The sequence below is a fragment of the Cynocephalus volans genome, chromosome 14 (genome assembly GCF_027409185.1).
Source record: "Cynocephalus volans isolate mCynVol1 chromosome 14, mCynVol1.pri, whole genome shotgun sequence".
Taxonomy (NCBI): domain Eukaryota; kingdom Metazoa; phylum Chordata; class Mammalia; order Dermoptera; family Cynocephalidae; genus Cynocephalus; species Cynocephalus volans.
In genome coordinates, this window is record NC_084473.1 from 35,808,648 (window position 1) to 35,930,285 (window position 121,638).

Sequence of the window (121,638 nt, forward strand, 5' to 3'; positions counted from 1 at the left end):
CTTTGAGGCAAAAATTCTAGAGCTCATTACTTTTAGAGCATGTGGCCAGACTAACCCACAAAAGTGTCAAATACATTCTCCACTATCAACCTTAGATGTATAATTCTTCCTAGGCACCCCTTCCTCTTAATATTGTCATCCTTTGCCTAGAGATTCACAGCTGCTAATGGTGAGCATGTGATGCTCACCAGTGAAACTTCCTGTGTATGGATTTCAAAGGTGGAAGAAAAAGCACTCTACTGTGCTCAGAAAGCAGTAAGTCCTATAGGCTGGGGAAAACACATCATTATCTGAATTTTAAGACACCGGCAGATCTGCCAAGTCCATACAGGCAATGAAGTAGGTCTGTTGACTCAACATATTAGCCTATATTAACCCAAATTTCCCCAAGATTCCTTAAATTATGAGTATAAGTAACATCACATTAACACGAGTGTTCACTTAATGTTACTTTGTCTCCAGTTGCTGTTGCAGGATCTTGATTCCCTAAAAATTAGGATGCCGCAAACATTTCTGGAAGTCCCCAGGAGGTGTCTTACATGTTTTTAGAAACATGCCACTTCTGCTTTTAGAAAACTCTCCTGCTGGGCCTCCTCAGCATGGATTGTGACCATGTCCACCGAACAATGTCTCCCAGAGGGCATGGTCTCCTCCTGGACTCTACCTTACTTTTGTCCCATACTCCATTCTCACAGAGCATCTAGGATGATCCTTTAAAAATGAAAATCAGGTCCTTGTACTGCCCTGCTCCCCACTGCACTTAGAATGAAATCCAAGCGCTTTATATGGTCTCCATCCCGTGACCCCTGACTACACCTCCTGCCGCATTCTGTACTGCTGTCCCTCTATCACGATGAAGCTAAACCAAACTTCTCATTCAGCCAGCATGCCAAGCTCATCCCCACCCCGGCACCTTTGCCCTGGGTGTTCCCTCTGTTTTTTATTGTTCGTCACCTAGATCTTCCCATGGTATTCTGAGCTCAGCTTAGACATTTCCTTTTCCATGAGATTTTCTCTGACCATCCAATCTAAACTTGTCCCTTTATCACATTCCCCTGTTTTATTAAACCATAACCCTTATCTCTGCCAGCATGCTTTAGAATCACTGGTTTCTTTAACGTTCTTTCCCCCACAGAATGTCATTGCCCTAAGAGTAGAGACCTTGTGTGTCTTGTCCACTGCAGTAGTCCCAGATCCCAGAATAATACCAGGCACATAGCAGCTGCCCAGTGGATACTTGGATAGAGCTTAGGCTAAAAACATACAGCCCCAGTTCATCAACGTGCAGCAAAATCTTTTAAGTTACATGACAATACTTTTTCCTTTTATTCATTCAAGACCCCAAAAGGCATACTATGAAATATGTTTCTATAGAATCTTCATAAAGAAATGAAGAAGGTATTTCCATGAGTTGTGTCCAGTAGTATGTGGCTCTACATATAAGGACAACCTAAGTGCCTAAATGATGTGATTTCAAGGATTATGATACCCCTCCTCTTCCTAAAATTCCCCTAGGGCACAGTTTCTCAACTTTGGCACCATAGACATTTGGGGACAGACAATTCTTTATTGGAGGGGAGGCTGTCCTGGGTATTGGGAAATGTTTGGCTGCATCCCTGACCTCTACCTACTAGATGTTGTTAGCTCCTTCACTGTTAGGATAACCAAAAATGCCTCCATAAATTGCCAGATGTCTCCTGGGAGCAAACTTGTCACTGGGTTAAGAACCACTGCCTAGGGCTTATTGTAGTTAAAAATCCATTATCAGAGACATTAAAATGCAAATTCCTCTAGAGGTGGTCTTGTTTTACTCTTACTTCATCATTCATTTATTCAGCAATTAATTATTTAGTAGATACCATTCGGGACTCAATAATAAGTGCCAAGACTACAACAGCAAAGGACACATGGTGCATGCCCTCAAGAGCTTTCCTCATAATGGGGAGCTGGAGAAACAGACAAGTGCAGAATGGAAAGCCAGAGCAGAAGGAAGTATGGGGGCAGGGGGCGGCGCAGAGGGAGACAAGAAGAACGCTAGAGAGGATTTGTCACATTTTTTCGGCAGGGTTAATTTTCAATGGGTCGAAGTACTACAGGGGGGAAAGGGATGCAGAAAAGGGAGATGACGGGGTTTTAAAGATGAACCTCACTTACTTGGAAAGTTGGAAAAAGTTTGGTGGCATTTTTATAAGGTGGATTTTTAATAGTCTTAAAATATTAAGTGTGTGAAGTCTTACTTTGGTATGTAGTGTTTGTATTTACTTAACAATCTTGCTGGAATTCAAATTTTAATGGTGTTAAAAAGAAAACCAACCATACATTTTGCGATTTCAAACCATGTATTTTGTGATTTCATTTTGTGATTTTGCCACCACCCTTAGAAGACCAAGAGGAAACCAAAATAAGGGAGTTGTTCAGTCTACCTCTCAGGCGCAAGGAGTCCACGTAGCTGACGTGGATGTAGTTGGTTCCAGCTCTTGGACAGGAGCACACATAGGTGTTGCGGGCCAGAGGCTATAAGAGTCCTGGTTGTGCTTTGCCTAGATAGTCCTGGAAACAGGATTTCCTTGGTCATCTCTGGAGGTAACAGGGAGGGAGATTGAGGATTTGGAGATAGCAACACTGACTACATTGTCACTCTAACAGTTTCAAAACGAGTTTGAACATACAACACTGATGATGGCTTAATTGCAGATCCATCTAAGGTTTTCTTCTCACTAAACATGCCATACTTTAACTTTTCCCCCTCTACAGTCCATTGGGGGGAAAAAAAAGGCATAATTAATCCTCTGACAGATACATGCCAGAACTGGATGAATCTTGAAAATATTATGCTAAGTGAAAGTAGCCAGACACAAAAAGCCACATATTGTATGATTCCATTTATATGGAGTGTCCAGAATAGTTAAATCCACAGAGTCCAAAAAAAAAAAAAAAAGATTAGTGGTTGCCTAGGGCTGGGGACGAGAGGAATGGGGGAGTGACTACTAATGAGTATTCTTTATGGGGTGACAAAAATGTTCTAAAATTAGATTGTGGTGATGGCTGCCTAACTCTGTGAATATACTAAAAACCATTGAATTTTACACTTTAAAGGGTGAATTATATAGCATGTGAACTATATCTCAATAAACATTTTTTTTAAAAAAGAATGTTTGTTGCACCATTGTTTATTACAGCAAGAAAAATTCAACAGTGGGATTGGTTAAATAAATCATGGTACAGCCATACAATCAACGAAAGACTATGTGGTCAAAAGTGGTGATATAAATCAGTGGTTCTCAAACTTTAACATACCTCAGACTCACTTGGAGTGCTTGTTAAAACTCAGGAATTTCTGATTCAGTAGGTCTGCCATGGGACCTAAGGAAGTACATTTCTTACAATCTCCCATGCTGCTGGTTTGGGGACTGTTCTTTAAGAATTGTATCTTTGTATATCTATGAAAAGAGCAAAGGTCACAGTATGCTGTTAAAGGATTAAAAAGTGGTTGATTAAATAGTATGATGGTAATAAAAATATATGCATATTTACATTATAAACATCATTCTGATGTACATTATAAATTTTATTCATATATGTGTGCACACAAAAAAATTTCCCCTAGTGTGTTTTTTAAATCTTTTTACTTTGTTTCTGTTATTTTCTGCTTTTAAATTTCTTTAATCAGTCAAATGTGTCAGCATTTTCTTTATAGCTAATGTGTTTCATGCCATTATTAGGAAGATCTTCCCTGTACCCCAATCAAAGACTTTAAGTGTTTTTTTCCTAATAGTATGATTTAATTTTTTATAGTTAAGTCTGATTCATCTGGATTTTTTTGGTGTAGTAGAGCAAGCATCTGGCTATAATTTTTCCTATAAGGCTAGTCAGTTGTACCATTGCTATTTCCTGAGTAATTCCTCTATTTCTCATTGATTGCTAATGCCATACATCTGGGCTATTATTGGGCTCTAGTCTGTGCAATTAATTACACTATCACTGCACTGGTTCTGTGCTGTTGTATCCCTTTTATATTAAATTTTAATATTGAAAGAGCTATTATTGTTCAGACTTTTCCTGGTTACTCTTATATGCTTGTTCTTCCAGTTGAACATTAAAATCATTTGTAAAGTGCCCCCAAATGGCTTGTTTTTGGTTGAAAATTTGTGGAATTACATAAGGAAACATAGCATCTTTAAAGCAGTGAATTTTTATGTCCAAGAGTACAGTATGGTTTTTCACTTATTCCAGCCTTCTTTTATGTCTCTCAATAGGCTTTAACTTTTTTTTCCTATAGATCCTGCACATTTCCTATTACTGTAATGAAGTGCCATGGTACGGTGGTTACAAGCAGGGGCTCTGAAGCTAGATTGTTCAAATCTCAGCTCAAGCACTTTCTGGCCATGTGACCTTGCAAAATTTGCATAACCTCTAATCACTTCAGTTTTCTCATCTCTGAAATGGGAATAATAGAACTTATATCAAAGGTTTGTTATGAGGATTAACAAGAGGTTGTCTATAACATGGAAATCACCTAGAAAAGTACATGGTTCATGGTAACTAATGTTATCATTATAACAAAGGAAATTTTTCATAACCGTAAGAAAAGGGTAACAACCAGTAGGAAAACTGTTGATGAGCACTTAATAATTGTACAACATTTTGAGGGCAATTAGGCAATATCTATCACAACTTTAAACATTTATGCTTTTGACCCAGGAATTCCAGTTCTAAAAATGTTATCTACATATTTAAAAGAATTTAACTGTCGATGTCCTTCTACCAAGACCACCAGAAACACACCTGTAATTGATTATGAGATGTTTCAGTAAGAGGGTATTGGAATAAATATATCATAGGATTCGGGTTTTGGTTTGACAATTTTGGGAGGAGTTCTATGTGGGCTGTCAGAAATGGAGCAATTCTGCCATTGGATATCTCAATAAATATTATCTATAGGGAGGGCAGACTAGAGCTAGAAAAAAGCTGTAACTGTAAAGAATTAGCAGTCATTCACTTAGCAAGAGGGGTGGGGGGTTGAGACTTTGTGTGGCACCATGTCCTGATCTGAATTAGACATGCTGTGAGATCTTTATGTCCAACAGGAAAACAATATGGGCCAGCTGCAAGCGTCAGATCTGTTTATGATAGCATTGAGGCTTACCATGTCAGATCTGTTCCTGGTCAATGGTGACTGCTTTTAGTGTTCTTTCTCATAACACACTTGCAATGAGTCATTGTTTTTAAAGGCAAATAATGAAAATAACCTGTTAGTTAAGAGGTTTGTTAAAAATTATGGTATATCCTCACAATAAAATACTAATTAATAGCTGTCAAAAAGAGTGAGGCAGACATAAAATGACATCTATGATATATTAAGTGAAAAAAGCTGCAGAACATTATGCAAGTTTTAAACAGTATGTATAACATGCACACATGTTTATACATTCATAGAAAATATGCAAAAATATCATACACCCAAAATCTTATCAACAGTGTTTACCTCTAGAGAGTGGAATGAAGGGGAAACAAGGCATTTAACTCTTTACTTAATATATTTCTGTACCTTTAAAATAGTAAATATTGAATTATTTTTCTAATAAGAATATTTTTTAATTGTGATGAGCCAATAAGCTGGTTTTAAATATACAATAACGCTGTTCTCCTTGATTAGAAATGCAAGCAGCCCCAGAGCTTGCCCATTAGTGCTATCACATCATAAAAATAAATTAATTTGGCCATTTCCCCAGGGACCTCTTTGATTCAGGCAACAGTTCCCGGGGAATGCCTACAGTAAAATAATCTTTCCCATATTTCCCGTGGGTGTAATATTAGCATTGGAGTTTCTGAAAATTATTAAGCTTAAGGTAATTAATTGATAGTGGATTATATTAAGTTTGGAAGAGGGCAAATCCATACCTTCTTCCTATGCAGAATCCCAATAGTCCTATGCGATGAAAGCCAAAACAACCAGATTTTAACAGGGTGCTGAGTCAAGACTAGGAAGAGTAAGTTCTTAGGGTGAACTCCAAATATCACAGAAGTAAGTTCCTCTAACGTCAACTTATCTGCTTATAAACACAGAGTTAATTTATTTCTCCAAACTGCTGTCAACGATGCTCTGTCACATTCCCTTTTTGTGCTGCATAGTGGGTTCCCTCTACCATATTGCAGCCTGACCCCATAACTCCTTATGGTAATGTAACCCAGTCAGCGTTTCAGTCCCCAGTCTGGCAGCTTTCCCCTGCCCTAGAGCAGGCTAGACACACTCTCCATTCTGGCTCTCTTCTCTTCTCCCTTTCCTGTTCCTCTGCCATCAGTGCAAGCAGGAGGGCATCAGGCTTAGTCCACCATGTGTCCACCCAGGGTGCACTGGGCACCCCTTTCTGGTTAGTTGCCATGCTTCCTTCAACCAGAACAGCTCATGAAGGAGGTGATCAGTGAAAGCGACTCAGGCCCTGTCCCCTTTCCTTAGTCGTCACAGCTGACCTAACTCCTGGAATCACTATAGCCTGGGTGTGGGCGGGTAGAGGGTACAGGTGACCCTGCTGCTGTGGACACAATCCAATCTCTTTTGTATTTGAGTGCCTCTTTTCAATCACCGCCCAGCTGAAGGCAAAATGCCACATGTTTTGGTGACGAACATGCCCTTCTCCCCTCCCTGTAACCATCCGCAGAGTGCCTGAAGCCTTCAGTTACATCTACCACCCTGGTGATTGTGGGCACTGATAGCACCTATCTTCAATATGTCTTGGGACATTACTCTCTCCCCACCTTGTCACATTATTTGCAATTCTCCCCGGGGTCTTCCCAGACTCGCTAGCACTGGGGGCAGCATAGCAAGCCCTGCAGGACCTGGAAGTACTTCTTCAAATGGTATCTGAAGGTACTTGAAAATCCACATGACCTCCCTAAGTCCTTTCTAACTCCAAGTCTGTGAATTTACGAACAATCTACAGAACCTTATAGCAAAGATGTGCACAAACTGTTTTCCAGAAAAGCACCAGACTGGAAATAACCTGAAGGTAACTTGAAATCAATGCCAGATGAAGATAATGAAAGTGCTTTATCAGTCTTCATAGTCAAAACTGTGAGGATATTTTATAAAAAACTTGGCATCCCTATAGGCAATTAGTGTTTTGCTAGTGACTTATTAATAAAGGGTAGCATTTTTATTTTTACCATTTTTTAAGTTTTCTTCTACTAGGTAAAATAAATAATGCACAAGGGGAAACTTAAAATGAACTTCTTATTTTGTACATTAAAAATTAATTAGCATTGTCTTACCTCTCTGTGCTCTCACCGGCTGAGCCTGTTTGCTATCCTGAGCTCCAGAAATGTACATTAGCAACTAGGCTTGAGCAGGAGAGACTGTAAAGAGCCCTCAGTTACAAGTAAAGAGCCCTGAGCTTCTATTTATTGTTTGAGCTGGACAGGTCACATTTAATCACTGAGACTCTCTTTCTTCATTGGCAAAATGGGAATAAAAATACATGCTCTGCCTACCTCAGAGGTTGAGCTGACAATCACACCAACACATGAAAGCACTTGAATGCTCTGAGTGGACTATGACTGCTAAGTGTTATGTCTGGCAAAGGAGGCAGAATGTATTCTCATACACATCCTGAGAATTAACTTCTGGAAGAAAAGAAATTTGCAAACACCAAGCAATTGTGGCCAAATGATTAATCTGGATGGTAACAATAAACCTGGTGGCCAAGCACTAAAGACCAGGTGTTGCTCACAGGATGGTGGCCTCATTTCAGGCCATCAAGTCTTGCTGGAACACATGGACTCTTGGAGATCCAAACACAGCTCAGAGCCAAGAGTGCACCTACTGGAAGAGGTTTGAGAAAAGCAGGGACAGTTTTCTCTCATGCTGAAATGGATCTCTTTTCTCATTGCTCTTCCTCTCTTTGGCAGGAAAATTTATAAGAACCCCTAATGAAATTCCAAAACCAGAATTTCATTTGGTTCCTTTCAACATGGTCTTTGGACCCCTTTTTGCATGAGAGACCTATAATGAATGAATGAAAAAAGAACAGATTCAACAGTGGTACCTCTAGAATGAAGCTGTCTGATCTAATTTTCACATTAGAAATTCATCAGTAGTTCATCATCTATACTGCTACATGCAATGTTTCTCAAAGTGTTGTCAATACAACATTAATTCAGAATCTTTTGAACTGAAAACTCCTAGAGCCCATCTAAGAACTAAGAATCTGCAGGTTTGGTGGTCAGAGAATCTACGATTTCAGTAAGCAATCCGGTTGGTTTATATACACATAAATACCCCTATCATTCAGTTTTCCATCTTGATTACAAACACTACCTAAAAGATTTAGTCAGTCTTGCAAAGCAGAAGTGGTGACACTAAAACATTTTAAAATATACATATTTTAGAAAGAATTCCAAACACTAGTATATTAGTCCATTTTCTGTTGTTTATCATAGAATACCTGAAATTGTGTAATTTATAAAGGAACAAAATTTATATTTTACAGTTTTGAAGGCTGGGAAGTCCACAGTCCAGGGAGTGCATCTGATGAGGGCCTTCTTCAGGGTCCTGTGGCAATGTAGGGTATTACATGGTGAGAATGTCAAGAGCTCTTTAACATGCCCACTTGCTCTCCTTATAAAGCCATGAGTGCCACTCACATGACAACCCACTAAACCATTAACTCTTTACTCCATGAATGGGTTAACCCATTCACAAGGCATAGTCATCACAATCCAATCACCTTTTAAAGACCCCACCTTTCTACACTGCCATAGTCTGATTTCCCACCCCCTTAACACAGTTACAATGGGGATCAAGCTTCAATGAGTTTGGGGAGGACATTCAATCCACAGCAATTAGATAGTAAATTCTGAAGAAAAAAATTGGTTTTATAAACAGGGCTGGCTTTAGGCAAAATTTAAGTCACTGAGGTAAAGTTAAAAGTTTCCATTTATTTTTAGAAACTTCATTTCTCCTTTTTCAGCTTCCCTAAGATTACATGTTCCATGAGATGGGTTTTTTCCCTCTGTAAGCTATTTTACCTGGTATTAGCCAATTAAAAACCATATAGCAACCAAAGAGCTGGTCACATATGTGAAACTTGCCAAAACTTCTGGTTGAAAAGCAAAGAATTCAAATACCTAGATATTTTTATTTATCCAGCTAGCTATTTATTCATTCAAGATTTATATTACTGAATGTCAAGTACTAAGAGTAGAAAAATGAATGACATGGCCCATGCTTTTAAGAAAAATTATCCAAAACTTAGAAATTAAAAACGTATAGCATATTCTTTCAATGCTGCGGCACTGCTTAACAAGCCTTCTCAAGCATTATTTAATTTTCTAGAAGGTGCCTGTGTTTGTGCTATTTACTGTTAATTAAGGGCTCAGATTCTATGACACTACATAGTAACTTATAGAATCTACCAGCAACTAGTGAGAAGAATCCAGGGATGTTGCTAAACATTCTACAATGTGGAATTCTACAAAGAATTCTCTAGTCCAAAAAGTCAATACTGCTGAGACTTAGAAACCCTGTTTCAAAAAGATCAAAAGCCACTGATTTGGAAATTAGGAGACTTTTGCCCTCCTCAATGAGAGCAGTTTTAATGGTTTTTGCAGTGGCTGACAGGAGGGTGGTAAGTTAGGGAGTAAAGGCTGTCAGAGGAAACTTTTCAAGTTTTTGATAGTGAAGGGTGCTAGATAAGTTAGTAACATGAGAGGGGAGTCAAGGTCAACGGAAGATTGTTCTGGTGAGATGATCAGTAATTTTAAGGTATTTGAATTAACTGAAATTTTCATTTTTCATTAAATGTTTGATGCCTTTGAAGCTATAACCTAAGCCACAGTAGCAATGTATTATTTTGATAAAAGATCTTTAGTTTCTACATCTCAAAAAGGGGAGAATGTAATCCTGCCTATTTATGGTCACATCTCATAATCACAAACATCCGGCAAAGGAAAATAATGAAAGTGACTTGATGTCTGAAGTTGAATTCTCACAATTAAATATTTTTGAAAATCTTTTAAGCTATTGTATTGTCACTCTGTAAAGTCTTATCACATTTCTGTATGTAAATATCCAAATTATTCAAACTAGTTCATTAATAGTCTTTTTTTTATTAAATATAGATACCCTTTGAGTTATGCTTTTTTGTATTATGAGTGACTGGCTGGACATTATGTTCAGAAGAAAGGCTCCTCTTCTGTTTGAGAAGTGGGAGCTTTCTGATACCAAGAGAGAAAGTAAATGTAAAGTCATTACTCTCAGAATTGCCTTTTTTTTTTTTTTGAAGGAATGTTGAAGGGTTGTTTTGCCTCATATGAGAAAGTCAAAGAGCACTGTGGCTCGATGGGTAGTTCTTCTCTTATTGCAAACCAAAACTGTGGCTGGTGGTAGGAAGAATTCTTTTTGCAACAGCTACTAAGTAGATGCCATAGCTGGAGGGTGAGGTTTCTCTTTTCGTTGGGCACTGGTCAGTTGTCAACTATTGCAGCTGGTAGGGACAAGTCCACTTTTCTTTTCCTTTTTTTGTAAGAGGAAGCAGCCAAAGCCACAGCAACAGATAAATGATTTCCTGACATCAGCAGGTCTGGCATTAGAATCCAGCTGAAAACTATACTTAAAAAGGATTTTCTGAGTTTATTTATGAAACTAATCACCACTTATAGCATATTTTGTGAAAAGATATGTCTCCTGTTCTAATCAAACTACAATTATTTTGGATCACTACACACACACACACACACACACACACACACACACACACACACACGAGTTGGTTACTTGCTTTATGAGACAGGCTTTCTTCTAAAATCATTAACAATGGTGGATTGCAGTTTTCATCTTTTTCTAGATTCACTTCTTTGAAAGAGAGTCCAAATATGTATCTTAATTATGATGATAGGAATGCAATTTCTATAAAACACAAAGAGTTTTAACAACGGTTGGTTAATGATTCTATCTCTATTGGAACAGAAAAGAGTGGATTCTCTCTATAGATTTGTATACCAAGAGGCTCTCTCTCTGTCTACTGAACAATTTCTTGAACAAGATCTGCTTCCAAGGGAAAATCACTTTTCCTTGTATAGTCTGAGGACAGTGGGTCTGGAAAATTGCTAACTCATTTTTTCCCAGCAGAATACTGCACAAAATTGACATACCACCAAGTCCAAAATGACATATTTTGTTCTACTTATTATATGTAATTAAAACTATCCAGTTATTTTAACTAATTTTTGCACACACATATTGTAACAACATTTTGTCTGATGAACATTCAAACTGACTTCTAATCTTCCTTGAAACATGAAACAGACCTTGGTGAAGCTGACATGTATGCTGTCAAGGATGTTCCTGAACATTTTCCCTCAAGATGAGGAAAGAATGCAGAAGGGAGGGGTAAAATTACTCTTTACTCTGAATCTGTTGACTTCCACTTTAGTGTATCCAAGGCTGTGCTTTGAACAGGCTCTTAAAAACCAGTATAAGAGGGTGACTTACAAAATCTTCTGCAATTTCTAGAGAAACTTAATTCTTATCTTGAAATGTCACAAAAGCTGCCGATAACCGTTAAGCAAGGTTAGTATCAATCAGGCAAAGTATATGCCTTTCTGAAAACGACTGTTTCTTCATTGAACAAAACCTTAATTTTTCTAACAAAACAGAAAGTTTCTAATAAAAATTCTATATCTTAATGAGGTAGTTATATTTTTAATAATTTGATTCAAGATTGAATTGCTAGTAATATTACATAATGATATTGCTAATTTTTCTTTCATATATATCTTTCTAAAACACCATTTTTGATTTGTATATATACAGGTATATCAAGCCAACCATTTTATTGTATTTAAGGGATTAATAATTTATTTTACTAATCACTTAGTCTCATAAAAATATTTAATAAATCAATCCTCATGTCTTTTTCAAAGAAGCATTTTTTCCTTGGAAGGTCCAGTTTTAGTCACTGTTATCTTTTGAGATTTTTTTTTTTTTTTTTGTAATTTTCTTGTGTTCTAGAGATCCCCTAATTTAAAAAAACAAAACAAAAAAACTCTTTACATTAAACCCAATATTATCTTTCTCTTTTCCTCAGATTCTATTCCTAGCCTAAACTAAACATGATAGACACAGTAATTTTATACCCTGTGGCTTAGAGATAGTGGTAATCCCCTGCAGAGAACCCTTCATGGGGAAAGTGTTCAGATCTGAAGATTTAGTCCTTCTTCAAACAGAAGCAGTGAAGGCTGAACCCTAAATAACCAAAGTGGGGGATAAGGACAGTACTATAAAAGAAGTGCTATGACATACTTATAAAAGGAACTGTTAAGAGTCCCTTCAAGTGTTCTGTTGGCACCAGGCTTGGCTCACAGGGAGTGATTAAGACGAAAGGCTCTCAGACAAAGCTAGATTTGATTATTGCCTCTAAAACTAACTGTGTAGCCTGGCGTAAGTTTCTTCACCTCTCGAAGACTCGATTTCTTCATTTGTAATGTTACTCACGTCACTGGATTGTTAGGAAGATGGAGTAAGATAATTCATATAACAAAATGAAGCCAGAAAACTGGGTATAAGACTCAATAAACATTTTTGCTGTGACTTTTGTTGTTGCTGCTGGTTTTCCCTCCTCCAGTTTACAGATCTGATTTGGGGAACTTGGAGCTTCAGTTACACCTGGTTGGCTTCTTCATCCACCCCTGCTCTTTACCTGTTCAACCAGCCTGTGGATTTCAAGCTCTCTCTCTTTCTCACTCTCTCTCTCTCTCTGGTTAGGGTGTTCTTAATTCAAAATAATTTCTTCACCTATTTAACAGTAAAATATTTCCTTAACCCCAGACTGGAAGTAAAGACGGCTGATTTTGCTGTTTTAAGATAAGAGTTGGGGATTACATAGCAGTGCTAATTGTATTTACAGCTCAGACCTCATTTTACAAATGAAGAAATTCAGGTTGTAAATTAGAAAACATTAGAAAACTTGAAGGGCAAAAATAAAGCATCTTTGGAATGTAAACTGTAATATCTGACCCTTACCAATCCCTGAGCTTTAAAGTAAAATCCATATCAAATATCTAACAAAAAGAAGAGTATAGTGCCTCAAGGAAATCGAACCAAAACTCTTGATTGCCTTCTCACTAAACAGTTCAATTTCCTTTAATGATCTCTTCACCGAGTAGTTTGATAGGTGATAAAAGGATTTGCAAATAATTTAATAACAAGACAAAATAGTTAACTATATAGTATGCTGGTAATTGTTACAGAGCTAAAACTAATTTTGTTATTCAATAGCTTCCCAGAGATAAAACCACTCAGATAAAACCCAAGAAATCAAACAAAACAAAAACCAAACCCTTGACACACACATTGCTATATGAAGGACTATAAGCTTTCTAATGCTTTTCCCTCAAGTGTACACATTCCTTTCAAAGAATTTTTTTTCAAACATTTATCTAATATAGAGGATGTCCACTATGCCAAGGCCTAGTATACAAAGATAAATGCTACTGTCCTTGCGTTGAATGTGTTCACAGTGTCATGGACACAACAACCACTGGCAAGCAGTAATAATGCTGTGTACATGAGAGGAGTTTTGTATTCATTTAAACTACTGATCCTCAGACAAAAGTTTTGATGGGGCATGGATGAATACTTCTTACAGGAGGGAGGAAGATGCGTAGAGTGGCTTCTTAAGGGAAGCAGATGAAAGTGGATGAATTATAGGTGGCAAACAGCTGAGCATTCCAGACACAAGGAACAGCAGGAAAAGGACACAGGTTGTGGAAAGATGATCACGTAGTTTGGCTACAGCTAAAGTATAGGATGATGCCTGGTGGAAGTGGTGGGGAAAAGATGGAAACGTAGGGGGGGACAAATTGTGATTGACCTGTATACCATTCATGCCAAATGATTGTAATACCATGCTGATTGTGATGAATCACAGCAAGCTTGAGATTTCTAGTGTTGTTTTTCCTTCAGATGTTCCTTTTAGACTGACCATTCCTATTGTGTATTTGGCGGGGAGGAGGAAGGAATTCATTTCTTTTTTTTTTACATCACCACTACAACAGTGCCTGGCAAAGAGTGTCTCTCTCTCTCTCTCTGCTATTTAGTTTTCACTTTGCCAAAATCAATAGCTGTCACTGTCTCTGAGTTTCTACCTCTGAGATAATTTTTATCAGTCAGGGAATAGAATCAAAGGTAACGAGGGCAGCAGGAGCAGGTGTTACAGAGAAAAACAGGAAGAGCCCAGCTATTTAACTCTACCTCCTGAACCTGAAGACTAAGTCAGTACCAGCCGCTGTCTTCCTCTTGGAGCAGGAAGTTGGTAAGACCTTGTTCTCAGCCCACACTTCACATCTTTATTCAAAGCCTCCTCTGTGCTGTGTGTTGGGAACGCAGCCGTGAACACATCAGTGCACTCCGGGAAAAGCTTACATTTTAAGAATTAAAAAGCTTCTTTTAAGTATTATTAAAGAGACAGTGAAGTTTCTTTTGTATCCAAATTTGCTAAAAGAGAAACCTGTATGACAGGTTTATCTTCTTTATATTCTTTGCAAACCATAACAGCAGTGAAAGTGGTTCTGTTGAATGGAATGTGTTACTAGTTGCAAATCTGAGAGGTTAAGGATTAGTCTGCTCTCTTCCAAACTATAACTTAGTCCTAATAAAATGACTGTGGCTAGGCTTACTTATTCAATGCAGCTTGCTTAAAGGTTAAAAAAAAAAATCTTAAAGATCCTATAGAATCCACGAATCTCCATCAGTAAATTGTGTACGGGTTGTAAAATAAGCCCTCTGATTCTTTACAGGGCAGCTTTTTGATCTTTAAAAAAAAATAAAATACGAGTGTACCTATTTTTAATTTCATTCGGCACATTCGGGGGGAATTTAGTAATTAAGGCTAAGTTCTATACCAGCTTAAGTTTAAAGCAGTGGTGCTCAACGTAAGGGCAGTACAGAGGTGTGTGAGCGGTTTTTGACAGTTCATTTTCATGACCCAAGCCACAGGAAGTGAAGCTGAGTAAAACCTTGAATGTGAGGCATCTGAGATATTAGTGGTTTTCATCTCAAGGTAATTCAGAATGGTGGGGAACGAAGAGGTTGGGAATCCTGTTCACTAAAAGGGAACGTGAGTTAAAGAGAAGTTAGGAAAGGGGGCCTTGGACATGATTAATAACCCGTGCAAGGCGTCTGCATTTGACTCCGTCATGCGGAGCAAGATTCAAGGTTGTGCCTAGACAGGGGCATGAAGGAAGAGTTACGCACAGGCGAGGGGGTGGGCTTGGGAGCGGGAACGGACCGAGCGAGGGTGTGGGCTTGGGGCGCGGCAGTGATGGGAGGAGGGAACGCGCTGGGGCGGACGCGGTGGCCCTGAGCCCAGGCGCGGCGGTCGGGAGGTGCTGGGGTGGCCGCGGGGGGAGGCGGCAGGCGAGCCACAGTGTCCGGTGCGGGGCAGGCGCCCGGTCGAGTGCAGCTTCCTTCTCCTGTAAAAGGTGCGCTGGGCGACCGTCCCAGGTGAGTTGAACCTCCCGCGGGAGGCGGAGGGAGCCGCGCTGCGAGCGGCCGCGGGCTCCTCCCCCGGCACCTCCACTATCTGGGTCAGGAAGCGGCGGCCGCGGCGCCGGACCTAGAGCCCGCGGGCTCCGGGGCTACTGTTCTGCCGTTGCCCGTCGCCCGCAGGTCCCGGTCGCCAGCCTACGACGCCGGAGAGGCCTGCGCGGCGAACACAGGTGCGTGTGGAAGCTGGGAGGGGGCAGCTGGGGGCCGGGCCGGAGTCGTGAGGAGGGCGCGTAGCACTTCCGGCGGCGGTGGCAGCACTTCTGGGTTTCGCATTCTCACCAGCGCTGCTGTGTACTTTCTTCCGGCTGGGAAACCGGCCGCCAGCGGCTTCCTGGGGTGCAACCCACGCTGAGCCCGTGCCTCTGAACTTCCAACCACGGAGTTGCCGGTGTTTCCGCTCCGCCCGCCTCGCGTGGGGCGCGTGGGGAGCGCGCAGTGTGTTGCCTCGGCGGCCGGTCCCTGCAGACTCCGAAGAGTTTCAGCAGAGACACTGCTGGGCTTTCACTTGCGCTCTCTGGATCTTACTTTCGGTCTCAGCAAGCCTTGTGTTTTGTTTGTTTTTTGCTCCCTGAAACTCAGATTCTGTACCAATTTTACACTAAAATAAGCCAAACATCAGGGAGCCCTGGATGAAATAAGAGTTCTAGAATTCTTTCCTAAAGTATCAGGTTTTCCCCGTCGCTGTAGGGAATCCGATCACTTATTATTCAAGGTTTCAGGGCAGTTCCGTCGGGAAACTTAAACCCCAGGCTTGTCTATAACCCATAATGGTTTTCTCCGTTTCTTGCAAAATTTTTTATACATTTCTTATACTGAAAGGACGAGTCAACACCAGTTGACGATCCACCGGAGAGAGCCCGTTTATTAGGCAGCACACACACACATATATAGGGCTTTAAGGGGAAAGCTGATTGGCTTAAAATACAATCCCTACTTAGCATACTGCATGGGGTTTGGGGGGAGCTGATTGGTGTGTAATTCGCGCCAGCGGGAAGGAGAATATGGAAGAGAAGGGCAACCAGCGCCATGATGGGGTGTGGCCGAGAAGGGCTTATGTGATGGGTGTGATCCCTTGGGGCATTTGGGTCCCTACATTCCTCCCTTTTTGCTTGTTTCAGGAAAGGGGATGTTGAAGTCATCGAGTACTTCCTGCTGAACTGGGGCGTTGTTGGGGGGGGGCAAAAGGAGGAAGGTACATAAATACCCATTATGAAACCCCAAAGGAGGGTGGAGAAACAAGTAATTTCAAAAGGGGAAAAGTCCATAAACGTTCCTTGAAGCCACAAGTCGCACATGCACTGGTTCCATTGCTCGTAGTTGGAGACTGGAGGGGGCAACCAGGCGTCAGTGATGAGGGTGTGTAGGAATGCGTTTCCTCTGTAAGGTGGTGTCTCTTCAGCATTGGCTGAGGCGCTCACAAGATGAGGCGGGGGGTTCATCGGTATCTAGGAGCTGGTAGTTTCTAAGCAAAAGCTGGTTAAAAGCCTGATTAGAAATTTTTCCCACTTGGGCTTGAAGAAGCCTAATGATACAGGGCAAGAAAAGGCAGGTTATGAGGATAATGATTAGAGGTCCCAAAATGGGCCAAATCCAAGTTAGGACAGGGCTTAAGATAAAGGAGGAAAAGGGGTTAGAACTGGATGTGGTTCGTAGGCTGGAAGCCAAGTCGGTGAGTTTGATGATGTTTGTTTCTACTAGACCAGATTCATTGATGTAATAACAGCATTCTTCCCTAAGGAAGATGCAAGTACCTCCTTTTTCTGCAGTGAGGAGGTCTAGTGCTCTGCGGTTTTGGAGGGTGACCTGAGCTAAAGAGGTGATCTGTCTCTGTAGAGAGGAAAGAGATTCGGCAGTGGAAGTCAGAGCCCCTTCAAGTTTAGCATTGATGTCTTTAACCGCCCATAAACTGTGCCCTAAGGCTCCTCCCGACAGGCCGGCTCCGACCGACCGCTGATGTTGTTAAGGAAATACCGACCATGATTGGGAGGAAGGCGGCCCTTTTTTGTCTTGAGGGTGGGTGAAGAAGATAGAACAGTTCTGAATTGGAGTACAGAATGAGTTGAGGGACAATGGTGACAAGAAGGCATGGGACAGTAAGATTAGGCAGGATGGAGGTAGAGAGGTTTCCATTGCACCAGAAGAAAGTGCCTGGTGGGGCATAGGTGTGGTTATGAATGGTTGTGTTAAGATTACAATAAGACGGGGGAGAAGTTGGGAAGGAAGAGCTTCCGATGAGACAGTGACAGGGCAACAGAGTATTGTTGTCTTTGTCGTCGGGCTCCCAGAGAGGGACGCCCGGAAGGTTAAGGTGTTCTGGTGGTGGGGAGGAGGTAGCATTGAGAGGAAGGGAAGCATTTAAGGGGACGGCCGCCAGGAGCGGTCGCATGAGAGAGGTGCAAAGAAAACAATTTTGGGGAGAGAGAGCCGGCGAGGTGTGGTTGAGAAAGATGAGTGTTTCAGAAATGATTTGTTGCCAGGTGTAAATGGGTGACCCTGGGGAACTAGCAGAAAAGGAAGAGGATTGTTCTAGGGCAGAGGAAAGTTGTTCTTCCTGATGTGAGATGTCCGTGGAGACATGAGATATTGGATTGTGGACAGGAACATATTTGCGGGAAATTTCTAGATTTCCGCATGGATGAGAGGCATAGCCGTTGCAATAGAAGAAGGCAATGATCCTGGTAGCCCATCTGGAGTCCCAGGGATCGGAAATTGTTAGGGAGTATTGCCCGCTGTTGAATGTAAACAACCGCCCTAATGAGTGGGTCATGGATCTTGCAGGACCAATACAGACAGCCTCCGTAAGTGTCCGGCCACCATTTACAGTGGGCAGCGATTTGGTCATAGAGAAAACATAGGTAGGGACGGTGGCTTATTTGATTAACTTGGACGTAGTGAGAGGTATGTTTACAGGTTGAGAGCAACCGGAGGTGGGGCAATCTGCGGTCCCAGCTAGAGAGCCGCTGATCCGGGTTTGTTTTTCAGTGTAGGTCTCAGATGCCTCAAATTTCCATATATGGGAAGAGGCCTGAAAGCTCCCCAGGTGAAGTGAAAAGAACAGGAGAAGGCCAAGGAGAAGGTTCATGTCTCTGGTATTAGGGGTAGGGCTGAGGTCTGGGATAGGCGGAGTTTGAAAGGGTCAGTAGGATGAGGGATACACTTAAAAGAATGGTGTGTTAATTTCTTCTGCAGTTTGTTACTGGAGTTCTCGGTGGCCGATGGTGGATCCTGAGTGTAAGGCTTCAGCCTAGAAATATGAATCCATGGAGTAACATGATTACCTGGCAGGGCAAGTTTAGCAGCGGTCGGAGTGCAAAGGATGACAGGACATGGGCCTTCCCACTTAGCGGTTAGGGGGGTTTTGGGTTCTGGGGAAGTGTAGAATACTAATTGGCCTGGGCTGAGTGAAAGGTTATTTTTGGAAAGTGATGGATCTGGAAGTAGCCAGTCCTGGTACTTCCATAATTCGGTGCGAAGGTGGGAGAGCAAGGGTAAGGCCATGGTGGGTGGTATGGGTCCTTCAGTTGCTGTGATCCCCGGGGGTAGGAGGGGCCTACCATACATGACTTCAAAAGGGGAAAGATTAGAGGGCCTCTTTGGGAGAGCTCTGGCCTTGAGTAGAGTGAGAGGTAGAAGACGGACCCAATCAAGGTGTAATTCCAGAGATAATTTAGTTAGTATGTCCTTTAAGGTTCTGTTGGTTCTTTCTACCTTTCCAGATGCCTGAGGTCGGTAAGGGCAATGTAGGTGCCAGGGGAGAGAGAGTGACTGGGAGAGTTTTTGTACTATCTGTGTGGTAAATTCAGTTCCATTGTCAGATTGAATGGAAGTAGGCATCCCAAATCATGGGATGATTTGGGAAAGGAGAGTTGGGGCTATGGTGGAGGCCTTTTTATTGGATGTTGGGAATGCCTCCACCCATCCTGAAAAGGTATCAACAAACACCAAGAGGTATTTGAGGTGCCGGACAGAAGGCATGTGTGTAAAATCGACTTGCCAGTCGGCTGCGGGTGTGAGACCTCTGGCCTGGTGGGAGGGGTGTGGCCCAGGTTTGAGAGGGGTGTTAGGATTGGTATGCTGGCAGATTGTGCATGAGGAGGAGATTTTTCGTAAGAGGGCTTTGTCAGATGGGGTGATTGAGAAGAAGGCCTGTAAAAACTGGGATAAAGCTTGGGGGCTAGAGTGAAACAGGTCATGGAGCAAGCGAAAGAGAGAGGACTTATCATCATTAGGTGGTTGGGGCTGAGAGGGTGTCTGTGAACCCTGGGAGCCGTAAGGAAGAATGGGAAGTTGGTTTTGTGTCTATGGGTGCCATGCCGCAATGCGTGTGGCGAGGTCAGCCTTACAATTCCCGCGAGTGATTGGGGAATCGTCCCTCTGGTGGGATCTGCAATGAATGACTCCTAATTTACAAGGTAAATGGGATGCCTCAATTAATGTGGAGATTAAAGCTGAGTTGGTGATTGTGTTACCCTTGGTGTTAAGCAGACCGCGTTCTTTCCATATGGCGGCATGAGAGAGAAGTATATGAAAGACATATTTGGAGTCAGTGTATAAGTTAAGAGATTTTCCTTCAGCTAGAACGCAGGCTTGCGTGGCGGCGATAAGTTCAGCCTGCTGGTTGGTAGTACCCTTGGGTAAAGCTTGGGCTTCTATAACCGAATCAAGGGAGACTATGGCATAACTTGCGTAATGAGTGTTTCCTTCCTTGAATGAGGATCCATCCGTGAACCATGCGAGATCAGCGTGAGACAGGGGCCCCTCAGTGATGGAAGAGCGGTAAGGTATGAAATTCTGAAGGCTTTCTACGCAGCTGTGCAAAGGTGTGTTGGGGGTAAGGTGATGTGGTGAGAGAATGGTAAGAGGTGCCCCAAATGTTAATTTGGATGCCTCCTTATGCAGCAACTGCCCCGCTGCTAGGGCTCTTAGACAGGGTGCCCAGCCTTGTACAGTGGGGTCTAACTGTTTTGATAGGTATGCTACAGGGGCAAAGGAGGGGCCATAATTCTGTCCTAGGACGCCTAGAGCTTCTCCCACATTTTCATGAACATAGAGGAAAAATGGTTTAGTTAGATCAGGGAGATGAAGTGCAGGGGCCGTTAGAAGGGCCTGCCGAAGCTTGAGAAAAGGGCACTGAGGTGAGGAGAGTAAAGGTTCTTCAGGAGGACCCTTACTCATATTATAGAGAGGTCGGGCTAGCAAAGAGAAATTGGGGATCCATGCTCTGAAATATCCGGCTAGACCCAGGAAAGATAGGATTTCTGTTTTGGTTTTGGGGATGGGCAGGTCAGTAAGAAGCTATTTCCTGTCCAGGGTGATTTCCTTCTTTCCCGGGGAGAGGAGAAAACCAAGGTAGGTTACAGACGGCAAGGAGATTTGGGCTTTGGCGGGGGACACTCGATATCCCTTACCCGCTAGGAAGTTAAGCAAATGGGCAGTGTCAGCTTGGGATTGTTCCCATGAAGGACTGCATAGAAGGAGATCGTCCACATATTGTAATAAGGTGGACTCTGGATGGTTTAAGTGAAAAGATTTGAGGTCCTGTGCTAGGGTCTGCCCGAAAATATGAGGGCTATCCCGAAATCCCTGTGGCAGGACCGTCCAAGTGAGTTGTTCGGAGTGGAGGGAATGGGGGTCAGTCCATGTAAAGGCAAAAATGTCCTGAGTGCCGGTTTCCAGGGGTATGGAAAAGAAGGCATCCTTTAAGTCCAAAACCGAGAAATGAGAAGAGGTCGCTGGGACCTTGGAAAGAAGAGTGTATGGATTTGATACAAGGGGATGAATGGGAATGACAGCGGCATTAACAAGAAGGAGATCTTGGACGAGATGAAAGGCGCCATTAGGTTTTTTTACAGCGAGTATGGGAGTATTGAAAGGGGAGCGAGTGGGATGGAGATACCCCTTTTTTAATAGGTCCTGAATGATGGGACTTAACCCAAGGAGGGCTGCTGTGGTTAATGGATACTGAGCCTGGCAAATATATTTGGAGGGGTCTTTTAGTTTTATGTGTACGGGGGAACACTGGGCCAGAGCAGGGCTGGCAGTGTCCCAAACTGTGGGGTTAACAGGGTGCATCAGGATGGGTAAGGACCTTTTTGGAGGGGTGGAATTAGTAGGATCTTGGGCTTGAACTAGCGCTAGGAGGAAGGAAACGGGGGAAGAGGAAGAGGACAGGGGCAAGGTAATGGAGACTTGAAGCCGTGATAGAATGTCCCGTCCCAACAAGGGGACGGGGCATTGTGGCATGACTAGAAAGGAATGGGAGAAAATGGATTGAGTGCAGCAGGTTAAAAGAGGGGTTTTTGGGGGAAAGATTTGTTTACCTCCTACCCCAACTATAGGAGAGCTGCTGGAGGTGGTGGGGCCTTTATATTCCCTTAAGACCAAAAAGGTGGCTCCAGTGTCCAGGAGGAAAGATATTGGGTGGCCGTCCACAACCATGGATACCCTGGGCTCCTGTTTTGTTATAGAGATGGTCGGGAAGGGCCCAAGGCTCCATCAGTCCTCCTCAGCGAAGCCCACCATAGGTGGTGTCCACGGTTCGGGGGACTGTGGGGCAGTTGGTCCCTCACCCCTTCGGGCAAGGGGGCAATCAGATCCCCAATGTCCCTTCTTTTTGCATTTTGGACAAGGAGTGGTGGGTGACCTGGGGGTAGGGAAAGCCTTTGCCCAATGCCCTTCCTTTCCACATTTAAAGCAGGCTCCAGGTGGAGGCTTAGAGGTGGAGGCTGTGGGAGGGCGCCCAGGAGGTTTGATAAGCTGGGCCAACATCTGGAAGTTGGCGTGGTCGGCCTTTTGTTTTCGACGTTCTTTTTCCTCCTCCCGATTATGAAAAACCTTGAAGGCCACTGACGGGATTTCGGTCTGAGGGGTTGCAGGACCCTGCTCTAATTTTTTAAGTTTAGTTTTAATGTCGGGGTAGGATTGGGCCAGAAAATAAGTCATAAGGACATGCCGGCCATCTTCTGAGTTGGGGTCTAAGTTAGTGTATTGTTGAAAGGCCTGAGTTAATCTATTGAGGAACTCGGAGGGAGTTTCCTCCTTTTTTTGGACAATTTCTTGAATTTTTTGGAAATTGATGACCTTGCGAGCCAATTTTTTGAGGCCAGTTATTCAGCAAGAGGCAAAACGGTCTCGAGCCTGGATTCCCCGGGCTGTGTTATAATCCCAATTAGGTTCCTGTTCTGGGACTGCTTGGGGGCCTGGCGGGTGATCCGGATTGGTACGATGGGTGTCAGTGGCATGGGTTTGGGCTGTATCCCAGACCCTGCAGCATTCCTCGGGGAGGAGGGTATTGGCTAGGAGCATGAAGATGTCATGATGTGTGAGGCTGTAGGCCTGCAGGATCCATTGGAATTCTTTAATGTAGGTGGTAGGGTCGGTAGAGAAAGAGCCTAGTCTTTTTTCTAATTTTGTAAGGTCAGCTAGGGAAAAGGGAACATGGACCCTAACTACTCCTTCAGCCCCAGCTACCTCACATAGTGGGGCGATTGTTAAAGGGGCGGGGGGAGGTCCTCGGGAACGGGTGAAAGGGGGGCTTAGTGGGTCAGGAGTAGGTGAGGGTAAAGACAGGGGAGTGGATGGCGCTGGAGGTGCAGAAGGTGACGCGTATGACGGGGGAAGAGGAGTGGACACTGGAGGCGCTGGGGAAGGAGGAGGTTGGTAGGGTGGGGGTTCATCAGCAGGGTCGAAGGTGGAAGGATCGAGGGGTGACTGTGAAGAGGGTTTACAGGCTAAAAGGACTTGAGAGGGAGCATAGGAGGAGCAGAGGGCGGGGTTCTGAGCCAAGAGGCAAAAAGCCTTGATGTAGGGGATCTCCTTCCATTTTTTTAGGCGCTGGCAGTAGTTAAAGAGGTCTCGTAGAATGTTAGGATCTAGTGTGCCCTCAGGGGGCCATGTGTTTTGATTATCTAAACGATAATAAGGCCAATCTTGTGTACAGAATTTGGTGAGGAGTTTGGGCTCAATATCCGGCCTGAGGGAAAGGTTGCTGAGGTTTTTCAGAAGGCATTGAAGTGGAGAGTCCTCTAGGGAGGAGGAGGAAGCGCCCATTCTGGTCTCTTAATGGGAATTTTAGACAGAAATCGGACAGAGATTAGTGATAAGACAGATCCTTCGGCTCGTTGGGAAAGGCGGGATCCTAGAGGGCGTCCCCAGTAGGTCACGTCAGTCCCGGCAGGTTCAGGTACGAACCAGGAGGAGAGAAGGGAGGTGTGGGTCGTCACCCAGACCTTCACTTCGCTAGGGCAAAAGCCCGGTACCTGAAGGAAACCTAGCGCTAGGAATTTCTGGTCAGGTCCCGGACCCGGGAAGTGGAGAGAAATCGGGCAGTGATTAGAAGAGAGTGGTGGATGAGAGGGTGAAAGAAGGAGAGAACAGAATGGGGCTTTTAACCTCCAAAAATGAAAGTAAAAGTTTACCAGGGCTTTGGAACCTGTTATAGTTTGGGAATTTATGGTGGTCATGAAGACCGTGGTAGGGTGGGGTATGGGCGTTAAGGGCTACCAGACGATCTAGACTCCCTGTGGTAGCCTGAAAAGGGCTGGTGCCCTTTAGAAAAGGGGGCTTACCTAATGATGAGCCAGTGGTGAGTGGAAGAAGCCAGAGCTGAAAACAATGGATGAGGGTGGACCGTCAATGGTGAGCGGTGGAAGGGAGGCCGGTCCTGGTGGGACGGAGTTCCTGAGGGGCGACTCAAGAGGTGCTGCCGCTGTGATCTGAAAAGTGTTACAGCTTGAGGGAGCCCTGAGGGGCAACTCGGAAGGTGCTGTTGCTGCGATCCGAAAAGTGTCGCTGCTCGAGAGAAACTCCGTCCCGGGTTTCGGCACCAAATGAAAGGAAGAGTCGACACCAGTTGACAATCCACCGGAGAGAGCCCGTTTATTAGGCAGCACGCACACACACATATATAGGGCTTTAAGAGGAAAGCTGATTGGCTTAAAATACAATCCCTACTTAGCATACCGCATGGGGTTTGGGGGGGAGCTGATTGGTGTGTAATTCGCGCCGGCAGGAAGGAGAATACAGAAGAGAAGGTCAACCAGTGCCATGATGGGGTGTGGCCAAGAAGAGCTTATGTGATCGGGGTGTGATCCCTTGGGGCATTTGGGTCCCTACATATACATTCGAGTTTATCAGAGTCATGCATTTTGTATTTTTTCCCCTAAGGATCTGATGATGGATTAGGTGAATATATATATCCCAGATATATGCTGAAAGCATTATTAATTCGGTAAAGCATAATTTTCATATCTAAAAATTAATTAAAACTAGAACATGAAAATATTTTCTGAAGAATAACAGAGTAAACATTTTCATGAATTATATCAGAATTTTTGATACTCATCTCTGCAAATAACCTTTGATTATGTGTGACATTAATTTTAGGTACCAATAATTTATATTAATGTCTGTCATTTTCCATTGTTACTACTGGTGCCTTACAAATTGGAACTTGTAACAGGAATGATATTTTGCATGTGATTATTAAAATATTAGAGTTCTAAAATCTGGTCAATAAAATTTTTAATTGCTTTGTTTTTATATTATCATACAAGTGTGTCTGCTAGTATGATAATTAAAAGTATAAAAGCTATTTAAATGATTTTATACCACCGTTGAAATTATTCTTCAGGCAAGCCAGTATTCTGATTTATTACTTTCGTACATCACTATTTTTAATCAGTTTCGTTTTTGAAATTATTGGCGTAGAAGCACATTTGTTTTATACTGATAGAAAATTCAAACATAGATTGAGCTATTTAGTCTCTAATTGTGGTTACTTAAGACAAATACAAGTTCTATTGATTATAGGTTTTTTTCCCAGTTAGTTTTCATAATTCTGAAATCATATTTCAGCTCTGAACGTCTCTGTTCAGTCAGCATTCTCCTTAATGTCCTGGTTGATGCTTTCTGAATCTTCCACGGGCAACAGGTGCATCCAGGACTTAGGAAGGGTGTCAAGGATGACAGTTTTCACTTCCTAATTGGATGACCTCTAGATAATGTCTTGATAGCTGTGTGTCTTGGTTTGCTTATCTGCAAAAAAATGAGGATAATTATTATTTCCACCTGCCTCAAAGAGGTAATTTGGAATTTGTGTAAGTCCTAAAGAATGGTCAAGCAAAATATGATTCTCCTACCAGTTTAAACTTGGTTTTGTCTCAGGATTAAGGTCTCCTTCCTAGGTAGATTTTCACTTGTATTTATTTACTTATTAAATGAAAAAGATTTTAAACTGGGCTATGTTTCTTAAAGTTCAAGGAAGGCCCATCAGGAATGGGCCAAAGAAAGCAATCAGAATAGGAAGATTCCTTTTAATAGACATCTAGATCAGCGTATAGATATCATTAACCTTCTTATCGGCCAAAAAACCAAGGTGATCAAGCTTGATGCATGGTTATCAGCTGTGATGTAAATTAAGTCATGGGCATGTAGTGACAAAATTTCTTATATCTATTGCTTTTTTCCAATGATCTTTCAAAATAATTTAGTTTCGTGATATAATTTTTTTTGTGGAAATAAACAACTAATAATAATTACCTACAACTTCAGAATCTGCTGCTGGCATGTCTCCTGGATGAGATGAGAGTGGGAAGATGGTTAGATTTATAGTTTCCAGTTATACTAATTAGGTAGAAATACTTTTTGCTTTAAGAAAATTAATCTCAGTCAAAATACTCTGAGGTCAGTCAGGCCAGATGTAAGTACCAAGGCTTTCTCTGGAATCCTTGGCTTAGGAGAAGGGATTCTTAAATCTCTTTATGTAATATTAACTAACACCTAAGGTAATTTCTAGATTATTTTAAAATCACTCCTTCTCATTAACACTCAGGCCTGTAATGAAGTAGGGCATCCAAACAGATTAATTCCTGTGATCCTTGCATGTAGTCTATTACAATAGGCAAGAAGCTAAAGAGAGACAATCTTTTAAGCAGGCTTCTTGGAAATAGATTCTTGCTGCTTATTCTTTCAGACCCTATTCCATAGGGCATTCTAAACATCACATTTACTTGGCCATTAAGAGTGTAAGAAACAAATAATGCTTTACTAGAGTATGTGGAATCATAGGATATAAACCATAGGAGGGCAAATTTCAGGTATACAACCTAATTCAAAATTTGCGTCTTTCCAATATTTCTGCCCCTGTTCTCATTCCCAGCTGTTTATTTTGCTTCCTATTTCGTTTAGAAAAATGAAGCATTCAAAGAGAACTTTCATAAGCTCCACCACCACTATCTACCCACCAACCTGAATCTCTGCTCGTATAATCTGTCTTCTTTCATTACTATGAATGAATGGTTTGTATTCCCATCAAAGGTCAACCCCTGTACTTGTGTACTACAGCTCATCCCCTTTGCCTTCTCAAGTTTATTGCTGTGCAAGTCTCTAATATTTCTTCAACTTCATCAGTTTCTCTTGTTAATTGGATCTTTTCTGTCGGCAAACAAAAATACTGTTATTTCTCAATCTTTTGGTACCATTTCCCCATATAGTTATGGCATTTCTCTTCTCCCTATATGTTTTCTATTTGCCCATCTGTTCTTTTTTCCCCTTTTTCCTTCCTTCTTTTGGACTGAGTATCTTTAGTACTTCATTTTTATTTCCACTATTGGCTTATTATCTACACCTTTGTGTTTTTTGTTTTTTAGTGGATACTCTAGGGTTTATAACTATGCATCTTTAACTTCATATTATAGCAGTTCATTATAATCTAAGACACTTCTAACAGTATACTTCCATTTGTCCCTTCCCATACTTTGGGCTAGTGTCCTACTTTTTACTTCTACATATGCTGTAAACCTATTTTTTTCTTGCCTGAATACTTTCTGAGGGACATCTGCTATAGTCCTATCATCTTTTTTTTTTTTTTTCTGTGCACAATGTATCTTTTTTTTTTTTTCCTGGCTGTTTTTAAGATATTCTCTTTGTCACTTGTTTTCATCTGTCTAATAATGTGTCTTGGTTTGGTTTTTTTTTTTTTATTCAGCTTGGATTATGTTGGCCATCTTTGATATGTGGGTTTACTGGTTTTGTCCAATTTGGGAATTTTTTGGTCACTTTTTTCCCCACTCTAACTTTATGTATTTTTTAGATTGCTTGATATTGCCCCATAGGCTCTGCTTGTTTTTTGTTTTGGTTTGGTTTTTCTCTCTGTGCTTTATTTGGATGATTCTATTGCTGTGACTTCAGGTTCACTGTGTTTTTGTTGTTCCACTGTGATTTTTCTGCTGTTAATCCCATTCAGTAAAAATTTTTTTTAGATATTTTATTTTTCATCTCTAGAAGTTCCTTTTGGTTCTGCTTAATACCTTCTTTTTCTCTCCTCGTCATATTTCTTTCCTTTAAATATTTGTATATTTATATTGGATGGTGGACATATTCCTAATAATTGTTTTAACACCTTTGTCTGCTAATTATATCTGCTTCTTTACATGTCTAATAATTTTTTATTGGGTGTTGGACATCTCGATTTTATGCTCTGGATTTTGTTCTGTTCTTTTAAAGAGTACTGGACTTCCATCTTCATGGTAGTTAAATTACTTGTGAGTCAGTTTAATCCTTTGGAGGCTTACTTTTAATCTATTTCAGGGCAAACCTAAATAGCCTTAACTCTAGTGTTACCTTAGCCCCACTGCCAAGGCATTACCCTTCTGGGATCTCTCCTGAAAGCCTCTTGTATTCCATAAGCATTCTCTACTCTGGCTGGTGGGAACTTGAATGCTTCCCAAGTTCTGTGTAATCTATAGGAATAGTTCAGTTTATAGTCTTCTGGAATTGTTCTTTCCCTGGAAGTTGTTCTTTGCTAGTACTGATGGGGTTTTACACCATGCATGTGCAGACTGGTATTTAATGCATATTTGTGGAGCTCTTTTTCTGCATACCTCCCTCATCTTCAGTACACTATCACATACATTCTAATGCATAAATGCTTCAGTTTCTCTGAACTCTGATCTCTTCAGTTTCTCTGATCTCTGATCTCTGTCCATTCCACTCAGTGAGACTACCAGGCTGTTTGGTTTTCCCCTCCCTGTGCTGTAGTCCGGAAATTGCTTCCAGTTGGAAACCTAGGGACATCATAGGATGTCCTTACGCCATTTCTTTCTCATTTCTCAGGGATCACAGGTGGCAATGCTCTGATAGTTTGTTCTTTGAGAAAATATCAAGAAAAACAAATCTGAAAAATTAATTTCCTATAATGAACAATTTAACACTATAGTAACATTTTTCCCGAGTCGCTAACAAAATTTAATACAAATATTTACCTGTTTGCAAAATAGAGGAAACTGAAGGGAAAATAATTTTGGAACTTTAAAGTATGTTTTTTAAATGTCTAAATATATTTTATTCTAATTACAAAAGTTTATCATAGTACTTTTTTAAAACACTTACTGCCATTTTGAAGTCTCAGAAGGGAAGAGAACTTTGTATTAATGTTTTCCTTTAATCGTCTTCTGACTTTAAGGACTGGGATAGGCAACAAAACTAGTGAAGATGAGACTTACTGAAGAAAGATTATGATACATTTAGTCAAAGTAGTTGAATTTATGTAGAATGAGATAGGCCATAGCTTGGGCTTTGAATATAAAAAGATGAAAGGTCAGGGAGAGTAAGGAGTCAAAGAAATGACTTTTTTTATTATTAAAAAACCTGAAAATTTGAAAGAAAACAAAAACATTAAGACCTCAGATATACATAGAAATATAAAGATCAATGAATTATGGGTCAGAAGAAAGGGGATGAAGCCTGTATATATGTTATCATTTTTGCTTTCCATGTTGAATAAAACAGAGATAGGGTGGGTTACAAACTTATCAAAGCTGTCTAATATATTTTTTATCACAAAGCCCTGGGCATTTAAAAATGTTAATCATTCTTAATTTAAATACTGATGTGTAGTAGGTACTAAGGAAGAGCTTCTTGGCCTGTAAAGATTAGATATGACCCAGAAATCAGCACATTAATTTTATGTAAATAAAAGATCAGAGAAAGTTAAGAATAACTTGAATTCTTAAATAGTTTTCTCAGAAATTTATAATGATGGTTTTACTTCTGTTTATCACACTCTTTAAAAATATACAGTACACGATAAATTTCAGATTGGTCATGCAAAATACAAATTCTGAATTAAGGCTGATAGTTTACACTAGACTCCAGTAATATCCTTAAAATAAATATTTCCATTGGGCCACATACATTATAGAGGTACTCATACTATATTTTAGTTTATGATTAATCAAGTGTTTTTTTGGATGATGTAGACTTGGCTTTTGTTGATTGAAAAAGCACTAATATTTTTGTCTTGGACAGAAACAAAAGCAACATCTCTTCACATTTATGCTTTTAATTTTAGAAACAAATCCCAAGAAATGCCTCATCCTAGAAACAAAGAACTCATACTTGGCATCATGGTGGGAACTGCCGGAATCATCTTGCTGCTTTTGTGGTACCATAAGGTCCGTAAACCAAGAATAGCAGTGAATTTACCTAAATTTCTTTCTCTTGGTAACACATTTGATGCAATGACATTGCAAGATGGAATACATAATGACCAAGGTACAGCCGAGATCCTTCAAGGAAGGCAACTTCAGATACTGGAGAAATTAAATGAATTACTGACAAATATGGAAGAACTCAAAAAGGAAATCAGATTTCTTAAAGAAGCTATTCCAGAGCTGGAGGAATATATACAAGGTGAACTTGGAGGGAAGGCAACTGTTCATAAGATAAGTCCTCAGCACAGAGCTAGAAAAAGAAGGCTCGCCACAGTTCAAAGTTCAGCAACAAGTAATAATAGTTCAGAGGAAGCAGAAAGTGAAGGAGGGTAAGTGTCCTTAAGATGTTTCCCACGATTATTTATTACATTATTGCTATTATTTAGGTACTTTTATTATGTATTTCAGTCATATGTTCTGCTGCTAGCAAGATATAAAAAGGAGTGATTGCTTAGATTATAATTAAAACCATGTTCAGTATTTAAGATAGTTTAGACTGCATTACAAAAGGAATATAAATACTATAACTTACTAGTAGTAGATGGCATCATTTGACTATTAAGGAAGACAGTAATTGTTTGCCAAAATGTGTAACCTATTTTTTTATGGGGCCACTGTGTGACTCCTTATTTAAGAACTCTGTAGACCGGTGCTGTTCAATAGAACTTTCCATGATGATGAAAACGTTCCCTATCCGTGCTGCCCAGTATGGTAGTTACTAGACACGTGTTAAGCACTTGAAATATGGCTGGTGCAACTGAGGAACTGAATTTTAATTTTATTTAATTACAATTGTAGTTTTATTTAATTGTAATTAATTTAAATTTAAATAGCCACATCCAGCTAGTGGCTACTGAATTTTAGCTCAGGTCTAAAAAATTTCAAGAATGTATAAGTGATTCAGTCTCCTCCTCACATGGGGTAATCCATTGAATTCTAACACCAAGAACATAACTTATTTTTTTTTCTCCTGAAAGAATATTATTTATGAATAAAGAAATTGTGCCTGACTAGTGTTTTTGAGGAATAAAATAAGGTGGTAAAAAAAAGGAGCACTAATGAATATGATATAACCTGAAATTCTTGAGGGCAGGGACCCTGTGTTTTTATTGTTGTATTCCTAACATCTTATTTCTGTGCCTGGCACAGACTAGATGCCAATAAATATTTCTTGAGTGAATGAGTGATCTGCTACATTACCATGGAATTGGGAGAAAGGATCTGCAGAGAGGAAACAAGGGAGTAGGGATGAAAGGTAATTTCCTAGGTATAGAAATAGTGATCAGGTCTTTGAGATCAGTGCCAGGACTGGAATTGTTGAGTATTTTTATACATGAACTGGAGAAATGACTATATGAAAAACCTTTCAGATAGGGAAGAACCACAAATGATAGATCTAGATAATAGGAAGGTCTAAAAATTTTGTGTTTCTGAACAACAAAAACAAAAAGTTGTAGAATGGTTTTATTTATTTATTTTTTTGTAGACTGGTTTTAAAATAAGCAAGTAGTATGTTTAGAAGGAATCTAAAGTAGTTTTAAGTCATTCAAAACTGTAACTCAAAAAGAGACCTGGTTATTATTATGGGTATAGGGAATAGCAGCTTAGTACTCAAATAATGACAAAAATCCCTGCATAACCTTGAGCATCTTTGAGAGTTTTAAGGACAATCCAGATGGTTATCCTTCCTGTGTGTAAATCTGTGGTGTTTCCTCATCATGAGTCCTGTGTGCAGTTTTGGCAATCACATCATAGAAAGGATGTAATGAAGATCCTCTAGACTGAGAGGAGAGACGGCCGAGTGTAAGTTAAATCTAAATAAACCCTGGTTAAGTTGAGCATAGCCTTCTTCACAACATTCTACAATTCTAGGAAGAGAGGCAAACATGAATAAGTGTAGGATAAGATTAGGATAAATAAAAAGAAGGTAATCGTGGGACTTAACTGCTAGTAATGATAGAGGCATACATTTTTTATGTGGGTTCAAGAAGGATTTGTGAAATTTATGAATGAGAGTCAGTGCAGCTAATAAGAAAAACCAGACACATAAAAACTTTAGGATTGGTGTCAGGTGAGACGTTCCCTCCTCTTGTTCAGTCCTGGGTTCCTTTGTTAGCATGAAATACTAGAGTGGATGTAATACATCCCTAGTAACTTAGACTAGATTACAGCAAATAGCACTTAATAAAGTAAAGGGAGAGAAACTTTTTCCTCTTTAGCCCTCTTTTAGAAAATAAACAAGCAGACACACACATAATTCGGATTTCTTTTTTAGAAAGGAATAAGAAACAGAAAGATTGAACACACCTTTCTAAATAAATACCTGGAAACTAACTTTTTAAATAAAATATTTTTTAATCACAAGGTCTTTGTGAAGTATATTTGTATGTATTTTAGATTGTCTGTCATTTTATAATCTTCCATGGGAACAAAATTACGGGCCATGGTGAGATGCAGCCATAACCCTTAACCACTCTTCAGATGGTGTTTATCCTTCATATACAGTGTCCTTGATAGCAAAATTAACACGTCAAATGGCAATTACATGTTTCATATGTAAAATGTATCTTTTGCAAGAGGTGCCTGGAGATTTTTACTTCTTTTAGTAAAATAGGTATCAGCCACAATTCATTAATACTATTAGTTTTACACAAGAAGGGAAAACATCTAATTATACCCTTAGTTGTCGACAAAAACTTGAGTGTAGGGCTCACACAATTTGGGTCAATCAGTGGAATGCATTTTCTGTAAACATTGTTAGAATTTCTTGCATGCCATCTCTTAGAACAGAAGTATCACCATGGATTTAGAGATTTATGCCTTTTTGGACTCTCCTAATTTCATTTATTTGGGTTTGGTGGTATTGATGATTGGTAGTCAAATTCTTGTAACATGGCCTATGGGGGATCTGTTAAGGTTGTTCCTTTATCCTTTTTAGCACTAGAGTTAACATCTTGGAAATCATCTTTGCTTCTTGGTCACAATGTTTCAACTGATTTTGTTTTTGTCCCTGCCACAAGACATGGAATCAGCTACTGCCTTGGCAGCATTAGTTCCTTTCAGTGAGAATAGTGTTAGATACTAAAATCTGGGTACAGGTCGAATATCCCTTTTCCAAAAATACTTGGGACCAGAAGTGTTTTGGATTTTGGATTTTTTCAAATTTTGGAATATTTGCAGAATACACACTGGTTGAGCATCCCTAATCCAAAAATCTGAAATCTGAAATGCTCCAGTGAGCATTTCCTTTGAGCATCATGTTGGTGCTCAAAAAATTTTGGATTTTGGTGCATTTAGGATTTTGGATTTTCGGATTAGGGATGCTCAACCTTTATATGGAAGAATAGTGTTTTTAGGCAGGATGATATCAGAGGTTGTTTTGGTTTCTTTGGGACATGGCAAAAAATACATATTTTTAAAAATATTTTTAAGGTAACTAGTTTACATTTATGTTTTCAGTTTAAATTTAAGTCCTTATTTCTGAAATCTTTCTAGTTCATTTTCATTTTTTAAGTCACCCACCTCTTTTTTCCTCTGTCATATTTGACCTATATTGCTCTATCCAACTAAGGGTTTAAAAATTGTTGTTTAAATCACAGTATTATGTGAAGCTTAGAAAGCTCTCTTTAAAAAGTAGAATCTTATTTCAGTTTAGGAGTAATAAATTTATTATTTCATTTCACTGGAGGCTTTAGGAAGAATAAATGTTTCAAAATTAAATGCAGGTTTGTATAGTGACCATATGGGCCTTTTTTTCCTTGGCCTAGGTATTTTCATTTTAGTGTTAGGTTCGTATGATACCCTCAGGTAGAATCAACAGAAACATTACTGATTACTTAAAAAGAAAATGAAACCCCACAAATCTATCCCCAGGAGAACAGCAGCATCATACAAGGCATGGTACCTAGTACCTTTAGATGATATTGCTTTGATAGAGGATGATGATGAAAGTGAGACTACAGACAGGTACAGGCTTTTGAGGCTTTGTTTGAAACTCCTTTAACTTTCATGTTCATGAACCAAAATACAGAACTTGCTTTTTGTTCATTTGCATTTTTACTCTTACCATTATTTACTCCCATCAAGTCAGTATTAGTGTTGTCCTTCAGTTTTCCCAAGGCATTGAGATAAATGCTCATTATGTGGTGATTATGTATTCCTTAGTGTTGTGGTAAATGAAATGTGCCAAAAAAAAAACAACTTCTGTTTCAGATCTTTTTTTGAATGAAACATTACACATATAACTGAAGTCTCCTTTTCACTCCTTTCTCTGAAGGTTAACCATTATCTTGAAGTTGGGGTGCCTTCTTCCTTCAAAAGTTTTAATTGTTCTCCTATATGTGCATGTTTACATAAACAAGGCGTAAATTGTTCTTTTGTTCTTAAAATTTACGTTAAATGGTCAGCTAGCTCAGATAGTTACAGCATGGTGTTATAATACCAAGATCAAGGGTTCAGATCCCAGGACTGCTAGCCACAGAAACAAACAAACAAACAAAAAAAACCCCAAGTTACAGATCAAACTCCTTGTTCTACTCTTTTCCCCCTTCTCACTACTGTCCGTGACTAGTCTTAAAAAGAAAAACAAAAACAACTACAATATAAAACCCAGACCTAAAATTTATATAAGTGATATTACATGGAATATAACACTTCATAACATGCTTTTGCATTAAATGTTTTTTTGAGTTTCTTCCATGTTAACGTATGTGTACTTACTTCATTCTTCCCAGTTGTTATGCTGCATTCCATTGTATGAATATTCCGTAATTTATTTCCCTATTGATGGATGTTTAGGCTCCCATTTTTACTCTTATAAACAGTGCCTCATTGAATACCTTTCTTCCTAATTCTTTAGGCATATGGTGAAGAATTTCTTGAAAGTATATATTTAGAAGTGGAATTGTTGAGTTATAGACTAAGTATATTATATATTACTAAATCATTCTTCAAAGTATACCAACTCACAATCTTATAAGCAGTGTATAAGAATTTGTATGGGGAGGTAAGAAAAGCCAAGAACAAAGTAATAAGTGCCAAGTATCTTTGCATCCTGCAGCCAGGTGCTAGACATGCTGAGAGACCAAAGCTACTGCCAGCACAAGCAGTTACCCACCTGCAGCCTATGAAAGGAAGCTGCTGAAGGGTGGGGAAAAGCTTTCTTCAGGGAAAGTTGGTTCACGCTCTGGACATCCCACCAGTATGTGTACAAAGCTGGATGCTGTGGAATATTGAGCAGACTTTGTCATATGGGGATAGAGAAGAGGCTACAGAGCCTTCTGGAATCAGTACTGAAGGAGTGGACAGAGGTGGATGAGCAAAAGAAGAAGAATGACTGGTTAAAGAAGTAGAAGAAGAACCAGAGAACAAAGATGTCACAGAAGCCAAGAGAGGACAAAGTTTCGAGAACAGTGGTAAAGGCCACAGATTACAGAATCATTCTTACTCAAGTGTCAGTCCTGGCTCAGCCTTTAACTAGCTATATAACTTCACTTCTCCAAACCTGAATTTATCTTAAAATGTGGTTAATAATATATGTCTCATGTTGTTTTAAGTCTTAAATGGGATGATATAGGAAGGTACTTTGCATTGTATCTAATCTATAGTAAATTCTAAAAAAAAAGTTATTTTATCAATAAGAGAGAAACAATCAAATGTATCACATGCACTAGAATGGGGTGGGCAAACTTTTTCCATACGAATTTTAGGCTTCGAGGGCCATATATCTGTCTCAACTGTTCAACTCTGCCATTGTAGTGTGAAAGCAGCCGTAGACAATATGGGTATGGCTGTGTTGCAATAAAACTTTTTTTTTACAAAAACAGGTTGCAGGTGGATTGGGATCCCAGGGTGTGGTTTGCCAACCCCTGAACTAGAAAAATATGTTTAGCAGTAGCCTTTCAGTTGTAGTGTTTTTGGTCGAGTAAAACAAGGACTGAACTTTGTTTCCTGGATTTGGGACTTAGGAGGTCATTTATTGATAAGCTTTGCAGGAGCAGTTGCTGGGTAGTGATGAGTTCAGAAACCTGATCTAGGCCTGGGCAAGTTAATGAGAGGTAAAAATGTGGATAGCAGAGGGTAGACCTTTATTTAAAGAACTTGACTTTGAATGGAAGGAGAATGTGTAATGCAAGAAGGGGATAGATTCAGAGAGCATATATTTTATGTTTTACTTTTTGGTTTTGTTTTAAGCTGGGGGGGTACTTGAACATATATATAGACTGCAGGGGTGAAAAATAGAGCAAGAGTGAAAATACAGAAAAAGGACCTTTTTAAAAAAAAAAAATCAGACACAAATAGGAAATAACTCTTGAAACAAGGTGTGGCCTGGCACTTGTAGAAGGAGTACACCTTAGTTATTGGGATAACATGTAGAAGAAAGAGAATAGTATCATTTGCAGATTCTAGAGAAACTCTATTAACCTTAAGATAGTATCTGATAACATGGGAACTGACAATGTAAAGTCTCTTTAACACTGCCACCCCAGTAAAAGAGTACCAGCTTGGAGTATATTAAACTCTTCTCCACCTTGCATTATCTTCCTAATCAGTGTCCCCTTTACCATAATATCTATAAATATAATAACCAGTAGGTTTTTAAGAAAGACAGAAAGAACAAGCTTGCAAATTCATTTATTTGTAAAACAGATATTTATTGAGCACCTACTATGAGCTGTGTTCTTATAGGAGGTACAGCGGTGACAAGTCCCTTTACACATAGAGCTTACATTCTTTCGGCCTTCACCTCCAATTTGGAGACATTTGTCTTTAGAAGTCTCATCCAGTGATCTTCTTGTGCTTTATTCACAACTGGAAATGTAAAACATCCATCCATTCTACTAGTAAGTCCACAAATGAATACGGATGCCCCTGACACCTTGGCACCAAGAGTAATACTTAGATACCTTCATGTCCTCAAATGTCCAGGACCCATAGATACAAACAATGTATACAATGTATTAAAAAAAATTACAGAAGTTCTACATGTCACTTAAGAGAAAGGAAAATATCCCAGTTCTGTGACTACACAGATATTACAGAAGAAAATGGAAGTCAACTTTATCAGTTTTTTACAGACCCTGTCCTAAATGTTTTGTATTCATTATCTCATTTAATAACACATTAACTCTGAGGTTTTAGACATGGAGTCTGGGAAAGATTAGACAACTCGCTAGTAAGAGGCAGTGTCTGTACACCTAACCACTGTGTACGCTGCCTCTTTCTGTTCTCATCCCCATTTAAGAAAGTACAGGTGTCAGGTACTCTAAAAGCATTATCCTAGGAGATAGAGAGAAGAGGGATAAGGTGAAGGTGTGTATGAAATACCTGCTGAATTCAGACTTTACCTCTCAAGGTGCACACCCAAGTAAAAAACTCTCTTCAATTCTACTAGAATATCCTTTTAAGGCCAACCTAACTAAGGAGGCTTGGGTGGGTTCAGATATACTGTATGTCATTGATTCTAAGTTGAACATTTTTTCACATTTTAATATCTCTTAAATTGAGATGTGTCTCACCACCAATTAATAGCATCATAGCACTGCATCATAATCTAATTGGCAACTTTTTTTCCTCTCTTGCAGTTGTGATGATGTTTTCGATTCTATGAAATAAGGAGTAGATGTCTTCCTACCTTATAACTCTAGTTTTCTCAGGGAAGTAGGGCTATGGGTCATCTGCTAGGGTGGAGGCAAATGGATATTTGAGGAAGGGGAGAGGGATTCTTTACTCATCTCTTCCATGTACCACTTCTCTCCTATCCTTTATCAATTTCCAAGTCCTAGGGCTTTGATCTCCTTAAGAATTTTCACTGATATGTCTACTGTGGTATCCCTAGTGCTTAGCACAGTGCCTTTCTGGCACATGATAAATGATGATCACTAGATATTTGCATCAATAATGAATGAGCAATGAATGAAGAAAGTTTAGAAGAGCAGTTGTGGGGAGTAGTATAGGGAGACAAGTAAGGATTACCCAGCAGACGGTTGACCCAGTTGAGGTTCAAGACTATGTACCAGTCTGCACTGTTGGGTGATTTTTGTTTTTTCACCAGTTCTTGGCATTTTATGTAAGGGAGTAAGAGGTCTAATGGTTGAGTTAATCCAGATTTGGGGATTTGCAGGGTGAGCTTGATAGAGAAAAGGTTGAAGATGTTGAAAGTACAGATAAGAATAGAATTCATCTAATATTGGAGCACATCTGTACTTTTTGGCCTAATATATATATTTGAATAACCTTCTTGTTTTCAAAAGAAAATTATATGTAGATTAGGAAATTCTAGAAATTGAATTTCTATGAAATAGCAATATCTTATAAAATAAGCAGTATTTATATTTATGCTACATTAATAAAATAAACATATTTATATTCACAAAATAAGCAATCTTTTTTCTTCCTTTCAAGTCACATACAGATAACCATGCTCTCTGAGTGAAGAGTTGAATGTTGTTAACAAACTATGTGAACCTATGTGAATAGTTTAATGTTGTAATGAAACAGTGAATCTATGTGAATAGTTTAATGTTATAATGAAAGAAAATATAAGTTAACTTGGTGATAATTTAAAGATGAACATTACTGTTACTGTATATAATAATACACATTTGATAAACCACTTATAAAAATAGGTATAATTAATGTAATGATTTGAATGATTTACATTATTATTATTGAATAATAATACTAAGCTCAGATCAACTAAAGAGGTAACTGTACATTTCTCTATAACTGAATTCAGAGTAGCTCACAATCTCTGTTTTTGTTAATATGGAAACACTTGAATTTTCCAATTCAAGTTAGCTCAGTCAGTTCTAGTTTAGAGCTATTTCTTTGTGTTAAAGATTCAGTCCCAATCAGAGTTGTCCCCTCCTTGTGCCTCCTACTTCTCCCCAGGTGTAACATAGATTCCCTGAAGGAACTTATCATCTAGACACCAGAAGGAGGGACATTCAGTACTAGTGTTATTCACTGTCCTTACTGAACTCCACCTCAGATAGGAGCTACTGTGAGATACCTCTGAAGGTCCTTCTACTTGGATTCTGGGAGTTGTTCATGACCCAGATGTTCTGGTACAGAGTTACTCAAAGTGTGATCTGTGGAGCAGCAGCATCAGCATCCCTTCCAGCCAGTGAGAATGTTGGAAATGTACATTCTCAGGACCCATCCCAGACCTGGGGAATCAGAATCTCTGGGAGCAGTGCCCAGGAGTCTGCATTTTAACAAGCTCTCTTGATGACTCTGATGCACCCTAAAGTTTTAGCTTTGTTCTAGATTTTCTAACATCTAGCTGAGCTATCATGATGAAATTATAGTTTTGATGAGTGGCAATTATGGTAAATAAGATGTTCATTATGCATAGTGAAGTATAATAATGGGACATTGGTCTTGGGTGGGAATACAGTGGCTATAGAGGAAAAGGAGGTTTAGGTGGCCATAGGGCATGATGAAAGCAGAGCATACCTGGGGTCATGGAATTGATAGAATAAAGAGTTGGAAATGAATTGAAGCAGCATGTTTAAGATGCTTGCCATTATAAGGGGTTACCACCTTCTTTTGGGCTAAGTCTAATTTTGGTTCTCTGAAAAATAAGCAAAGAGGGGGTAATTTTAGGACATCTAGAAATTTAGATAAGTTCTCTACCCAGAACAATATTAAATAACTTTCAGATATTACCATGCTCATATGAGATTTCTTTTCCTTTCAAATGTCCAGGCAGATCTGGATCTTCTTCCTCATCCCCAAAACTTTCACACACACCCAAAAACCTTTTTTTGTGGATAGTCATAGATTTGTGTGAATGGGCTAGTGGGGAGTGATCTGATCTCTTTATTTACCTCACTTGAGCAGAAATGATTGGCAGTGTTGAGATCTAGTCATAAACTCATCATTTCCTTTGGGGTAGCTCAGTAGGCACATGCTTCTTTTAGAGGCCTTTGGTGGGAGTGTTAAACAACAAGATGGCCCAACTTGGGGGAAAAAGATTTCTAATAGAAACTTTATAAGCATTACATATTCTATTCTTGCAATGTGCAAAAGAGGTCTCTTTGGAAAAGGTAACCACAGATCTCAGAGTGACTTAGGAACAGTAGAAGTCAATCTCACAAGAAAGGGAAAAGATAATAGATTGTTGCAATAAGAGACAGTTTTGCTTGGGCTTTTTATGCTCCTACACATCTTGCTAGGTATGCCAAGAATGTAAGTCCCTGACCACTCTTTACCTGGGCCATTTTTCAGGGTTGTGGAAGAAACCTTGAGGAATGAAGTAATGTTTTCCTCCAGGACCAGGAGCAGGTTTAGCAGATTTATTTTCTGCTTGCTGTAGAAGTAGTAGATCACCTAAGCTCAGTATTTCTTCCCTGTAACTCAATTCACTGTAAATACATATGTCTCTGGACCCAGTGTCTCTGCATTACTCTTGTGGGCAATGTGGGGCCAAGGAGAACCAACACAAATATTCTGGTAATCATGCTGGTTGCTGTGCCATGAGTAATATGTCTTCTGTTTCTGACCCAGGAATCTCATGTCTTCTGCCAGCATCCATGAAAGAATAAGAGATTAGCTTATTAGCTTGAATGTAGGGTAAAATCAAATCACAAATATGACAATTGTATCGTGAGAATTAGAGAGCTTTAGGTCTCTTGAAAAGAATTTGCTCAAGGGTTTCCTGCAGTCAGATGTAAGGAAGAGAACAAAGACTGGCAGGGATAGTAGGGTATAGAATCAAGATATTGAGCAATAAGTAAAAGTATTTGAGAGATGTTTTATGTCATATGTGGCTATACACATACATCTATAATGGGGTTTATGTGTACTCCATATTGTTTTGGGAAAGGAAAGGACAATGTTTCTTTTCCAGTAATTCTATTAACCTTGCCTTTTGGTGAGTATAAGATCCACAGGTAATAAACAGTGACACAGCAGATCTCCATAATCTGTGCATATAGACCAAACAGTCAGTGGCACCCTTTACAGCCAAGGTGGACAAAACTTGTTTCATTTGGGGGGGCAATGACATTTGCTACTTATTAAGCTTTTTTTTCCCTTCTCAATGTATCTTCAGGCCAACATCTGTAACTGTTGCTTTTCCATGTCACTGGAGGGTATAAAAAGCGGGGAAAAAGAATGTTCAGGTGAAAGGAGAATGAGTTAGGAGGCAAGGGGTGTGAAGGCAGCTGATGAGAGAGACAGTCCCAAGTAAAGGACTGTGCAGATATCATATATGTTATTTCCCTCATCCAGCTCTTTCCTCACCCCTTGGTTTGTTGGCTGACTCCTCAAGCATAATGAAGGTAGAATACGCATTCCTCAGCTGAGTGAATTGCAGCATTTCAAAAAGGTGAGCCACAGAACAATTTTATTTAAACTGATGTCATTAGATTCTAGAGTCTTCTGTCATCACATTCTGTTATTGCCATGTTAATTCCACATGCAGCTTAAGCATTCAGTCTCCTGACTTGTTCCACCGACACAGGGCATTGTACAACTTCAAGATGATGGCCTAGAAGGGAAGGGAAAGACTTACTTTGGATTAAGTTCAATATGGGAAAATGCTTAAGGTAAGGCTTTAAAAGAAAAAAAACAATTCTTCCCATGTTTTATGTGTTAAAGGACATTGAAAATATTCATAAACCAAGCTTCAGTGCTTCCTTTAGTTTCCCACAGTAGCTGGATATCTGGAATGTCTGGATATTTAGCTGAAACATTCTCTCCAGAGAGATTCCGCTTCATCCATGGTTAATATTTTAAAATGCAGTTCGTCAGCAGGGTATAAGTTTATTCCACTTAACTCCTTTAAATACGGTAGTTCAATAGTCTCAAACAGATATTGTGATTTATTATCTTTAAAACCAGAAGTTCTATCTTTTCCTTTTGGGGATGCTTTAGTTCTGGTGTCCTTTTGTATGTTTCCTCTGATCTTTCTTTCTGCCTGCTTCCCTGAGTCTTTCAATTTCTCTTCCCAAGGTTTAACAGAGTGGGCAGGTACTGTGTAAGTAGAGAAAATCTTTTAGACTCATACATTCCTTTGGGTACATCTGTATGACCATCAACCTTAGCTACTGTATTTTTCTCATTCCCTGTAGTTTCCATATTGGTAAGCAGGATATTATTCTTCAGGAGGCTTGGCAGGTTTCCACTCTGCTTTCTATTTGTTTTCCTCATTTGACCCTTTTTTCACTCTAGCAGCTGCAAAGATGACCAGAGCTTCCAATCAAATTATCCTGAAGATCAAGTTACTTCAGCCCACCAGCATCACAGAGCACCTTCTGTTTCACAACCAAATATGGCTCTTGGTGGTAAAACATCTCATCCTTCTGCAGCACCTAAAGTCAATTTACCCAAAGGAGGTAGAAGGTTTTCTTCTCCATCAAGAACATCTTCCTCTGAAAGAAGAGGTTCTTTATGCTTTAGATTTCCAAAAAGCAAAACTTCCTGGCAACAAAGTAGAGCTAACTTTAATTCTCAAGAAGACATAAGCTTCAGTGATTTAAAATCTTCCTCAAACCATTTTGGTGGCTTTAGAGTCCAAAGACCTTTCTCTTCCCATAAACTAAGTATAGTTTCCTATTACAAGAATGCCATTTTTTTTGATTCTCAATCAAGTAGTCCAAACGTGTTTAATCTAAATGAAATTGAAATCTTTTCTAAAAACTCAAATAATATTGATGCTCAAAAATTTATAATGTTCACTGCTCCTGAACATAGCACTAAACATTTTAGGAATTTTGAAACAAGAGCCACTTCTTCAGCCAGTCAGAACACTTCTGATAGAGTCTCCTATCAACCAAGATCAGCATCCTTTTTTTCTTCTGTTTCCTATGTCTCTCAACAAAATCACATTGCTACTGATATTCAGCAAAGTGGCCAGTTAATCAAAGATTCAAAAGATTCCCCTTATCCTGGTCCTCAGAGTCACAGTGTAAATCATTCTGCAGCTATGATTGAACAGCATCCCTCTCAAAGTGTAACTTCGCCTATCCTCCATAATGTTGGATTTTTGTCTTACAAAAACGTCGGTAGTTTTACCCCATCTCAAAAAGAAGTTTTCTCGGGCCCTTTTGAAGATGAAAACTTTGCTGTCTCGTCTCAAGATGAAGACAAATCTTCACCTATTGAAATTTCTAAAATAAGGTCACCTCAAACTTTATTCTCTCTTAGGACAGCTCAGACCAGAAGTTTTGTCTCCATTCATTCTCCATAGTCTGTAGAAATCATTGCTCACTTCTCACAGAAGTCCCTTCTTACAAAGCTTCACTGCATTTTCTGAACAAAATTCCTATGTTATAGTCTAAATTTAAATTTAATTGGTACATTTTGGAAATTTAATTTATTGACATTATTGGAATATGAAAGTCAAAAATGGTTTCATCTGTTTCAGGCTTTTTTCAGATTTACTGCTTAGAGATTGGCTGGTTCCAAATTTAAGTGATTTCTGTGGTCTGAAAATAACATCGAGCTTTGATGTATAGGTCTTCTAAATGTAATACATTCTTTGAGAGTTTAGTGCCTTCTTTTATCCTACTCTAATCATGAGAGATAGTATTCCTACATAATCTGTAGGGCTATATTTATTAATTCACACATTTTCATCTATATCAGACTTGCTAGCTATATTTCTAGTGCCAGATATCCCACTGATAGATGTTTTATTAACTCAAGAATCAAATAATGAGTAAAAAAAATTATAGTGGAACTATGTAGAATATTTACAAACCATATATTTTAACTAAATAGTTTTTATATGTATTCATCTATGCACAAATCTGGAAATTCAGAGAACTCTGAAGTTAGAGATAAAGATGTATATCAGTGTCCAAAAATTTTATTTTTAAAAGTGAATATTTTAAATATTTTTTCCTATTATGTTAAATAAAGTGTATAAACATTTATCAGAATAACTAATGAACATGCATATAGGCAATTAAAAACACTTAAGTTAAAATAGAATTAGACTTTGTAGAAAAAAGGAATTGGCATCATTTAAAATTATTTATCATAATAAAATGCCCTCCAAATCTTCATTGAGCTAAGATGTTACTGTTACTTTTGTGATTTTCCCCTTTTTTTATCATGTATCTTTAACAATTTTTTTAATTTTAATTTTTTTAATTGTTATGAAATACACATAACATAAAATTTACCATCTTAACCATTTTTAAGTGTGTAGTTCAATGGCAGTAAGTACATTGACATTGCTGTACAACCATCACCACCACCCATCTCCACAACTCTTTTCATCTTGCAGAACTGAAGCTCTGTACTCATTAAACAATGACTCTGCATTCCTCTCTCCTCCCAGCCACTATCAACTATCATTCTACTTTTTGCCCATGATTTACTCTGAGTATTTCATATAAGTGGAATTGTATAGTATTTGTCTTTTCATCACTGGCTTATTTCAGTTAACATAATGTCCTTATGGTTCATCCATGTTGTAGCATATGTCAGAGTGTCCTTCCTTTGCAAGGAATAATATTCCGTTGTATGTATAGTCCACATTTTGCTCATCAATTCATCCATCAATGGATAATTTGGGTTGAATTTACCAATATTTATTGTGAATAATACTGCTATAAAAATGGGTGTACAAATACCTCTTTGAGACCCTTGCTTTAATTTTTTTGGAGTATATACCCAGAAATGGAATTTCTGTGTTATATGGTAATTCTATTTTTAATTTTTTTTGAGAAACCACTGTATTGTTCTCCATAGTGGCTGCACCATTTTAAATTTCCACCAAAAGTGCACAAGGTTTCCAGTTTCTCCACTTCTTCCCAACACTTATCGTTTTGTTTTGTTTTATCATAGTAACCATCATAACAGATGTGAAGTAGTATCTCATCATGGTTTTGATTTGCACATTCCTTATAATTAGTAATATTGACCATCTTTTCATGTGATATTAGCCATTTGTATATTTTCTTTGTAGAAATATATATTCAAGTCCTTTGCCCATTTTTAAATCAGGTTGTTTTTTGTTGTTGAGTTGTAAGAGTTTATATATTTTGGATATTTACCTTTATCAGAGGTACAGTTTGCAAATTATTTTTCCAGTGAGTGTGTTGCCTTTTTATTCTGTTGATAGTGTCTGTTGGTACACAGAAGTTTTAGATTTTCATGTAGTTCAGTTTATCTATTTTTTTCTTTCATTGCCTGTGTTTTTATCATGTCCAAGAAATTATTGCTAAATCTAGTGTCATGAAGCATCATAGTTTTAGCTGTTATGTTTAGGTCTTTGATGCATTTTGAGTTAGTTTTTGCATATAGTGTTAAGTAAGGATCTAACTTTGTTCTTTTGCATGTGGATATCCAGTTTTCCCAGCACCATTAGTTGAAGAGACTGTCCTTTCTCCATTGAATGGTCTTGACACCTTTGTCAAAAAGGTTACTTTTGGGCTCTCAATTCTCTTCTTTTGGTCTGTATGTCTGTCTTTATGCCAGTACCACACTGTTTTGATTACACAAAGTGTAGCTTTGTGTAGTAAGTTTAGAAATCAGGAAGTGTGAGACTTCCAATTTTGTTTTTTTTAAGATTGTTTTAGCTCTTTGGGGGTCCCTTGAGATTCTGAATGAACTTCAGGGTATATCTATTTCTGAAAAAAAACATTGAAATTTTGAGAGATTACTTTGAATGTGTAGATCATTTTGGGTAGTATTGACATCTTAACAATGTTAAATTTTCAAATCCATGAACATGAGATGTTTTTCCATTTGTGTCTTCAAATTCTTGCAACAATGTTTTGTAGTTTTCAGTGTACAAGTCTTTCACCTCCTTAAAGTTAGTCCTAAGTATTTTTTTTTATGCTGTTTTGAATAGAATTATTTTCATAATTTCCTTTTCAGACAGCTCATTGTTAATGCATAGAAACACAAATGATTTTTGCTTGTTGAGTTTTGTATTCTGCAACTTTCTGAATTTCCTTATTAATTCTTATAGTCTTTTTCTATGTGGAATCTTTAGGTGTTTTTCCTAAATATAAGATCGTGTTTTCTATAAACAGAAAATAATTTTGCTTTTTCCTTTCCAATTTGGATGACTTCTTTTTTTGAAACATAATGTATTATACATATTTGTGGGGTACAGAGTTGAATATCAATACCTGCATACTATGTGTGATGATCAAATCAGGGTAATTAGCATATTCATCATTACAAAACGTTGTCATTCTTTGTGTCCATTAATTTCTTGGTAACTCCACTCCCACTTTCCCCACTCTGGTAACCACAGTTCTGTTCCCTCCTCCTGAAAGTTCAACATATTATTGTGATTGTTCATTCTATCTTTCTCTTTTATTTATTTAGCTTCCTCTTATGAGTGAGGACATGCAGTGTTTCTCTTTCTGTGCCTACCTTATTTCACTTAACATAATTTTCTACAAGCTCATCCATGCTGCTGCAAATGGCAGAATTTTATTCTTTTTTATGGGATGCCTTTTATTTCTGTATCTTCCCTAATTGCTCTAGCTAAGTCTTTCAGTGCTATATTGAGTACAAGTGGTGAAAGCAGACACCCTTGTCTTGTTCCTGATCTTAAAGGAAAAGCTTTTGGTCTTACCACTGAGTATGGTGTTAGTTGTGGGCTTTTCATTTATGGACTTTACTATGCGGAAGCGGTTTCCTTCTATTCCTAGTTTGTTGACCATTTCTATCATAAAAGGGTGCTGAATTTTGTCTAATGCTTTTTCTACATCAGTGGAGATGATCGTGTGGTTTTCCCCTTAATTTTGTTAATGTGGTATATCATGTTGGTTGATTTTCATATGTTGAATCATCCTTGTATTCCCAGAATAACTCTCACTTAGTTGTGGCATATGTTCTTTCTAACATGCTGTTGGATTCTGTTTGCTGGTATTTTGTTGAGAATTTTTGCATCAATATTCATTAGAGATATTGGTCTATAGTTTTCTTGTAGTGTCTTTGTTTAGCTTTGGTATCAGGGTAATGCTGACTTCATAGAATGAGTCTGAAAGTATTTCCCCCTCTTCAAATTTTTGGGAGATTTAGAGGAGGGCTGATGTTTATTCTTCTTTAAATGTTTGGTAGAATTCAACAGTGAAGCCATCTAGTCCTGGGCTTTCTCTTGCTGGAAGAGTTTTGGTTATTGATTCAATCTCCTTACCAGTTACAAGTCTGTTCACATTTTCAATTTCTTCCTGACTCAATCTTGGTAGTTTGTGTGTTTCTAAGAATTTGGCCATTTCATTTAGGATATCCAAACTTGTTGGCATATAATTCTTCATAGTACTCTTTTATAATCCTTTTTATTTTGATAAAATCAGTAATAATATCCCCTCTTTCAGTTCTGATTTTAGTTATTTGAGTCTTCTCTCTCTCTTTTTTTAGTCATTCTACCTAAAGATCTGTCAATTTTGTTAATCTTTTTGAAAAACAAACTCTTGATTTTATTAATTTTCTCTATTTTTCTATTCTCTTTTTATTTCTGCTCTAATTGACATTATTTTCTTCTGCTAGCTTTGGGTTTAGTTTATTCTTCTTTGTCTATTTTCTTAATGATTCAGGACCTTTCTTCTTTTTTTGGCTGCTGACTGGTATGGATTTCTTCTTTTTTAATGTAGGCATTTTTACAACTATAAATTTCCCTCTTACCACTGCTTTTGCTGCATCCCATAAGTTTTGGTATGTTGTGTTGTTGTTTTCATTTGACTCAAGATATTTTCTAATTTACCTGTGATTTTTTTTGTTTGGCCCACTGGTTGTTTTGAGTGTCTTGTTTAATTTCCACATTTGTGAATTTCTTAGTTTTCCTTCTGTTGATTTCTGGTTTCATTTTGCTATGATCAAAAAAGATACTTTGTATGATTCCAGTCTTCTAAAATTTATTAAGACTTGTTTTGTGGCCTAACATATGATCTGTCCTGGAGAATGTTTTTTGTGCACTTGAGAAGACTTATGTATTGTGCTATTGTTGGGTGGCACAGTCTGTGTATGTCTGTTAGGTCCAGTAGATCTATAATCATGTTCAAGTCCTCTGTTTCCTTATTGATCTGCCTGGTTTTTCTATCCATTATTTAAAATGGGGCGTTGAAGTCTTTTTACTATTATTGTGTTGCTGTCTATTTCTCCCTTCAAGTCTATCAATGTTTGCTGTATATATTTAGGAACTTTGATGTTTCGTGCATATGATTTTGTTATTATATCTTCTTGGTGAATTGACCCTTTTATTGCAATAAAATGTCTTTCTTTGTCTCTTGTAACAGTTTTTAACTTAAAGTCTGTTTTGTCTGACATTGTATAGCCACCCCTACTCTCTTTTGGTTATTCATTTGTATCAAATATCTTTTTTCATCCTTTCACTTTCAATCTATGTGTGTCCTTAGAGAGAAAGTAGTCTCCTATAGATAACATATAGATGGATCCTGAGTATTGTATCCATTCTGACAATATATGTCTTTTGATTGAGGAATTTAATCCATTTACATTTGAAATAATTACTGACAGAAAACGACTTACTATTGCCATTTTGTTATTTTTTGTATGTCTTCTAGGTTTTTTTCTTCTCTCATTTCCCTCTTTACTACCTTTCTTTGTGTTTAGTTGGGTTTTTTAAAAATGACATCTTTTTATTTCCTTACCTTCCTTTGTGTTTAGTTGGGTTTTTTTAAATGACATCTTTTTATTTCCTTTTGCATATATTCTATAGTTATTTTCTTTGTGGTTACCATGGGGATTACATATAACATCTCAAAGTTATAGTAACCTATTTTAAACTGATATGAACTTAACTTTAATTGCATACAAAAATTCTGCTTCTTTACAACTCCACCCACCCATTTATGTTATTGATGTCACAATTTACATCTTTATATACTGCGTAACCATTAATATAGATTCATAATGATTTTTATGCTTTTCTCTTTAAATCCTGTAAAAGAATAAGAGATGGAGTTTTAATACTGGTTTTTATATTTGTCCAGGTATTTACCTTTGCTGGAGAACGTTATATTTTCATATGGCTTCAAGTTACTGTCTAATGTCCTTTTGTTTAAACTTGAAGGACCTTGCTTTGGTATTTCATGTAGAGCAGGTCTAATGGTAATGAACTCCCTCAGCTTTTCCTTGTCTGGAAATATTTTAATTTCTCCCTCGTTTTTTGAAGGACAGTTTTGCTAGTTGCAGAATTCTTGGCTGACAAGGTTTTCTCTTTTAATTTTAAGTATATTATCCCACTCCCCTCTGTTCTGCAAGGTTTCTGCTGAAATCCTTCTGCTGGAAATTTCTCAACAGAAATCCACTGATAATATTATTGAGCGTCCGTTAAACATGATGAGTTGCTTTTCTTTTGATGCTTTCAAGATTCTCTTTGTCTTTAGTTTTCAACAGTTCAAGTATGATGTGTCTTGGTGTGGATCTCTTTAGGTTTATCATACTTGGAGTTCATTGAGCTGTTTGCATTTGTATTTCCTTGTCTTTCCCCAGATTTGGGTTTTTCTACCATTATTTCTTCAAATAAGCTCATTGCTTCATTCTCTCTGTATTCAATGTCTGGGATACCCCTAATGTATTTATTGTTCTGCTTCATGGTATCCCATAAGTCCCTTATGCTCTGTTCATTTTTCTTTATTCTTTCTTCTTTTTGCACTTCAAAATCCATATATTTAAATGATCTGCCTTCAAGTTTGCCTGTTCTTTTTTTCTGCCTGTTTGAGTCTTTTGTTGCTTCCCTTCAGTGAATTTTTCAATTCAGTTATTGTATTTTTCAGCTCTAATTTATTTTGGGTTCTTTTTTTTTATAATTTCTAATTCTTGGTTGATATTTTGTTTATATAATGTTTTCCTGATTTTTAGTTCTCTCCATGTTTTCCTTTAGCTCTTTGAGCATATTTAGACCATTATTTAATATTGTTGATAGTTCAAAGCTCATATAACTTTAGGACAATTTTTTGATTTATTTTGTTCCTTTTAATGAGCCATCTTTCTCTGTTTCTTTGTATGCCTTTTGGTAAAAATTGTGAATTTGAAACAACAGCCAACTCTCCTAGCCTTTGTGCCCTCGCTCCATGCAGAAGATCCTCACTAATCATTCTCATCTGAAAGCTTAAGGTCTTCTCAAGTCTTTTTTGAGTACACATCTTTTCCTTGACCTGTGTGTGTGAGTGTGTGTATGCACGCACATGTGTGCATTTTCCCCAATTCCTCTCATATACATGGCTGCTTTTAAATATCTTAATTTCCCTAAGAGACTCACCCCTGCTTATTCTTGGAGCCTTAGATGTTCTGTTGTATTTCTCTATGCATAATCTCTTCACCTAGGTATTCATGGGTTCCTGGTCCACCCCATAGCTCTTGTGCACCACAGTGCCCATCACTGCTTTCAGCAGTCTCCAACCTACTATTCAAACTATGCCTTCAGTTTTATCTGAAGTCTGAATCAAGCAAGACAGAAAGTCTCCCAGGAAGCCCCCATACAGGCCAGAGCATTGCAAGCAAACTCCACTCTTTTTCTTCTGTCCTAAGGGAGGACCCAAGAATCAGGCAGCTTCCTCCCATCCATGTGACATCAGAGAGGAGGTGGGGCAAAGGTAAACAAAAACACCATGAGATTTTCTACCATTTTGATTTTGGCTTTTTCTTGATTTGATACTCACTTGGTGGATGCAAATCCTTGACCAGTTTCTAGATCCCCCACAAAGCTATTTTAGTCGGTTGTTAGTGTTTCCACAGGAAAAGAAGAGCCTATGTCAACTATTGATATATTTCTGTAAATATGCTACTTTATTTTACAGTAAATAATGTCATTTTCTCTTTAAATAATGTGACTATGCCTTAAGAGATGCTGTTGTTCTTGAAGCAAGTAGTTGATCATGCAGAATTGAAGGGATAGGGAAAATGGCATAGTTATTATTAAAATTGGGAACAGAAAATAGGACCAGAAAAGAACATGAGGGACAAATATTTGTAAGTAAATTTGACATTTTAAGGTGAACTTCTCCAAACCTGTTAGAAGGCTACTGGAAAATTCTAGGTTTGACATCAGATAATCAATGAAATGCCTTTTTGTTTGTCTTGGTTGGGGGGGCCTAGTACAAATCTAATCTCTAACTCCAATTTAAAAGATACAGTTAAAATTTCATAGTCATATTTGAATATGCCTTATTTTTTTAATTGGCTTTCAGAACTTTCTCATAGTTTTCTGAGAAATGCCCAGTTATAAGGTCTCTATTTAAAGTAGGAAAGTAATTTTCCCACCCTTGTGTGTTTTAATGTAGGGAAGAGACTAGCCTTGATGTTCTCTTTTGTTTTCTTGGCCAGTTTGCCTATTGGCTATGCCAATACCACATTGACCTAATTTCTGTAGCATCATCCTTTATACTGTAGTCCTGATGTCTGTTCTTGAAAATTGTCTTGGCTCTTCTTGCACTTGCCCTTTTATATTAATTTTAATTTTATATTAATTTCAGGAATTTTTCATAGGAAATTTCCATTGGGATTTTCTTAGCATTCCATTACAAGTATAGATTAATTTGAGGCTGTATAAAATTATTTTAATGTTAAGTTTTCCTGTCCATATATATTTTTTCCATTTATTTAAGTACTCTTTAATGTCCTCAGATGATATTTTGTCATTTTCTCCAGAAAGGTCATAAAAAAACTTTTGTGGAATTTTTTTTTAAGGGTACCTTATATTTTTCCTGCTATTATAAATGTCATATTTTATTAAATTATATTTTATGACTTGTTTTATAGAGTATAAGAACACAATTGATTTTCATGAATCAATCATAAATCTTAATTAGTTTTAAATTATTTGTTAATTCTTTCAGGTTTTCTAGGAATAATCTTTGAATAATAACAATTCTGTTCCTTCTTCCTGATATGATAATTTTTATTTGTTTTTCTTTTAATATTGTGCCAGTGGGAACTCTAGTTCAATGTCAAATAGAAACAGCAGTATTGGACATTCTTCTCTTTTGCTGATTTTAAAGAGATAGCTTCTGATGTTTCATCATTAAGTGTGAAATGTGTTATAGTTTTTGGTACCTAACCTTTTTTGTTGGTTTGGAAGTCCCTTCTATTTCTTATTTAAGAATTTGTTATTTCTTTTGTCCTGAAATGGTGTTGAAAGAAAAAAATATTTTAATGACTACTAAAATAATCATATAGTTTTTCTCATTTTATCATTTATGCCACAGAAATTTTCTAGTGTTAAGCTGTGCTTGTAATTCCTAGCATTAGTTCGTGCTTGTTGCAGTTCTTTGGTTGATGTTTTTTTGAGGATTTTTGCATCTACGTTTATATGTAATATTGGCCTATAATTTTCATTTTTTTATACTATCCATGTTTGGTTTTGATATCAGTTATGCTAGTTTTATAAAATGAGCCAGGGAGTGTTACCTCTTTATTAATTCCTTAAAAGATTTTGGATAAGTTTAGCTCTTTGGATATTAGGTAGAATTCACTATAAAACTATTCTCTGTGTGTGTGCGTGGGGTGGGTTGAGGCAAGTAGATATATAATTTTTATTTAATTTTTTTAATGACTAGAGGAATATTTAAGTTTTTCTTCTTATAAAAAATAGCTTTATTGAGATTTATGTACCTTTAAATTCACCCTTTTGAAGTGTACAGTTTGGTGGTTTTTAATTTATTCACAGTTGCCCATTTTTAAGTTGGATTATTTGTCTTTCGATCGCTGAGTTGTTTTTTATATATTCCGTATAGTAGTTCTTTATCACATAGAGTATTTTCTCCCATTCTGTAGATTATCTTTTCACTTTCTTGACAGTGATATTTGAAGCATGAGCGTTTTTCATTTCGATAAAATCTAATTTATTTATATTTTTCTTTTATCACTTGTGCTTGTGGAGTCATTACCTTTGAAACTTGCCTAATCCAAAGTCACAAATATTTACTTCTGTGTTCTCTTCTAGGAATTTTATAATTTTAGCTCTTACATTTAGGTTTTTGATACATTTTGAGTTAATTTTTATTTATGATGTGAGATGAGAATTTAACTTCATTTTTGTGCATGTGGCTATCCATTTGTCCTGAAAATGGAGCAGCTAGGAAGCCAGTGTGGGGTTGAATGAGTGAGAAGAGAGGTTAGGGCATTGTAGATTGTTGTTAGGACTTGAGCTTTTCCTGTGAGTGAAAGTGGACACCATTGCAGAATTTCAGGCCTAAGAGTGTCATGATTTGACTTGCAGTTTAAAAGGATCACTCTGGCTATTATGCATAACTTTCAAAGCAGTTGATGATTATTTCTGCAATTTTAGGTATATAACAGCTAATACTGACACAGAAGAACAGAGTTTTCTGGTCCCTAAGGCATTTAACACACATGTACAAGAATTAAATTTAGATGTCCTTCTTCAGAAGGCAGATCATTTACGTACAGATGAGTCTGGCAAGATGGAGAGTTTTGAACTACTTTGCGATCACAAAGAAAAGGTAAGAGATAGTGACAATAACATGTTCCTGTAATTTTAATTTTGATTTAATGTACTATCCCATTCGTGTTATGATCATACTAGTTGTGTCACCATTCCCACAAGCTAAATGAATGATGTAAAATTTTTCTATAAAATTACTAAAATTTTTAAAAAGTAACCATAAGAGTTTATTAAACTGTGGGGTTATAAAAATGAGAACCAGAGCTATAATTACACAGATTTACTTTATTTGATTTTTTTTATTAATTTGTATATTTAATAAATATTTTATAGCAGATAAAGAAATTATGCCAAGGTATAAAGTACTGCTTCTCTGGGAAAAGGAAAAACTATATATTAAGTTTTCTGTGTAGTTATCAATATAACCACTATCAGTATTTAAAGCTATCTCTACCAATGGTCATTTTGCAGTGATTAATGTTGGGCCTGAACTGGAAAAGCTCATTTCTCTCACCACCACTTAAAAAAAAAAAAAAAAAAGAGTTTGTAATATCTCAAGGAGAAATACATATCTTTCTTTCCCATGAGCAATTTGTCTAACCTTTGTCAAAGGATTTAGCAATGGTAAACAAATTATCTAAAACTTATAAAACCTCCAAGATTATATTTAGGTAATTGAGATAAAAACTGCTCTTCTGATTAAATGCAACTTAATCTACAGATATTATCTAAAATGCCCATTAAGCTCTTATATTGATAGTAGATAACTTAGAAAGGAAAATAAGAAAAGGATATCACAGCCCAGGGAAAATTGATAGATTCTGGCACTTATCAATTCTCTCTTCGACCTAGGTGGAGCTAGTGACTGGATAACACTAATTGGTTTTAAGATCCATATGTAACACTATATTAGGTCACATTTCTTAGCCATGAATATTTGGATTTAAAATGTTGTACACTTAAATATTGCACATCCGTAGATTCAGTCATCTATAAATATCAGTTTATCTGCCTAGATTTTTAAAAGTTGTAGTAGAAAACAAATATAGTCTAGACAAGTTACAAGTTAATATAACGTGCAATTGTATTTTTTCTTTTCAGTTTAGAGATGAAATAGAGTTTATGTGGCGATTTGCCCGTGCTTATGGAGACATGTATGAACTATCTACAGATACAAAAGAAAAAAAACATTATGCTAATATTGGTAAGTATTTTCTAAAGATTGATTATTCGCAAGTGGCAATTGTGATCTATAATAAACCACTAGTGAAATTTTAATTAAAGCTATATTATCTTAGCTAAAACCAATATGTTTAACCTATTGCAGTATATCCCAGAATCCAAAAAAAAAAGTCTCAGAAAGATTTTTTAGGAGTAAAGTAAATGTTCTTTAAAAATATTTGAATAGAAACTGAAAAAACTCAAATTTTATCTTTTAAAGTTTATAAAATGACACAAAGATGAGACATTAAGTGGTAGTGTTTGAGAAACAATACCAGGCAGAGGATGATTGTCCTTAGTACACCGCAATTAGAGTAGCACACCTTACCTCCTCTGATGTGAAGCTCCAGGTAGCACAAAGTAATAATCTCTTAGACTGCATTTGATATGTTTATTTCAAAGTGTATCTTGATGAAACAAAATTAACTGTGGGTTGATAACCGTTTAAGCTGAATGATGAGTACATGGTGGTTCATTATATTATCATCTATACTTTTTTATGTATTTTTGGAATTTTCCCTAACAGCAACAACAACAAAATAGCAAGAATGTGAAATTGTTGTTTTTATATCTCACCTTGTCTCTCACTGAATGTCAAAGTGCTTTCTTGCCAAGACCCCTATCTGTCATTTTTCTGAGCGTCAGCATAGTAATTTGACATCAAAACCCCTGTAATTCTTCTGTTATTCCAAAGTCTTCTCTTTTCCAGGCTTTTCTTCTCTAAGATAGCCTGAGGAAGAACCAGCAAAAAAGATCTCCCAGTCTAGTTCCCTGTCATTTTTACTTCCAAGAGGGAAGTATTACCAAACTGCTTGTAATTATATTTTCTTTGGAGATTTGTTTGTTGGATGACTCTGCACTTTGATTTTCCCCCAGTGGGATGAGGATGAGAAGACTCCTTTCCCCCACCCCACCCTGTTTCTTACATATTCATCATCAGCTTTGTGGGGCAGTTTTTCAGTAGCCATCCAGTTTGCAGGCCATAAGCAAAACAATTCTAGAGAAGAGGTTTATTAACTTCAAGGTAAATAAAAATTTAATCAAAGAGAACAAAGGGATTTATTTTCATATCTACTGAGAAAATCAGTGTCTGTCTATGTAAATTATTCCAACATTCATCAATATTAAATACATTTCTTTCTTAAGCATCTGCCCTACCCTAGGCATTACGTTAGCAGACAGGAATAGGATAGCAAAATAGACGTTCTTAGACTGCAAGGGAGCTTATGTCTTTGTGGGGGAGGCAGTATTATTCAAATAATCGTACGCATAATCATATAAAGAAACAAATTGAAATAAGCTGTTATTAAAGAAGAGTACGGTGTTAAGAGAGTGTATAAAGAAAGAAGGATGTGATGGCAGGGTGGAGGTGGATTCAGGGAAGTCTTTCTTATGGAAGTAAGTTTCCCGTAGGTAAACTCGCTTTGGATCCCTATTTTAAAATGGAATGGGAATTTAATTGAGTTAAAGTATGAGATGGCAAAAATGGAAAAGAAATAGCCTGGAGGAAATTCAGGTGCAAGAATGGAGCATAGGATTGAAACAGGATATATCCAAAAAAAGAGAAAAGATTATAATGCCAAAGAAAAAGGAGCAGAGCCTCAGATGTGTTTATTCAGGTATTGCAATAAATTAAAAGTAATTTTTAAAATTTACTCATTTAAGAAATATTTATTCAAAATTACTATGTCCAGGAATAATGTTAACATGAGGGGTGGCGGGAGGAAAAGGAGGGGGAGAAGAAAGGATACAAATATGATTAAGAAGGTGCTACACTATGAACTTACTCTATAGAAAAGATAGTAAGGAGACAGCGAGTTAGAATTCACTGGATAAGGAGTAAGTGCTAGTAAAAGTAATGACCAAGTACTCCAGAGCTGAGAGCAAGGCAAGGATTCAGATCAGCTGTTTAAGAACGTTGGAATTCAGCATAAGGGAAGGAGAAGTGCTGAAGGTTTTTTCTCGTAAGAGTATGTTTGAAATTGTTTATGCTAAAGAAAGATTTCTTTCATAAAACACAGTGAGCCTACCATTATGCAGTACATTTTTTGGAATACTATGATTGATCATAACTTGTATTCCAAATAAAATATGAATCTTATATTTAAAGAAGCATTATTATAATTTTCATAATTAAGTGATTAATATCAATACCTCAAAAAGATCAAAAAATACAATTCTATAAGGAAATAGCTTTCCTTTTGGGCTTCAGCTACATAAGTGAGACTGCAAAACCACTCTGCATCCTACCCAACTTCCTTTTACATTCTCAGGGTGATGGAATCACCTCTATTTTAGGCCTGTGTACTTCACTGAGAGTTTTGTTCATTAGACAGTACAGCTAAAATGTTGACTTAGTTTTTAATGTTTTTACATTGAACGTATGTTTTTAATCTTTCATTTAAAAATTACTAACTCCTTTAATATTTATTCACAAAGTAATTTTACATTGAACGTATGTTTTTCATCTTTCATTTAAAAATTACTAACTCCTTTAATATTTATTCACAAAGTAATTTTACATTGAACGTATGTTTTTCATCTTTCATTTAAAAATTACTAACTCCTTTAATATTTATTCACAAAGTAATATTAGTTATTACTAAAATATAATATTTCCCTTTTTACTTTTTTCCAATTTATGTAGATTTCTACACTAGATAGTGCCCTTAATAAGTAAAATTATATAGTGCTACCTTAATGAATTAACAAATAGAATGATTTTAGAATAGAAGATCCTTATTTATAAAGATAATCTTAACCACTTATTTAGAAAGGCATTTTGTGCATTGTTCGATAGTCTCTTCAAGGTAAAATAATAATAATAATAATAATAATAATAATAATGAAGCAGGGAAAAAAGAAGATATAAAACAAAATGGTCCCTTCTGAGAAAGATTCTCAGAATCTAGTCCTGTTTTGTTGCAGGCATTTTGATTTTTCAAGCCATTAGCCAACATCTATCCGAAGTAATTATTACATTATTAAGAGTTACTCTAAAACTAAGTAAAATAATTTGGGGGAATTATTTATGGCACTGAGCCTGTTCATTATTATGATTAGGTGAGAACTTCTCAGGAGAGCTCTCCCTTACTCCTGTAGACAGCTGCTCACTCTGCTGTGATCTCTTTCTCCCTTGCTCTTAAGTTTTGCATGTGCTTTGTTTATATACCTGCTACCTATTGAACTGTGAGCCTTTGGAGGTCAGGGACTGTCTTATTTGGTATTTTATTCCTAGATGTTCACGCAATATGGTGGTAGGCACTCAGTAAAAGTTTGAATCACTTACAAAAACCATTTCTCTTACATTTTTAAGTAATGATTGAATGACTTTTCTTGCATTTGATTAAATCAGTGGGTTTCAAACTTGATCATACATCAGAATCACTGGAGACTCATTAAAACACAGGTTGCTGGGCCCCAACCCTATAGTTTGTGATTGAGTAGGTTTCCAATGTGGCTGAAAATTTGCTTTTCTAACCAGTTTTCAGGTGATGGTGATGCTTTTGGTCTTGGTACCATATTTAGGAACCACTGACTTAATTCAGTAATTCACCTCTTACCAACTCACATGAAGATACTAAGTATAAGTACATTTATCTTTCAGGAAAAACTTTAGGTGAAAGAGCTATTAGTAGAGCACCCATGAATGGACATTGTCACCTGTGGTAAGTATATAGGATTTATGCACTTTAAAATTCTAATATGCCTCTTTGTAAAGTATAATGGGGTTTTAAAAATATTATTGACCCATTTAACCTGTCAGTCACATTCCCTGAAACATATATTTAGTAGATGGCACAATACTTGTTCTTGTTCTGCTTATTCTCATGTATTTTTTATTATGCGTATTTTAAATATATTTAAGGTATACTTTTGTTGAAGATTTCATATACAAATCTACCAAGTCTAATGGCTTTGAAGATGATAAATTTTAATTAAATCTAGTTTAATATGTATTTTGTTTGAGAACAAATACTAAAATGATGCCATGCTTCAATAGGAAATGTAGAATGTATATTAGTCAGTTCTCTGTGGCTTATAAAGGAATACCTGAAACTAGGTAATTTGTAAGGAAACAAAATTTATTTCTTACAATTTTGGAGGCTGGGAAGTCCAAAGTCGAGGTATGCATCTGGTGAGGGCCTTCTTCTTGGTGGGGAATCTCTACAGAGACCCACAGTGACCCAGGGTGTCACATGGCAAGGAGGGGAAAGAGCACTTTTATGTGCTCACTTGCTTTCCTTATAAAGCAACCAGTCCACATCTCTGATAACCCATTAAATTATTAACCCATTACTCCATGAATGGATTCATCCATACATGAAAGTGTAGTTCTCCCTATCTAATTACCTCTTAGAGGGCCCACCTTTCAAATACCATATTGGAAATTAAGTTTCAACCTGAGTTTTAGAGGGGACAAACATTCAACTCATAGCAGAATGCTTCAAAGAATAAAAGCACATCAGCCATTTCCTATACCTTGATAAGTCATGGAATACAAATCCCACAGGTCAAGGAAAAGTCATTTATAATGCAAGAAAGCTCAAACAAAGGGAATTTAATTGGTTGGATAGGTAGGTATAGGTGAATATTCTTGGGGCAAAAAATGTTATTCTTGATTATGTTTTGTTCTGGACCCTTTGTGTGTTTAGAATTATAAAACACAAATAAGAAATATATTGTTTTTAATTATTATTCTTTCTTCTACTTATAGGTGCATTTACAACATTTTGTTATTCCTTAAGGTTTTTTTTAACCCCTTTAATGCAGGTGCCTCAGATGCTAGGGAGATAGAGTAATAAATTAATTTATGATTCTTTCCTCATCCTTAGGTTTCCAGAAATCCACCCCTCTTTGGGGTTATTTTATCCCCCTAGGGACACTCTTAGGCAAAAATCTCTCTCAAAACAGCTCCCTTTCCACAGGTCTACATTTGTCCCACAGGAAACTCATTTTTGCTCCACCAAACTCTGAAGTACCAACCATTTTTCCAATGCAAACTTGTTTCTTTACTCTGCTATCTGCAGAGGGAGCTCCGCTCACATGCTCTCACTTAAAACTTCCTTGGCAGTGGTCAGGTACCATTTTAAGTGTACCCATTTTATAAGTACCCCAAACTGTAAGGCACACATGCCAATATATGAGTGGGTTTTTTGAAGCTGCCATCATGTGGCTTAAAATGTGATGCAAACCTAGCCCCTGCCCTCTCTTATGAGAGGGTGGGAGGTGAAACCCTCAACACTCTAATCCTATAGAAATCTGCACTCCATCTCCCACCCTCCAGTGAATTCTTTGCCTCGTCTTATGTGGCCTGGAGATGGGTGAAGGGCTAGGGCCAAACCTGTGCATCATTTCTTTAGCATGTCATGCATGAGCAGTAGAGCATCTTGCTTTGGTAATTGGAGTACCTGATAGATAAAATATTGGTTCTTCTTCCAAAACTCTAGCAAAAGGGTAATTTTGCATATTACATCCTGATACAGATTTTTAGGGTCGCTTCCCCAGTATATAAGGGTCTTGGCTATTATTTCCATAGCCAGGTTTACCTAGACCATCTAATTTACATAATACTGATAAAGTATGTATGTGTTAAGGTAATTCTTCCGCCTTTAGTAGTAACTGTAATGAATTTGTACTGATCAAGCCATACTCTCTTTCTTCATCTTCTTTGTTATTGGAGGAGTTTGGGAGCTAGTTAACGAGATTAGGATGCAGGAAAAACACCCAAGTCCTGCTGCTAACTCTGTGCTCCTCTCCCTCCTCCTCCTGTTCAATTGCTCTTTCTTTGCTGTCCTCTTCCTCCTCCTCTACATGCATCTGTACCCATGAAGAATCACATTAAAAATGTACATTTGATGCTAATCCTTAATTTGAGGACATTGATCAGTGTGAATCTCCAAATTTCCATAGAGGAACCGTGTTGAATCTTCTCTGAGGGCTCCATAAGTACCTTGAAACCCATCTTGTGAGGATAGATTATGCTGAACTCTCCCTTAGTGGGTTGCTCAGTCTGTTTTACAATAATCTGACTACTTCTCCTTCATCTTTTTTCACTTTTTTTGGTTAACTGATTGCTTTGTTTACAATCATGGAATTTAGCTGCGAGGTTAAATCTTATCAACACATACACAGAGTAGTGATTTAATTATGGTTCACATGATTTCTTATTCTTATCTGTTTTCAATTAAAAAATATTAAAATCCAATAGGTTGATAAAATTTAATAAATTAAAATGTCAATTAATCTTAATTCTTATAATTTATTATATTTACTGAATGCAGAAGTTCTCACTCAATTAAAGAGTAAAGGTTTAAGGTGATGAAAAAAAAATTTAAACTTTGACTTGGGAAACAGTGGGTGAAATTTAGGTAAACTGATTTCATAATTAATGGTAATAAAATGTTAACAAAAGATCCTACTCTGCTGGAATCTTTTTTAGTATGTTAAAATGTTAATAAAACATTTTTTCTTTCATTCAGCATGAATGATAGACTATTGCCCACAGGCCAAATCCAGTTGCCTGATTTTGTAAATAAAGTTTTATTGGAGTACAGTCACACCCATGCATTTGTGCACAGCAGCAGAGTTGGGTAGCTGCGAAAGAGACTGTCTGGCCCCAAAGCCTAAAATGTTTACTATCTGGCCCTGCAGCAAAAATTTGCAGACCTGTGGTTTACAGTGTTATATGATGGTTTATAAGCCTTCAGTTTGAAACAAAAGATGTAATCTTTAAAGATAATTTTCTTAAAGGGTTAATATTTGGAAAGGATTGAAAAACAATTATCACATTACAGACTTAGTTTTCATCTTCATCTTTACCAAAATGAAATTACTTTATAACTTCAAGACTGCATAAGCTTTCTATAAGATTCTGTCATTTTTTTTTTGTCATACCAGCTGAAAATACTTCTTGAGTCAAGAGAATAAAGTTACCAATGGATTTGCAGTTTGTTGAACAAATAGGCCTGATCTTAATTACAAATAATGTCTTACATATTTGTTGTGCTCTACTGTTTGCAAATTACATCCACATGCCTTATAACATGTGATTCACAGAAAAGCCTGTTTCTGTTTTATAGATGGGTAAGCAAGACACAGAGAGAGAGGGGGAGAGAGAGAGAGAGAGAGAGAGAGAGAGAGTGTGTGTGTGTGTGTGTGTTGATTAGTAACCAGGGCCACACAGTAAGTGGAAAACAGAAACTAGAACCCAGATCTTGTATTCTTATATGCTCAGCCTTTCTTCTATTACAGTAAACTTCCTTTGCTTTCTCACAGTATAGATAGCATTGGTGCTGAATCAAAAACACTGCAGGGAAACTGATGGATTTGTTTTAGTAGTTGTTGAAACAATATGGTCATCAGTTATTAAGGATATGTTCAATATCAATGAAAAAAAAATACAGAATTCTTGTCAAATCATATATATTTAGAATGACCTCTAGATGGAGGTAATACACCATATTGTGAATTAACTTTCTTTAGAGTTCCCAAGGACCTGAGAATTAAAGAAATAAGGCATTCAATTATGTTTTCATAAATGAACAATATAAAACACATACACAAGTAGAACTGATTGAAAAAAAGAAGTGATGACCCTTTAGGAGAAAGCGACCAGGGGACCTTTGAATTTATGATGTGTAGGCAGATAACTAATATATTAGACTTTAAAGAAGCATATTTCAAAAATATTATACAAAATATAAGACCGTGCTGATAGATTCTTTAAAGGGGAAAATGTACATATTTTATATAATGATATTTATAAATCGTGGGGGTTTTTTTCTCCTTTTTTCCTTCACTCAGTAACTTGGAAAGAAGGTGTTGAGAGAGCAAAATAAATGTCTGGAGATGTGCATAAGTAGTTCTGATTTTCAGAAAATAGAAGAAGATTGATTCCACCATTGTAGACCAGTGAATATAGCATCTATTCCTTTGATTTCAGCATAAAGAGTTTGTTGGGTTGTTTTGTGAATCTTTAGATAAGGAAATAAGTTCAAGTAGATCCAACATAAATATTTCTAAAAATGTGAAACATGATCTGTTTTTTATTTCTTTACTAGTAGAGTAGGGAAATTAGCTTAGTATATCTTGATTTAAGCAAGGCATTGAGGCAAGTTTACTTCTAACATCCTTTGGACAAAATGTAGAAATATGACAGAGCTGCTGGATTACCCATGCTGACCTAAGGGTTTGAGCTTCAGTTATTCAACAGATTATTGTCAATCTGGGGCTGATTCTAAGGCCAAGTGCATATCTTAGATACCAGTGTATTCAGTAATTTTGTTGGTGGATGAAGATATAGAAGTATGCCGGTAAAAGTTACAGATAACACAAAATTAGGATAAAGAGGATGTATGATGGATGACAACAGTAATTTAAAAGATTTTAACATGTTGAGAAAGATCCCTAACAAGGTGTGAATTAATATAAATAAATATGGAAAAGCAGGTGGAGATAAGGGTATCAAAAATGTGTAAGGACATTAGGGAAAAGCAGATGGAAATTTACATAAAGTATGGAGTTTAGGTAATAATAGTGTATCAATACTGGTTCATTGTGACAATTGTGTATCAATATTGGTAAAGTTATGACGAATGTACTGTAGAAATGTAAGATATTAACAATAGGGAAAACTAGGTGCAGGGTATACAGGAACTGTCTGTACTATCTGCAAGTGTTCTGTAAATCTAAAGCTATTCTAAGAAGAAGAGTGCAGTTAAATAGAAAGTGGCCTAAGGTTTGATGTCCAAATAAGTTAGAAAATAATATGCCCATAACAAAAATAGGGAATTTGGTGGGGGAGGTAGTTTTGTGGAATTTTGGAAGGATTGGAATGCTCCACAATCTGGAACTCTTTGGAGAGAATGATAGAATAGAATGGCAGAGAGCATTTCAAAAGAACATGATCAATAGACAATCTGAATAGACCAATATATATTAAGGAAATGGAATAAATAATAACCTTCCAAAACAGAAAGCATCAGGCCCAGATAGATTCACTGGTAAATTCTATCAAATATTTAAAGAAGAAATTATGCCACTTTTCTATAATCTCCTTCAGAAGACAGAAGCAGAGGGTATACTTCCTAACTCATTCTATGAAGCCGGCATTACTCTTACACCAAAAATAAGATAAAGACATTACAAGAAAAGAAAATTATAGACCAGTATCTCTTATAAATAATAGATGCAAAACATCTCAATGAAATATTAGCAAATTGAATCCAACTATCTATGAAAAGGATTATACACCATGACAAAGTGGGATTTATCCCTGGTATGCAAGGCTGATTCAACATTCGAAAATCAGTTAATGTAATCCATCACATTAACATGCCAAAGAAGAAAAATCACATGATCATATCAATAAATGCAGAAAAAATCATTTTACAAAATCCAATAACCATTTTTGATTTAAAAAAAAAAAAACTTTCAGCAAACTAGGAATAGAGGGGCACTTCTTCAACTTGATAAAGAACATCTACAAAAAACCTGCTGGTGAGAAACTTGCTTTTCTACCATTAGGAAAATAAGATCAGGAACAAGACAAGGATGTCATCTCTCACCACCACTTTTCAACATCAAACTATAAGTTCTAGTTAATGCAACAAGACATGAAAAGGACACTAAAAGTATAGAGAATGGGAGGGAAGAAATAAAACTGTCCTTGTTTGAAGATGACATGCTTATCTTTGTAGAAAGAATCAACAAAAAAACTTATTTAAGTGATTATAGTCAGGTTGTAGGGTATAAGGTTAATATACAAAACTCAGTCGCTTTCCTATGTATATCAGCAATGAACAAGTAAAATTTGAAATTGAAAATGTTACTATTTACATTAGCACACCCAAAATTGAAATACTTATGTAAAAATCTAATGAAATATGTACAAGATCTATATGAGGAAAACTATAAAACTCTGAAAGATATCAAAGAATAACTAAATAAATGAAGAGATACTCCATGTTTATGGATAGAGACTCAATATTGTCAAGATATCATTTTTTCCTAACTTGATCTATAGATTTAATGCAATCCCAATCAAAATCCCAGCAAGTTATTTTGTGGATATCAACAAACTTAGTTTATATGGAGAGAAAAGACCCAGATCAATATTGAAAGAGAGGAACAAAGTTGGAGGACTGACACCATTCGACTTCAAGACTTCTATAAAGCTACAGTAATCAAGACAGTGTGGTATTAACAAAAGAATAGACAAATAGATCAATGGAACAAATTGGGGAGCCCAGAAATAGACCCACATAAATATAGTCAACTGATCTTTGACAAAGGAGCAAAGGCAATGCAGTCACCCCTCAGTATCCTAGGGGATTGGTTCCAGGAATCCCCACAGATACCAAAATCTGTGGATGCTTAAATTCTTTATAGTCGGCCATTCATGTCTGTGGGTTTTACATCTGCAGATTCAACCAACCACAGATTGTTGGTCTAATTACAAAATATGTGATTTGGGGTGGATTGAATCCACAGATACAGAATCTGGGAATCTGGGGGTCAATTGTGCAATGGAGCAAAGATAGTCTTTTCAAGAAACGCTTCTGTAACAGCTGGACATTCACATGCATAAAAGACTGAATCTAGACATAGACCTTACACCCTTCACAAAACTTAACTCAAGGTGGATCATAGACCTAAGTGTAAGATACAAAACTATAAAACTCCTAGAAGAGAACATAGGAGAAAACTTAGATGACTTTGGGTATGGCAGTGACTTTATAGATACACCACCAAAGGCACAAACCATAAAAGAAATAAGTGATAAATTGTACTTCATTAATATTAAAAACTCTGAAAGACAATATCAAGAGAATGAGAAGACAAGCCACAGACTAGGAGAAAATATTTGCAAAAGGCACATCTGATAAAGGACTGTTACATGCAATATACAAAAACACTTTAAATTCAACCACAAGACAACAAACAACACAATTAAAAAATGGACTAAAGACCTGAACAGACACCTCACAAAAGAAGATATACAGACGTTATGTAAGCATATGAAAAGGTATTAAACATCATAAGTCATTAGGGAATTATAAATTAAAACAATAAGATACTACTAATGAATGGGCAAAATCCAAAACACTGACAACACCAAATGCTGACCAAAGAGTGTGGAGTAACTGGATCTCTTATTCTTTGCTGGTTGGAATGTAAAGTGATACAGCCATTTTGAAAGACAATTTGCCAGTTTCTTGCAAAAGTAAACATACTCTTACCATAGGATCCAGTAATCACCCTCCTTGGTACTTACCCAAAGAAGCTGAAAACATGTCCAAACAAGAACCTGCACATGAATGTTTTTAGTAGCTTTATTCATAATTGCCAGCACTTAGAAGTAAGCAAGATGTCCTTCAGTAGGTGAATGGATAAGTAAACTGTGGTACATCCAGACAATGGAATGTTATTCAGCGCTAAAAATGAGCTATCAAGCCATGAAAAGACGTAAAGGAACCTTAAATATATATTACTAAGTGAAAGAAGCCAATGTGAAAAGTCTACATACGATATGATCCCAACTCTATGACATTCTGGAAAAGGCCAAATTATGGAGACAGTAAAAGGATCAGTAACTACCAACAGTTAGCAGCAAAAGAGAGATGAACAGGCAAATCACACATGATTTTTAGGGCAGTGAGACTCCTCTGTATGATACTGTAATAGTAGATAAATGTCATTATACATTTTTCAAAACCCGTAGAAGAACCAACTATGAACCCTAATGTAAATTACAGACCGGATGATAACATGTCAATCAGTTGTAACACATGTACCACTCTGGTCCAGGATGTTGATAATGGGGGAGGTTGTGTGTCCGTGAGAATTCTCTGTACTTTCTGCTCATTTTTACTGTGAACCTAGAAGTGCTCTAAATATAGTTTTTTAATTAAAACAAAAGGACACAGTAAGGCCTGAGGTGGCAATGGTAATTTTCACAAAGGAGCTCAATAGTTTTTTTTCTAGTAATCTGCTTCTCTTAAGTGTGCTATATCTGGAAAGATTTATGGTGGGTGTAGCGAATACATAAAATTCAATCTGATTTTAGAATTTGTGAGTAGTAGTACATCCTAGTTAGTTAAGTTCTCAGATCATTTTTAGTAGGTTGATTTAGTCACCCCTCCTGATTCTACTGTAGCAGATTCTTTTGATTATATAGAAACTGAAAATTAAGAGATCCAAAAAGGCAAAACTGAAAAGCGGCTGTTTTATTGGTTGTATATGGGTGACGTGAATATGTCATCTTTCGCATCCAGGTGTGGTCTTACTGTTCCAAATTAAGAAATTTGTTCACTTTTATGCTTGGAAGTAATGCTTATTCAGAGAAATAATTAAGATGAATAACATCCAAAATTATATTTTTCGTCTTAGTTATTATGACAATGCAAGTAAAAATACCTACACTTGAAATATTTAAGTAAATGGACATAAAGTACTCTGAAGACTTGCACAGACAGAAAACTGAATGTAAAAAGTAACATAGCCTCAATTTTTAGAATAAATAAGCAAATTGCTGAAAAAATATTGCACCCAATTTATAGTCAAATAATTATTTATGTAAATTTGGAATTTGCAGTGGAAAAAGGTAATCAATGGAATGCACTATTAGTAATTCAGTGTTTCCAGGAAGAATTGAGGGAGATGGGGAATTTTCTGAAAAAGCATACTCTAAATTACCTTTGACTTTGTTTTTATTCATGATATTTATTTTTGTTTTCAATGATATTAAAGGAAGTCACAAAATTTTTATTTTTATTGTTTAAGGAGGGAATGAGTTTTAAAAGGTTGATTTTAAATAATATTTTTAAAATTTTAAATCTGTTGATAGAATATGTCTTCCAATTTAAGACTTATGATTAGACACCAAAGTCACGAGAGATTCTTCATGACTTTGATGTTGATGATGGTGATGATAGTGGCAGGTAACATTTATTGAAACTCCCTGTGTGCCAGGCACTGTTCTAAGCACATTACATGTTTTAGCTCATTTTACCCTCATAACATACATATACAAAAAGTAGTGTTAATATCCCCAGTTACAGGTGAAACACCTCTTGTTAATGTCAAGTATTTATTATTATTAGGGCCCTTGCATCTATATGAATACTTTTGTTAAATATTAATGAATGCTTTAGAGTTCTTTTAGGTATTATATTTTGGTTGTATTTGATTAAAAATTTACTTGATAACCACTGTTTTTATCCTTTTCAGGTATGCAGTTCTGTGTGGCTATGTATCTGAGTTCGAGGGCTTACAAAATAAAATCAGCTATGGACATTGCTTCAAGGTATTTCTTGGTATTAAAAATGATTTAATTTTATTCAACTTACTGTTATACTGTAAGTTGAATACAAGAGTACTTCAGAAAGTTCGTGGAAAAATTGAATTAAAAGATAATATGAATCCTTCCACGAACTTTCTGGAGACCCTGAGTATGTTTCATTAACAGGTATAAATCTGGTTATTCAGCAAATTAAGTTCTAGGAATTTATTTTTTGTTTAAAGAGTAGGAAATGAAATGGCACTCTGACAAAAAGAATCAGCTGTTTGGGTAATTAAAGATTATTATCATTCCAGATCTTGAAAGATGTCACAAAGTAGATAAGTATTATTTTTTCAGATAGAGGATTAGCCTTTGAGTTATGAGCTTGCCAACATCATAAGTATGATTAGGACAGATCAGTCAACCATCTGTGTACTGACTTGGTGGGGGAGTAGGATCTAGTCTAGGGCTTAAATTTACCACAATAGATAAAACAAGTAATCCACATACACATTATTTATTATTTGCCTCTAATTATAATAGCTCAACAAATAACCCCTGCGGGACAGAGATTACAGTGATGAGCAAATAGTTCTTCCCCGTTTTTCAGCTCCCATAACCATTTTGACAATGACAAGGGAACAGATTCTTCTCATCTAGCTCTGCTATTTTTTCTTCCATTACACCCTACTCCATGTCATTTGCTATCTATAAGCTCAACTCTGAATCAGTAAGTATTAGCGAGGCAAGTCATGGCCAGGCAAATATTCGAGTTGGGTGTTTTCTATTTTCATAGCAACATTTTTGTATTAAATTATACATAGCCTTATTAAATCATAGTCACAGTTCTGATTCTGGTTGTAAGCAATCATTGTTGGTAACTGAATTATTGATAATATGTAATTACATTAATGATAGGGATTGAGGGAGGCTGAGATAACATTGTAAAACTGCTTAAGGCTTTGCCACAGTTCCATTCAACAATATCTGAAATGTAGGAGATGACTTACCTTTGTATGTTTCTTTCAGGAACATCTAGATATAGCAATCCAACTTTTACCTGAAGAACCCTATTTGTATTACCTCAATGGAAGATACTGTTATACTGTAAGTTGAATGCCTTTATTTGTAAATCTTATTTGAACGTACTGTGATATACATTTCAGTGACTTATTTATTCTTTTATTTTTACCGAGTGCCTACTGTAGGGAGAATTTTAAAATCAGTTTAAATTTTATAGTCTTCAGAGTTTTGTTTGTTATTGATTTCTAATTTTAATCCATTGTGATCTGAAAAAATACATGGAATAATTCCAATTTTTAAAAATTTTTTGAAACTTGCTTTGTGACCTAACATGTGGTCTATCGTGGAGAATGATCCATGTGCTGATGAGATCAATGAATATTCTGAGGTTGTTGGATGGAATGTTCTGTAGATATCTGCCAAGTCAGTTGGTCTAAAGTGTTGTTTAGATCTTGTGTTTCTCTTTTGAGTTTTTGCCTAGATGATCTGTCCAATGTTGAGGGTGGGGTGTTCAGGTCCTGTATGTCTTATAATTTTATATGAATTTACATTTATAATTCATATACTTTATTATTTTATAACTTGTAATTTATAATTTCAATATTTATAGCATATATACTTTAAAATTTATGAACTTATAATTTATATATTTTATATATTATATGCAATTTTTTTTTCTTTCCTGCCTTTCCATTTCTCCTTGTAGTAGCCACACTGTCTCCCTTGTCTCTCTCAGGTTGGGATCAGTCACCCACACACATACACTCTGTATAGGTACATTACTCATGGTTATATGGGAGGACAACTTTTCATCCAGCAGTGTTCATTGAGCATATATTCTCTGCTTACTAACTGACCAGAAGATGAATAGAACACTTCTTGTCTTCAAGAAATTTAATTTAGAAGGGATATGAGGCATATATAAGTAGCTCAAAAAGGCAGCTTGTCCTCCCAAGACCCAATGTCTTAAATGATACTATTAGCTTACAGAAGATTAACAGAATGTGAAAATATATCTTAAAAGATGCATGAAAACACTACCATAAAAGGGGAATGCTATTTGTAAATGAGAAAATTAGGGTAGACAAGAGAAAACTTTTTTATTGAGGCTGAAAGAGGATTAGAAGTGAAGAAGGAACTTTGCTTGTATTGAACACCTGCTATTTGTCAAATGTGCATTTTATTCTTTATATTTCTTGTTGCATTTAATCCTTAAAACATCCCTGTGAAGTAGTTATTATTATACCACTTTTAAAGATTAAGAATCTGAGTCTTCATGATGTTAAGAATCTTCCCGAAGTCCATTTAACGTCAATGAAAGAGCCAGCATTGAAATTCAAATTTGTTTAATTCCAAAATGCATACTCTTCATATTGTGCCACATAGGAAGGAAATTTACATTTTGATAAGAAAAAAGGAGAAAAGGTACATCACCTGTTTTTCTTATTTTTATCCTCGTTGTGAGACTGCAAAGTCAAATAACAGAATGATTATAGCACTTAGATTTTTATAATCTATTTAATGTTATAAAATACACGATGAGGTCTCCTTTCTCTGAAATATTGCACCGTTAAGTATAGTATTCATTTGCTAAGTATTCAATTACCTTCCAGCAATTCACATTTTTTACTTACCATTTATTTTCTGTTGATCCCAAGTCATCTGAAAACTTCTTGAGAATAGGCCACATTTTACACTTCTTGGTATTCTTTTCAGTGTCAAACTCAGTTCCTCACACTTAGGATAAGCTTCTCTGAAAGTATTTGTTGCTTGAATAATTGACTGACTGAAACTAGAGAAAAAGTATAAAAAAACAAGAATATAAAAAACAATAGTAATAATGGCTAAAATGTACATGGCTCTTGTAAACATTTTATATGGTTGTAAAAATTTTATATATTGTAGCTCACTTAATTCTGTCAACAACCCTTTAAGATGAATAAATTGCCCAAAGTCTCTCAGCTAATAAATAAGTGGTAGAATAGGATTCAAACACAGGCAGTTTATTTCCAGAGTCTTTGTTCTTAACTAGTATTCTCTACTGCCTAGAAATTATCAGTATAAATGATGAACATGAGTTGTGTGAGAGGAAATTGAAGCTCATTCCAGCAGGGGCAGTCAGCTTTAGCAAAGGAATTAAAGCAAGAATGAACAAATGTGTAAAGGATGTTTCCAGCATACGCAGACTTGAGAACTCAAAACTTTCTAGCCACAAAATATCTTAAAGTGTGTGTGTGTGTGTGTGTGTGTGTGTGTGTGTGTGTGTGTGTGTGTGTGTGGTGTGTGTTTCTAATCAGATCAGCAGAAGAGCCTACAAAAAAAAGGGCCATAGGCCAGAAACAAACAGGAACACCAGTTCCAAGAACTGGTAAACCAGCCTTGAAACTACCTGATAGCCACAGTAATTTACTAAGCCTGGCGACCTAGACCTTTGTTGCAGGTAGGAACTGTGGACTTGAGCAGAGCAGGAAGCACCTTGAAGACTACCACAATATATCTAGGACTCAAAAAGTGCTATGTCTATGGGGTGGGGGGGAAGTGAACTTAAATGAAACTGACTCAGCAGAAGCGTATAGCTATGAAAATTCATTCTCAGCCTTGACAGTGGGCAAGATTGAAGTGAAGGGAGGAAACTCTCCTAAGATTCAAAAGTCATTGGCTAAACTTCACATGAGTCTGGGGCTTAAATGTTCATTATTTGTTTAGGTTTTAACTTTTGAGGATGATGAAAATGTACTATATATTGATTGCTCTGATGGTTCTAAGATTGTATGTGTTTATCAAAACTAATTGAACTGTATACCTCGAAGGGATGAAATTTTATGTAGATTATATTTAAGTAAGCTGATTTTAAAGGCACAAATGACCAAGAAACATAGAAAGTAAACATATGGAAAAATCATATATGTATATGACCAATATATACACACAAATACACACACACACAAACATATATCTTTTAAGGCTAAAGTATCTCTAGAAATGAAGAGGATTACTATATAATAATAAAAAGTTTAGTTCACCAGAAAAGTATTTCTAAACTAGTTTTTTCCTAATAACAGCCTCAAAACTATAAAATAAAAATTGACCAAATTATATGGATAAATGTGCATACCCATTCCCTACTGGTAGATTTTTACCTACCTCTTTTGGCAATTAATAGAACAAGAAGACAAAAAAAAAGCATTAGTAAATATGTGAAACATTGGACCCTCACATTTAATAAGGTTGACCTAATAAACAAATATGAAAATGTGCACCTAACCACTGGAGGATACGCAGTTTTCAAGCATATGCAGAATGTTTACTAAAATTAACCATAATGAGGCCATGAAGCAAGTCTTAATAAATTTCAAAGAATTGATATTATACAGGTTGAGTATTATCTTTTAAATTTGATTACTTGCCTGCCATATGACCCACAGTGGTGTCTACCCTGCAAAAGCTCCTACAAATGTGCTTCAGAAGGCATGTCAAAGAATGCCTGTAGCAGGCTCGTTCCTAAGAGCAAAAAATGGAAAAGACCCAAATGTCCATTGACAAAAGAGCTGAAGAAAATATTGCTGATGTATGTTTAAATGATGGAGTATTTCAGTTATTTAAATGACTGAAGGGTTATACACACCAACCTGGATGAAATCTTAAAACCATAATGTTAATTGAAAAAAAAACAAGTCATAGAAGGAAATAAACAGTATGATATCATTTTTTACAAAGTTTGAAACAAAGCTAAAATAAGCATATCAATATGTAAAATTATGTAGAAAAGCAAGGAAATAATTTTTTTAAGATGGAGGATAATGGCTACCTAGAAATCTGGAAGATGGATTGAGAAGGAAGACGCTTGATTGGGTTGGGAGGAGCATCAACTGTATCGATACAGTTAAGTATTTATTTCTGAATGAGTTTAATCCTTTATCATAAACATCTAATGTTCTTATTTGGAAAAAAATGAAAAAGAAAGCAAAAAATAATATGAAATTTAGTTTTGGTGGTTTTTAGTTAAAAAAAACAACCTCCTGAATTGTTAATATATGTACTGAGCCCTTCCTCTGTACTCCCTCTGGGGTGAAGACCCTTGTTCTGTTTGACATTTCTGAGATGCTGCCTCTGGGTCAGGAGGCCAGCTGGCAGCATTGAGTAAGCAAGAAGAGAGCAAAGGCAGGGTCTTGTAGCTACTACATGCTGTGCAAAAAAATACTCTGTGGTCCTCTCAAAGTCACACATGAGATGAACAAGGAGAAGCCACATGATTCCTCACCCCACCCCTTTTTCTGTGGTTGAATGCAAATCTTATCAGTATTTCAAATTGGTTTTGAAGCCAGCGCTTCTGTAACATAGTTTGTTAGAATTATGAAAAAGGAAGGCAAAATGTTAATATTAATACCATAAGGGTGATGTCTGTCAGATATATTATTTATGGATATGTATTTATATTTATATATGTTATATTTATATGCACAAACATACATGTGTACACATACATGTGCATCTAACTGGGGAGAACACTCTTCCTAAGAGTGATGCTACTTTGTGTTTGCAGGTCTCAAAACTGAGCTGGATTGAGAAAAAAATGGCTGCTACTCTGTTTGGAAAAATACCATCTTCAACTGTGCAAGAAGCTTTGTACAATTTTCTTAAGGTATATTTTGTCTATCTGTTATTTTATTGTCAGACTGGCTACCATCTGCACCAGTCCCTGCCCTTATTGTCAAGGAAATCTTTCTCTTCTCCCCATATAGGTCTCTAATAGCCCAGGTTTGAATCCTAGTTTTGGCATGTTCTGTTTTAACCCTCTCATCATGTAAGTTATGTTCTGAATCTAAACTTCTTAGAGCAGCTAGTTATGCTCTAGGTCCTAGGGATAACAAGCTACTTTTAAAAAATAACTCAGCAGCCTAAATGAAGGTTTAGGTACAGCAGCCCTTACCAAATCCAGAAGCAGCTCTCTAAGTCATGTGAGCATAAACAGAAACAGTCATGCCCTGATTATTAGACTTGGTGCCAATACTCTTGATGAGCTTACTATTGAACCGGTTTAATCTTAAAAAATTAAAAGATGCCAAAAGGAAGAGTTACTCTAAAAGCCATCTCCTAAGTTGCAGACACTTCTGTGGAAGATTCCTTGGGCATCAAACCAACTCAGTATTTTTGTCCCTGTCTTCAAATGTATATTTGCTATGCTAATACAACTCTGACTGGTAATATGTATGCGTGCAGACATGTAAATGTGTAATATATCCACCTATATTAATCCAACTTCCTGTTGGACTAATTCCATCACACTTCTTTGGAACCAATAATAAAATCTTATAGTTACTAAATATTTTTTCTTTCCCCACCTCCTATTTCAGGTTTATAAAAATATAGACAAAATCAGGCTCTGAACTGTATCATCCACAATCCTGTACATTCTAATATTTGTGTTGTATTTTAGGGATTGAATTTATGGAGCTGAAAAGGAATTTAGAGATTATGTAGTCAAAGTTGGCAAATAGGTTTTCTCTTACTTTCCGTTTCTGACCAATGGCCAGTGGCTGCCTAGAGTGCTTTGTCAAAGAAAATAAGTCTTCTGATATCAAGCACAAGCTCATCAGAAAAGACTGCAGGAAGTAAAAGCTGTATAAGAAACGTATGGCCCTTGTGCTTTCATTTTTTATTTTATAAAAAGGGAATCAAGACCTCAGAAACTTCATTTGTCCTGTTTCACATAATGGCAATCAAAGACTTGATTTAAAATATGAATGAAGTCTAAGACTACAACATCCCCATTTCTTCATCTTTTTTCTACCACTGAGAATTACCTCCCTCTTTTTGAGTTTAGTAAGAAGATGGATTATGGTATATTTAAGATAAATGATTTATATTAAAGATGCCAAGTTAATTAGCAAAAATATTATTTTTGAACTTGAAATTCATTTTCTCATTATATCAAAGTTATAACTGGGGGTCAGGTTTTCAGAATACTGTACAAAAGTTCTTAAGATACTAATGTCCCTGAAATAATACACAGATAAAATCGAAAGTGGTAAGCTCCACAATCACATAGAGGTAAGGAGTGCAGATTCTGGAACCAGATTACCTGGTTAAATCTCAGCTCTACTACTTACCAGCTGATTAACAATGGGCAAATTACTAACTTCTCTCAATCTAATCAAGACCATGGAGATAAAAGTACCTACCTCATAGCAGTATTGTGAGGAACAGATACATTAATACAAGTAAATTGCTTAGAGTGTTAGGTATAGCACCTAGTAAGGACTCAGTACAAACTCACGGAATTCTGACTTCATTAAAATGTAAACACCTTGGCAAACCATCTTGGGGACCCCACCATTTGGTCATCCATGACTTAGATCCTGTCTGGAATTTTGTTCCATGGTGTTTGTCAAAAGGGAGTGAGAAGACACCAGGAATACTTCTCCATGTATTTACTGCAATGGTCCACAGTCCTGAGGATCCTAGAGTGCTGAAGGGTAAGGCTGTGAAGGAACTAAGAGATCTGGGTGGTGGAAGGGAAGAAAAGGAAGCAGCATAGACCTTGGATCCCATATTCTAGGAGAGTCTGCCACCTCCTGGTCTCCACAGGAGGCCATGTGGTTGGAACCCAGATGGTAGGACTCCTGCCCCCTATCCATCCCTCCAAAGGGAGTTCACAGGGGCCAGGAAATTGTCTCCAGAACTATCCTGTTGAGCCCCATAGAGGTCTAGAACAATAGCTTTAGAGTCAGATAAAGTTGAGACCTGACCCTTTTCTTGTCTGTATGACCTGGACACCTTTCTTTATTTCTCCTACTCTCAAATTCTTCATCTGTGAAGTGGGAATGATGATACCTATTTCATATGTTTTTTGTGAAGATTACATAAAATAATACGTGTAATTCTTGGCCCAGGGTCTAGCATGCTAAATGTTGTAACTGAAAAGAAATGTTAGCTACTATTATTTTGTTCTTATAACAGGGGCAGTCTGGTCCTCCACATCCTCAAAGCATCTAGGGAGGTAGGTTTAGACTAGTAGTCATTAGTGAATCCCCTGTGGGAATTCTTTGAAACAATAGCATGCTTCCCACCTCGTCCAAAATTCCAGCATGATTCACTAGGGCAGTGGTTCTCAACATTGGCTGTGCATTAGAATCATCGGGGAGCTTTAAAAAGTGTCAGTCCAGGCCTTGACCTAAACTAATTATCTCTGGGTATATTGGGGTATAGTTTATGTACAATAAATTGCACCCATTTTAAGTGTTTATTGATGTTTCACGTGTTTATATACCCATGGAATCACCTCCATTTCAAGATATAGAGTATTTCCATCACCCTAGAGAGTTCTCTTTGCCCCTTTGCTTCCCCAGATAACCACTGATCTGCTTTCTGTCACCACGATTAGTTTTGCCTATTTTATTTTTCCTTCACTATAGATTAGTTTTTCCTGTTTCTAAAATTTTATATAAATGGAATCATATGAGTTGTCCTTTTGTGCATTATCTGGCTTCTTTCCCCTCAGCATAATGTTTTGAGATTCATTCATTTTCTTGTGTGTATCAGTAGTTCCTTCTCATTGCTGAGTATATTCCTTGTATGGCTATACCAAATTTGTTATGTGTTAACCTGTTGATGGACATTTGGGTTGTTTCCAGTTTGGGGCTATTATGAATAAGATTTCTGTGAACATTCATATGCAAATGTGGACACATTTTTATTTCTCTTTCATAAGTACTTAGGAGTGGAATTGTTGGGTCATATGGTATGTGTTTTTAAAACTGGATCAGGGCTTTTAAAGCTCTCAAGGCAATTCCAGTGGCAGCCCATGGCATGCTGGGAACCACTGGACCAGAGGATGGATCTGTGTAATAGATGACAGATGTGGCAATTTTGGGGGACAGGCTGCCCTGATCTTACCCACTGTTGGCAATCATATGATCCCTGGGTCTCTATTAGTGGTCTCACCAGCTGAAGAGCTTTCTTCCACATCCTGATATGGTTGAAGGCCGCTGCTTGAGGTTATGAGATGTTTATAGCAAAGATAATTTATTCAACAATGTGTATTAAGCACATACCTAGTGTCAAGTGCAGGAAACACAGAAATGACCAGGAAATGCCTTCAGGAAACTTAGGTAGCTAAGACCATGAAAACATATACAATTCTCATTGCCAGGTGTTATGATATGGAGTGTTCTAAGAGCCTCTCTAGAAACCATCCCTTAATTAGAACACTGTACTGAGTAATGTCACCCTCCTTGTAATTCATCTAAGGCCTTTGGTAAAGGGTCAGAATCTGCTCCAATTTAGGAATTCAGTGTTGTTAGTAGCCTGTCAGTGTTTCTTTGGTCTTCATTTATTTTTTTTAACCTTGACAGCAAAAAGAGGTGTTCTGATTTATAATCATTTTGGTTAATTAAACATAGGTGTTAGGGTATATATGCAGAATTAAAATGCCAGCATTAAATAAATAAGCTGCTAATGTGCATACATTGGGACAAGTTATCCTGGTAGGATTTGTGCAGAGCTGATGCAACTACTGGACAAAGAAGAAGGTACAGTTGATCAAAGTTCAGTCTAAGACCCTCTTACTAGAATGGCTCAAGAAATGAACTTACTAAACTAGAACCATTGAAATAGAACTGATAAGCTAAGAGAGAAGCAGCAAGAGAGCCAGAATCCATCAGTACCCGGAATGGTTCTATGATCTCATACAGGACAATAAAGGTTCTGGGTAGGACTGAACTCATCTACTTCCTTTAACCTGTTGGTTGCTTTGCTGTCTCTCTAGCAGATTCCACATCAGGTCCAGACACTGTTTACCTACTTGGTCTGAAAGAGTTACTCCCAGTCTGGCTCCCCATCCCAGAAGATTTGGTCTTCCTCTTCCCTTCCTTCCTGCACCCTTCCCTTTTGGATTCTGTAGAGAGTAAAATATCTTCTACAAGGGATCTGCTCTTCTAAGGTGTTGGAGCAATCCTCAGCACCCTAACTTGGATTCCCCTTTATTAGTATCTATCTTTAAAATATATATACATATATCATTTGACTCAACAGTTCAACTCTGGGAATTTCTCCTATAGACATACATGTACACAAGCATATAGGAGCAAGTATCTGCATTGATCATTATTAGTAATAGTGAAAATTGAGAATAAATCCAAATGTTCAATAGGGAATATTTAATTTAATTATGGTATATCCATATATGAAATACAGCTCTTAGGAACAATGAGGTAGAGCCGTGTATGCCAACAAAAAAATGTGTCTGTGATACCTTGTAAGGCAAAAAAAAAGAGTCCCACTTTAAGTTTTTTCTCAAAAATCAATTATCTATTTTTTTGTTTGCCTATATTTGGAAAAATGTCTGGTAGGATACATGTCAAACTATTGGTAGTGGTTGCCCCTGGGGAATAAGATTGAAGTTGAGAATAAAATTAGAAAGGAGAAACTTCTATTTTTAAATTTTGGGACTGTCTGGATTACTTGTATTTTGTAAAACAAGCATATTTTTGTAAATTTTTAAAAGTGTTCCTCTTCTCTTGGGTTCTGCATACCTCTGGGTTGAGGATTGAAGTCAGGTTGGGAGCTTACTTGCCTAGGCCCTCACAAGAGCAAAAGCTGGTTGTGAAGCAAAGATTGACTTGGTTCTTAGAAGCACTCTCTAGTAGCATGGCCATATACCTGAAGCAATCCTTATTTCCCAGAAATAAAAGGAACTAGCACATGAAAGATTAGTAGAAGAAGAGTTAAGTGCCTTCCTAATACCCACTTATGTCTACTACTTGGACTAGTTGTTTCAAGGATCTGTCTTTACATTGAAAGTACTTGATGTGATGGACTTCAGGTATTATTCTACTCATAAGAAATTTGTTGAAATCATAAGAAATCAAATATTAAACTAGTGGAAGATGTTTGCCATAGGATACAAGGCATGCTCTACTCTCATTTCCCAAACAAATTGGGAAATGTATAGGACTTGTCCTGGGGAGAGTATATCACCAGTTGTTTTTTTCTCTTGGAAGGAAAAAAAGAGAAAGGATGGAGAAAGAGGAGCGAGGAAAATAATTGTATGAGGGTACTTCAAAAAATTTGTGGAAAAATAGAATTAAAAGATAGTATGAATCTTTCCATGAGCTTTTTGAAGTACCCTCATATAAAGGCATCTGAAAACCTTCAAGTATCTCATTGCTTTGTAAGCTTTATGACCATAGTAATCAATTTTAATGGCTAAATGCAAAAGCTTTGTTTCCACCCAAAAGATATTTAAACTGATAAAATGATTCAAATGTGAAAACAACCAACCTAAATTCTTAGGGCACTTAGGTTAATAATATTTGATTTGTTGAAATATATCCTCCTTACTTGTGCCTATTGCTATTGATTTAAAATTGCCCTGTTATTCTCTTCTCCGTTTTCTCTTAAATCAGGTTGAAGAACTACACCCTAGTTATTCCAAGTCCAATTACATGTACTTGGCAAAGGTAATGAAGACCATTGTTTTAATATCACTTTGAATCCATTACATAAAAATGTGATTACTTTTAATATTGATTATCTTTCATTTCTAGTGCTATATTGATCTTGAAAAAAATCAGGATGCTTTGAAGTTCTATAATTTGGCATTATTGCTTCCTACTGTTACCAAAGAGGTAAGTCCAGACAGTGACAAAGAATGCCATTATCTTATCAGTATTATTCAAGCTTGAAATATGAACAACTTGCTTAGATATATTTGGAGTTTTGTTTCTTTCTTTCTTTATGAAACTTTATTTATTTTTATTTTTTCCAGCTTTATTGAGGTATAATTGACAAATAAAGACTGTATATACGTAAGGTATACAACATGGTGTTTTGACATATGTGTGCATTGTGAAATGATGACCCAATCAAGCTGATTTAACATATCCATCACCTCCCATGGTTACCTATTTTTGCTGTTGTTTTTAAGAACACTTAACATCTACTCTTTTATCAAATTTCAAATATACAGTACAGTATTATTAATTATAGTCACATTGTTGTACTTTAGATCTCCAGAATTTATTCATCCTGCATAACTGAAACTTTGTACACCTGACCAATATCTCCCCATTTCCCCCATCCCCCACCCTCTGGCAACCACCATTCTACCATCTGCTTCTATGATGGAGTTTTCTTTTACACTAATGTTATGACTTATATATACTAACATTTTGACTTGGATTTTAAATGTACTATGACTTTTTTCCCCATTATTTTGTTCCATTTTGTTTCAACTGAATCTGTTTTTACTGTCTGCTATTATAAGACACATGGATACGTTAAGAAATTTGCTGTGCCTCTGTAAGATAACCTGTCACCAAGAGATTTCTTGAATCTTTAAGTGATGTGCAAATCACAGGATAGCAGTTAAAACATCCTGATACTTGTTAGGTGTAAGACAGCAGGGAATGGGACAGGCCCCACTGGGAAGGAGGAGGACAGCATAATTCCAGGGAGTGGTGAATAAACTATATAGCTTATAGCAAGGTGGGTGTCACATGGGGTTGCCATCCTCGGTCCCCAGCTTACAGCAAGGCATGGCTATCAAGGCCATTAAAAAGATTTAAAATATGTATTTTCTTGGTTTTTGGACAGCTGCCATTAATGAAAAAAATATATCACGTTGCTATTTTATTCAATAATCCAGGATTCTGTATATGTGATAAGTTTTAGGCATTCTGTAGATTGGACAGGTCGGTATGTGTTCCTGTGAGCCATTGACTAGTATTGTGGGAACAAAAGGAAATAGGTAAATGTTTTCCTTTCCCTTCTCATACCGCCAGACAGTATCATCCTCTAAATCATAACAGAAAAGAAATGTCACTGAAAAAGCACCCCTCTTCTTCTGTGTTAGAGCAGTCCAGGCTACAGTATCTGTTTTGATCTGGAGCGTAAACAAAGAAGACATGCTTATTGCCTTCTGGGAGCTTATTGCCTAGAAGAGAACAGATGATATATCCAAATGACTATAGCTCAGGGTAGAAGGCATGAAGTTTTAAGAGTACAAATAATTGGTTATGGAAATTTTGAAAAGGGAGAGATTATTTTTACCACAAAGACAAGGTGGCATCAGAGGTGGACTTTGAGAGATGTGTATATTGTGGAGGTGTGGGTGAGTGCATCTCCGGTCATGAACAGAGGCAAAGGTGTGAGAAAGCAAAGATTTGTTTGCCTGGAACAGAAAGAGTGTGCAGGGCAGTCACAGGAAATAGGCTGAACAGGGGAAGTGAAACAAGATCTTCCAAGGAACTTTAGGATTCAGGCCACCTATGTCTTTAAAGAAGGCTAATCAGGCTCCAGGGTTCTCTGCTGAAACCACATGAGCAAGGTCTTGGACTGTTTATTTTATCTCTTGGATGATCAGAATTTCCAACAGGGTCAATTGTCCTTTCAACTCAAATCCCTCAGTTGGTTCCATCAGTTAACAGGAGATGCAAAATAGCACAGTCTCAGTAGCAGCATCCTTCTCCAAAAGACAGTTTTGTATCATTGTTCCCCCAGAAAACAGTTTGTCCCTCTGGTTGCTTACTCTTTGTTCGTGATAGAGACCCTACTGCCTTTCACATCTGTTCTGAATAATGTCAGTTTGGGTTACCTGCAGTCATTTTTTTTTTTTTTTTAACCATATGCTATTTTTCTTCCCACTTGGATTTTTATTTTATTTTATTTTATTTTGTCAATATACAATGTGGTTGATTATTGTGGCCATTACCAAAACTTTCCTCCCTCCTCCCTCTCCCCCCTCCCTCCCAACAACCTCCTTTCTGTTTGCTTGTCGTATCAACTTCAAGGAATTGTAATTGTTGTGTCTTCTTCCCTGCCCCCAGTTTGTGTATTTATTTATTTATTTTTAGCTCCCACAAATAAGTGAGAACATGTGATATTTCTCTTTCTGTGCCTGACTTGTTTCACTTAATATAATTCTCTCTAGGTCCATCCAGGTTGTTACAAATGGTAGTATTTCATTCTTTTTTATAGCTGAGTAGTATTCCATTGTGTAGATATACCACATTTTCTGTATCCACTCATCTGATGATGGACATTTGGGCTGGTTCCAACTCTTGGCTATTGTAAAGAGTGCTGTGATGAACATTGCAGAACAGGTATACCTTTGACTTGATGATATCCATTCCTCTGGAATAGCTGGGTCACATGGTAGATCCATCTGCAATTGTTTGAGGAACCTCCATACCATTTTCCATAGAGGCTGCCCCATTTTGCAGTCCCACCAACAATGTATGAGAGTTCCTTTTTCTCCGCAACCTTGCCAGCATTTATCATTCACAGTCTTTTGGATATTACCCATCCTAACTGGAGTGAGATGGTATCTCAGTGTGGTTTTGATTTGCATTTCCCAAATGCTGAGTGATGTTGAGCATTTTTTCATGTGTCTGTTGGCCATTTGTATATCTTCCTTTGAGAAATGCCTGTTTAGCTCTTCTGTCCATTTTTTAATTGGGTTACTTTTTTTTGTAAAGTTTCAGTTCCTTGTATATTCTGGATATTAATCCTTTGTCAGATGTATATTTTGCAAATATTTTCTCACACTCTGTTGGTTGTCTTTTAACTCTGTTAATTGTTTCTTTTGCTGTGCAGAAGCTTTTTAGTTTGATATAATTCCATTTGTTTATTTTTCCTTTACTTGCCCGTGCTTTTGGGGTCATATTCATGAAGTCTGTGCCCATTCCTACTTCCTGAAGTGTTTCACCTATGTTTTCTTTAGGAAGTTTTATTGTTTCAGGGTGTATATTTAATTCTTTAATCCATTTTGAGTTGATTTTAGTATACGGTGAGAAGTATGGGTCTAGTTTCATTCTCCTGCATATGAATATCCAGTTATCCCAGCACCATTTGATGAAGAGGCAGTCCCTTCCCCAGTGTATAGGCTTGGTGCCTTTGTCAAAGATCAGATGGCTGTAGGTGTGCGGGTTGATTTCAGGATTCTCTATTCTATTCCATTGATCAATGTGTCTGTTTTTATGCCAGTACCATGCTGTTTTGGTTATTATAGCTTTGTAGTATAGTTTAAAGTCAGGTAGAGTTATGCCTCCAGCTTTATTTTATTTTATTTTATTTTATTGCTCAGAATTGCTTTGGTTATGCATGGTCTTTTGTTATTCCATATAAATATTTGGATAGTTTTTCCCAATTCTGAGAAAAATATCATTGGAATTTTGATGTGGATTGCATTGAATTTATATATCACTTTGGGTAGTATGGACATTTTCACAATGTTGATTCTTCCAATCCAAGAGCAAGGGATATCTTTCCACCTTCTTGTGTCCTCTTTAATTTCTCTCAGCAGTGCTTTGTACATCTCGTTGTACAGATTCTTCACATCCTTGGTTAACTCAATTCCTAAGTATTTTACTTTTTTGTTGGCTATTGTAAATGAGCAGCTTTCTTGATTTCTCTTTCTGCATGTTCACTATTGGAGAATACAAATGCTACTGATTTTTGTATGTTGATTTTGTATCCTGTTACTTGGCTGAAATCCTTTATCAACTCCAAGAGTTTTCTTGTAGAGGCTTTAGGCTATTCGATATATAGGATCATGTCATCTGCAAACAGGGACAGTTTGACATTATCTTTTCCAATCTGGATGCCCTTTATTTGCTTCTCTTCTCTGATTGCTCTGGCTAGAACTTCCAACACTATGTTGAATAGGAGTGGTGAGAGTGGGCATCCTTGTCTAGTTCCTGTTTTTAAAGGAAAAGCTTTCAGCTTTTCCCCATTCAGGATGATATTGGCAGTGTGTTTATCATATACGGCCTTAATTATGTTGAGATACTTTCCCTCTATACCTAACTTATAGAGAGTCTTTATCGTGAATGAGTGTTGAATTTTATCAAATGCTTTTTCAGCATCTATTGAGATGATCATATGGTCCTTGTATTTGATTTTATTGATATGGTGTATCACATTTATTGATTTGCATATGTTGAACCAACCTTGCATCCCTGGGATGAATCCCACTTGATCATGGTGTACAATGTTGCATATGTGTTGCTGTATTCTGTTAGCTGGTATTTTATTGAGGATTTTTGCATCTATATTCATCAAGGATACTGGCCTATAGTTTTCTTTTTTAGTTGTATCTTTACCTGGTTTTGGTATCATTGTGATGTTTGCTTCATAGAATGAGTTTGGGATAATTGCCTCTGTTTCAATCGTTTGGAATAGTTTGTAGAGAATTGGTGTTAATTCCTCTTCGAATGTTTCGTAGAATTCTGCTGTGAATCCATCCTGTCCCGGGCTTTTCTTTGTTGGGAGCCTTCTGATAACAGCTTCCATCTCTTTTATTGTTATTGGCCTGTTCAGATTTTCTACGTCTTCTTGGCTCAGTTTTGGTAGTTTGTTTGTGTCCAGAAATTTATCCATTTCCTCCAGGTTTTCAAATTTGTTGGCATATTGTTGTTTATAGTAGTCTTGAATGATTCCTTGTATTTCAGACGTATCAGTTGTAATATCACCTTTTTCAATTCTAATTTTTGTTATTTGGGTCTTCTCTCTTCTTTCTGTAGTTAGCTGTGCTAATGGTTCATCAATTTTATTTATCTTTTCAAAAAACCAGCTTTTTGATTCACTTATCTTTTGTATCATTTTGGGGGTTTCAGTTTCATTAAGTTCTGCTCTGATCTTAATGATTTCTTTCCGTCTGCTAACTTTGGGTTTGGATTGTTCTTATTTTTTTGAGTTCTTTAAGGTGAAGTATTAGGTTGTTCACTTGCCATCTTTCCATTTTTCTGCAGTAAGCATTGAATGAGATAAATTTCCCCCTTAGTACTGCTTTTGCAGTATCCCACTGGTTTTAGTATGATGTATTATGGTTTTCATTAGTTTCAATAAATTTTTTGATTTCCTGTTTGATTTCTTCTTGGACCTATATTTCATTAAGTAGAATGCTGTTTAATTTCCATGTGTCTGTGTAGTTTCCAGGATTTCATTTGTTATTTATTTTCTAATTTTAATCCATTGTGGTCTGAAAAAATACATGGGATAATTCCAATTTATTTGAATTTGTTGAGACTTGATTTGTGACCTAACATGTGATCTATCCCAGAGAATGATCCATGTGCTGCTGATGAGAAGAATGAAAATTCTGAGGTTGTTGGATGGAATGTTCTGTAGATATCTGCAAAGTCCAATTGGTCTAGAGTGTTGTTTAGATCTTGTGTTTCTCTGGTGATTCTTTGCCTAGATGATCTGTCCAATATTGACAGTGAGGTGTTCAGGTCCCCTGCTATTATGGTATTAGTGTCTATCTCCTTCTTTAGGTCTAATAGAGTTTGCTTTATAAATCTGGCTGCTCCGACATTCAGTGCGTATATATTTATGATTGTTATGTCTTCTTGATGGATGAATTATTTTATCATTATGTAGTGGCCCTCATTATCTCTTTTTATGGTTTTTAGTTTAAAGTCTATTTTATCAGATATACGAATAGCTACTCCAGCTTGTTTTTCATTTCTGTTTGCATGGTAAATCTTTTTCCATCCTTTCACTCTTAGTCTATGTGAGTCTTTATAGTTGCGGTGGGTCTCTTGAAGGCAGCATATATTTGGGTCCTCCTTTTTAATCCAGTCAGCCAGTCTGTGTCTTTTGATTGGGGAATTTAATCCCTTTACACTAAGAGTTGTTATTGAAAAGTGTTGATTCACTCCTAGCATTTTATTGATTTTTGTTTGGATGTCTTAAGTGTCTTTTGTTCCTTTCTTTCTGATTCACTGTTTGTCTTCTGTATTTGTTGGTTCCTTGAGTTGCAGATAAACTTTTTTTTTCCCTCTTCATTGTTGGTGTTTTTATTTTACTAGTGGGTTTTGATTTTTCTTGAGTTTTTATGGCAGTGGTAGTTATTTTTCTGGTTCCAAACCCAGCACTCCCTTGAGAATTTCTTGTAAGGGTGGTTGTGCGGTAGTGAACTCCTGCAGTTTTTGTTTGTCTGAGAAATTTACTATTTGCCCTTCATTTCAGAAGGATAGCCTTACGGGGTAGGGTATTCTTGGCTGGCAGTCTCTGTCTTTTAGTATTTTGAATATATCATCCCATTCCTTTCTGGCTTTTAGGGTTTGTGATGAAAAGTCTGATGTTAGTCTGATTGGGGCTCCCTTACAGGTGATTTGACACTTCTCTCTTGCAGCTTTTAAGATTCTCTTTGTCTTTGAGTTTTGCCAGTTTTACTATAACATGTCTTGGAGAAGACCTTTTCGGGTTTAATATATTAGGGGATCTATAAGCTTCCTGAATCTGAAGATATGTGTCTTTTCCTATACCTGGGAAGTTTTCTGCCACTATTTTGTTGAATATGTTTTCAATGCAATCTCCTTTTTCCTTCCCTTTTGGAATACCCATGACTTGATATTTGAGCACTTAAGGTTGTCTGTTATCTCTCTTAGATTTTCTTTAATGTTTTTAATTCTTTTTTCTTTTTCTTTTTCTTTTTCTTTTTTTTTTTTTCTGTCTGCCTGTGTTATTTCAAACAGCCCGTATTCCAGGTCAGAAGTTCTCTCTTTGCTTCTGCAAGCCTGCTGGTTAAACTCTCTGTTGTGTTTTTTATTTCATTGAATGAATTCTTCACTGGCAAGTTCTGCTACATTCTTTTTCAAGGCATTGATTTCCTTGTACATTTCTTCTTTCAGGTCCTATATACTTTTCTTTGTTTCATCTTGTTGTCTAGCTGAGTTTTCTTGTATCTCATTTAGTTTCCTTAGAATTATCACTTGAAATTCCTTGTCAGACATTTCAAGGGCTTCTTGTTCTATAGGATCTAGAGCTTGAGAGTTATTTCCCTTTGGTAGTGTACTTTCTTGATTTTTCATATTTCTGGTATCTTTCCTTTGATGTTTAAGTCATTGTGGCAGGGGATTTCACAGTCTACTGGTTTGACGCTATTGTCTTACTAGGATACTGCTGGGGCTGCCAATTTGGCATGGCTGCCTCAGTGTCTGCTCGGTTCGGTTACCCACTGGTGCCTCAGGTACACATTCACCTCGGGTCTTGGGCCTTCCCGGGGAGGCGCCTCTCTGGTCAGCGTGCACTCAGCCGGGCTGGAGATGGAGTCTGGCAGCAGTGGCGAGGCCTACCTGCTGGGTCGTGCACTGGCACCACAGGGCATGTGTTCTCCACGGATCCCTTACAGTTATTTTAAACCAAGTTTCTATTCATTTTCAGTGGAATATAAGGTTCGCATACAATATGATAATAAGGTATAATTCCTGCTTTGACATGCAAATGTTTATGCACAATATTTAGGGTTCTCACAGGAGGGCTAAATATTGATGATCCTTAGGATTTGATCCTTGCTCCAGAAGTCTCCTAACTCCTCTTGTCCTTCAAGCTCTGACCCAGCTCCTACCAGTTTCTCAAGCTTCAATGTTCCCCTCTCTTCCCTCCTCTGCACCATGCTCTTCCCTGCCCTTCACTCTTAGAACAGATTGTTCCCTCTTCCCAAAATACTCCCACCCAACCCCTCCACTCCTTTCCTTAGCTTTGTTCCTACTCATCCTTCAAGCTTCATCATAAATACCATTCTTCAGGAAAGACTTCCTTGACACCCACTGGTGAGAAAGTCCTTCCTACTTTTTCTTCATATCATTTAACCCAGTTGTGATCATATAGTTATTTGTATGATTGTTCCATGAAAGTAGGAACCAAGTCTGTTTCATTCACCACTCTATTCCTAGTGCTGAGTATACTGCCCAGCAAACAATAAGCACTCAATAAGTATTGGTAGAAAGAATCAAAACACTAATACCATACAAGTAAAAATGATAGTGTGAACAGTGGTAATACATAGGACTGGTAATAAATGTAACTAAGAAAGCTGGACACTGTGGAAGTATTTCTGTAAAAAGCAAAACACTATGAGCAAATATTTGCCACATTACCTTTTCTTTTCCAGAGATGTTTCCATTTGTATTGTTAGCAGTTTTTTTTCTGGTAGTAAAGGTACTGTCAGGAATATTTCAATTTCTTTTTCAATGAGGAAATAGGATGAACTGTGTTATATGTAGTACCCCCATCTCTATAAAGTTTTTCAGATTGACGTATACCCCATTACTGATTTTGCTGACCAGTTTATTCATTTCCAAAATGTCTAGCAGTGCTGCTAATTACAATGAAGACAACCTAGCCATCAGTTTTCTCTTCCTCATGTGAACTTGCATAATCTGTTTGCTTTTTTCTTGTGGCATTTGTAACTTCTTCCTTTCATGATAGTCACTTGTGGACATGTCTTCTGTCCCTCATCAGGGAACTCTAAGTTCATCACACTGCTGCTTAATATCAGGAATGTCAGCCAGTTGGTCTCTAGAGCCCAGATTCATGTGTGTAAGCAGCTTTACAGTCCCAGTATTTTTATTATCCATGTGGACTTTTTTGACTGTACGAGGGTAATCTCACATCCTGAGAAAGATTCCTTTTATTTTTTTTAAATAGAAGGGATTCCTATGTCTAAGGCAGTGTGAGAGTGATTAATGAAATAATGACTTCATTGGCAGCCTGAAAGTTGTTTGCCTGGAGGCAGTATTAAAGTTCATTGACCTGGAATCTACTACGAAAGTTCAAATGTAAAAAGCATTATGTAATATGTTGTTACAGTAAGGATGTGCTAATCTGTTTTTTTAAAAAACCTATATTTTAAAATTGCTGCAATATTTTGAAGTGACATGAGTCACCCGTCTAAGAGAAATAGACTATTACAGGATAGTAAATACAATGTACCAAAAACAACCACAGGAAGAAGTGGGCTCTGAGAGTGCTCAAAGTTAAGAAGACTTCTTTATATTTAGCAAGTGGTATAGTTATCTTTGAAGTTACCCATTGATTAAAGTCCTGAGCTGCATTTGCAATGTGTTGTATAGGTTGAGAGTCATTACTCTCATGGGTAACTACTCTTAGTAATAACATCCTAATCCTGTTTTAAATGTTCCATCTTAATTAAGACATCATATTTGATTGTCTTAATTAAGACATTGGTTTTTCAGATAGGTTTATAAATATAATTTGTTCATGGATGGTCACCTTGCCTTCCTGTTAAAGGAATGCTATATAGCTCAGAGTAATGAATGGGTCACTTACTGAAGTCTAGTAACATTGCCTCATTTGTTAGAAATTCTTATTTGCCTATTTCTTTTGGTTGAACTTATCCCTTGTAGATTAATTCATCTGTGCTATCCGTGCCTGGAGAATTTATTCTTCCTTGTACTTTTTAAAAAAAATTAATAGGGTCATTTTAGGATGGATAGACTTTTCCCACTGTCTAAACAGGCATTTTCATGAGGTGCAGGAAGGGAGTGTTACTCTGTGCACAACCTCCTATATCTACTCTTCTGGCTCTTATCTTCTTGTCATTTACATTTAAAATGTATTATTTCTTAAGATTTCCCAATTTATAAAGACCTTGTTTATATTCCTTAAGTTGATCTCAAAAACACCCTAAAGAAGTTTCTTAGACCTCTTTTTACTCATTTATTTTCTTAAAATAACTGATAATACAGCATCAGTTTCAGATCTTCCATTGTCTACTTTTCAGTCTAGTAAAGTTGATGTTTGATAATCATTACCTAAATGCTAGGAGTATAATAATAATTTAATATAAATAAATCTCTCGTATTTATTCAAAGTCTTTAGCAGAGAGCATTGATGTATTTTCCCAAAACATATTTTTCCAACACATTCAGATAAAATAAGTATATATTTTTGAATGTGTATGTTTGAGTGACAGATTATCTTTATTTATATTACGAGTATGGGGTGTACTGTGCTAGAGAGGAAAAAAACAGACTCAGCATCTGCCACCATGAATTCTGTGGTCTGGGAAAAGGCACTAAACAAGTAATAGCAATAAAATGTAATGAGTGTTATAGAAATGAAAGTGCAGAGATTTATGAGAAAATAAAACTGGTACTGCAACTTGGACTAGGGTCTAAGAAAGGCCTTCCTGAGATTTTGCTATGTAACCTGAGATCCTAAGGAAATTAGAATTGAAACCCAGTGATTTAAATCTTTAACTAAAACTTACTTTGAGGATGGAAGGCTTATAAAAAATAAATTTCTGGCCTTTTCTGGAAAGAGAAAGAAACTCTGAGCTCCAGAGTATGATGACACTAACCACAATATCAGTGTGGTCTTACTCAATTTTCCATCTGTTTGGGTTCTGTTGTTCTGGCACATAGTGCTCAAACTGTCCCTAGGTGAGTATACAGAGAAACACTGGTAGCAGCTGAGTTTTTAACAGTGCAACCACAGGAAATGATGACCTTTGAGGACGTGGCTATGGACTTTACTCAGGAAGGGTGGGCCTGCTGGACCCATCTCAGAAGAAGCTGTATAGAGATGTAACACTGGGAACATCAGTCATTTGGTCTCCCTGGGGGTATCAGCTTTGAAAATCAGATGTGACTTTCTAGTTGATGCAAGGAAAAGAACTATGGAGGGAGGAAAGGGGATTTTCTGAAGGCCAGAGTCTAGGCAGGAAAATCTTAAAAACCAAGATATAACTTCCATATAGAATATATACAGGAAGGAGCCATCTGACAGCAGGTCAACAGTAATATTCATGAGGTAAACCCTGTTCCTCCACAGTAGAGTTGGCCTGGGAATGGGACAAATTAAGAATGCAGCACAATTTCTTGACTTTAATTTGAGGTTAGAGAAGGTGTTCTATCTCAGCTCAAAGGTTTAGATAGTTTGAAATTGGGGAAGAAAGGAATAACCTGAGCTCAGAACCATAATCTGAGTTTGTATAAGAGGGCAATTGCATAAATACAGCCAATATATCACATGCTTGAAATATAATGAAGACCTCAAAATTAATCAGAGAGCTATGCAGTTGACCTTCTACAAAGGAGAAAACTTCTGTACACAAAGGAGAGTAACACACCATATGAATGTAACAAACATGGTAGACTGTAACTGGAGACTATCACTGAATGCTCAGCATTGAATCCACATATAGAAAAATGAATGAATGAATGTGAGAAAACCTTTAACAGCCTTTTATCTCCTCAGTAGCAGAGATCTCACACTGGAGAAGAGCTCTCTGAATATAATGGTATAAAGAAGTTGTTACTCACAGCTCAGCATTGACTCAACATGTACTAACTCACACTGGAGAGAAACCCTATAAATGTAATGAATGTGGGAAACACTTTAGCCAGAGAGTTAACTTTTATTCATTACAGAGAACTCACACCAAAGAGAAACTCTGTAATCAATATAGAAATGCATTCAGTAATCATTCATCCTTTAAACAATATGAGTGAGTTCACACTGGAGAGAAATCTTATAAATGTAATGAGTGTGGAAGAGCCTTCATTCTCAGCTCTATCCTTTATAGACACCAGAGAGCCCCCATGGGGATAAACTCTAGTCTTCATGCAAAGCTCAAGCCTTGATATGCACAAAAACTTAGAATAAAATAAGAAAAAAAGTGGTGAGACTTTTGGGGAATACCAGATAATTCATGCTGAAGAAGCAGTTCAGTGATATAAACATGAGAAACCCTTTACTTATGGACCAACATTATAGGACCTGTGAGGATTCACACTGTATAAAGCACTCTCAGTGTCATGAGTGAAGTAAAGTCTTCCATGGTCACACATACCTTAGTCAACATTAAAAGTTCTTACACTGGGGAGATTCCCAGCCCTCAACTCAACATAGAAGCGCCTTCATAATTCATATGGAAAAAAACTCTATTGAGAACCTTTTAGCACCCAATCCAACAAATAATTTAAACTTTTACCCAGTGACATATTACTGGGAAAAGTGTAGCATAAATGTATAGAATTGTGATGCATCCTTGGAAGTGTAGAGTTTAGTAATACTTAATAGATTAGTCCTAGTGAATATGTATGCAGTAAAAGATGTTGATGAAAAATGTGATATGTTGATATTTGTCTTTTTAAAAACCATGAAACATTATGCTGAGTAATTGGGCCATTTTTCCTTTAATATTCCATCACTGTTGATCAGTTTCTATTTTTTGTGCAGCTCTAAACATATTTACAAAGACTTGTATTCCATCAGAAATAACTTTTTATGTGACAGAAAAATGGAGAACACAAAATAGTGTGTTCTGTTATGTTAGTGTTGAAATATGTATCTGTAGGACAAGGGCGAATGGAAGCATATACAAATATCCATGACAGTAGCAAATATCCCAGATGATACTGATGCAGGTAGTACACAGGCCATACTTTATGAAGTACTAGAAAACAGACAAATGTCTGGTGAGCAGAAATATAATACATAAAAGCAGAGAATCAAGTGTCCAGTATAACTGAAATGTTAAGTACTTGAGGGAGAGAAAAGATGAGAGCCTTACACGTTGCACAGGAGGGTCTTAAGCAGCATATAACATGATGAAGTTTTTAGAAGCATGATCACTACCATGCGGTGACTGGCTTGGATTGGAGGGGAACAAAACTGGAAGCAGAGATGCCATTTAGGTAACTACTGCAATGACACCGACATGATATGATGGCCTGAACTAAGACGATGGCAGTGAGGAATGAAGAAGAGAGGACAGATTCGTAGGTAGTATTCTCTACAAGACTTGGAGATTGATTATCAAGGGAGAAAGAGAAATCAAGGATGACATCTTAGTTTCTGGCTTGGGAAACTGACCAGGGCAAGTGCAATGGTGCCCTTTACTGACACAGAGAATACAGGAGAACCAGGTTTGGTGGAGAAAGTGAGTTCAGTTTGGGAGTGTTGAGTTTGTGTTTGTGAGATTTTTCAAGTCCAGTGAGTAATTGGTTATTTGGCATATAAATAATATCTGAAGCCACAACTTTGGAAGAGATCATCCAAAGAGGTTATATAGTATGTGAAGAGCAGAAGGCAGAGCATCAACCCCTAAGAAATACCAACATAATGGAATGAGGGGGTTGCAGGGGAGGAACATGCAAGTGAGAACAAAAGAAGTTGCCAGAGAAGATGGGGCCTTAGATGCCAAGGGATGGTGGAAGTGGTCAACTCCATCAGATACTCTGGAGAAGCCAAACAAGCAAGAGACTGGAATGAGTTTGCTGAATTTCATGATGTCTGTGTCACTGGTGATCTTAACCCAGACTGTTTCAGTAGAGCAATAGAAGTGGAGATCAAAGTGCAGAGCAATCAGAAGGTGAGAAAATGCAGTCAGTATGTGTAGATACCCTTCCAAAAAATGTGATGGCAAAGGGAGGAGAGATGTAAGGTGGAAGTGAAAGGGATGCTTGAGTTGAGGAACAGTTAATCTTAGATGGAAAATATAGGAACACTTTTAAATGATAATGAGAAAGAGGCACAAAGAAGGAAAGGTTCAAGAAAGACTGGAGAGACAGAAGATGATTCATAGAATAAAGTTCCTAGGAAGCCAGAGAGAATGGGATCCAGAACACATTAGGGTTCTCTTTTATTATAGCTTGTAAAAATTCATTTCTTTAGTCATCTAATTGAAATAATTCTCTCACCTATGTAAGAAATTGATTCCTAGATATAGAAAATTGTTACTGTGTTCTAGCATAGCATTTATTTAGGGCCATCTAGGTTGCAGGCACTGAGATAGCCAACCAGTTACAAAGATAAACCTGAATCTCAATACCTGGAATTAGGGATTTTTTATAAGTTCTTTTAAATTATACACTAATATCCCAGATATCATTAATCTTATTTTCTTACAACCTTTAATAAATATTGTTTAATAGAGGTAGACTTCTTGTTGATCACTACAGTATATTAATGTTTATGATTAAAACAGTTGGAGAACTTCCCATTTAAAAAAAAATACTTCCAAATATATACTTTGTCCCATTTTCTTCATCTGTGTATTTTGAATTTGTTACATTCCTTAAGTCCTTTCCAACAGGTGCTCAGTAAATGTTTGTTAAATGCAAAATATACATAAAAGTACCCTCCCTTCTGAATTTATTGCCACTCTTTCTAACATCCACATTTGTTGTAAAGAAATAACAGTACATGTGGTGCCCTGAAAAAACAGACTACGTGATTTTTTAATCTTAAATATAAGCTACCTGATAAAGTCAATAATGGAATATATGTGTGTCAGGCTCTTACAGTGGAATTGCATATTTCTTCTTCACATCTCATAGTTGAAGAAGAAAACAGTAATAATGTTAACACACTGGTAGATCCATTGTGTCTGCTTATATGAAATCCTCTCTCCTTCCTGAATCTCACCGCTCCTGATCTGGTGGAAGAAGAGCCTGGAGATAACTCTCCACATTACCCACATTCTCATAGATCTGGATCATGCCTGGTCCTAAGAAATCCACAGTTTCTTTGTAATGGTCTTTCAAAAAATATGCCTGCAGAAAGAGAAACACCTCATGTCCTCACTCATAAGTGGGATCTAAGAAAACAAAGAAAGAAAAACCATAATATTAAAATGTTGAACTTTCAGAAGGAGGGAACAGATGTATAGTTATTAGAAGTGGGAAAGGCGGAAGGAGAGGGACAATAGGGAGTAACTGGGTTAGGAACACAAAAAGTAATTACAGTTTGTAATGATGAACATGCAAATAATATTGATTTGATCATCACATATTGTACACAAATACTGATAGTCAACTCTATACCCCATAAATATATATAAATTAAAAAATAATAAAAATATGCCTGTACTCAACAAAAGTCTGTTTCAAAGTACTTGAAGTATCAGGATGAGTGTGTGAAATTTCATTTTATATTTGTATTTTCTTCATAGGATAAAGAGGCACAAGAAGAGATGACAAAAATAATCACTTCCTTGAAGAGGTAAATAAAAGAATTGCTCTTCAACAAATCAGATGTGGTCTACTAAAATTTAAACTAATCAAAGTTGTGTTTTTATTATCCTTTTTTTCTTTTTTTGATGAAAAGGTAATATGCTCAGATTTGAAGGTAAAACCATGTTTCTGCAGAATGCATTTCACTAGTAGTGTTACAAAACTAATCATGTTATTTAGAGAATCTGTTTACTACAGTGTCATTACATAATGACCTATAAACATGTATGCTTTATATTTTTCTTATCAATAAACTATAGCCTTCAGTATATTTGTTTAAATAAATATTTAAATCAATAACATGAACTCTAGTGAGTATTTTATTGTTTCAATGGAGACTTCATAAAACAAAATTTTATTAGTGTGAATGAAAAATGGGAAAATGAGCAAATGGTATGAACAAGTTATGGGCAGAAGAGGAAAAACAAAAGAAGAAATATATTATTATAACTGGTAATCAGAAATGTGGAATAAAATAATAATAAAATATTGTTTTACCATCAAGGTAGCAAGGATTTTTTTCTTCTTGCAGTAAACCCTCAATGCTGACAATATTGCCATGTAATGGAACATTCTCATGCACTGTTAGTGAGAGAATATTTTGTCACAAACCTTTGGCAAAATGTACCTAGAGCCTTAAAAATGTATTAACTCCTTACTCTTGTAATTCCATGTCATGGAAATAATCTTAAAGAGAAAATGCAATGATTTATGTGCAGTTGTTCATAACAGCACAACATTATGTCCAACAATGCAAAAACAGTTAACCACATTAGAATATAACTACAATAGATATTATTTTGACATTAAATATAATTACAAAAACAATATAGGGAAATGCACAGAACAGCATAAGTGTAAGTACAAGACCAAATACTACATACATATATGTGATATCAACTATATGAAAATATGCACAGAAGAGCATCTAGTAGGAAATACACTAAAATGGTAGTAGCTTATATTTCTGTGGAGCTGTGTTTTATGTCCTGTGTTTCCCAATTTTTAATAAACTAAAGTGATTTTTTAAATGAACTTAGCAGTGATCTATAAAGATTTCCTGCTACCCTTTAACTAGCCCATCCTGGAAATCAGAGTAGAACTTGAATTTCCTGTTTGGTATCCCAAATATGTGGAGACACACACATACATATACACATTCATACACTCAAGATTTCAAGTCCTGATTTAATGCCAAGTTGAACTACTTTTCCCCTCTCAACTTTTATAATGGCCAGTCAAGATACTGAATCAGTCTAACTGGTTCTCATCCACTTTCTTCTGACAACCAGTCTAACATTGAAATTACTCTCTAGATGGGGCAAGAGTTTTGCAGGTCCCCTTGTGGATATGCAGAGTCCACAAGGCTATGATTACCTCTGGCTCTCTCTGAACAGCTAAAAGAATGCACAAATTGAGACAGGTGATTCCAGCTAGCAGGGAATGACATAGAATCATCCATATTATAAGCTTTGTGGGAGTAACTCATTCTAGCAGAGAGCCATATAAAGACTTTCTCTAGGAATTATGAGGACTATCGAGGAACATTCCTGGTAAATAACTATGGAACTTGGGACTTATAATTGGAATGACACACAAAATCTAATCAAAGTTCATTTATTTTGAAATTCCTGTTTGGTCCCTTTAGTCAATATGTATTCAGTGGACAAGTTGGTATCTATTGATTGGGTGATCAGTGTAGTAGTTTCTTTTTTTTTTTGGCCAGTAAGGGGATCGCAACCCTCGGCATGGTGTGGTCCGCACCACGCTCAGCCAGTGAGCACACCGGCCATCCCTATATAGGATCCAAACCTGTGGCCTCGGCGCTACCAGCGCCCCACTCTCCGAGTGAGCCACGGGGCCGGCCCATAGTAGTTTCTAGATAAGGACTTGAGCCAATAGAAGTGTAACATTCCTACTTCAATTTTTAGGTTATTAGGAATTTCTAACACATTTGGCAATTTCTCCAGTAGGGTGTTAGAGGGAATCTCCCTCCCCGTCATAGTAATACCCCTTCAAATTAGCACTAAGGCCTGCTACATTCTCCATTCCAAAGTCATACCTAGTCATCTCTCTAGTCTTCCCCAAATCATACAATCAGAGAAGCTATGTGTGATGAGGCCAACTAAAAATAGTTTCTACATTAAATCTCCCTTCCTTCTAAAACCTGAGTATTTTTCTTGGATGACAGCATTATATGTAGAGTATTACACTTGCTGCAGGGAATTTCACACACAGTGAGGCATGGGAACTCTAGTTTTCTATGGTTACTTCACTCATCCACTTAAACTACTTGACCTGAGACTGTTCGTGAAATGAGGATTTCTCCTTCTGGATAACTAGGGCCAAGCTAATGGGACACCCTCCACTCACAGATGAAGTACACAGATTGCTAACCTCTCAAGATATTCCATGCATGACTTTGGAATGTGGGAGTTCCAATCCAGAACTTTGAATATGTTCACTTTCAGAAGATAAAAATCAAACTGTATGTTACAATTTCTCCTAAAACATTAAAGAGGTAACTTAGTGTTCCACTAAAATTTTAACAATTGTGATGTCCATGTAATGGTAATGTTAATCTTTCTTACTAAATAACAAATGGCCTTCATTGTAACATGAAAATCCGTGCCACTTCTCAATTGTGCCTAAAAATTAACAAAAAGCTTTTCATTTGATAATATTTTTAAACTTTTGAATTACAAGAAACAGTGGTAAAAGCTGGATGGGACCATAGAGACCCTTTTCTACACCGAACTTCTTACTTTACCAATAAACAGTTTAAGCTTTGATGTAAAAGTAAGACAGTCAGGGTCGGGAAAATGTACTGGCTGAGCCTGAGCCGGGTTCCAGAACTTGGAATCTCATGCTTTCTGCATTCTTCTTTGAGCCTAGGGCGATTTATTTTTAACTCATTAGAATCCAGTGTGCCTGGGATAGAATGGGACTCTGAAAATGGTAACACTTACATCATGATTACTTATTCCAAGTGCTCATTAAATCCTCACAGCACCCTATGAGGAAGGAACATTTGATATTACCCCATTTACAGATAGAGGAGCTAAAGCAGGAGATATTAAACACCATGCCTAACACAGTGAGCAAAGGATTTGAACTTGGGCAACTGCTGCAGTCTATGCTGTAGTCTGAGGCCCTGTGCAATCCTGCCAGCAAATGGAGGAGGTGGGGGTGTGCGGAGTAAAAGACAGAAGTTGGAAAGAGAGCAGGCAAAAAAGGAGGGAAGGGAAAGGAAGAAAGGAGGATTTTTTAAAAAGTAAAGAAGGATAGTAAAGAAAGAAGGAAAAGAAAGGTAGGGAGAAAGGATAAATTTATTTTTTGGATAGTGGTATACATTTTTTAGTTTCACGTAATAAATTTCTGACAACCTATTGTGTATATTTCCTTATATTAAGTCTTTTTTGTATGCCCACCTTCTCCTCCCCCCTCCATCCCCAAGATAGGGAAAGAGAAAAAAAGGGGGGATGATGCTTTTTTAAAAAGACTTGCTCTGCTTGATTTGTGTGTGTAGGCAGAACCTTGTTATGGACTTTACGGCCTATTCATGGGGTAATTAACAAAAGTAGTTTATTTCACCATTAAAGAAAAGGTACATTTTAGAACCAAATGAAGTCAATATCTTGAAGTTCTGTGATTTTGCAGCTCCCTAACCTATATTTTGCTTTACGTGCCTGAAGCCAAGTCACAAGATTGGTGTTTCTTTTTTCATAGTTTTATTGAGGTATGATTGACCTACAAATGACTGCTCATATTTAAAGTGTATAATTTGATAAATTTTGACATATGTTTACACCCATGAAATCATCACCACAATCAGAATAAACATTTCCATCGCCTCAAAACTTTTTTATATATATCTTTATTAGCATATTCATTATTACAAATTGTAATTATTCTTTATGCCCCTTACCCGACCAATCACTCCCCAACCCGCCTCCCTCCCTGCCCCCATCTCTAGTATCCTTAGGTTTGTTCTCTTCTTTTGAAAGTTCAACATATTATTGTGGCCCTTCCTTCCTTCCTTCCTCCCTTCCTTCCCTCCTTCCTCCCTCCCTCCCTCCTTCCCTCCTTCCTCCCTTCCTTCCTTCCTTCCTTCCTTCCTTCCTTGTTTCCTTCCTTCCTTCCTTCCCTCCCTCCCTCCTTCCTCCCTCCCTCCCTCCTTCCTCCCTTCATTCCTTCCTTCCTTCCTTCCCTCCCTCCTTCCTTCCTCCCTCCCTCCTTCCTCCCTTCCTTCCTTCCTTCCCTCCTTCCCTCCTTCCTCCCTCCCTCCCTCCTTCCTCCCTCCCTTCCTTCCTTCCTTCCTTGCCTACCTCCCTCCTTCCTTCCTTCCCTCCTCCCTCCCTTCCTCCCTTCCTTCCTTCTTCCCTTCCTCCCTTCCTTCCCTCCTTCCCTCCTTCCCTCCTTCCTTCCCTCCTTCCCTCCTTCCTTCCCTCCTTCCCTCCTTCCTTCCCTCCTTCCCTCCTTCCCTCCTTCCTTCCCTCCTTCCCTCCTTCCCTCCTTCCCTCCTTCCTTCCCTCCTTCCCTCCTTCCCTCCTTCCCTCCTTCCCTCCCTCCTTCCTTCCTTCCCTCCTTCCCTCCTTCCCTCCTTCCCTCCTTCCTTCCCTCCTTCCTTCCTTCCCTCCTTCCCTCCTTCCCTCCTTCCTTCCCTCCTTCCCTCCTTCCCTCCTTCCCTCCTTCCTTCCCTCCTTCCTTCCTCCCTTCCTTCCTTCCCTCCTTCCTTCCTTCCTTCCCTCCTTCCTTCCTTCCCTCCTTCCTTCCTTCCCTCCTTCCCTCCTTCCCTCCTTCCTTCCCTCCTTCCCTCCTTCCCTCCTTCCCTCCTTCCCTCCTTCCTTCCTTCCTTCCTTCCCTCCTTCCCTCCCTCCTTCCCTCCTTCCTTCCCTCCTTCCCTCCTTCCTTCCCTCCTTCCCTCCTTCCCTCCTTCCCTCCTTCCTCCCTTCCTTCCTTCCTCCCTCCCTTCCCTCCTTCCCTACTTCCCTCCTTCCCTCCTTCCTTCTTCCCTTCCTCCCTCCCTCCCTCCCTCCCTCCTTCCCACCCAGTTACAAGTGAGGACATGTGGTGCTTCTCTTTCTGTGCCTAGGTTGCTTAATTTATAATTTTCCCCAAGCTCATCCATGTTGCTGTAAATGGCAAAATTTCATTCTTTTTTATGGCTGAGTAGTATCCCATTGTGGATATATACCATGTTTTCGTTATCCAGTCATCCATTGGTGGACATTTAGGTTGGTTTTGGAGTTTGGCTCTTGAAAATAGAGCTGTAATGAATTTGAGAGTGCAGGTATCCCTTCCACGTGATGACTTCATTCCTCTGGGTATATACCCAGCAGTGGGATTCCTGGATCATATGGTAGTTCTATCTGTAATTGTTTGAGAAACCTCCATACTGTTTTCCATAATGGCTTTACTAATTTACAGTCCCACCAACAGTGTAGAAGAGTTCTTTCCCCGCATTCTCACCTTATTATTCTTGGTCTTTTTAAAAATAGCCAGTTCATGTCCCTTTGTCATCTCTCCCACCTGCCTCTCTCTCTGCAACCTCCACCCATAACCACTGATCTGCTTTCTGTCGCTATAAGTTGTATTTTCTAGAATTTTATATAAATAAAATTATGGAGTTTCAAGATGGCAGTGGCTGCGGTGGCTGGCGCGGAGTAGCTGAGGTGGAAAAGGTGGCCACTGGGCCTCAGGCAGCCGGGAAACTTGTGGACCTTCCTCTTGCCATCTCTTAAGGGAGGACTGCAGCTGCTGGCTGGTCGTGGGGGCTGAACGCCACTTTGCCCCCGGCAGGAGAGGCTGCCTCATTTACAGGCAACAGCTTTGAAGTGTGGAGCAGGAAAAGAACTGTTTCTTAGCTGCAAAAGCGAGTCTCAAAACAGGGAACACGGCGCCAGGGCTGCTGTGGATGCAGCCAGGATCCCGGAGGCCGGGGCCGCACTGAAGGCGGCCAGCTGCCCTATTCAGGATTCGAGGTTTCAGGCCGGCATTAAAGAAGATTCCTGGGAGCGCCCGGGTGGCGCCGTGACTGAAAAGCCCGAGGCGGCAGCGGCCGAGAACACAGAAGGCGACAAACCAGAGACAGAGAGCAAGCACCCGACCTGGCACAACCCTGTGAGTGACCCTAGGCCCAGTTCTGTTCGGGGGGCGGATGCCCACCCGGCTCCTGCCTGCACCACCAGGCCACTCACCGCCCCGGTGCTGCCTCCATTTTCCCAGGTGCGGGCAGCTCCGCCCTGCTGGGCCATCACTGAGCCCTCCCACTTACTTGGCCTGGCACGGGGCTTTCCGGAGCCTCCTCTCCCACTCCCTCCGCGGTTCTCTGGCGGGGCTGGTGGCGGGGGCATCCCCGGCCAGTGTTGGGAGGGCAAGGAAGTACAGGTGGGCCGACTGTCACTCCAACACACCCTGGACTCCGGCCCTCGGTGAACTTCCTGTTACTGGGAGGCAGATACCATCTCTGCGGCCACCACTTTGGAAAAAAGCCTAACGAATTTCTGGTTGGGAATAGTGTGGTAGGAGAGTTCCCAGGTCCGCTTGAACCTGCCGGAGAGCAGGCTGCAGGCGGGCGCTAGACTCGGTTTATACCGGGGGGATACAAAGGTGAACAAGACCCGAGAAAGATCTACACAGTGCTACAAAGGCACCCAGAGAGACTGGTCGTCTGTGCCTAGCAGAAACATGGTAGACTTCCTGGGCAAGGCGGTGCCGAGCAGGGTCTTGAAGGCCCAGCTGATAGACGAGGGGTGCAGAAGACACGCCCCAGCCCAGCACAGTGCGCACAGAGGGGGGAGACATGCGGCCAGGGAGGCGGAGAATCGACAGAAACCACACACCCGGTGGGGCTGCCACTGCACGATCTAACAGCCTGGGCCAGAGCACACGGAACGGGGAGAAGTCCTGCACAGGAAGTGAAAGCTCAACAGAGATCACACACCCTGTGGTACGTGATCCACCAGCCCAGCAGAGTCCAAGCTGACCAGAAAGGTGGCTCCCCGGAGAAGCCCAAGACCCAAGGCAACCACACACACAAGGCCAACTGAGCAGTCACGGAGGGAGCCATACTAAATTGGCAAGCACAGCAACATCCTAGTTAGTCATTAGTCTCAAACCAGTGGACTGTGAAACCCCCTGCCACAATGAATAAACACCAAAAAAAAGATACCAGAAATACAAAAAATCAAGAAAGTACACCACCAAAAGTTAATAAATCTCAAACTCTAGATCCTATAGAACAAGAAGCCCTTGAAATAACGGACAAGGAATTTCGAGTGATAATTCTAAGGAAACTGAATGAGATACAAGAAAACTCAGCTAGACATCATGATGAAATGAGGAAAAGTATACAGGATCTGAAAGAGGAAATGTACAAGGAAATCAATGTCCTGAAAAAAAATGTAGCAGAACTTGCTGAACTGAAGAAGTTATTCAGCGAAATAAAAAACACAACGGAGAGTTTAACCAGCAGGCTTGTCGAAGTTGAAGAGAGAACCTCTGAACTTGAAGGTGGGCTGTTTGAAATAACACAAGCAGACAAAAAGAAAGAAAAAAGAATCAAGGACATTGAAGAAAATCTGAGAGAGATATCAGACAACCTCAAGCGCTCAAATATCCGAGTCATGGGTATTCCAGAAGGGGAGGAAAATGGAGATTCCATTGAAAACATATTCAACAAAATAGTGGCAGAAAACTTCCCAGGTATAGGAAAAATCACACATCTTCAGATCCAGGAAGCTCAACGATCTCCAAACGTATTCAACCCAAAAAGGCCTTCTCCAAGACATGTCATAGTCAAATTGGCAAAACTCAGAGACAAAGAGAGAATCTTAAAAGCTGCAAGAGAGAAGCGTCAAATCACCTATAAGGGAGCCCCAATCAGGTTAACATCAGACTTTTCATCACAAACCCTAAAAGCTAGAAAGGAATGGGATGATATTTTCAAAATACTAAAAGACAAAGATTGCCAGCCAAGAATACTCTACCCTGCAAGGCTATCCTTCTGACATGAGGGGCAAATAGTATATTTCTCAGACAAACAAAAACTGCGGGAGTTCACTACCACACGACCACCCTTACAAGAAATCCTCAAGGGAGTACTGGGTTTGGTTCCTGAAAAATAACTACCACTGCCATAAAAACCCAAGAAAAATCTAAACCCGCTAGTACAATAAAAATGGCATTCATGAAGAGAAAACAAGCTAACAAAAACACTATCTACAACCTAAGGAACCAACAAACAAAGAAACCAAACAGTAAATCAGAAAGCAAGGAACAAAAGACACCTAAGACAACCAAACAACCAATAAAATGCTAGGAATAAATCAACACCTTTCAATAACAACTCTTAATGTAAGAGGCTTAAATTCCCCAATTAAAAGACACAGACTGGCTGACTGGATCAAAAAGCAGGACCCAACAATATGCTGCCTACAAGAGACCCACCTCACCAATAAAGATTCACACAGACTAAGAGTGAAAGGATGGAAAAAGATTTACCATGCAAACAGAAATGAAAAACGAGCTGGAGTAGCTATTCTTATATCTGATAAAATAGACTTTAAACTAAAAACCATAAAAAGAGACAATGAGGGACACTACTTAATGACAAAAGGACTGATCCATCAAGAAGACATAACAATCATAAATATGTATGCACCCAATGTTGGAGCAGCCAGATTTATAAAACAAACTCTATTAGACCTAAAGAAGGAAATAGACACTAATACCATAATAGCAGGGGACCTGAACACCCCACTGTCAATATTAGACAGATCATCTAGGCAAAGAATCAGTAGAGAAACACAAGATCTAAACAAGACTCTAGACCAATTGGATTTGGCAGATATCTACAGAATATTCCACCCAACCATCTCAGAATATTCATTCTTCTCATCAGCACATGGATCATTCTCCAGGACAGATCACATATTAGGTCACAAATCAAGTCTCAACAAATTCAAAAAAATTGGAATTATCCCATGTATCTTCTCAGAACACAATGGATTAAAACTAGAAATTAATAACAAATGAAACTCTGGAAACTATACAAACATATGGAAATTAAACAGCATTCTACTTAATGACATATGGGTCCAAGAAGAAGTCAAGCAGGAAATCAAAAAATTTATTGAAACTAATGAAAACAATGATACATCATACCAAAACCTGTGGGATACTGCAAAAGCAGTATTGAGGGGAAAATTTATTGCATTAAATGCTCACTTCAGAAGAATAGAAAGATGGCAAGTGAACAACCTAACACTTCACCTTAAAGAACTAGAAAAACAAGAACAATCCAAACCTAAAGTTAGCAGACGGAAAGAAATCATTAAGATCAGAGCAGAACTGAATGAAATTGAAAACCAAAAAACAATTCAAAAGATCAACGAATCAAAAAGTTGGTTTTTTGAAAAGATAAATAAAATTGACAAACCATTAGCATGGCTAACAAAAAAAAGAAGAGAGAAGACTCAAATAACAAAAATTAGAAATGAAAAAGGCGATATTACAACCGATTCATCTGAAATACAAGGAATCATTCGAGACTACTATAAACAACTATACGCCAACAAATTTGAAAATCTGGAGGAAATGGATAAATTTCTGGACACACACAAGCTGTCAAAACTGAACCGTGAAGACGTAGAAAATTTGAACAGACCAATAACAATAAAGGAGATTGAAGCTGTTATCAGAAGGCTCCCAACAAAGAAAAGCCCAGGACCAGATGGATTCACAGCAGAATTTTACCAAACATTCAAAGAGGAATTGACACCGATTCTTTACAAACTATTCCAAAAGATTGAAACAGACGCAAATCTCCCAAACTCATTCTATGAAGCAAACATCATCCTGATACCAAAACCAGGTAAAAACATAACCAAAAAAGAAAACTACAGGCCGATATCCTTGATGAATATAGATGCAAAAATCCTCACTAAAATACTAGCAAACAGAATACAGCAACACATACGAAAAATTATTCATCACGATCAAGTGGGATTCATCCCAGGGATGCAAGGTTGGCTCAACATACGCAAATCAATAAATGTGATACACCATATTAATAAACTCAAACACAAGGACCATATGATCATCTCTATAGATGCTGAAAAAGCATTTGATAAAGTTCAGCACTCATTCATGACAAAGACCCTCTATAAATTAGGTATAGAGGGAAAGTATCTCAACATAATTAAAGCCATATATGCCAAACCCACTGCCAATATCATCCTGAATGGGGAAAAGCTGAAAGCTTTTCCTTTAAGAACAGGAACTAGACAAGGATGCCCACTCTCACCACTCCTATTCAACATAGTGTTGGAAGTACTAGCCAGAGCAATCAGAGAAGAGAAGGAAATAAAGGGCATCCAGATTGGAAAAGATGAAGTCAAACTGTCCCTGTTTGCAGATGACATGATCCTATATATCGAACAGCCTAAAACCTCTACAAAAAAACTGTTGGAATTGATAAATGATTTCAGCACAGTAGCAGGATACAAAATCAACACACAAAAATCAGTAGCATTTCTTTTCTCCAATAGTGAACATGCAGAATGAGAAATCAAGAAAGCCTGCCCATTTACAATAGCCACCAAAAAAATAAAATACTTAGGAATTGAGTTAACCAAGGAGGTGAAAAATCTGTATAATGAGAACTACAAACCACTGCTGAGAGAAATTAGAGAGGATACAAGAAGATGGAAAGATATTCCATGCTCTTGGATTGGAAGAATCAACATAGTGAAAATGTCCATACTACCCAAAGTGATATACAAATTCAATGCAATCCCCATCAAAATTCCAAAGACATTTTTCTCAGAAATGGAAAAAACTATTCAGACATTTATATGGAACAATAAAAGACCACGCATAGCCAAAGCAATGCTCAGCAAAAAAAATAAAGCTGGAGGCATAACACTACCTGACTTTAAGCTATACTACAAAGCTATAATAACCAAAACAGTATGGTACTGGCATAAAAACAGACACACTGACCAATGGAATAGAATAGAGAATCCAGAAATCAACCCACACACTTACTGCCAGCTGATCTTTGACAAAGGCACCAAGCCTATTCACTGGCGAAGGGACTGCCTCTTCAGCAAATGGTGCTGGGATAACTGGATATCCATATGCAGGAGAATGAAACTAGATCCATACCTCTCACCGTATACTAAAATCAACTCAAAATGGATTAAGGATTTAAATATACACCCTGAAACAATAAAACTTCTTAAAGAAAACATAGGAGAACCACTTCAGGAAATAGGACTGGGCACAGACTTCATGAATACGACCCCAAAAGCACGGGCAACCAAAGGAAAAATAAACAAATGGGATTATATCAAACTAAAAAGCTTCTGCACAGCAAAAGAAACAATTAACAGAGTTAAAAGACAACCAACAGAGTGAGAGAAAATATTTGCAAAATATACATCTGACAAAGGGTTAATATCCAGAATATATGAGGAACTCAAACAACTTTACAAGAAGAAAACAAGCAACCCAATTAAAAAATGGGCAAAAGTGCTAAGTAGGCATTTCTCTAAGGAAGATATACAAATGGCCAACAGACATATGAAAAAATGCTCAACATCACTCAGCATCCGGGAAATGCAAATCAAAACCACATTGAGATACCATCTAACCCCAGTTAGGATGGCTAAAATCCAAAAGACCCTGAACGATAAATGCTGGCGAGGTTGCAGAGAAAAAGGAACTCTCATACATTGTTGGTGGGACTGCAAAATGGTGCAGCCTCTATGGAAAATGGTATGGAGGTTCCTCAAACAATTGCAGATAGATCTGCCATACGACCCAGCTATCCCACTGTTGGGAATATACCCAGAGGAATGGAAATCATCAAGTCGAAGGTATACCTGTTTCCCAATGTTTATCGCAGCACTCTTTACAATAGCCAAGAGTTGGAACCAGCCCAAATGCCCATCATCAGATGAGTGGATACGGAAAATGTGGTACATCTACACAATGGAATACTTATAAAAACGAATGAAATACTGCCATTTGCAACAACATGGATGGACCTTGAGAGAATTATATTAAGTGAAACAAGTCAGGCACAGAAAGAGAAATACCACATGTTCTTATTTATTGCTGGGAGCTAAAATTAATATATAAATTCACACACACACACACACACACACACACACACACACAAAAACCGGGGGGGGGAAGAAGATATAACAACCACAATTATTTGAAGTTGATACGACAAGCAAACAGAAAGGACATTGTTGGGGGGGAGGGGGGGAAGGAGAAGGGAGGGAGGTTTTGGTGATGGGGAGCAATAATCAGCTACAATGTATTTCGACAAAATAAAATTAAAAAAAACAAAAAAAACAAACAAAAAAATAAATAAATAAAAAATAAATAAATAAATAAAATTATGCATTATGTACTCTTTTTATGTGACTTTTTTCATTCAGCATAATTATTTTGGGATTTATCCATGTAGTAACATGTACTAATAGTTCATTACTTTTTATTTCTGAGGAGTATTTTATCACATGGATATACTACAATTTGTTTCCTCATTCACCTATTGATGGACATTGGGCTATTTCCAGTACAGTGTTTGATTATTACAAATAAATCTTCTGTGAACATTCACATAAAGTCTTTGAGTGGACATACGCTTTTCATTTCCCTTGGATAAATACCGGGGAGTAGAAAGTATGGTACATGTATGTCTACCATTTACAAAACTATTAAACTGTTTTCCAAAGTAGTTTTATCATTTTAAATTCTCACCAATAGTGTATGAGGGTTCTACTTGCTTAGCCTCCTTAACACCTGCTATGGTCAGTCCTTTTAATTTCACCTACTGCACTAGGCATCTATTGGGGTTTAAATTTGTATTTCCCTAATGACAAATGATATTGAGCATTTTTTCATGTGCTTAATTGCCATTTCTATATCTTCTTTGGTGAAGTGTCTATTCAAATTTTTTGCCCATTTTTTAAATTGGGATGTTCATTTTTTTGGTACATGACGTATGGCTTGAAGTTCATTTGTTGTGTTATTTGGATATCTAATTATTCCAGCACGATATGTTGAAAAGATTATCATTTCTCCACTGAATTGCCTTCGTATCTTCATCAAAAATCAGTTTTCTGTACAAGTGTGGGTGTATTTCTGGACTTTCTGTTTTGTTCCATTAATCTATTTATCCATCTTAATGCCACTACCAAACCATGTTGATTACTGTAGCTTTATAGTGTTGAAATCAGGTAGTGTTAATCCTCCAACTTTGTTCTTTTTAAAATTTGTTTTGGCTATTCCAGATTTATTGCATTTCCACATGAATTTTAAAATCACGTTTTAAAATTTCTACCAAGAAAAAAGTGGCTGAGATTTTAACTGGCGTTGCATTGATCAATTTGAAGAGAATTGACATCTTAACAATTTTGAGTCTTCCAACCCATGGATATACTATACTTCTTCATTTATTTAGGTCTTTAATTTCTCTCAGCAATGTTTTGCAGTTTTCAATGTATAGGTCTTCCACGTTTTTTGTCAAGTATCCCTAAGTATTTTATATTTTGATGCCATTGTAAATTATAATGTTTTTATTTTGGTTTCTGATTTTTCATTGTATATAGAAATGTAGTTGATCTTTGTATATTGGCCTTACATTCTGCAACCTCTTGAAACTCAGTTATTTCTAGTAGTTTTTTAGTAGATTTTATTATATTCTTTACATAAGTGATCATATCATTTGTCAATACAGACAGTTTTGCTTCTTTCTTTCTAATCTGGATGTTTGGGTTTGTTTTGTTTTGTTTCATTTTTGCCTTATTGTTCTGGCTAGAACTTCCAATACACTGTTGAATAGAAGCAGTGGAGGTGAAGATTCTTATTTTGTTCTTCAATGAGCTTTGGTAGTTAGGATCTTTCAAAGAGTTTGCTTATTTGTATATTTCATCTAAGTTGTCAAATTTACTGGCACAAATTTAATAATATTCCCTCATTATCCTTTTATTATTTATATAATCCTTAATGATAAGACCTCTCTCATTTCTTATATTGGTAATTTATTTTCCCTTTTTACTGACCAGTCTTGAACTCCTCAAAAAAAATCTTTGATTTTATTGATTTTCTTTATTCTATTTTCTTTTCATTGATTTCCATTTTGATCTTGATTACTTCCTTTCTTCTACTTGCCTTGGGTCTTATTTGCTTTTCTGACATTTTAAGGTAGAAGCCAAGGTCATTGATTTGAGACTTTTCTTCTTTTCTAATACAGGCTTTTTAATGGTATAGAATTTTCCCTAAGTACTGCTTTTGCAGCATCCCACAAATTTTGAAATGTTGTGTTTTCATTTTCATTCAGTGAAAGATAATTTCTCATTTTTATTTGGATTTTTTTTTTAACCAAGGGTTATTTAGAAGCCTGTTTAGTGTCCAGCTATTTGGTGATTTTGTAGATATCTTTCTGTTATTGACTTATAATTTAACTCCATTGTAGTCAGAATACATAGTTTATATGACTTGAATGTTTTTAAACTTATTGAGATTTGTTCTATGTCCCAGAATATGTTTTATCTTGGTAAATTTCCCATGTACACTTTAAAAGAATGTGTATTCTTTCAAGGTCAATTATGTCAAATTGTTTGATAGTGTCATCCAAGTCTTCTACCAGCTCTGGTCTCCCTGTAGTCTCAACTCTGTCTCCTCTATTTAAAGGAGGTTGCTGGACTCCTTTTTGGTTCCCTCCTTGTTGCACTGTGGCCTGGAAACTCTCTTGAGGCAGTAAGCGAGGGCAATTGCAGGATTTATCTTGTTTGTTACCTGTCTCTCAGGGATCACTGTCCTGCCTTTTTTGCTGTTCAGTATTTTGAAAACCATTGTTTAATATATATTTTCCATGTTTTAGATTTTTAACACCATAAGTTGTAACTTTGGGAAGTTATAACTTCATAGCTGTGTAACACAAAAAACATCTACACTTCACCACTCTTTCTAGTACCATAAACTATTATTTTGTAGGTAGCAAACTCAGAAATATTCAATTGCTTTTTTTTAAACAAGTTTTTATAATGTTTCAAATGCATCCACTCTATAAAATAAAGCAAGATGAACCAATGGTACTATGAAATGACATATTAAATTGGACTTTGGTTAGAATGCTGATATAATATTTTGTCTGTTTTTAAATAGCATCTTTGTGCTTTGACACAGAAAATTTGCATGTGGAGAGTAAAATTATACTTTTCCTCCTTCCTGAATACTTTGTGTTTGCACATCCCAACTAACTTAAAATTGGGGAACTAAATTGGAAAAATAATCTACTGAAAATTACATATGGAAATGGTATTATAAATTATTAATACCACATAACTGTGGCTCTAGCGGAGTCCTAATTGGATACTTAGTTTCAGTCAGGCAAACTGGCCCCACCATGTTGGGTGTGGAATTTGCCTGGAGCCAAACACTGACTGTCCTAATTTTTTAAAAGGTCCCAGTCATGAAGACAGTGATTTTCCAGCCAAGCCACTAATTTAGTTTAGTTTGTTTCTTTGTTTGAAATGCATTTTATTTCCCTGTGTTCTTCAGTCCTTGAAGCTCAGTGTGCTTTGCAACTGTAATTAATCAAACACTTATTGAGTTAATATTATGGAACCATTCAGGGGTTGATCCAAATTTTAAGGTGGGTCTGAAGCTTTCACCATTTGGGAATCTTTAAGAAAAAGAATACAAAATTACAAATACAAAATTAGGTATGAAAGTGACTATATATTTAGAAAAAGATCACAACAAATTATAAAATTTACAAAGTTGACAAATACCATAAATATCTCAACATCCAGAAAAATAACATAGTATTATTTATTAACTGGTGGCACACCCCTAGAATACTTCCCTCTATATTTTGCCACGTGCTCTTTTCACCTCCTCACCTGGAGTCTAGTTTTTGAAAGTCACTTTCTGTTGAGAAGATAGAGGATGAAATCCTGGTGTTTCCTCTAGCACGATTGGTTGACATTTGTTTTTTTATTACGGATGGTTTAGAAAAGTTCCTGTCAGCCTCACTTCTTGCTGGTAATGGCAGTAACTCCCTCAGCAGCCTTTCTTTCCAGAGAGAACCCTCGGAGAACTGCAGTCCTCTGAGCAGCACACTAGGCTGGCCCAGTGTCCCCGATGGCCCCAGTGGCCCTGCTGCAGCCACTGGTCCAGCTATGCCCACTACTGCACCTCCAGTTTCCACCACATCTCAACCCCATCCGCGGGCGGATCCCAGTAAACCTTGAAGCCTGAGTCACGGTGGGTCCTGAGCAGGGAACCGAGCAACACGCTGTTGGTATTCTTCTCCTTGGAGGTCAAAGGTAGGGTCTGAAGTGCAATGCAGGCCCTCAGAAACTGGGGCTGGCTGATGCGGAGGTTGGGAGCTGCCCGCTGACCATCCCCACCACCATGTCCACCATAAGGTCTGTAGGGACCCCTGGTGGGGTGGATGGCTCTCCAAGCCTTCCTCCTGGGGCTGTGGCTGCTCTTGGATGGTGCAGTGTGGCAAAGAACAGGAGACAGGGTGGGCACTTACCTATGCAAGTAAAGTGCCCTGAGTAAGAGCAGACTAATACCAACGTCTTGATATCTGCCTCCATGCTGCCTATAGCACACAGGCCAAAGTCCTCAGCAGGGCTTTTGTATGCCCTGTGCTCCTGCCCGGCCTGTCTTTCCGGAAGACCTCCCACACCCGCCACTGCACCCATACACTGTCTGTTCCAGCACCCCCAGCTCACACACACCGTCTGCTCCAGCACCCCCACCTCACACACACACCGTCTGCTCCAGCACCCCCACCTCACACACACACCGTCTGCTCCAGCACCCCCACCTCACCCGCACACCGTCTGCTCCAGCACCCCCACCTCACACGCACACCGTCTGCTCCAGCACCCCCACCTCACCCACACACCGTCTGCTCCAGCACCCCCACCTCACACACACACCGTCTGCTCCAGCACCCCCACCTCACACACACACCGTCTACTCCAGCACCCCCACTGCACACACACACCGTCTGCTCCAGCACCCCCACCTCACACACACACCGTCTGCTCCAGCACCCCCACCTCACACACACACCGTCTGCTCCAGCACCCCCACCTCACACACACACCGTCTACTCCAGCACCCCCACTGCACACACCGTCTGCATTCCAGACAGACTGGACTGATTGTTGTTTACAACCCACCTCGCACTCTTCTGCCCTCTGGCTTGGTTTGATTCTGCCTGTAGGGCCACCTTCCCCCATTCCCACTCATGGAAATCTCCCTCCCCACTCAAGGCCTGGCTCAAGGATGGAAGTCCTGCCACAAAACCTTCTGATCCACATAACTACTTATGCTGCCATCCCCTCAAAGAGCCAGAGCACGTTCTTGTATCTTCTTCCAGCCAGACCAACCATAAGATCTTCAGCAAGGTGAGGGCAGGGACCATGTATCATTCACCTTTGTATCTTCTGTCCCGCAGTATGTACTCAATTAACCTCAATTAATATTTGTTAAACCAAATAAATTCGAGAAAAAGAAAAACACTTCATGTGATCCTCAGGCTCCTAAAAGAGAAAACTAAGAGTGATTTCTCCCCTCAGATAGGATGTGACAGGGAGAGAGCAGAGAAAGAGGGAGGGGAAGAGAAGCGAGCCATGGGTGTGGGGACACGGGGGAAGGCAGGGCAGGGAAAGGGAAGCCCAGTGGGGACTAGAGGAGCCACGGTGAGACCTGAGACCGGGGCAATGCCAAGGCCAGCCCTTGGACTGCAGATTCATGCACACTTTTACTCCCCTAAATACTGTACAGACCTGTGTGCATTCTGTTTATGTTTCACTGTTACGGCCTTCATTGGATGGAGCGCAGACCACATACCGGGGTTATTCACTGTGGCATTTCTATGACTCAATTGCTTTTTTTTTTTTGGTCTTGAAATTGTAGGTTTTATCCATTTCTAGGCTTCAGTTTCCAGTTTGTTTTAATAATAAAGTAATTTCTACAGCACCTCGGTGTGAAACTTTAAAAAGATTTAGAGCAGTCACAGAGGATTATTCTTAACCTGGTAACAGTATTGGAAAAGGAAAAGATGACAGATGATGTTTATTGCTTTCGAGGTCCAGTCCTTACATATCTATAATGAAAGCACATATATTATAACATGTTAAACGTTTTCTTTTAAATGCAAAAAACTCACTTTATATGGGTTTCATGTTAAACTTTTAATTTTTTCAAATTGTTATCACATCTGATGTTTCAGTGAAACTTTTTAGTCACTAAGATAGGTTAAGAAAATGATATCACCCTTATTTGACCATAAGAAAACTGGAACAAAGCTAGGTTTGCTGAATGTCACATGCCTAGTTAGTGAGAGACGGGACTAGACCCAGGTGCTGACTCCCAGCCCTGGCCTGGGCAGCGTGGAAAGAAATCATACTCAGAGCCATACGGTCCGTCTTAAACCACTTAAGACTTAATGTCCTTAGCGACGGACTTTGTTTCCTTTTCCTCCCTTTTGTTTCCATTTTTCTAAAAGTGCTTAAGGCAGCTAAAAAAGATTGACTTCTAAAAGAAACAGTTTTTTTGAAATTTGTGTAATTGCTAACTTGGCCAAGAACATACAAATATCTCCCCTCGGGGGAGAAAATGGTTTATTGAAAAGGAAAACAGTAATTTAAGATGGGCCTTGGATAGGGAGTTTGCTGTCCACAGAAGATAAAGTCATGGGAATGGCCTAGAAAACTGCCTTGTTCTTCTTAGGGGACGATTTACTCGCACATGACAGTGGTGATTTTTCCACAAGATGCTGCTCATAGTCATACTTTTTTTCCGCTCTTAATTTTGTTAGAAAGATGTGAATTTTCATTGTTACAGAACTGTACTTAACATTCCATAGCATACTTAGTTGAGATTATGGGCTGTCTAATCTTGCCAAACCTGGACTGTTCCATGTGGCTCCCTGATTTGTCTGGAGAAATGTTAGGGTGAGGGGAAGGTTTACCTGGGTTTTCTCAAACCCACTCAGCTAAGTATTATCAACACCCAGTATCTTCAAAAAGAGAACAATCTGCTGCACCCCTTCTGATGTGCACCCACCTAGGTCCCAGCTCGGTCCCAGCTCGGTCCCACCTCGGCCCCGAGGCTGGCCGTGCTTTATAAGCAGAGGCCTCCATCAGGATGCACAGAGCCCGTGAGGAACACAGTGATCAGATCTTCGAGAACAGAAATAGCTAGACCCCAACATAAGCTAAGAAGTTCAAGGGAAGAGGCAGTGAATTGAGTCAGGTCTCAAAAGATTCATCCAGCAAAGCAGACTGTGCACCACAGTTGCCCAGCCTATGACTCAGCCCTGATCTTTTTACAGCATTTTAACAGATTTGGGGACCGGTTGCCCACTGTTCAATCACCCTCAAGGCATTCTCTCAGAAGTGAGTGCTACCCCTCAGTGGTCTACCTGTCCCTAAAACCCTTCCATGAGAAAGGGTGGGTGCCTCCTTTTCTTTTTGGCAGTGCAAATTACATACAGCAAAATGCACACATTTCGACTGTACAATTTGATGAGTTTTGACAAATTTGACAACAGCATAACTCCTACTGCAATCAAGATAGAGAACATTTGCATAACTCCAAAAAATTCCCTTGTGTCCCTTCCCACTCCATCTCCCACCCACCCGCACCCCCACCTCAGGCAACCACAGTTCTGCTTTCTGTCACTCTAGGTTAATTGTTTTTTAAAATACCATATACACGGATTTTTACAGTGTGTAGTATTCTTTCAGCAAGTATGTTTTTGATTGATATTGGGTACATCAACATTTCATTCCATTTTGCTTCTGGGTAGTATTGTGTAGCTTAAATATGCCATAATTTTTTATCAATTCACCTGTTTTGGGTTATTTATGGTTTGGGGTTACTATGAATAAAGTTGATATGAACATTCGCATGCGAGTTTTTCTGCAGACATGCTTTTATTTGGGGAGAAGAGGGACAGGTGAAGGGAGGTAAAATCCAGAACTGACATTGTTGTGTCAAGTGGCAGGTGCACGTACTTAGTACACACAAGTAAGCTTTGTGAAAAAGATGCCAACCTGTTTTTCAGCTGATTGCACCATTTTGCACTCCCATCAGAAATGCATGGGAGTTCCAGTTGCTGTACATCCTCACCAATACTTGGTATGTGAGGTCTCTCTTTAATTTTAGCCATTCTACTGGATGTGTGGTGATATCTCATTGTGGCTTTAATTGACACTTCCCAGACTAGTGATATTGAGCATATTTTCATGTGCTCACTGGGTATCCATTATTTTAACTCAATTGTTCTTACTAGCTCAATGAGACTAAATTCAATACCAAAATCTTTCTCGTAAATTGCTAGTAGGTTATTTTTTCTTTCTTGCCTTAATCCTGGCAGTATTTAAATAAGCTGACAGTAGCTCTTCTTTCCTTCCCATTCCAGGATGAAATAATCAAAACAGACCTTCAGAAGAACCCTGTGAAGGAAGTTGAGCAGGTAGATTGGGCCTGTGACACCAGAACATTGTTGGGAGAAGGGAGATGTAAGTCACGTGTCACTCTTGTTCTCTTGCTCTGCTATACTTACGAGAATCCCTATTGATGCAATCCCAGTCATGAGGTCACCAACCTCTCACAACACAATCTAAGCTTCTTATTTTGTTATTCAATTCTATATTTCCTTCAATCATTAACTACTCCATATGGACACATATTAACTCCCTAAATAGATTAAAAGACAGCACATCTTACTGTCTTGCTTCTGTGTTCCCATAATGCTCAATAAAAACTTTTAAAGTTGAATCGAATTTGCACTTTTGACTATGTAATTAAGAAAGAGAGAGAGAATTGATCTTGAATTCAGATTTCAGAGCAGTCATTTCGCGTGAACTCAAACCTCTCATCTCTAAGATTTCCTGAAATTCCTCCCCTAACCTCCTGCTTTGGTTGACAATGTAAAACATACCACAGTTAGCCTGGGAATTATCTTTATGGAATATATCAGCACATTGTTTTGAGTTTTTGCACTGCATGTATTAATTTAAAAAGAACACATGTTTTGGTTCAGTAAAAATTTGCAGAAAGGCAGATATCCCATAAAAAGAATTTGTTGGTTGAGATATTTATCCCTCCAGCTATCTTTTCATAACTACAAAGAATACTGGTGCCTCTTTGCTTTTCAAAATCAACCACTCAGGAAGACTTCTGGCAGTAGCCCCGATAGGAAGTCACCACTGTGCTGAAGCAAGGCAGTGGGTCTTTACGAGGTCTGGCTCCTTGCCACCCTTCAACTGCTCTGCCCATAGGTGTGCCAGCTCCCACCCTTTCTCTGCCAGAAAGAGCATCTTTCAGCCAGGACACTCTACTGTATGCAGCATGATCCAGAGAGGCAGGGCCCAGGCCAAAAGAGCTCACCCTCTATGCCTACCTCTGGCATATTTTGGTGCCTGCATGATAGAAGGGAGGGTGTTGGGAGGGCTGGGGGAGTCCACTTATAGCTACTTGCTAGAACCAAGACATTCAGAGGGCCACAAAAATCAGACTTTTTCAGAGGAGAACTCGGGCCTTCCAGTGATTGGTTCTCAGTTAACCAACCTTCTATCAATTGGAAAGACAACCAATATCCATAATGATGATTCTAACAGTCTTCAAGATTGTGAAGGGTCTTCTGCATTACCAAAGAAAAATTTTAATTGTATATGGTAAATGTTACTATTTTATTATAAGTAATTTTATTATAATCCTCTAAACCCGTGGTCTCCAAATTATTTTTTTTATTGAAACATAGTTGATCATACATATCTGTGGGGTACAGAGTTGACCATCAGTGTTTGTGTACAACATGTGATGATCAAATCAGGATAGTTGACATCAGTCAGGATAGCATGACATCATTATAAAACATACATATTCTTTGTGTCCATGAACCAATTTCTCCCTAACCCCTTTCCTACTTCCCCCCTCTAATAATCACAGTTCTGTTCTCTCCTTCTAACAGTTCAACATGTGTTTGTTCTTTCTTTCTCTTTCTTTCTTCCTTCCTTTATTTATTTTTACATCCCCACTTATGAGTGAGGACATGTGGTATTTCTCTTTCTCTGCCTGGCTTATTTCATTTAACATAATTTTCTCCAAGTTCATCCATGTCTCTGCAAATGGCAGAATTTTATTCTTTTTTATGGCAGAATAGTATTCCATTGTGTATATACACCACATTTTCCTTATCCAATTGTCTGTCAATAGACATTTAGGTTGTCGATGGACATTTAGGTTATCAATGGACATGTAGGTTGGTTCCATATCTTAGCTATAGTAAACAGAGCTGTGATAAACATGGGAGTGCAGGTTTTCCTTCGACATGATGATTTTCATTCCTTTGGGTATACACCCAGCAGTGGGATTGCTAGATCTTACAGTAGTTCTATCAAGATAAGGATGCCCACTCTCATCACTTCATTTAATAGTATTGGAAGTATTAGCCAGAGCAATCAGGCAAGAGGAAGAAATAAAGGGCATCCAAATTAGAAAAGATGAAGTCAAACTGTCCCTGTTCACAGATGACATGATCCTATGTATAGAAAAATCTAAGGACTCTACCAAAAACTTCCTAGAGCTGGTAAACAAATTCAGTAAAGTTGCAGGATACAAAGTTAATATACAAGATTCAGTTGCATTTTTATACTCCAACAATGAACTAGCAGAAAGAGAAATCAAGAAAGCCAGCCCATTTACAAGAGCTACCAAAAAAAAAAAAATACTTAGGAATAAATTAATCAAGGAGGTGAAAGATCTCTACAATGAGAACTACAAATCACTGCTGAAAGAAGTTAAAGAGGACACAAAAAGATGGAAAGACATTCCATGTTCATGGATTGGAAGAATTAACATTGTGAAAATGTCCATAGTACCCAAAGCAATCTACAGATTCAATGCAATCCCCATCAAAATACCAATGACATTCTACAGCCTCTTTAATAAATGGTGGTAGGAAACTGGGTATTCATATGTAGAAGAATGAAACTACACCCATACCTCTAGCCATATACCAATATCAACTCAAAATGGAATAAGACTTTATATATAAGACCTGAAACTATAAAACTCCTAGAAGGAAACATAGGGGAAACACTTCAGGATGTAGAACTGGGCAAAAACTTTATAAATAAGACCCCACAAGTACAGGCAACTAAAGAACAAATAAACAAATGAGAGAATATCAAACTAAAAAAGCTTCTGTACAGCAAAGGAAATAATCAAGAGAGCGAAAAAACAACCTACAGCATAAGAGAAAATATTTGCAAGCTATGCATCCAATAAGGGATTGATATCCAGAATATACAAGGAACTCAAACAACAGTAAAAAAAAATCAAAAACGAAAAACAAATAATCTGATTTTAAAATGGGCAAAGGAGCTGAATAGACATTTCTCAAAAGAAGACATACAAATGGCCGATAGGTACATGAAAAAATGCTCAACATCCCTAATCATCAGGGAAATGCAAACCAAAACCACATTGAAATATCTCCCCCCAGTTAGGCTGGCTATTATCAAAAAGAGAATGACAAATGCTGATGAAAATGCAGAGAAAGGGAAACGCTCCTACACTGTTGGTGGGACTGTAAATTAGCACAGTCTCCAAACTTTTTTGATTGCTTGAATCAGTTGGGGGAATAAAGATTGGCATCTCCTAATATATTTTCATTTATTTATTTATAAATTTTACATATTAATACTCTTGCAAAATGTTCATGACAAACATACACAAATATGACATTTTAAAGAGTAAGATTACCTTTTCTTGATTAAAAAAATTCTTAACAGAGCAGAAATAAAGGGATACTCTCTTAACATAATAAAAGCTATTTATTTGACCCCATCACGCTTACTAAAAAAACATTTACAAGCATTTATACTGAAGTCAGGAACAGGACAAGGATGACACTATCACTACTATTATCTAGAATTGTTCTGGAGGCACTAGCTCTAATTAGAAAAGACAAATAAATTAGAGTATAACATCAGAGTATAATCAAAGCTCAGAAGAAATTAAGATAAGTAGAAAGAAAGGGTAAGAGGAAGTGAATAGCCTCTCTGGGCACATACTCTTAAGAATTTTATTGATGTGGTCCAAGTTGATAAAGGAAGAGATGCCTGTGATAGAAAATCATGGAGAGCTCATCACAGACAGGTCCCTGACGGTCATCTGGGGGAATCTATCACCTGCAGGAGCACCACACCAGGGGCCCAAGGGCATGGTTCTGTGTGATCTCGAGGAAGTCAAGTGCCTGTTGTGGAAATACTTCTTCCTGCTGTGCCCAGCACACGGGGTTGACATAAGAATGACATGAAATTGCAAACGTGAGTACTGTTTGCTTGGACTTGAGCCTTGTTTGTAACATACACTCACTTCGCTGTTGTCCCTTTTACTCTTATGGAAGCCCTCTGGATGGCATGGACTATGTAGACCCAGTAAGAATCCAGATGACCTCCCCCAAAGGAAGTAAAAGCTGGGTGCCACGGAATAATCAGCATCTTCTTGCTGCCCTGTGCAAACACAGGTCCTGGGAAGCAGAGTTTGCCCCGTGAAACTGCTGCTTCATTGACATTCATCTTGGCAGGCAGTGATGCATCTCAGGGAACCTGATGAAAGACAGAGCTCGAGCCAGGACACAGCAGCAGTGAGGACTTTCCTTGATGCAGAGCTCACATCAAAGCCCTGGTATTCTGTGCTGACATATGTAACTCTTTAGCCAGTCTGATAACACACAGAGAGACAGACCCTCTGGTTCCTGCTGGGGAGAAAACAGAGCCAGAGATGTGCTGTACTGAGATGGAAAATATAGTGCTTTTTCTGCTGAAGTCTGATGGGAAAGCAACTAGGCCAAAAATCCACTGTGCTGACTGTGGTGCAAGGATGACCAAGGCGGCCTCCAGGACCCTGGTGGCTTTATTGTCTATTTCTGGGGAAAGAGTACATTGGAATCAAGAACAAACAAAGTGGGAAATTTATCACTGGAGTCCATTTATTGCTTAGAAATTTAGGCTTGTAGGGAAAGGCAGCGTGCTAGAAAAGAGAAAAAGGTACTGGCTTTGAAACCTAATTCAAATCCAGACCTGGCACTTGCTACCTGTATGAATTTGGGTAAGTGACTTAGGCTCTCTGCACCTCAGTTTCCTCATCTGTAAAATGGGGATAAAAATTCCTACTATGCAGAATTTTGTTAGGAAGATTAAATTAATGTACATAAAACAACTGGCACATAGATATGGAAAATATTTCTTGGCTGACAAACACGCTTCTGGCTACTTAGGCCCTCCCCAGAGTTTTCCACATTGTTTTTTATCCCCAGGCCCATTCTGTGCCACTGAAGTTGCCCACTAGGAGAGTGGTAAATGCTTGTTGACTATTCCCCTAGGTTCTTCTTGCTGTATAAATATCTACAGAAACAAGCTCTCAGCAATGGGCCCACTGTCCAGAATCCCTGAAGTGCCTGGCAACAGCAAAAGAACTCCATGCGGTCCCAGGAGAGGAGCCGTCATTCAATCCATCACACATGGAACTGCCCGCTAGGGCTGTGCTGCGCGCACGCACACACGCACGCACACACGCACACACACACGACAGTGAATCTGCCTCAGTTTTCTTGACTTAATCAGGTCTCAAAATATAGTGAAGAACCCTGGTGATGCTTCCCCGAATTCACATGTTAGTGCGATAGTGTTTTCAGCTTCCCTTTGGCTGTTGAGAGCTTGAAAGAAACTTGAGGATGAAAACCCACGAACGGCTCGTGCAACGCTCTACACTTTGGCTTTAATGCTCCCCACAGGTCATGACTTCACAGATGATGAAAGGCAAGCTCCGGGGGTCACATCATTCACACCGAGTGACAGAGCTAGCGACTGGCTCCGCTGAACGCCACGTGCAGATCATTCCGGATGAGACGGTGAGAACATAGAACTTAAAGTTCCTTAAAGGAAACGTGAACAGGAGACGCTCTGGTGTGAGGCCCGCAGAAACCTCGGGAGCCCGGTGTGTTCACGTTACTCGCAAGCTTGGCCCGCAGGACAGTCACCGCCTCCCTTCCCTCCTCTCGTCCCCGTTCCCCCCACTTTCCCCTCCCTTTCCTTCTTCCATTCCTTCCCCATTTAGACCACAGAAAGGCACTTCCAGGTTCCACTTTCGCCGGCAGAAATCGCCAGCCCAGGGGGAGGACTTCGGGGACTTTCCCCTGGAGACACCTCCGCCTTCGTCGAGGGCGCGAGGGGCCTCGGGTCGCGAGCGCGCACCGGTCGCCGCGGGCCCTTCCCGGCGCAGCGCTTCGCTGTGCCGCCCCTTAGGGTGTGCGCGGGTTTCCGCAGCGATCACGCAAGCTGAGCTCTGTGTTACCGGTTCAGCTATCTCGGTACATGGGGAAAACCGATACCCCGTGTTGAGTAAGCTGTGTTCTGGGACATTCTGAACCGTCTCCTGCACGGTTCGGGGATGGATGCCTGTGTCTGCGTCCCGCGTGCACAGCCAGCTGCGCCTTCAGCGAAAGCCTCAGCCTTTGGGGACGGGGTTTGCGTTCTTTCATCTTCCTGAGCTATGCTACCGCCAAACAGAAACCACACACCTTCAGTCTTTGTATCTACAGCTTCTAGAATAAAACCTGTCAAATGGCAGGTACCCAGTAAAAATCTTTTGGAATCAGAATGGAAGGTGAATTGGTTACACTGGGTGCTTCTCACAAGCCCACAGGGTTGAGACTAACAGGTACACCACGGATAGGTTACAGGCAGAGACAGCTTGGTCTGAGGACCATTTCTTGGTGTCTCATGTCAGCCCTGCCCTGAGAGCTTCTGCCCCTTTCAGCACTAGACAAGCCAGGCCAGTGGTTCCTGTTGAGGTAACCGCCAGGCAGCCACTCAAGGTGT

General features: G+C 37.9%; 1 protein-coding gene across 2 annotated transcripts; it reads left to right on the forward strand.

The window, feature by feature from the left end:
* Nucleotides 1-15,383: 15,383 nt before the first annotated feature.
* On the forward strand, nucleotides 15,384-94,901 carry RMDN2 (regulator of microtubule dynamics 2). Of its 2 annotated transcripts, none has more exons than XM_063078453.1 (11): nucleotides 15,384-15,499; nucleotides 29,895-30,365; nucleotides 53,267-53,441; nucleotides 54,485-54,587; nucleotides 58,212-58,272; nucleotides 67,838-67,913; nucleotides 68,919-68,996; nucleotides 73,456-73,554; nucleotides 79,319-79,372; nucleotides 79,460-79,540; nucleotides 94,624-94,901. In XM_063078453.1, the coding sequence occupies exons 2-11, from the start codon at nucleotides 29,911-29,913 to the stop codon at nucleotides 94,675-94,677; spliced, it is 1,236 nt and encodes a 411-aa protein (XP_062934523.1). In that variant the 5' UTR covers nucleotides 15,384-15,499; nucleotides 29,895-29,910; the 3' UTR covers nucleotides 94,678-94,901. The 2 variants fall into 2 exon arrangements, with proteins under 2 accessions (XP_062934523.1, XP_062934524.1); XM_063078454.1 differs by lacking the exon at nucleotides 15,384-15,499 and adding an exon at nucleotides 15,625-15,714.
* The last annotated feature ends 26,737 nt before the right edge of the window (nucleotides 94,902-121,638 follow it).

Coding starts and splice junctions, on each gene's coding strand:
- RMDN2 (XM_063078453.1), top strand. CDS start 29,911: ATGCCTCATCCTAGAAACAAAGAACTCATACTTGGCATCATGGTGGGA. Junction 67,914..68,918: donor GCTATGGACATTGCTTCAAG/GTATTTCTTGGT, acceptor TGTTTCTTTCAG/GAACATCTAGATATAGCAAT. Junction 68,997..73,455: donor ATGGAAGATACTGTTATACT/GTAAGTTGAATG, acceptor TTGTGTTTGCAG/GTCTCAAAACTGAGCTGGAT.